At 41.6% G+C, this 121896-nt stretch overlaps 2 protein-coding genes across 5 annotated transcripts; both read right to left on the reverse strand.

Moving 5' to 3' along the window:
• Positions 1–30914: 30914 nt before the first annotated feature.
• Positions 30915–51891, reverse strand: cnga2b (cyclic nucleotide gated channel subunit alpha 2b). The gene is made up of 6 exons (XM_034178711.1): positions 51634–51891; positions 51370–51480; positions 47904–48080; positions 32648–32755; positions 32451–32557; positions 30915–32345 (listed from the first exon to the last, which is right to left on the reverse strand). Exons 1-6 carry the CDS (start codon positions 51732–51734, stop codon positions 30928–30930), a joined length of 2022 nt encoding a protein of 673 aa, XP_034034602.1. The 5' UTR covers positions 51735–51891; the 3' UTR covers positions 30915–30927.
• A 280-nt stretch (positions 51892–52171) lies between these two features.
• On the reverse strand, positions 52172–116901 carry pls3 (plastin 3 (T isoform)). 4 transcript variants are annotated; one of them, XR_004562770.1, is made up of 17 exons: positions 116823–116901; positions 90746–90850; positions 89738–89889; positions 79319–79448; positions 78949–79081; positions 75032–75113; positions 74786–74951; positions 74530–74672; positions 71093–71188; positions 70811–71006; positions 68724–68802; positions 68511–68625; positions 68286–68416; positions 67874–67997; positions 67191–67315; positions 66834–67083; positions 52172–52193 (listed from the first exon to the last, which is right to left on the reverse strand). XR_004562770.1 is itself a non-coding variant. In XM_034178712.1 (16 exons), exons 2-16 carry the CDS (start codon positions 90804–90806, stop codon positions 66918–66920), a joined length of 1899 nt encoding a protein of 632 aa, XP_034034603.1. In that variant the 5' UTR covers positions 90807–90850; positions 116823–116901; the 3' UTR covers positions 66075–66917. The 4 variants fall into 4 exon arrangements, 3 of the variants coding, with proteins under 3 accessions (XP_034034603.1, XP_034034604.1, XP_034034606.1); XM_034178712.1 differs by lacking the exon at positions 52172–52193 and having other exon boundaries at positions 66075–67083; XM_034178713.1 differs by lacking the exons at positions 52172–52193; positions 116823–116901 and adding an exon at positions 108685–108703 and having other exon boundaries at positions 66075–67083.
• Positions 116902–121896: the final 4995 nt, after the last annotated feature.

The raw sequence follows: 121896 nt of genomic DNA on the forward strand, positions 1-121896 counted from the left end.
CGCTTTAAGGACTTCCCACGGTGCGAGACGTCACGCAGCGCTCTCAGGCGCCGTCGTCAGCCTGTTTCAAGCTGAAAACCTCCACATTTCAGGCTCTATTGATCCAGGACGTCGTGAGAGAACAGAGAAGTTTCAGAAGAAGTCGGTTTCAGCATTTTATCTGGATATTCCACTGTTAAAGGAGATTTTTTTAATGAAAGACGTGCGGACGGATTGCAGCGTCGGCTCGCAGCCGCCGCGACGCTCCGCCACAGGAAAAACACCTCCGTTGGAAGCCTTAAGGACAAGTTGGAACATGTCCAGCTGTTAAACAATTTCTCAGATACTCACTCCACTGAAAGCCATCAAAAGCCGCCTGGATTTTACAAATGGTTATCAACACGGAGGTGTTTTTACTGTGATGCCGCACCGCGCCGGCTGTGTCCCGACGCACAGACATGTCCGCATGGACACGTCCGCACGTCTTTCATTAAAAAAATCTGCTTTAACAGTGGAATATCCGGATAAAATGCTGAAACCGACTTCTTCTGAAACTTATCTGTTCTCTCACGACGTCCTGGATCAATAGAGCCTGAAATGTGGAGGTTTTCAGCTTGAAACATGCTGACGACGGCGCCTGGGAGCGCTGCGCGACATCTCACACCATGGGAAGTCCTCGGCTCAATAGAGCTCTGACTCTTTGTCAGCCTGGCTACAGTGCTGAAAAGAAACCTGGGGTTGTTCTTATTTTCTTCAATTAGTGATGAGTAGTAAGATGTCCTAGCTTTACGGAGGGCTTTTTGGATTACTTCATTGGCCCCGGATAGATGTGGCCCCATGGATCACCTGCACCCGCCCGCGCGTTGGTTTGTCCCCCGGCAACCGAGAGCAGGCAAGCGGGGTGTGGACTGGGGAAATATCTGCGTGGTCGCCCGTGCTCAAGCTCCTCGCATCGAGCACACCGCACTCCGTTTGGCGCTGTTAAACTGCCGGTCGGTCACCAACAAAACCTTCCTTCTCAACGACTTTTTTGCCTCTAAAAAACTGGATTTTATGTTCCTGATGGAGACATGGCTTCAAGTGGGTGAGTGCTCAGCCTTTTCTGAACTTCTTCCGCCGGGCTGCACATATCATAGTGCGCCTCGTAATTCTGGAAAAGGTGGAGGCCTTGCAACAGTTTTTAAATCCAGCCTTCACTGCTGTTGTTCTCCTTCTGAACTTTTCTCGAGTTTTGAAATACAACTCTTAAAACTCCAGACAAACCCACTTGTCCTTTGTGCACTCATCTATCGCCCTCCTAAATTCAACAAGCATTTTATACAAGAGTTTTCAGATTTCCTGGCCGGAGCACAGCGGTGTTTTGCTGTATCTGTTAATTTTGGCTCTCTGTTGGGACTGTTTACACAGAGACTGCTACCTGCTGCTTTGGACTTTGAACTAATAGTCTTTTTCAAGACTTTTTTACTTTTTTACCTTTTTATTTTATTTTTTTTTTTTTTTTTTTTTTTTTTTTTTTACTTTTTTACTTGACTCTACTGGTGGTCGGCTCTCACTGCGGTATTGTATCACTTCTTGTTCCGGAGCACAGCGGTGTTTTTCTGTATCTGTTAGCTGTTTGATCTGCGCAGTTAGATTGATCTAGTTATCTAGATTACGATTTGTTTCCCAGTGTAATCTTTACGTGCCTTAACTAAAGCACTCCTTCTGCTGAATCACCTCTAAATTATTTACACATTATTCGCTTTGCGTGTTTTTAGGAATCCGCTAGCTTAGCGTAGCTACTAGCTCTTAGCCGATTTAGCATGGCGGCTTCTCCTGTCTCTCCCGCACTTTTCTGCTCTGGGTGTGAAATGTTTAGTTATTCCTCGGCCTCCTTTAGCAGTAATGGTACTTGTAATAAGTGTAGCTTATTCGTAGCTTTGGAGGCCAGGCTGGGCGAATTGGAGACTCGGCTCCGCACCGTGGAAAATTCTACAGCTAGCAAGGCCCCTGTAGTCGGTGCGGACCAAGGTAGCTTAGCCGCCGTTAGTTCCCCCCTGGCAGATCCCGAGCAGCCGGGAAAGCAGGCCGACTGGGTGACTGTGAGGAGGAAGCGTAGCCCTAAACAGAAGCCCCGTGTACACCGCCAACCCGTTCACATCTTAACCGTTTTTCCCCACTCGACGATACACCCGCCGAGGATCAAACTCTGGTTATTGGCGACTCTGTTTTGAGAAATGTGAAGTTAGCGACACCAGCAACCATAGTCAATTGTCTTCCGGGGGCCAGAGCAGGCGACATTGAAGGAAATTTGAAACTGCTGGCTAAGGCTAAGCGTAAATTTGGTAAGATTGTAATTCACGTCGGCAGTAATGACACCCGGTTACGCCAATCGGAGGTCACTAAAATTAACATTGAATCGGTGTGTAACTTTGCAAAAACAATGTCGGACTCTGTAGTTTTCTCTGGGCCCCTCCCCAATCAGACCGGGAGTGACATGTTTAGCCGCATGTTCTCCTTGAATTGCTGGCTGTCTGAGTGGTGTCCAAAAAATGAGGTGGGCTTCATAGATAATTGGCAAAGCTTCTGGGGAAAACCTGGTCTTGTTAGGAGAGACGGCAGCCATCCCACTTTGGATGGAGCAGCTCTCATTTCTAGAAATCTGGCCAATTTTCTTAAATCCTCCAAACCGTGACTATCCAGGGTTGGGACCAGGAAGCAGAGTTGTAGTCTTACACACCTCTCTGCAGCTTCTCTCCCCCTGCCATCCCCTCATTACCCCATCCCCGTAGAGACGGTGCCTGCTCCCAGACTACCAATAACCAGCAAAAATCTATTTAAGCATAAAAATTCAAAAAGAAAAAATAATATAGCACCTTCAACTGCACCACAGACTAAAACAGTTAAATGTGGTCTATTAAACATTAGGTCTCTCTCTTCTAAGTCCCTGTTGGTAAATGATATAATAATTGATCAACATATTGATTTATTCTGCCTAACAGAAACCTGGTTACAGCAGGATGAATATGTTAGTTTAAATGAGTCAACACCCCGAGTCACACTAACTGTCAGAATGCTCGTAGCACGGGCCGGGGTGGAGGATTAGCAGCAATCTTCCATTCCAGCTTATTAATTAATCCAAAACCCAGACAGAGCTTTAATTCATTTGAAAGCTTGTCTCTTAGTCTTGTCCATCCAAATTGGAAGTCCCAAAAACCAGTTTTATTTGTTATTATCTATCGTCCACCTGGTCGTTACTGTGAGTTTCTCTGTGAATTTTCAGACCTTTTGTCTGACTTAGTGCTTAGCTCAGATAAGATAATTATAGTGGGCGATTTTAACATCCACACAGATGCTGAGAATGACAGCCTCAACACTGCATTTAATCTATTATTAGACTCTATTGGCTTTGCTCAAAAAGTAAATGAGTCCACCCACCACTTTAATCATATCTTAGATCTTGTTCTGACTTATGGTATGGAAATAGAAGACTTAACAGTATTCCCTGATAACTCCCTTCTGTCTGATCATTTCTTAATAACATTTACATTTACTCTGATGGACTACCCAGCAGTGGGGAATAAGTTTCATTACACTAGAAGTCTTTCAGAAAGCGCTGTAACTAGGTTTAAGGATATGATTCCTTCTTTATGTTCTCTAATGCCATATACCAACACAGTGCAGAGTAGCTACCTAAACTCTGTAAGGGAGATAGAGTATCTCGTCAATAGTTTTACATCCTCATTGAAGACAACTTTGGATGCTGTAGCTCCTCTGAAAAAGAGAGCTTTAAATCAGAAGTGTCTGACTCCGTGGTATAACTCACAAACTCGTAGCTTAAAGCAGATAACCCGTAAGTTGGAGAGGAAATGGCGTCTCACTAATTTAGAAGATCTTCACTTAGCCTGGAAAAAGAGTCTGTTGCTCTATAAAAAAGCCCTTCGTAAAGCTAGGACATCTTTCTACTCATCACTAATTGAAGAAAATAAGAACAACCCCAGGTTTCTTTTCAGCACTGTAGCCAGGCTGACAAAGAGTCAGAGCTCTATTGAGCTGAGTATTCCATTAACTTTAACTAGTAATGACTTCATGACTTTCTTTGCTAACAAAATTTTAACTATTAGAGAAAAAATTACTCATAACCATCCCAAAGACGTATCGTTATCTTTGGCTGCTTTCAGTGATGCCGGTATTTGGTTAGACTCTTTCTCTCCGATTGTTCTGTCTGAGTTATTCTCATTAGTTACTTCATCCAAACCATCAACATGTTTATTAGACCCCATTCCTACCAGGCTGCTCAAGGAAGCCCTACCATTATTTAATGCTTCGATCTTAAATATGATCAATCTATCTTTGTTAGTTGGCTATGTACCACAGGCTTTTAAGGTGGCAGTAATTAAACCATTACTTAAAAAGCCATCACTTGACCCAGCTATCTTAGCTAATTATAGGCCAATCTCCAACCTTCCTTTTCTCTCAAAAATTCTTGAAAGGGTAGTTGTAAAACAGCTAACTGATCATCTGCAGAGGAATGGTCTATTTGAAGAGTTTCAGTCAGGTTTTAGAATTCATCATAGTACAGAAACAGCATTAGTGAAGGTTACAAATGATCTTCTTATGGCCTCGGACAGTGGACTCATCTCTGTGCTTGTTCTGTTAGATCTCAGTGCTGCTTTTGATACTGTTGACCATAAAATTTTATTACAGAGATTAGAGCATGCCATAGGTATTAAAGGCACTGCGCTGCGGTGGTTTGAATCATATTTGTCTAATAGATTACAATTTGTTCATGTAAATGGGGAATCTTCTCCACAGACTAAAGTTAATTATGGAGTTCCACAAGGTTCTGTGCTAGGACCAATTTTATTCACTTTATACATGCTTCCCTTAGGCAGTATTATTAGACGGTATTGCTTAAATTTTCATTGTTACGCAGATGATACCCAGCTTTATCTATCCATGAAGCCAGAGGACACACACCAATTAGCTAAACTGCAGGATTGTCTTACAGACATAAAGACATGGATGACCTCTAATTTCCTGCTTTTAAACTCAGATAAAACTGAAGTTATTGTACTTGGCCCCACAAATCTTAGAAACATGGTGTCTAACCAGATCCTTACTCTGGATGGCATTACCCTGACCTCTAGTAATACTGTGAGAAATCTTGGAGTCATTTTTGATCAGGATATGTCATTCAAAGTGCATATTAAACAAATATGTAGGACTGCTTTTTTGCATTTACGCAATATCTCTAAAATCAGAAAGGTCTTGTCTCAGAGTGATGCTGAAAAACTAATTCATGCATTTGTTTCCTCTAGGCTGGACTATTGTAATTCATTGTTATCGGGTTGTCCTAAAAGTTCCCTAAAAAGCCTTCAGTTAATTCAAAATGCTGCAGCTAGAGTACTGACGGGGACTAGAAGGAGAGAGCATATCTCACCCATATTGGCCTCTCTTCATTGGCTTCCTGTTAATTCTAGAATAGAATTTAAAATTCTTCTTCTTACTTATAAGGTTTTGAATAATCAGGTCCCATCTTATCTTAGGGACCTCGTAGTACCATATTACCCCAATAGAGCGCTTCGCTCTCAGACTGCAGGCTTACTTGTAGTTCCTAGGGTTTGTAAGAGTAGAATGGGAGGCAGAGCCTTCAGCTTTCAGGCTCCTCTCCTGTGGAACCAGCTCCCAATTCAGATCAGGGAGACAGACACCCTCTCTACTTTTAAGATTAGGCTTAAAACTTTCCTTTTTGCTAAAGCTTATAGTTAGGGCTGGATCAGGTGACCCTGAACCATCCCTTAGTTATGCTGCTATAGACGTAGACTGCTGGGGGTTCCCATGATGCACTGTTTCTTTTTCTTTTTGCTCTGTATGCACCACTCTGCATTTAATCATTAGTGATCGATCTCTGCTCCCCTCCACAGCATGTCTTTTTCCTGGTTCTCTCCCTCAGCCCCAACCAGTCCCAGCAGAAGACTGCCCCTCCCTGAGCCTGGTTCTGCTGGAGGTTTCTTCCTGTTAAAAGGGAGTTTTTCCTTCCCACTGTAGCCAAGTGCTTGCTCACAGGGGGTCGTTTTGACCGTTGGGGTTTTACATAATTATTGTATGGCCTTGCCTTACAATATAAAGCGCCTTGGGGCAACTGTTTGTTGTGATTTGGCGCTATATAAAAAAAAAATTGATTGATTGATTGATTGAATTATAACCACCACTGACTGTTTGTTGATTGTGGGTGATTTTAATATTCATATTTGTTGTGATAATAAGCCTCTGGTCAAGGACTTTTTTAATGTGATTGATTCTTCACGCAGTGGGTTAGTGGTCCCATGCATGAAAAGGGGCATACATTAGATCTTATTCTTTGTTTTGGCCTCAATGTTCAAGTCGAGGAGATATGTGACTGTCAGATCTCGGACCATCTGCCGATTTTATTCAATTTAGCTCTTCCAGGCTCAGTGGAAAAGCGGGACCTATCTGTGCGCACAAAGCGCTCGTTAAACTCACAGTCTGTGGAGCAATTTACGAGCGCGTTTCTGGCCACTGTGCCCTCCTCACTTCGTGACCCGAGTGCTTTGAACTGTGAGGAGCTTCTTACTTTATTTAACTCTGTCTGCACAGAAGTGTTAGACTCTGTTGCGCCACTTGTGACCAAGCGCTCCAGGTTTGCGTCGGAGCCTTGGCACGAGACCACTCGTGCGCACAGACGTGAATGCAGGCACGCGGAGCAAAAATGGAAGAAGGACCATTTGCATGTTTCTCTGGGAATATTTCAAGACTGTCTTGTGGATTACCAGGAAGCTGTTAAGTCAGCAAAAGCCCTGTTTGTGTCAAATTTTATTGCAAATAACACTCACAGGCCTCAGGTCCTTTTTAATGTACTGAATCATCTGATTAACCCAGAATCTAGAACCCAGAATCTGGTCTTGTGTTGTCTGACTCACTGTGTGACAGTTTTTTTTTGTCATTTTTTGTTGAGAAAGTGTCACAAATCAGGGCTTCGATTTCAGTGTCTCACTCTAATGACTTTAATTTAAACACTGAGTGCACTTTGGCCTTTGTTGAGTTTCAGCCTCTATCTTTAACTGAATTGCTCAAAGTGTTTCAGCAATTAAGACCTTCCAATTGTCTTTTTGATTCTGTTCTTGCACGATTTTTAAAAAGTGTTATTTCTGTCCTTGGGCCATACATTTTAAATGTTATGAATGTTTATCTTTTATCTGGTTGTGTTCCAGGAGTTTTAAAACATGCTGTAGTTCAGCCTCTCCTCAAAAAGCCTACCTTGGATCCTAATATTCTTGCCAATTATAGGCCTGTTTCAAAGTTGCCATTTTTAGCTAAAATCCTTGAGAAAATTGCCTATGATCAGTTTCAGTCTCATTTGGATACTAATGGCATTTTTGAAAAATTTCAGTCTGGCTTCAAATCACTTCGTAGTACTGAAACAGCACTGTTGAAATTTTTTAATGATCTCCTTTTAATTGTTGACTCTGGTTGCTCTGGGATTTTAGTTTTGCTGGATTTGACAGCAGCCTTTGACACGGTTGATCACTGTATTCTACTGTCCCGTCTGGAGCATTATGCAGGTTTTAAAGGGACAGCACTGGAGTGGTTCAGATCGTATCTTAGAGACCGTAGTTTCTCTGTGCACCTTGGGCCACACCAGTCCAGCTCAGCACCCTTAAATTATGGTGTTCCACAAGGCTCTGTTTTGGGTCCCGCCCTTTTTTCACTGTATATACTGCCACTTGGCACCATATTCAGAAACTACAACTTGGCCTTTCATTTTTATGCTGATGACCTGCAAATCTATCTGCCACTTAAGCTCCCATCAAATTCTCTTACTATCTTGGTAAATTGTCTGCAGGAAGTGAAAACTTGGTTGGCCCAAAACTTTCTAATTCTCAATGAGAATAAAACTGAAATAGTTGGTTTTGGCCCTGCATGGTCATCTGGTTCATATGATGTGCTTGGTCCTTTGTCTTCCTGTGTGCATGATTCTGTCAGAAATCTGGGGGTCATTTTTGACAGCTCCTTTAAAATGGACAAGCAAATTAATTCTGTGGTAAAGGCCAGTTTCTTCCAACTCAGAATCTTAAGAAAAGTGAAGGCTTACCTCCCAGCGTGTTATTTTGAGCGAGTTATTCATTTGTTGATAACATCTTGTCTTGATTATTGTAACTCACTCTACTGTGGATTTTTCTGCAAGAAATCTATCCTTGCGGCCAGAGCGCTCTGCATCAAAACAGCGAGCATAGTCTCTGGACCTGTTGCCAGAGTTGGCGCAGCTCCGCACAGCAGAGAGGGGGGCAGTGTGAGTGGCCCGCTGCGGCATTTACCGAGCCCGCAGACTCAGTAAGGGCATCGGAGACAGTGAGAGCAATCGCGCTGATGCCAACTAGTGCCACCACCGGCCCACCTGATAAGGACACAAAACATAATGCCACAAAATTTTATAAAGCCGTTAAAATTTTCACCGGAAACCAGCTTAATTTTTCGAACCGTGTCCACTTCGATGTGCCTCACAGGTTTAGAAAAAATTTTGATCAAACAAAGCGCCAGTCTCTCAGCAACTTCTCAGACAAAGGAATTCCGACGAGGGGCTGGACGACTCCTCCCACAAGGAGTGCTCACATAATATAGCACCTTCAACAAACAGTTAAATGTGGTCTATTAAACATTAGATCTTTCTCTTCTAAGTCCCTGTTAGTAAATGATATAATAATTGATCAACATATTGATTTATTCTGCCTTACAGAAACCTGGTTACAGCAGGATGAATATGTTAGTTTAAATGAGTCAACACCCCCGAGTCACACTAACTGCCAGAATGCTCGTAGCACGGGCAGAGGCGGAGGATTAGCAGCAATCTTCCATTCCAGCTTATTAATTAATCAAAAACCCAGGCAGAGCTTTAATTCATTTGAAAGCTTGACTCTTAGTCTTGTCCATCCAAATTGGAAGTCCCAAAAACCAGTTTTGTTTGTTGTTATCTATCGTCCTCCTGGTCGTTACTGTGAGTTTCTCTGTGAATTTTCAGAACTTTTATCTGATTTAGTGCTTAGCTCAGATAAGATAATTATAGTGGGCGATTTTAACATCCACACAGATGCTGAGAATGACAGCCTCAACACTGCATTTAATCTATTATTAGACTCAACTGGCTTTGCTCAAAATGTAAATGAGTCCACCCACCACTTTAATCATATCTTAGATCTTGTTCTGACTTATGGTATGGAAATTGAAGACTTAACAGTATTCCCTGAAAACTCCCTTCTGTCTGATCATTTCTTAATAACATTTACATTTACTCTGATGGACTACCCAGTAGTGGGGAATAAGTTTCATTACACTAGAAGTCTTTCAGAAAGCGCTGTAACTAGGTTTAAGGATATGTTTCCTTCTTTATGTTCCCTAATGCCATATACCAACACAGTGCAGAGTAGCTACCTAAACTCTGTAAGTGAGATAGAGTATCTCGTCAATAGTTTTACATCCTCATTGAAGATAACTTTGGATGCTGTAGCTCCTCTGAAAAAGAGAGCTTTAAATCAAAAGTGCCTGACTCCGTGGTATAACTCACAAACTCGCAGCTTAAAGCAGATAACCCGTAAGTTGGAGAGGAAATGGCGTCTCACTAATTTAGAAGATCTTCACTTAGCCTGGAAAAAGAGTCTGTTGCTCTATAAAAAAGCCCTCCGTAAAGCTAGGACATCTTACTACTCATCACTAATTGAAGAAAATAAGAACAACCCCAGGTTTCTTTTTAGCACTGTAGCCAGGCTGACAAAGAGTCAGAGCTCTATTGAGCCGAGTATTCCTTTAACTTTAACTAGTAATGACTTCATGACTTTCTTTGCTAATAAAATTTTAACTATTAGAGAAAAAATTACTCATAACCATCCCAAAGACGTATCGTTATCTTTGGCTGCTTTCAGTGATGCCGGTATTTGGTTAGACTCTTTCTCTCAGATTGTTCTGTCTGAGTTATTTTCATTAGTTACTTCATCCAAACCATCAACATGTCTATTAGACCCCATTCCTACCAGGCTGCTCAAGGAAGCCCTACCATTATTTAATGCTTCGATCTTAAATATGATCAATCTATCTTTATTAGTTGGCTATGTACCACAGGCTTTTAAGGTGGCAGTAATTAAACCATTACTTAAAAAGCCATCACTTGACCCAGCTATCTTAGCTAATTATAGGCCAATCTCCAACCTTCCTTTTCTCTCAAAAATTCTTGAAAGGGTAGTTGTAAAACAGCTAACTGATCATCTGCAGAGGAATGGTCTATTTGAAGAGTTTCAGTCAGGTTTTAGAATTCATCATAGTACAGAAACAGCATTAGTGAAGGTTACAAATGATCTTCTTATTGTTGTGTGGGCCGCTGAAGAGGAGGTACTGCTGGCCCACCACCACCAGAGGGCGCCCTGCCTGGAGTGCGGGCTCCAGGCACCAGAGGGCGCTGCCGCCTCACAGGAGCAGCCAGGACGACAGCTGTCATCCATCACGGGAGACAGCTGATCCCAATCAAGACGGAGGTATATCAGCAGGACGGCATCTCCACCTCATTTGCCGAGATATCGCCATACCAAAGAGGTAACGTACTCAGCCACTTGTGTTGTCTTTTTGAACATAATACGTTGTTGCTTTTGCGCAGATAGTGAGTGGAACAGCGGAAGACCGAATTGGACCTTTTGATAAGTACACATATTCCTGCACTTCAGTGTTGCTTTGTTGACGAGAGGTGGAGGTGGACTCTCCACCCTCCGTGTTGCTGGGTGCAGCCGCGCCCACACCTGACTGTTTCTGTTTCCTGCCAGCAGTACCGGATCCGGCGAGCGGAGGCAGTGGCCACCTGGGAATTCGGGACTTGGCGGCTCCAGTATCCCCGGGGTCCGGTGGCGGCAGAGATCGGGTTGGTTCCGGTTCGACTTGGACAGACGTCTCCTATCGTCGAGCCTGCCCACACGACACCTTTGAATTAGACTTAAGCTCTCTATTGTTATCAGTTGTATTTGTTGTGCCCTTTTTTCACAACAGTAAAAACAGTATATTTGATTCCTCCATTGTCCGTTCATTGTCGCCCCCTGTTGTGGGTCCGTGTTCCTACACTTTCACAACACTTATGGCCTCAGACAGTGGACTCATCTCTGTGCTTGTTCTGTTAGACCTCAGTGCTGCTTTTGATACTGTTGACCATAAAATTTTATTACAGAGATTAGAGCATGCCATAGGTATTAAAGGCACTGCGCTGCGGTGGTTTGAATCATATTTATCTAATAGATTACAATTTGTTCATGTAAATGGGGAATCTTCTTCACAGACTAAGGTTAATTATGGAGTTCCACAAGGTTCTGTGCTAGGACCAATTTTATTCACTTTATACATGCTTCCCTTAGGCAGTATTATTAGACGGCATTGCTTAAATTTTCATTGTTACGCAGATGATACCCAGCTTTATCTATCCATGAAGCCAGAGGACACACACCAATTAGCTAAACTGCAGGATTGTCTTATAGACATAAGGACATGGATGACCTCTAATTTCCTGCTTTTAAACTCAGATAAAACTGAAGTTATTGTACTTGGCCCACAAATCTTAGAAACATGGTGTCTAACCAGATCCTTACTCTGGATGGGATTACCCTGACCTCTAGTAATACTGTGAGAAATCTTGGAGTCATTTTTGATCAGGATATGTCATTCAAAGCGCATATTAAACAAATATGTAAGACTGCTTTTTTGCATTTACGCAATATCTCTAAAATTAGAAAGGTCTTGTCTCAGAGTGATGCTGAAAAACTAATTCATGCATTTATTTCCTCTAGGCTGGACTATTGTAATTCATTATTATCAGGTTGTCCTAAAAGTTCCCTGAAAAGCTTTCAGTTAATTCAAAATGCTGCAGCTAGAATACTGACGGGGACTAGAAGGAGAGAGCATACCCATATTGGCCTCTCTTCATTGGCTTCCTGTTAATTCTAGAATAGAATTTAAAATTCTTCTTCTTACTTATAAGGTTTTGAATAATCAGGTCCCATCTTATCTTAGGGACCTCATAGTACCATATCACCCCAATAGAGCGCTTCGCTCTCAGACTGCAGGCTTACTTGTAGTTCCTAGGGTTTGTAAGAGTAGAATGGGAGGCAGAGCCTTCAGCTTTCAGGCTCCTCTCCTGTGGAACCAGCTCCCAATTCGGATCAGGGAGACAGACACCCTCTCTACTTTTAAGATTAGGCTTAAAACTTTCCTTTTTGCTAAAGCTTATAGTTAGGGCTGGATCAGGTGACCCTGAACCATCCCTTAGTTATGCTGCTATAGACTTAGACTGCTGGGGGGTTCCCATAATGCACTGTTTCTTTCTCTTTTTGCTCTGTATGCACCACTCTGCATTTAATCATTAGTGATCGATCTCTGCTCCCCTCCACAGCATGTCTTTTTCCTGGTTCTCTCCCTCAGCCCCAACCAGTCCCAGCAGAAGACTGCCCCTCCCTGAGCCTGGTTCTGCTGGAGGTTTCTTCCTGTTAAAAGGGAGTTTTTCCTTCCCACTGTTGCCAAGTGCTTGCTCACAGGGGGGTCGTTTTGACCATTGGGGCTTTTACGTAATTATTGTATGGCCTTGCCTTGCAATGTGAAGTGCCTTGGGGCAACTGTTTGTTGTGATTTGGCGCTATATAAATAAAATTGAATTGATTGATTGATCTGAAGCTTTTGTACAACAATCATTTCCACATAAATTCAGCATTACTATTTCATAAAAGGCAGCAGAAGCTATCAGAGCGTCACGGCTAAACGAGCTGCTAGCTGATGCATTCACTGTGCATCAGACATTTCAAAGCGTTACTCCAATTATCACCTCGTTTCTGATTCAAACTTCACTCCAGCCATCATCTGTTTCAGCGACAGATATCTGAAGCTTTTGTACAACAATCATTTACACATAAATTTAGCATTATTTCATAACAAAAGAGGGAGGAAGCGATCAGAGCGCCGCAGCAGCATGAGCTGCTAGCTGCTGCATTCACTGCGCCTCCGTCATTTCATAGTGTCAGTAGCGACTCACCGAGTATGGCCTTATTTGTGCTTAAAACTAACTTTAGAATGATTTAAGAGGTTTTACGTTGTCATCTGATGGTTAATAATCTCATTATTCCCTTTGATTGCTTTGGGTGAAGAGAGTCCATCTCAGATGAGCTGATTTTAAGGTTCTGCTACAAGTATATAAAATTATTCATGGACTGGCACCTCCCCTACCTAGCTGACCTAATTAAACCTTACGTACCGGCCCGGGCTTTACGTTCTCAGGGTGCAGGACTACATTGTGTCCCTAGGGTGAATAAGAAGTCTGCGGGTCATAGAGTTTTCTCTTATTGTGCCCCTGTTCTGTGGAATGATCTCCCTGCATCAATAAAACAGTCAGATTCTGTGGAGAATCAAGTCCAGACTTAAGACGCACTTATTTTCCCGGTCGTATGGCTAGCATACTGGTATAGTTTTGTTTTACACTTTTTACTCTTTCAATTCATTTTATTAGTAATTGGAGCGGGCCGCAGCCTCAACTTTACCTAAATTCTGGGTCTTTTAGTGAAGTTTAGGGCTAGTGGCCGGTGATGACCTTAGTATTTCCTCTGTTTTTCTTTTTGTTTAATGCTGGCAAATTATACAGTATTTCTTGTATTTCTGATGCCTGGTTCTGTTTTTTCTCTCTGTTTAAGGTGCAGCTCCATCCAGAGATGGGAGTTGTATTTGTGCTGGAGAGCTGGAGCATTTCCTGTATATTTATTTTGAGAATGGTTCTGTAATTTATGTTTGTAGCATGGCCCAAGCAGAGGGTCACCCCTTTGAGTCTGGTCTGCTTGAGGTTTCTTCCTCAGAGGGAGTTTTTCCTTACCACTGTTGCTCTGGGGGTTAGTAAGGTTAGAACTTGTGTGAAACACCTTGAGGCAGTCTGTTTTGATTTGGCACTATATAAATGAAAATAAATTGACATTGAAAATTGAAATTGCCCAGACGTATAACATGAGCAGGATTTTAACTCAGTTCTATATATTGGCAGACCAGCACCATATCCACTCAGCTACCCGCTCTACAAACAAATTCAAGAATTATTGTTAGTACAAATCATCACTTTTACAACCAAATCTCTTTAGACTAAATCTGAATGGAGGAGGTATCTCTCAAAAACTGAGTGACCGTGCAAGGAGACTAGTGAGGGAAGCCACCAAGTCACCCGGGAGTTTGTGGATGGTCAACTCGCAAATGAGAGGAGCTCGCTTCTTCAAACCTGTACCTCTTTGTAGTGGCCACGAGGGGGCGTCTGAACACAGCAAATAGTTGTGGCTGATGCATCAAAGAACTATGACAATACCAGATTAAAAAACACCAAAGTCTCATTTAATCACATTTCAAATCCACTGCTGCATTTTGCTTGTTCTACAGCCTACTTGTATCATCTGAATTCTGTTAACGTTCTTATTTTGTTAAATACTATAAATGGACTGCATTTAGGGGATTAAGGATTAAGGACCTTGCCCAAGGGCCCTTAGTGATTTTCCAGTCTGATTGGGTTTTGAACTGAGGATCCTCTGGTCTGAAGCCCAACATTTAACCCCTAGACCATCACCTCCCCCTGCCTGAATCCAAATTAGTGAAAGTCATTAAGAATTTGAATTTATTTTCTATGTATTCATGTGGAATTAAAATGATGTGATGAACATTTATTTGTGAATTTCACTCATCACAGGACTTAGTCCCATAATCCCGGTTACTCCTAACAGCAGTTGGATGGAAGCTGAAAACATTTGGAGTAAAAGTGTCCAAAGTGAATCCATATCATCTTCTAATCTTGTGTTTTCCTTCTCAGCAGCCAGACATCTCTAGTTGTGTTTAACTGTCTGGCGGCTTTATCTTCTGTCAAGGCCTTTATCTTGTATGTGTTCGGATTGATTCAATTCCTTTGACTGCTGAATGTTTTTGTAGTCTTTTTGGAGACAACAGTGTAGTTGCACTCACAGAAAACCTCTTTTGGGCACTGCCAAAGTTAAACATTCCCATCTGGAAGATGTGCGGGCCACAGTCTGACCTGATGGTACCACTTAGCTGTGGATTAAAGGACAAATTTACTTTTTTACAATTCTAGTCATATAGCAAACCTTTTTAATATTTTCGTCACTTTTGACAATTGCATTCTTTGAAATGCCAGTAATTCTAACATGTACTTTTATTTATGTTTTTCATTGCAGACAGCATGAACCTAAGATATTTCATGTTTTGTGTGGTCAAGTTAAGTGTATCTTTGCTGATATACATCCATTCTTACATTAGGGCCTCCAACACATTCCAAAAACAAAGCTGGGACAATAAAGCAATGACCAATTTGTAATGCTGCCAATCCTTCTCATAACACTTAAAAGACATTTTGACATTGAAAATACCAAGCAGGGAAGAATTTTGGGTGTTATTTTGTCCCATTTTTCCTGCAAACACATCTTAAGGTGCACGACAGTTACGAGGCCATCATATGTTTTGTTTTAAAATTCCACACATCTATGAGGGACAGGTCAGGACTGCAGACGGGGTAGTACTGTACCACTATCCACTTATTCCACAGCCACGCCTTTGTAATGTGTGCAGAATGTGTTTTTGCATTGTTTTGTTGAAAAATGCATGGACATCCCTGGAAAAAATGTCGTTTTGAAGGCAGCATATGTTGCTCTAAAATCTCACTGTACTTTTCTCAATGAACACTGCTGTCCAAAGGTTACAACAAGCTGTTACTGAATGGTGTGATGAGTATGAAAATGATATGAATCACACTGGACATCACAACCTAACTGAACAGCTGTACGGTTCTTTTATGCAAGATTCTGCCCCTTACCAAAAACCAGACCTTGTTTTCCTCATTTTGAGTTTATTAAAGGTCACGTTAAAAACCAGGCCTAGGACCCTCACAGACAGTGTCCCTCTTGTGAAAGGCTCCCGAAGCAGCTTGTACAACACTTTTATACAATGTGGCGTTAACAATGGGTGTGGTTTAGTCTCACATTTCTAATGTTACTGGCTCTCACCAACAGGGGGAGCTCTCCTGTGTCTGAAACTTGGACATACGATGGAAGTGAAACTTGACTTATATTTCTCAGAACTTCCAAACAAATAAAACAAATACTTGATAGCTAACATAAAATAAAGAATTAACACAGATATTATCTAACAGGGTAAAATAATTATTGAACACGTCACCAGTTTTCTCAGTAAATATATTTCTAAAGGTGCTACTGACATGAACTTTTTACGCAAGTAGATAGATAAACTTTATTGATCTCACAGAGGAGAAATTCACGTTACGCCAGCTCTTAAGAAAACATGCAAGGTGGGTGCAAGTAGAGGAAAATGTTCATCGAACAGCGTGAGCAAGGATAAGCAATAATAATAATACTTGTAACAGTTCAAGACATAAGAAATGAGGTAGAAATAGTATATGTATGTGTATATATACACACATGCACTCACATACGTGCGTGTATATATATATATATATATATATATATATATATATATATATATATATATATATATATATATATATATATATATATATATATATATATATATATATATATATTGGTTTTCACAAACACTTTTGGTGCAGCTCAGACACATCTTCAGTGATGTACCCTGGGGTCACTGGGTGTTTTGGGTCTCTCAACATCATACACCCTCGCCCAGGTGACCCAGCCGGGGGTGATCAGGCCCTGGCTTGTGTCTGAGTAGCTTAACGGTCCACGGATCACCCCGTTTGATCCACAGCCATCTTGACGCCTTTTCTGCCGCGTCAGTGATGTTTTTAATGGCTCTTCTGATGAGTGACTGGCCAACGAATCCTCTGCAGCTGACCTCAGTGGGCTTGCATTGAGTCCTCCATCCCCTGCTTCGGCATTCGCTTGCCAACTCCTCGTACTTGGCCCTCTTCCTCTCAAAGGCCTCCTCCATCCGGTCTTCCCAGGGAACAGTCAACTCCAGCAGGACCACTTGCCTTGTTGTTTCTGACACCAAGAATATGTCCGGCCTGAGTGTGGTCACTGCAATGTTTTCTGGGAATTTAAGCTGTCTCCCGAGGTCAACCTTCAACTGCCAGTCCCGCGCTGTTGCCAGCAGCCTTCCTGTTGGTCTTAGGCTCTGCCGTGGTTTCTCCCCAGCTTTTACAAAGGTGATAGAATACCCTGCTGGTTGCTGATGCCTGCTGCTAGAGATCCCTGTGCTGATGACCTCTGCAATAACCTTGAGCACCTGGTCATGTCGCCAACGGTAGCGCCCATCTCCCAGTGCTCTTGGGCAAGAGCTCAAGATGTGCTCCATCAAACTTCCTCCCTGGCAGAGTGGGCACAGTGGAGTGTCTGCCAGGCCCCAGCAGAAGAGGTTAGATGGACCGGGGAGAACATCGTAGACCGACTGAACTAGGAACTTTATCCGATGTGGTTCAGCCTTCCACAGCTCTGTCCATGATATCTTCCAGTCTGCTGCCTGCTCCCATTGGGTACATGCCCCCTGTTGCTGCATGGCTACTGTCCTACTGTAGCGGGTCTCCTCCACCCCTGTATATATACATGTATATATACTCGTACAGTAGTGTTCAGAATAATAGTAGTGCTATGTGACTAAAAAGATTAATCCAGGTTTTGAGTATATTTCTTATTGTTACATGGAAACAAGGTACCAGTAGATTCAGTAGATTCTCACAAATCCAACAAGACCAAGCATTCATGATATGCACACTCTTAAGGCTATGAAATTGGGCTATTATTAAAAAAAGTAGAAAAGGGGGTGTTCACAATAATAGTAGCATCTGCTGTTGACGGTACAAAATCAAAACGTTATGTTAAAACTGCTTTTTTAGCAATCCTGTGAATCACTAAACTAGTATTTAGCTGTATAACAAAAGGTTTTCACGATTTCTTCACATCTGCGAGGCATTAATTTTGTTGGTTTGGAACCAAGATTTTGCTTATGTACTCAACAAAAATATAAACGCAACACTTTTGGTTTTGCTCCCATTTTGTATGAGATGAACTCAAAGATCTAAAACTTTTTCCACATACACAATATCACCATTTCCCTCAAATATTGTTCACAAACCAGTCGAAATCTGTGATAGTGAGCACTTCTCCTTTGCTGAGATAATCCATCCCACCTCGCAGGTGTGCCATATCAAGATGCTGATTAGACACCATGATTAGTGCACAGGTGTGCCTTAGACTGCCCACAATAAAAGGCCACTCTGAAAGGTGCAGTTTTATCACACAGCACAATGCCACAGATGTCACAAGATTTGAGGGAGCGTGCAATTGGCATGCTGACAGCAGGAATGTCAACCAGAGCTGTTGCTCGTGTATTGAATGTTCATTTCTCTACCATAAGCCGTCTCCAAAGGCGTTTCAGAGAATTTGGCAGTACATCCAACCAGCCTCACAACCGCAGACCACGTGTAACCACACCAGCCCAGGACCTCCACATCCAGCATGTTCACCTCCAAGATCGTCTGAGACCAGCCACTCAGACAGCTGCTGAAACAATCGGTTTGCATAACTAAAGAATTTCTGCACAAACTGTCAGAAACCGTCTCAGGGAAGCTCATCTGCATGCTCGTCGTCCTCATCGGGGTCTCGACCTGACTCCAGTTCGTCGTCGTAACCGACTTGAGTGGGCAAATGCTCACATTCGCTGGCATTTGGCACGTTGGAGAGGTGTTCTCTTCACGGATGATGCGAAGGAGATGTGTTGCACTGCATGAGGCAAATGGTGGTCACACCAGATACTGACTGGTATCCCCCCCCCCCCAATAAAACAAAACTGCACCTTTCAGAGTGGCCCTTTATTGTGGGCAGTCTAAGGCACACCTGTGCACTAATCATGGTGTCTAATCAGCATCTTGATATGGCGCACCTGTGAGGTGGGATGGATTATCTCAGCAAAGGAGAAGTGCTCACTGTCACATATTTCGACTGGTTTGTGAACAATATTTGAGGGAAATGGTGATATTGTGTATGTGGAAAAAGTTTTAGATCTTTGAGTTCATCTCATACAAAATGGGAGCAAAACCAAAAGTGTTGCATTTATATTTTTGTTGAGTGTACTAGTGTGCTTGGGTTCATTGCCTTGTTGAAACACCCATTTCAAGGGCATGTCCTCTTCAGCATAAGGCAACATGACCTCTTCAAGTATTTTGACATATCCAAACTGATCCATGATACCTGGTATGCGATATATAGGCCCAACACCATAGTAGGAGAAACATGCCCATATCATGATGCTTGCACCACCATGCTTCACTGTCGTCACTGTGAACTGTGGCTTGAATTCAGAGTTTGGGGGTCGTCTCACAAACTGTCTGCGGCCCTTGGACCCAAAAAGAACAATTTTACTCTCATCAGTCCGCAAAATATTCCTCCATTCAGTTTTGAGTTTGTAGCGTCAACAGCAGATCCTACTATTATTGTGAACACCCCCTTTTCAATTTTTTTTTTTTTAACTAATAGCCCAATTTCATAGCCTTAAGAGTGTGCATATCATGAATGCTTGGTCTTGTTGGATTTGTGAGAATCTACTGAATCTATCGGTACCTTGTTTCCCATGTACCAATAAGAAATATACTCAAAACCTGGATTAATCTTTTTAGTCACATAGCACTACTATTATTCTGAACACTACTGTATGTATACATATGCATACACATAAACATACACATACACGCATACCCATATGCACACACATACCTATACACATACAGATATACATATGTATATGTATATATATATATATAGCATGATTGGGATTGAAAGGGAGATAGGAGCATCTTCTTTACAATATGTGAAATGAAGTCTAGATGTGGTAAGGTGACATTAGTGCTGGGATTTGTAAACAAGTTGTTATTGCACATGATATGTGGACATATTAATAATATTGCATGTGATTTGTGGACATATTATTGCATGTGGTTATTTCACAGTGTTATTGTACAGCCTGACAGCAGCAGGGAGGAATGACCTGCGGTATCATTCCTTCTTGCACTGAGGGTGCCTCAGTCTGTCACTGAAGGAGCTGCTCAGCTCCACTACAGTCCAGTGCAGAGGGTGAGAGGAGTTGTTCATGATGGATTTGAACTTGGTTAACACCCTCCTCTCAGCCACCTCCTCCAGAGACTCCAGAGGACAGCCCAGGACAGAGCTGGACTTCCTGACTTCTCTCAAGCTCTGTGCTGCCCGGGGCCCAATGGGTGACAGCATAGAGGAGAGCAGAGGCTACAACAGAGTTGTAGGTCTTAAGCAGAGGCCTGCTCACTCCAAAGGATCTCAGTCTCCTCAGGAGGTGGAGGTGACTCTGACCTTTTTTGTACAGGGCGTCAGTGTTGTGAGTCCAGTCCAGTTTGCTGTTGAGGTGAACATCCAGGTATTTGAGACTGTCCACAGACTTTATGTCTTCCCCCTGGATGTTCACCGGTGGATGAGGTGGTGGTTTCCTCCTGAAGTCGATCACCATTTCCTTCGTCTTACTGGTGTTGAGACACAAGTGGTTGCATTCACACCAGTCCACAAAGTCCGTGATGACCGACCGGTACTCCAGCTCGTTCCCCTCAGACACAGAGAACTTCTGGAGGTGGCACCTGTCGTGTGTTGTAGATGAAGTCCGAGGTGTAGAGGGTGAAGAGGAAAGGCGAGAGGGTGCTGCACCTTACCACCTCAGACTGACAGCCGCGCAGCCGCACGTACTGTGGGCGATCAGTGAGGTAGTTGATGGTCCAGGCAGCGAGGTGTCCATCCACATCTGCGTCCTCCAGTTTCCCCCTCAGCAGTGCCGGTCTGATAGTGTTAAAAGTGCTGGAGAAATCAAAGAACATGACTCTCACAGCGCTCCTGCCGGTCTCCAGGTGGGTGAGCACTCGTTGCAGTAGGTAGATGACAGCGGCATCTACCTGACAGCGTCTACATGACAGCGTCATCTACCCCAATGTTTGGCCTGTAGGCGAACTGCAGTGGGTCCCGGGTGTCGCTCACCACGGTGCGGAAGTGAGACAGGACGAGCCGTTCCATGGTCTTCATGAGGTGGGAGGTCAGGGCAACTGGTCTGTAGTGGGCCGGTTCCTTGGCGTACGGTGTTTTGGGAACCGGGACCACACAGGAGGTCTTCCACAGGGTGGGGACCACCCCCAGGCTGAGGCTCATGTTGAAGATGTGGCTGAGGACCTCACAGAGCTCATCTGCACAGGTCCTCAGCAGCCTCGGGGAGATCTCATCAGGTCCTGCTGCTTTCCTCTGCTTCAGCTGCAGGAGCTGGCCTCTCACCTCGGTTGGAGTTACAGTGAGGGGGGAACAGGGGTGTGAGCTGAGGTGGGCGGGTGCTGAATACAGCAATCCACACATACAAAAAACCAAAACAAATAAGTACAAAAATTAAGTTGTGTATAATAGGGAAAAAGTATTTAACACGCTTACTGAAATTGTTTTAATACTTCGTACAAAAGCCTTTGTTGCTAATGGCAGCTTCAAGACGCCTCCTCTATGGAGAAACTAGTCGCACGCATTGCTCAGGTGTCTCGGGACATTTATGTATTCATCCTTCCTTCAATTATGTTAAGTTTACCATGCGCCGTATGCTGAAAAACAGCCCCAGACCATGATGTTTCCACCTCCAAACGTAACTGTTGGTGTGGTGTTTTTGGGATGATACACAGTGCCATTTATGGTGTGTATTATAGCATCCGAAGAGTTAAATTTTGGTCTCATCTGACCAAACTATATTCTCCCAGTATTTCACAGGCTTGTCTAAATGTTGTCCAGCAAACTTTAAATGAGCTTCAACATACTTTTTCTTCAGCAGTGGAGTCTTGTGTGGTATACAGGCCATGGTGGTGGATTGCAAATTGTTTTCTTTGAAACAATTGTATGCTAATTCCAGGTCTTTCTGAAGCTCTCCACAAGTGGTCCTTGTCTCTTGAGCATCTTTTCTGATAATACTTTTCACTCCTCTGTCAGGAATCTTGTGAAGAACACCTGGTCATGACCAGTTTATGGTGAAATGATGTTCTTTCCACTTTCAGATTATGGCCTAAACAGTGATCACTGGAACATTTAGAAGTGTAGAAATCCTTCTGTAGCTAATGCCATCAATATATTTTACAACAATAAGGTTACAAAGATCTTGAAAGAGCTCTTTGCTTTTATCCATCATGTTTCTTGTGACACCTTGCTAATGAGACACCTTTTTGTAGGCCATCAGTTGGACTGAACAAGTCGATATTGATTTGCACTGAAAAGGGGCAGGATTGCTTTCCAATTATTGATAGATTTCAGCTGTGCCGCAGGACATACAACGCATCATATGGAACAGAGCTCACATGGGTGGCGTGACATTCAGATCGCCCACTGATTAAGATCTGATGGTCCGGATCACCTAGGGTAGCCTGTCAATGTGCGTGGTGTGTGCGCACTCGCTGCAGCCCATTGCAACAGCAATTTTTATGTATGTCTACGTGATGACAGCAAACAGACACATGCACATCACAGTGGATAGTTGTTAGCTCCAGCCGTGATGTCCAGAACCACAGATTTCCTCATCCGCTCCTGTTGGTGGCCACACCCTCTATCAGTTCAGCGCACACACCAAAGTGTCACTGTGTCTGTTTGCAAAGCCACACTCGTGGCATACAAATTTCACATCCAGCTCGACAGTGATCATCTGCTGACTGTTGTTGTGTTAACAGCGCAAATGGCTACACATTTTCTAAGTGCCATGCCAGCGGTGTTCGATGTTCTTGTGTGTCAGCTGGAATTTGACCGACACCTCCTGCCAGAGGGATCGAATGGGCTCTCACAGGGCACACACTGTCTTTCAGCCGCTGGTGTACGCAAATAGTTGTAGCAACAGGTGTATGAGGCATTAGAGGCAGCTACGATTTTACACGTATTGCATACGATTCCTGCTTCATGCACAATTTGACTAAATTCGCATTATGTGTGAAGGGGCCCTTAACACATGCACAATCACCACAACATAAACTAATATACAAATAATGAATGTTTATGAGTTCAATGGTACAGATATTTCATGAGGTGAAAGCTGGAACATACTATTCAACAAGGCGAAGCAGAGTTGAATGGTTTGTTCCAGCTTTCATGAATTAAATATTCGTTTCATTGAAAGAATGTAAAATAATCCTCAGTGCAGCCAAAAATCACGTCAGCATTTCATGTGAACAGCTCTTCATGCATCCAGACAGCTTACAGCAGAGTGGACTTTGTGTGTGTATTTGTGTATGTTACAAGAATTAGCACCATCAGTTAGCTCAATCAAATCATTGTGGCGTTCCCCCCTGCGCACACACGCAACCGGGTCGGTCGACTGTGTATGTCCTCATTGCAGCGAAAAAAAAATCATGTCAGAAATGAGTCCAGTTTTTCTTCTTTCTTACTGCTAACAGCCTCCAGACAGCACAATGGATTTGTTTTGTGTGTGTGTGTGTGTGTGTGTGTGTGTGTGTGTGTGTGTGTGTGTGTGTGTGTGTGTGTGTGTGTGTGTGTGTGTGTGTGTGTGTGTCTTACAAGAATTAACAGCGTCAGTTAACTTAATCAAATTATGTCTCAGTAGAGTCGTTGTTCCCCGCGCACACACGCAACCTGGTCAGCGCTTGTGCGTGCGTGTACTACCAAAAAAAGACTGTGTACATCCTCAATGCAGCGAAAAAAAAAATCACATCAGAAATGAGTACAGCTTTTCATTCCAACTTCCTGCCAACAGCCTCCAGACAGCACAGTGGAATTGCTTTGTGTGTGCGTGTGCACATGTACAAGCACGTGCATGAGGACGTGCGCATACATGTGCGTGTATGAGCACGTGTGCGTGTGTGCGTGTGTGTGTGTGTGTGCAGAGTGCAATGGTACCGAATGTATGAAACCAGGTTGAATTAACCAATGTCATGTGACATACAAAGCACCAATCAAATGACAAGGATCCACTCAGCCGTTATATAATATACAAATAATGAATGTTTATGAGGTCAATGCTACGAATATTTCATGAGGTGAAAGCTGGAACATACCATTCACAGTGGTATGTTCCAGCTTTCACTGAATTAAATATTAGTTCTATTGAAAGAATGTAAAAACATTCATTATTTGTTTTATATAACGGCTAAAATAGATCCTTGTCATTTGATATTTTATTCATTTATAAACAACAGAAAAGGGACTTACATTTTGGTGTTCCACTGTAACGTGTAGTGATGCTGTGCACTGACTTCGGACTTCCATAAAAAAAAAAAAGACTTTGTGTAGTTCCTCAGTCCAGCCAAAAATCACAACAGCTTTTCATGTGAAAAGGTCTTCATGCATCCAGACGGCTTACAGCGGAGTGGATTTTGTGTGTGTGTGTAGCAGCGTCAGTTAGTTCAGTCAAATCATCATGTCGTTGTCCCCCGCATGCACACACGCAACCGGATCAGTCGACTGTGTACGTCCTCAGTGCAGCAAAAAAAAAAAAAAAAAAAAAATCACGTCTTTCTCTCTTCCTGCTAACAGCCTCCAGGCAGCACAGTGGATTTTTTTTTGTGTGTGCATGCGTGCGCGCGTTGTGCGTGCACGAGCATGTGTGGGCGCGCACGTGTGTGTACGCACATGCACGTGTGTGCACGACCACGTGCATGCGCACATGTGCATGGCAATCACATGTGCGCACGTGCACGAGGATGTGCGTGTGTGCGTGCGCAGAGTGCAATGGTACCAAACGTATGGAACCAAATTTGCACTCTAAATGGAACCAAGCCGCACTCTAAATGCAATGCAACACAAATGGGATGAATTAATCCATGTCATGTGACATACAAAGCACCAATCAAATGACAAGGATCCACTCAGCCATTATATAACATAAACTAATTACAGACAGGCCTATCACGACAAGCCTTACTGCTTATCGCAGGGTCTTGGATCCACTAAGGCCACTGCTGCTTGTTTTAATATGAATGTGAAGGTTTAAAAAATCATAAACTTATCCTTTAACATTAATTGGCTCATGACCTTCAAATCAACACACACACCTCTCTGTCATTTGTTTCAGAAGCTAAAGAAAAGAATGAGGCCTTATTTATTTGTGCTGTGAGCTTGGGGCTGGTAACTGGGGATGGTTTTTTTGGTTACGTTGCCTCGTCACAGTTAGTTGTTGTGCAGCAGCATTGTTCGTGCTGTGCTTATCAGCACAGCTCATGTGGCTGAGCTGTATCCTGGAATGCAGACGGTGTTCAATTGGAAAACCCCGTCTCTCTTTCTCGCTCCAGAGAGAGACGCCACAGCACAAACAGAGGCAAAACGTCTGTTTCTTTCTTAGTATCGTGTTCCACTTCTCCGTGGGGTTCAGGTACTTTTTTTTAGCAGCCGGATGCTCGTCTTAAAAATAGATGTTTGCTGATTTTATCTGGGTTTGGGAAGAAGAAGTAAATTGTTTTTCAGTGACTTTATCATGGACAGTTTAGCACACAGCCCACCACCAACAACAACAACAACAACAAAAACAAGACATAGATGATTGCAGTGCCTCGCCACCGCCAGCTAATTTTTCAGTTTTATTCAAGATAATACGATGATGTTCAGTTTATTTCATTCATACAGCACCAAATTACAACAAAACTGCCTCAAGGCGCTTCACACGAGTAAGGTCTAACCTTACCAACCCCTAGAGCAAGCACACAGATGACAGTGGTAAGGAAAAACTCCCTCTGATGATACAGAGGAAGAAACCTCAAGCAGACCAGAGTCAGAGGGGTGACTCACTGCTTAGGTCATTCTAACAGTTACAAGAGTTTTACAAAGCTTTACAAAGCTGAAGAAAAAACAGGAAATCAACACAACATCAAAAACAAGGTGCAATTGTTGAGATGACCACACAAGCATTTACACCGCAGGCAGGGTATCATCCAACAAACTGGGGGTGCAGAGCCGGCATGTCATCAGTGGGCCTGTCACTGTGGCAGTTTATTCCAAACGCAGACTGCAGTGTGCTGTTTCAGCTTCAGGCATGGCATCTCGCAGTCAGTCCAGTGCTGTGTGGTTTGCAGCTGTCAGTCCTGTGAGACGTCATTGGAAGTGGCGGTTTTTGATACAAACATTTCCTGGATTGAGATCCCATGGAATCTCGCGGGAACTCAGTGGCAAGCTCACACTCAAACAGGAAGTGCCAAATTTTCAGTCACAGTGAAACAGAAAATGTCAAATGTTGAACACTTCCTGCCATGGGTGGAGCTAGAGTGGAGGCCGGGGTTTCACTGGACTCCCCTGAAATCTGACTGGACACAGATGATTGACATGTCACAGCACCACACATCTGTTTGAAAGAGCTGCATTTTGAAATTAGTGAGTCACATTGACTACTAGGTTCCTCCTGTCCAGGAGTTAGTGCTGTGTACCACAAAAAGTTCTAATCCACCTTAGTAGAAAAAGAAAAATGTTTGCTTCAGATTTGAACTGAACATGTCGTTGGAACTATGGACTTCTAATCACACCAAACTTATATTGGTGATTAAACATCCGCATTTTATGCCAGAAATGAGGTCCAGGTTGTTAAAAGCAGCATTTCTCCTTTAATTCGGGTTGCCTTATATACACGTTTACGCTAACAGACAGCAGCTGGTTCATGCTCTGCTGGCTTATTAGTGCAGCAGATAACTGAAACAATCCTTCAAATGGTGATACAAGCATCAAATTCAGCACAAATACAGCTGGAGCAAAATTAACTTTTGACTCCTGTACAACCTGAAACTGACCTTTGTCACCATTCTTGCTTTTACCTCATAACTCCTTAACATTCAATCAGAGATTATCCAAACTATACCTTTTTGGAATCTTTATGATCAGGCAAATAATGTTGTGTAGTTTTCTATATGATTGGAGCATCTTTTAATTTTGACCCCTGTGTAATTCTTCAATTGACCCCTACCTGGCTGCCTTTGAAAATTCAAGTGGCCAATCAGTTTTTTTAAGAGTTCATGTCTATGGATTATTTGTGCCAAATTTGATGTTTGTATCACCATTTGCAGGATTCCACTCTAAATATTCTCTTATCTGCTGCACTATACGAGGTCTCTTAGATAATAAACCGACCCTTTTATTTTTTTTTTAACTATATGGATTTGAATGACGTGCGATTACACCAATCATGCTTGAACCCTCGTGCGCATGCGTGAGTTTTTTCACGCGTGTCGGTGACGTCATTTCCCTGTGGGCAGGCCTTGAGTGAGATGTGGTCCCGCCCTCTCGGCTGAATTCCTTTGTTTCACACGCTGTTCGAGACGGCGCGCGTTGCTTTATCAAAAATTTTTCTGGACCTGTGAGGAATATCCGAGTGGACACTATTCGAGAAATTAAGCTGGTTTTCTGTGAAAAGTTTAACGGCTGATGAGATATTATGGGGTGTTTCTGTCGGTGTAAGGACTTCCCACGGAGCGGGACGTCCTGCAGCGCTTCCAGGCGATGTCGTCGGCCTGTTTCGAGCTGAAAACATCCTAATTTAAGGCTTAATTCACCCAGGACATCGTGAGAGAACAGAGAAGATTCAGAAGAGGCCGGCATGAGGAATTTATGCGGACATTCCACTGTTTAAGGACATTTTTTTAATGAAAGACGTACGCGCAAATTCGCCGAGTCGTTTCCGTGACGACTCGGCAAATCTGTGTGCGCCGCGACAGGAAAAACACCTCCGTGTTGAAAACCATTTGTAGAATTCAGGCGGCTTTTAATGGCTTTCAACAAGTGAGTAACTGAGAAATTGTTTAACAGCTTGGGCATGTTCCAACTTGCCCGTTAAGATTTCCAACGGAGGTGTTTTTCCTGCCGCGACCCCCCGCGGTCGGGTCCAGCCCGACATGCGACTCTGCCCGCACGTTCTTTCATTACAAAATGACCGTTAACAATGGAATGTCCGAATAAACTCCTCATGCCGACTTCTTTTGAAAGTTCTCTGTTCTCTGACGACTTACTGCGTCAACAGAGCCTGAAATGTGGAAGTTTTCAACTTGAAACGGCGAGACGCTGCCGCCTCGAAGCGCAGATCGCCGTCAGGCGCCGTGGACCGTCCTTAAAGCGACACTACCAGACCAAAATCTCTCATCAGCCGTTAAAATTTATACCGAAAACCAGCTGAATTTATTGAATGGTGTCCACTCAGTTGTGCCTTACAGTTTTGAAAAAATTTTTATCAAACAAAGCAACAGTCTCTGAGCCATTCCTAAACAATGAAAAAAATCGACGAGCGGGTGGACGACTCCTCACTCAAAGACTGCCCACAGGCGAATGACGTAACCGACAGGCGTGAAAAAACTCTCGCATGCCCACGAGGGTTCAAGCATGTCTGATGTAATCACACGTGATTCAAATCCATATGGTTTTTGAAAAAAATAATAAGGTCGGATACTTTTCTAATAGACCTCGTATATGAGATGTAAGATGCTGCTCCTCAGTGTTTCTCAATTGCCCTCAAAAGTATTGGAACACTTCGTATTTCACACATTTTAATTTGTTTATTCCATTTCAAATACATTTTTTTAAATTATCTTCCTTAACTCAAACTGAAAGCAAATCTCTACAACTTGGTATAAATTAATTAAAAATATAAAATCGAGCTTCCCAATGAAGCGGTGTAGAGGAGGATTATCTTAAAGTGAAGACCTGAAAGTTCAGCTACAATTTGACAGAAAGTACATTTGAGATGAAAGCCTAGATTTGATGTTTTGGTGAAAGAAACATTTGTATTTCTTCATAATTGATGTAAATAAAGTCCAAGACATATTCAGTGACTTGGAAATGTTCATGTTTCCATCCCCTGACTTGTCTAAAGAAAATTGGCAATAAAACTGATTATTATTTACAGGTTTTATCAAGTTTTAGAGATTTGCTTGAGGAAGATAATTTTAGAAAGTTTTATTCTTTATTTTATTTATTTATTTATTTATTTGTATTTCTTGTATTTAAAATGGCATAAACAAATTAAAATGTGTGAAATTCCAAGTGTTCCAATGCTTTTGGAGGGCACAGTATCCTAACCTTATGATGAGTGCAAAATGAGTGTGGTATTATTACTGTTTTGTTGAAGAACGTTTATTTTTCACTGTTGCTGCACTTTGTGTCAAATCATAGTCATATTGTACATCATATTAATATGAAAATTCAGTTCTGAAGGTTCTGGGTTCAAATCCACCCCTGCCACATTTCTCCATGTAATGTGGAGTTGCGTCAGGAAGGGCATCCGGCATAAAACTTGTGCCAATTCAACATGCAGATCCACCTTGGATTTGCTGTGGCGACCCAGAGTGCAAACAAGGGAGCAGCCAAAGGGACTTACTTAGTAAGGTATATCTTCTATTATACATTCCAAATCTAAGGTGGAACTCTACTAGAGTTTACTAAGGTACACCTAAATATCTTTGAAAAAAAAAAGAAACAAAGAGAGAGTAGACCCACTTAGGTGCCTGGTCTTGAGAACCAGGGATGGTAGGTTGATAAGCTTTTTTATTTCATGGGAACTCTCCCTACCCACCTAAGCGGCTCAAGAATATGGACAGCATGTATATTAGTGACATTTACATCACAATTTATATGACAATATTGAGATACGATAATTTGGCCATATTGTACAGCCCTACTGTCAACTAGATGAAAACTTTGAATATTAATTTACATCTACATTTTTTTAAAAAATGCTTAAATTGGCAGGGGGTTAAGAGGGCTGTAATTAGGGGGGTCAGCTGAAAAGAAAAAAAAACTTAAAAAGGTCACGAGTATGGGGGGCAGAGCCCCTCCAGAAGATGAAAGGCAAATAAAGAAAATGCTTAAAAAGGTGCAGGGGCGTCGTACCCCCCGAAGCTAAAAGGTCTGAGCCATGCTCATGCTCCCAAGAACCATTTTACTGAAAAAATGTCCGAAGGACCTAAAGGAAATGGTTAGATGGCGAGGAGCTTTTCCAGGCATGTGAGAGGCAAATAAAGAAATATGTTTAAAAAGGCAGAGGGTCTTGGGGGCAATAAGTCAGATTCTGTAGAGACCTTAGGTGTAGTTACTACCTTACTACCTTAGGTGTAGTTTATATGATATTATATGATTATATGATATAATGATATTGTTAATGTCTTGTTTAGAAATGAATGAATAGTTGCCACAAAAAAGACAAGAAAAATCAAACAGAAAATACTATTAGTGAGTTATGTTTCATTTAGGGACTTCATCTGAATAACCTGTAAAAGCCAAAGTAGGAAATGAAACATTATACGAGGTCTGTCCAAAAAGTAACAGACCTTTTATTTTTTTCAAAAACTATATGGATTTGAATCATGTGCGCTTGCATCAGCCAAGCTTGAACCTTCATGCGCATGCGTGAGTTTTTTCACGCCTGTCGGTTGCGTCATTCGCCTGTGGGCATGCTTTGAGTGAGCACTGGTCCACCCCTCCCGTTGGATTTCTTTTGTCTGAGAACTTGCTGAGCGACTGTCGCTTTGCTCCATGAAATTTTTTTCAGAAACTGTCAGAGACAGCCAGTTGGAAACCATTCGAAAGATTCAGATGGATATCGGTGAAGATTCTGTCGGCGTCACACGGATTAAGGAGTGTTAAAATCTTTTTAAAGACGGCCCACAGCGGCGGAGGGCGCGCAGCGCACTGAGGGACCATCGACAGGCTGGAACGACCAGATCATTTCCAAACTGAATGCTGTGTTGATCCGGGACATCATTTGACTACCACAGAAATGGCAACAGAGCTGGACATAGCACTTTTGCGGCACATTCCACTGTTACAGGAGATTAGTCTTTATTCACATGCACAAAATGTTTCCACATTGGAATTAAACAGGATGTCATAAAGTTTAATGAGAATCAGGGATATATTCCCCATTGCACTTCATCCAGTTTTTGGACATTATATCCATGTGGAGACTTCAGGCAACAGGACCAGGTTCATGATCCTGCTCAGATTTTGCACCTATGTCACTGTCCACCAAAGCGCCACAACATGTTTGATTCAGCTGCCTCTCCAGCAGAGTGATACGCTGCTTCAGCTGTTGTTGAGTCTCTGCGTAGTCATTAAGCAGACGAGCAAAGCGGGTCTGCAGGGTGTCCAGAGATGACTCCAGTCTGTCCACTTTCTCCTCTACATCCTCTTTCTCCAGGCCCCCGCTCTCTGCGTTCTCGTCCAGCAGACCCTCCTTGATCAGGATCTCCCGGCCTCTCTCCTCCAGCACTGTCTTAGCATCTGGGTACTCAGTTACTGCCTCCATCAAGTTATCCTTAGAGAGGCAGAATAGATCAGAGTAGCCAATGCTGCGGATGTTAGCTGTCCGACGATTCCCCATTTTACTCCCCTTAATGTTTAAAATGCTGATTTCCCCAAAGCAGCTGCCAGCAGTCAGGAGAGCGTATTGTGTCACACCATCATCAGCCACCACAGCCAGTTTCCCTTCTTTTATGATGTACATCTCTTTTCCTATATCACCTTTCCGGCAAATGTAGTCCCCTGGACTAAAGACTTGAGGCCTCAGCTTGAGGACGAGCTCCACCAACAGTCCTGCCTCACAGTCTTTAAAAATACGTACTTTTTTCAGGGTCTCTAGGTGAACATTGATAGCAATTTCTGCCCGCAGCTTATTTGGCAAGTTCTTTAGCACCTCCTGCTCATCAACTGCTTTCTTGTTGGTCCAGAGGTAATCAAACCATTTAATGACACGTGTCTCAAGTTCCTTGCTGACTTTTCGGAAGTGCATGTAGTGTTTGATGGCATCAATCCGAGCTTGAAACTCTGCACGGGTAGCATTCATATTGGCAATCATGGAGCCTACATTTCCCACAATTGTTGCAAAGATCAAGACCCCAACAAGAAAGTCAAAGACAACAAATAGGTACTCTTCATCTCGTACTGGTGCAGGCATCTCTCCAATGGTGGTAAGAGTAAGGGTCGACCAGTACAGGCAATACACATAACTCCGAGTCAGGGGGGAAGTATCAGGAGTGGAAATGTTTTTGTATACCCAAGAATCTGAACCAAGTCCCAAAGATTTGGAAATAGCATAGTAGATACAGGCATTCCAGTGAATGATGACCAGGATGTAAAGCACCAAGTTGCAAATTCGAAAGATGTTGGGGTAGTTTGTACGTGTCTCAGTGCGGTCAAAGAATTCAAACATGCGTGGAAAGCGGAGCAGACGATTGAATCTAAGCTGTGGTGTGTTGATCCCTGTGGCTATGTAAACGAGGTCAGTGGGCAGGATGGAAACCACGTCGAGTTTGAACTGAAGTGTGGGGACATAGCTGTCTCTGAGTTTGGCATGGTCCTTAACAAGCAGGCCTTGTTCCAAAAACCCTGGGAAAAAATTAAAGCACTGACATCATGTTGTATCTACAACTTAGTTCTCATTTACAAAATGAAATGATTTTTTTTTTTTTTTTTTTTTTTATGGTTGGTTACCTGTACGAAGTCTGACATAAGTATCCATTATGTACACGAGGTCTGAGAGATAGTCTAACACCAGCCAACAGATGTAGTTTTCTACCTGTAACTGATCAAAGCATGCCCTGTGGACCACAAAAAACAGTGATTTACAACTTCAGTCTAAATGGTGGGCACAAAAAAAAAAAACACAACACAACATGAGGGTTTACTACCTCGCCACAACAAGGAACCAGTTGTACAGGACCGCTACTGCGATAACGAATAACCAGCGGTAGTAGGCATCATCAGATGGAGAAACCACAAACAAATTCCATTTTTTCCTGAAATCAAGAACATACTGCAAACATAAGTAAAACGCTGACAACACACGTGACATTTTGTGTGGACAAACATACAGAAAGTGAAGGCGTGTAAGCTGTAAAGACACTATTAAATACCATACAACAGGGATCACCAACCACGCTCCTGGAGATCCGCTTCACAGCATGTTTTAATTAAAACAGTAAATTTTTCAATTTATTTTCATTTATATAGCACCAAATCACAACAGAGTTGCCTCAAGGCACTTCACACAAGTAAGGTCTAACCTTACTAACCCCCAGAGCAACAGTGGTAAGGAAAAACTCCCTCTGAGGAAGAAACCTCAAGCAGACCAGATTCAAAGGGGTGACCCTCTGCTTGGGCCATGGTACAGACACAAATTACAGAACAATTCACAAAACAAATATACAGGAAATGCTGTTGGTGCACAGGACAGGAGGCTCTCCAGCCCAACTACCACACCCATCTCTGTATGGAGCTGCACCTTAAACAGAGAGAAAAAAAAAAACAGAATCAGGCATCAGAAAGACAAGAAATACTGTATAATTTCTCAGCATTAAACAAGAAAAACAGGAAATACTAAGGTAATCGCCGGCCACTAGCTCTAAGCTTCACTAAAAGACCCAGAATTTAGGTAAAGTTGAGGCCACGGCACGCTCCATTACAATAAAATAAAATTAAAAAGAGTGAAAGCGTAGAACTATACTATACCAGTATGCTAGCCATACGAAAGGGAAAATAAGTGCGTCTTAAGTCTGGACTTGAAAGTCTCCACAGAATCTGACTGTTTTATTGATGCAGGGAGATCATTCCACAGAACAGGGGCATTCTATGACCTGCAGACTTCTTATTCACCCTAGGGACACAAAGTAGTCCTGTACCCTGAAAACACAAAGCCCGGGCCGGTACGTAAGGTTTAATTAGGTCAGCTAGGTAGGGAGGTGCCAGTCCGTGAACAATTTTATAGACTAGTAGCAGAACCTTAAAATCTGATCTCACTGGGACAGGAAGCCAGTGAAGGGATGCCAAAATGGGTGTAATGTGGTCGAACTTTCTGCTTCATGTCAAAAGTCTGGCTGCAGCATTTTGAACCAGTTGAAGAGCCCTAATGCTAGACTGCGGTAAACCAGAAAATAGAACATTGTAGTAGTCCATCTAGAAGAGATAAACACATGGATCAGGATCTCAGCATCAGCCATAGACATATACTTTATTGATCTCACAGTGGAGAAATTATGTTATCAATAAAGCTAAAGCATTGCTGTCTACAAAATTGCACCAGCCACCTATTTAACAATGTCAGCCTGCTAAATGCCTCATCATTACCCCAGGAGGGGAAATGTCTACCTACTGAAACCACGGCTGATTATTTAAGTCTGGTGTTTTGTAAATCTTGATTGGATGAGCGCACAAGATTTAGGTGCTGTCTACATGCCCTTGGGTATTTTGGAAAACTTAGCCTTTCCTATGTGTTTGGGACTTTCATCCAGAAGCAAAATGGAGTGACCCCATGCACTAGTTCTGGCAGACAATTTGAGCTGGCTTCTACATTCACATGTCATTCCTCACTCCAATCTACAGAAACACTTCCTGCAAATTGGGATGGCTATTTCAGACTCTTATTTCACAGCTCTCCCCTCTACCTGTGAACACCATCGCCACCACATTAACATCACCACCTGCTGTCAGATGCACTGCCACCCAAACATGCACCTGGGGGGGAGGGGGACAATTTGCATATATAACCATCATTCCCCAATATCATAATAATCTGCGGGGAGTGGCGAGATCGGAGCCTCGATGCTAAACTTTAATTATCTGCTGATACCTCAATAAATATTCTCAAATGTGAGTTATCTGACTGAACTGTGTTTTAGGCAAACGAGAAGCTTCAATGGTTTCAGGTGAAGCACTACGGGAAGACGAAACAGTTGCAGTTCCTTGACTGGTCACTTGAAGTTGGCTCCAAAAGGGAGCATTTCCATAGAAGTCCATGTTAAAATGTCCAACCTTCGAATAAACATGTTTACAACCTGTTCCAAAAAAAAAAAAGTTTTTAGACTCTATAGATAATTTCTGCCTGGGCGAAGACAAAGAAGAAGATGAGGAGAATGTTTCCACAAACAGCAGGAGGAGAAGAAAACTAGAAGGGTGGAAATGAGAGTGGGGACTTTGAATGTTGGTAGTATGACTGGTAAAGGGAGAGAGCTGGCTAATATGATGGAGAGGAGAAAGGTAGACATATTGTGTGTGCAAGAGACCAAGTGGAAGGGAAGTAAGAGCAGGAGCATCGGCTGTGGGTTCAAGTTGTTGTATCATAGTGAGGACAGGAAGAGAAATGGTGTTGGGGTCATTTTAAAGGAAGAGTATGTTAAAAGTGTGTTGGAGGTTAAGCGAGTGTCTGACAAAGTGATGACTGTGAAGTTGGAAATTGAAGGGGTGATGATGAATATCATCAGTGCATATGTCCCACAGGTAGGTTGTGAGATGAAGGAGAAAGAAGATTTCTGGAGTGTGTTAGATGATGTGGTGGAGAGTGAACCCAGCATGAAAGAGTGGTGATAGGAGCGGACTTCAATGGGCATGTTGGTGAAGGGAACAGAGGTGATGAGGAAGTAATGGGTAGATATGGTATCAAGGATAGGAATGGGGAAGGACAGATGGTAGTTGATTTTGCAAAAAGGATGGAAATGGCTGTGGTGAATACCTACTTTAAGAAAAGGGAGGAGCACAGGGTAACATATAAGAGTGGAGGAAGGTGCACACAGGTGGACTACATTCTTTATAGGAGATGCAAGCTCAAAGAAATCAGAGACTGTAAGGTGGTTGCAGGAGAGAGTGTTGTTAGACAGCATAGGATGGTTGTTTGTAGGATGACTTTAGAGGTAAAGAAGAAGAAGAGAGTGATCAGCCACAGCATGAAGTTATGGGAAAGAGCAGTAGAAGGTAGGCTTAGAAAACAGGTGAAGATCTGTGAGCAGCAATATGGTTTCATGCCGAGAAAGAGCACTACAGATGCAATGTTTGCTCTGGGAATACTGTTGGAGAAGTACAGAGAAGGACAGAAAGAGTTACATTGTGTGTTTGTGGACTTAGAAAAAGCTTATAATAGGGTGCCAAGAGAAGAGCTGTGGTATTGTATGAGGCGTCTGGAGTGGCAGAGAAGTATGTTAGGGTAGTGCAGGACATGTACAAGAATAGTGTGACCGCGGTGAGATGCGCAGTAGGAATGACAGACTCATTCAAGGTGGAGGTGGGATCACACCAAGGATCAGCTCTGAGTCCTTTCTTGTTCGCAGTGGTGATGGACAGGTTGACAGAAGAGATCAGACAGGACTCCTCAAATCAAAATCAAATCAAATCAATTTTATTTATATAGCGCCAAATCACAACAAACAGTTGCCCCAAGGCACTTTATATTGTAAAGCAAGGCCATACAATAATTATGGAAAAACCCCAACGGTCAAAACGACCCCCTGTGAGCAAGCACTTGGCAACAGTGGGAAGGAAAAACTCCCTTTTAACAGGAAGAAACCTCCAGCAGAACCAGGCTCAGGGAGGGGCAGTCTTCTGCTGGGACTGGTTGGGGCTGAGGGAGAGAACCAGGAAAAAGACATGCTGTGGAGGAGAGCAGAGATCAATCACTAATGATTAAATGCAGAGTGGTGCATACAGAGCAAAAAGAGAAAGAAACACTCAGTGCATCATGAGAACCCCCCAGCAGTCTAAGTCTATAGCAGCATAACTAAGGGATGGTTCAGGGTCACCTGATCCAGTCCTAACTATAAGCTTTAGCAAAAAGGAAAGTTTTAAGCCTAATCTTAAAAGTAGAGAGGGTGTCTGTCTCCCTGATCTGAATTGGGAGCTGGTTCCACAGGAGAGGAGCCTGAAAGCTGAAGGCTCTGCCTCCCATTCTACTCTTACAAACCCTAGGAACTACAAGTAAGCCTGCAGTCTGAGAGCGAAGCGCTCTATTGGGGTGATATGGTACTATGAGGTCCCTAAGATAAGATGGGACCTGATTATTCAAAATCAGGTCAAAAGAAAATAAATGCATGAATTAGTTTTTCAGCATCACTCTGAGACAAGACCTTTCTAATTTTAGAGATATTGCGCAAATGCAAAAAAGCAGTCCTACATATTTGTTTAATATGCACATTGAATGACATATCCTGATCAAAAATGACTCCAAGATTTCTCACAGTATTACTAGAGGTCAGGGTAATGCCATCCAGAGTAAGGATCTGGTTAGACACCATGTTTCTAAGATTTGTGGGACCAAGTACAATAACTTCAGTTTTATCTGAGTTTAAAAGCAGGAAATTAGAGGTCATCCATGTCTTTATGTCTGTAAGACAATCCTGCAGTTTAGCTAATTGGTGTGTGTCCTCTGGCTTCATGGATAGATAAAGCTGGGTATCATCTGCGTAACAATGAAAATTTAAGCAATACCGTCTAATAATACTGCCTAAGGGAAGCATGTATAAAGTGAATAAAATTGGTCCTAGCACAGAACCTTGTGGAACTCCATAATTAACTTTAGTCTGTGAAGAAGATTCCCCATTTACATGAACAAATTGTAATCTATTAGACAAATATGATTCAAACCACCGCAGCGCAGTGCCTTTAATACCTATGGCATGCTCTAATCTCTGTAATAAAATTTTATGGTCAACAGTATCAAAAGCAGCACTGAGGTCTAACAGAACAAGCACAGAGATGAGTCCACTGTCTGAGGCCATAAGAAGATCATTTGTAACCTTCACTAATGCTGTTTCTGTACTATGATGAATTCTAAAACCTGACTGAAACTCTTCAAATAGACCATTCCTCTGCAGATGATCAGTTAGCTGTTTTACAACTACCCTTTCAAGAATTTTTGAGAGAAAAGGAAGGTTGCAGATTGGCCTATAATTAGCTAAGATAGCTGGGTCAAGTGATGGCTTTTTAAGTAATGGTTTAATTACTGCCACCTTAAAAGCCTGTGGTACATAGCCAACTAATAAAGATAGATTGATCATATTTAAGATAGAAGCATTAATTAATGGTAGGGCTTCCTTGAGCAGCCTGGTAGGAATGGGGTCTAATAGACATGTTGATGGTTTGGAGGAAGTAACTAATGAAAATAACTGACAGAACAATCAGAGAGAAAGAGTCTAACCAAATACCGGCATCACTGAAAGCAGCCAAAGATAACGATACATCTTTGGGATGGTTATGAGTAATTTTTTCTCTAATAGTTAAAATTTTATTAGCAAAGAAAGTCATGAAGTCACTACTAGTTAAAGTTAAAGGAATACTCGGCTCAATAGAGCTCTGACTCTTTGTCAGCCTGGCTACAGTGCTGAAAAGAAACCTGGGGTTGTTCTTATTTTCTTCAATTAGTGATGAGTAGTAAGATGTCCTAGCTTTACGGAGGGCTTTTTTATAGAGCAACAGACTCTTTTTCCAGGCTAAGTGAAGATCTTCTAAATTAGTGAGACGCCATTTCCTCTCCAACTTACAGGTTATCTGCTTTAAGCTGCGAGTTTGTGAGTTATACCACGGAGTCAGGCACTTCTGATTTAAGGCTCTCTTTTTCAGAGGAGCTACAGCATCCAAAGTTGTCTTCAATGAGGATGTAAAACTATTGACGAGATACTCTATCTCACTTAAAGAATTTAGGTAGCTACTCTGCCCTGTGTTGGTATATGGCATTAGAGAACATAAAGAAGGAATCATATCCTTAAACCTAGTTACAGCGCTTTCTGAAAGACCTCTAGTGTAATGAAACTTATTCCCCACTGCTGGGTAGTCCATCAGAGTAAATGTAAATGTTATTAAGAAATGATCAGACAGAAGGGAGTTTTCAGGGAATACTGTTAAGTTTTCAATTTCCATACCATAAGTCAGAACAAGATCTAAGATATGATTAAAGTGGTGAGTGGACTCATTTACATTTTGAGCAAAGCCAATTGAGTCTAATAATAGATTAAATGCAGTGTTGAGGCTATCATTCTCAGCATCTGTGTGGATGTTAAAATCGCCCACTATAATTATCTTATCTGAGCCAAGCACTAAGTCAGACAAAAGGTCTGAAAATTCACAGAGAAACTCACAGTAACGACCAGGTGGACGATAGATAATAACAAATAAAACTGGTTTTTGGGACTTCCAATTTGGATGGACAAGACTAAGAGTCAAGCTTTCAAATGAATTAAAGCTCTGTCTGGGTTTTTGATTAATTAATAAGCTGGAATGGAAGATTGCTGCTAATCCTCCACCTCGGTCCATGCTACGAGCGTTCTGGCAGTTAGTGTGACTCGGGGGTGTTGACTCATTTAAACTAACATATTCATCCTGCTGTAACCAGGTTTCTGTAAGGCAGAATAAATCAATATGTTGATCAATTATTATATCATTTACTAACAGGGACTTAGAAGAGAGAGACCTAATGTTTAATAGACCACATTTAACTGTTTTAGTCTGTGGTGCAGTTGAAGGTGCTATATTATTTTTTCTTTTTGAATTTTTATGCTTAAATAGATTTTTACTGGTTATTGGTGGTCTTCAGTGTCGCCTGCTCTGGCCCCCGGAAGACAATTGTCTATGGTTGCTGGTGTCGCTAACTTCACATTTCTCAAAACAGAGTCGCCAATAACCAGAATTTGATCCTCGGCGGGTGTGTCGCCGAGTGGGGAAAAACGGTTAGAAATGTGAATGGGTTGGTGGTGTACACGGGACTTCTGTTTAGGGCTACGCTTCCTCCTCACAGTCACCCAGTCGGCCTGCTTTCCCGGCTGCTCGGGATCTGCTGGAGGGGAACTAACGGCGGCTAAGCTACCTTGGTCCGCACTGACTACAGGGGCCTGGCTAGCTGTAGAATTTTCCAAGGTGCGGAGCCGAGTCTCCAATTCGCCCAGCCTGGCCTCCAAAGCTATGAATAAGCTACACTTATTACAAGTACCATTACTGCTAAAGGAGGCCGAGGAATAACTAAACATTTCACACCCAGAGCAGAAAAGTGTGGGAGAGACAGGAGAAGCCGCCATGCTAAACCGACTAAGAGCTAGTAGCTGCGCTAAGCTAGCGGATTCCTAAAAACACACGAAGTGAATAATGTGTAAATAATTTAGAGGTGATTCAGCAGAGGGAGTGCTTTAGTTAAGGCACGTGAAGATTACACCGTGAAACAAATCATTATCTAGTTATCTAGATCAATCTAACTACGCAGATTAAACAGCTAACAGATACAGCAAAACACCGCTGTGCTCCGGAACAGGAAGTGATACAATACTGCAGTGAGAGCCAACCACCAGTAGAGGCAAGCACGAAGATGATGAAGCCATGGACTATGATGTTTGCAGATGACATTGTGATCTGTAGTGAGAGTAGAGAGCAAGTTGAGTCTAGTCTGGAGAGGTGGAGATATGCTCTAGCGAGAAGGTGAATGTGTTTACTGCATTTTTACCCATCCTAATTGCCAGTTAGGAGCAGAGGTCGCCTTCATTGGCGCCCGGGGACCAGCTCCAGATGTAAATCCCTGCCCTAGGTCACGAGCAGGGCTGAGCAAACCTTGACCGGCCTCATGACACACTTAACAAACAACAACACACATAAGCTGGTCCGGTACATGAACACATATAAAAGCACACACAAGGAAAGAATTGGGAAAAGAAAAACCTCCATTGCTGCTGTGTTGAACTCACGCAGCAGCACTGGAGAGCAAAAAAACCCATAGCACAGAAAAACAGTCATAACAAAACACAAGAGATGACAGACTTGGATGTGTCCAGTGTCCAGACAGACAGCCCGGAAGGCCGCCCATGGCGCCATCGACAGGCCTTATCTGTCGATGGGCGGGAGCCCAGTGGAATAGTGCAGTTACAAGGAGTAGAGGTGGTGAAAGTAGATGAGTTTAAATATTTGGGGTCAACTGTTCAAAGTAATGGAGATTGTGGTAAAGAGGTGAAGAAGAGAGTGCAGGCAGGGTGGAGTGGGTGGAGAAAGGTGGCAGGAGTGATTTGTGACCGAAGAATATTAGTAAGAGTGAAGGGGAAAGTTTACAAGACAGTAGTGAGACCAGCCATGTTGTACGGTTTAGAGACAGTGGCACTAACAAAAAGACAGGAGGCAGAATTGGAGGTGGCAGAGCTGAAGATGTTGAGATTCTCTCTGGGAGTGATGAGAATGGACAAGATTAGGAATGAACATATCAGAGGGACAGCTCAGGTTGGACAGTTTGGAGACAAAGTCAGAGAGGCGAGATTGAGATGGTTTGGACATGTGCAGAGGAGGGAGCCAGGGTACATAGGGAGAAGGATACTGAGGATGGAGCCACCACGCAGGAGGAGAAGAGGGAGGCCAAAGAGAAGGTTTATGGATGTGCTGAGGGAGGATATGCAGGTGGTTGGTGTGACAGAGGAAGATACAGAGGACAGGGTGAGATGGAAATGATTGATCTGCTGTGGTGACCCCTAACGGGAACAGCCAAAAGACAAAGACAAAGAAGAAGAAGATAGTTTCTGCCTCCATAACAACAGTACGGGCTGAATTTTGAATTTTCTAACTTCTTAGTTTAACATATTATAAGACATAAAGTCCTGTATAATTGGAAGCATAGTCGCTTTGAGTGACATTGACTGAGCTGAGTGTCTCCACCTCTCAGAATGTTGGACCATAACTCTGTCCATTTGATGCAGCTGCCAGCCGCTGTGGAGGCAGTGTCTGTTTTGTTTGGACTATTTTAGTACAAACACCTGGAATAATCTTGCTTGTTGTGTGGTGAAACTTTCCTAACGGTCTCTGCTGTAATATTCACGTTGAGTGAATTGTCATCTTATTTAATGTTGTACGCTAACAGTTTTAGCACTTTTAACAGCTGTTGTAGCCTGATCCATTAAGCCCCATTAATGCACAATTCCTGAAAAAATAAGTGACTCATAACCTTTAATGTCTACACCAAAGCAAACCAGTAGGAGACCTTTAATAGGCCTTTAATCCCCTATTGCTCCCGGTGTGTAGTGAGCGTCTTGTATGGCAGCACCCTGACATCGGGGTGAATGTGAGGCATAATTGTAAAGCGCTTTGAGCGTCTGATTCAGATGGAAAAGCGCTATATAAATGCAGTCCATTTACCATTTAGGAGAACCACCATACAGACCCCCAATATATGATATAACAAACAACCAAACAGAGGTCAGCCTGTTGGCTTAGCTGCTTCTGACTCAAAGACAGGAGCATGTTCAGGCTTCTTTCGTATCACACACAGAGCCACCCACACCCCACTCCTTTAATGAGTTCATCATGTCGCCACTGCCAACATAGCGACACCCAGATATGGGCTTCATATCGGCTGTGGGTGACGTCAGACAGGCTTTGTCAAGTATATATTCAGCCTATGGTTTTAGATCACTGAAATCTAAGCTTTTGCAAAACTTCTTCCACAGTGGTGATTTTCAGAAAGTGTCAGGATTGTGGATTATGTTATGTTCTGATGTGCTTATTTTTGTTATGTTGCTGCTTGGGTTTTTGTATTACTGTGTTCTCTTGTCTGTCACTTGGGTGCTTGGTGGTGGGTGGTTCTCCTTCTGTTTTCCACACCTTGTTCTGGTTCTTTCCTGCACACCTATCTATTTTCTATCACCTGCTCACCACACCCTGTATTTAAGCCTCTCATTTCCCTCACTTCCCCGCCAAATCGTTGCGTTTTATGCCTTTGCTTCCAGCACCTGTTCATTGCTTTGTTTCTCAACCTGTTTTTACCACGCAATGTTTTCATGACTTCCTGCTCATTTTTTGGACCACGCCTTAGCCTGATGTTGCTGATACTGTTGCTGATTGTGGACTGCTTTATCGTGTACCGAACCTTGATAATCCATTAAAACCTGTTGACCGCATCCCACCGGTGTCTGAGTTTAGCATTTGCGTCCAGCCTTTTCTTGCCACAAGTTCTGATAGAAAGTCCATTTTCAATGTAGCTGTAGACAATTAAAACTGAGATTTTGTCTTATTTCCAGACTTCTGATTGACCAACATGGATATATATACAGTTAGTGTTATATCTCCACCTGTTGTTTTTGCATACTCTTGACAGTGCTTGACAATGTGTTTTGTGTTGTCCTGTGGACAATTTTTTTTTATATAAAATTGTGCTTGTGTGGGTTGGATTTTTTTTTTTCAAAAATATCTATGTAGGTCTGGAGTTAGCCTGAGTGATCCATGTCATAGAACTTACAATTTTAAAAAATTGTTATGAATATTAAAAGGCTTGCCTCTACTGGTGGTTGGCTCTCACTGCGGTATTGTATCACTTCCTGTTCCGGAGCACAGCGGTGTTTTTTCTGTATCCGTTAGCTGTTTAATCTGCGCAGTTAGATTGATCTAGTTATCTAGATTACGATTTGTTTCCCAGTGTAATCTTCACGTGCCTTAACTAAAGCACTCCTTCTGCTGAATCACCTCTAAATTATTTACACATTATTCACTTTGCGTGTTTTTAGGAATCCGCTAGCTTAGCGCAGCTACTAGCGCTTAGCCGGTTTAGCATGGCGGCTTCTCCTGTCTCTCCCGCACTTTTCTGCTCTGGGTGTGAAATGTTTAGTTATTCCTCGGCCTCCTTTAGCAGTAATGGTACTTGTAATAAGTGTAGCTTATTCGTAGCTTTGGAGGCCAGGCTGGGCGAATTGGAGACTCGGCTCCGCACCGTGGAAAATTCTACAGCTAGCCAGGCCCCTGTAGTCGGTGCGGACCAAGGTAGCTTAGCCGCCGTTAGTTCCCCTCTGGCAGATCCCGAGCAGCCGGGAAAGCAGGCCGACTGGGTGACTGTGAGGAGGAAGCGTAGCCCTAAACAAAAGCCCTGTGTACACCGCCAACCCGTTCACATTTCTAACCGTTTTTCCCCACTCCGCGACACACCCGCCGAGGATCAAACTCTGGTTATTGGCGACTCTGTTTTGAGAAATGTGAAGTTAGCGACACCAGCAACCATAGTCAATTGTCTTCCGGGGGCCAGAGCAGGCGACATTGAAGGAAATTTGAAACTGCTGGCTAAGGCTAAGCGTAAATTTGGTAAGATTGTAATTCACGTCGGCAGTAATGACACCCGGTTACGCCAATCGGAGGTCACTAAAATTAACATTAAATCGGTGTGTAACTTTGCAAAAACAATGTCGGACTCTGTAGTTTTCTCTGGGCCCCTCCCCAATCGGACCGGGAGTGACATGTTTAGCCGCATGTTCTCCTTGAATTGCTGGCTGTCTGAGTGGTGTCCAAAAAATGAGGTGGGCTTCATAGATAATTGGCAAAGCTTCTGGGGAAAACCTGGTCTTGTTAGGAGAGACGGCATCCATCCCACTTTGGATGGAGTAGCTCTCATTTCTAGAAATCTGGCCAATTTTCTTAAATCCTCCAAACCGTGACTATCCAGGGTTGGGACCAGGAAGCAGAGTTGTAGTCTTACACACCTCTCTGCAGCTTCTCTCCCCCTGCCATCCCCTCATTACCCCATCCCCGTAGAGACGGTGCCTGCTCCCAGACCACCAATAACCAGCAAAAATCTATTTAAGCATAAAAATTCAAAAAGAAAAAATAATATAGCACCTTCAACTGCACCACAGACTAAAACAGTTAAATGTGGTCTATTAAACATTAGGTCTCTCTCTTCTAAGTCCCTGTTGGTAAATGATATAATAATTGATCAACATATTGATTTATTCTGCCTTACAGAAACCTGGTTACAGCAGGATGAATATGTTAGTTTAAATGAGTCAACACCCCCGAGTCACACTAGCTGTCAGAATGCTGGGATTAGCAGCAATCTTCCATTCCAGCTTATTAATTAATCAAAAACCCAGACAGAGCTTTAATTCATTTGAAAGCTTGACTCTTAGTCTTGTCCATCCAAATTGGAAGTCCCAAAAACCAGTTTTATTTGTTATTATCTATCGTCCACCTGGTCGTTACTGTGAGTTTCTCTGTGAATTTTCAGACCTTTTGTCTGACTTAGTGCTTAGCTCAGATAAGATAATTATAGTGGGCGATTTTAACATCCACACAGATGCTGAGAATGACAGCCTCAACACTGCATTTAATCTATTATTAGATTCTATTGGCTTTGCTCAAAATGTAAATGAGTCCACCCACCACTTTAATCATATCTTAGATCTTGTTCTGACTTATGGTATGGAAATAGAAGACTTAACAGTATTCCCTGAAAACTCCCTTCTGTCTGATCATTTCTTAATAACATTTACATTTACTCTGATGGACTACCCAGCAGTGGGGAATAAGTTTCATTACACTAGAAGTCTAGCGCTGTAACTAGGTTTAAGGATATGATTCCTTCTTTATGTTCTCTAATGCCATATAATAACACAGTGCAGAGTAGCTACCTAAACTCTGTAAGTGAGATAGAGTATCTCGTCAATAGTGTTACATCCTCATTGAAGACAACTTTGGATGCTGTAGCTCCTCTGAAAAGAGAGCTTTAAATCAGAAGTGCCTGACTCCGTGGTATAACTCACAAACTCGTAGCTTAAAGCAGATAACCCGTAAGTTGGAGAGGAAATGGCGTCTCACTAATTTAGAAGATCTTCACTTAGCCTGGAAAAAGAGTCTGTTGCTCTATAAAAAAGCCCTCCGTAAAGCTAGGACATCTTTCTACTCATCACTAATTGAAGAAAATAAGAACAACCCCAGGTTTCTTTTCAGCACTGTAGCCAGGCTGACAAAGAGTCAGAGCTCTATTGAGCTGAGTATTCCATTAACTTTAACTATTAATGACTTCATGACTTTCTTTGCTAACAAAATTTTAACTATTAGAGAAAAAATTACTCATAACCATCCCAAAGACGTATCGTTATCTTTGGCTGCTTTCAGTGATGCCGGTATTTGGTTAGACTCTTTCTCTCCGATTGTTCTGTCTGAGTTATTTTCATTAGTTACTTCATCCAAACCATCAACATGTTTATTAGACCCCATTCCTACCAGGCTGCTCAAGGAAGCCCTACCATTATTTAATGCTTCGATCTTAAATATGATCAATCTATCTTTGTTAGTTGGCTATGTACCACAGGCTTTTAAGGTGGCAGTAATTAAACCATTACTTAAAAAGCCATCACTTGACCCAGCTATCTTAGCTAATTATAGGCCAATCTCCAACCTTCCTTTTCTCTCAAACGTTCTTGAAAGGGTAGTTGTAAAACAGCTAACTGATCATCTGCAGAGGAATGGTCTATTTGAAGAGTTTCAGTCAGGTTTTAGAATTCATCATAGTACAGAAACAGCATTAGTGAAGGTTACAAATGATCTTCTTATGGCCTCGGACAGTGGACTCATCTCTGTGCTTGTTCTGTTAGACCTCAGTGCTACTTTTGATACTGTTGACCATAAAATTTTATTACAGAGATTAGAGCATGCCATAGGTATTAAAGGCACTGCGCTGCGGTGGTTTGAATCATATTTGTCTAATAGATTACAATTTGTTCATGTAAATGGGGAATCTTCTTCACAGACTAAAGTTAATTATGGAGTTCCACAAGGTTCTGTGCTAGGACCAATTTTATTCACTTTATACATGCTTCCCTTAGGCAGTATTATTAGACGGTATTGCTTAAATTTTCATTGTTACGCAGATGATACCCAGCTTTATCTATCCATGAAGCCAGAGGTCACACACCAATTAGCTAAACTGCAGGATTGTCTTACAGACATAAAGACATGGATGACCTCTAATTTCCTGCTTTTAAACTCAGATAAAACTGAAGTTATTGTACTTGGCCCCACAAATCTTAGAAACATGGTGTCTAACCAGATCCTTACTCTGGATGGCATTACCCTGACCTCTAGTAATACTGTGAGAAATCTTGGAGTCATTTTTGATCAGGATATGTCATTCAAAGCGCATATTAAACAAATATGTAGGACTGCTTTTTTGCATTTACGCAATATCTCTAAAATTAGAAAGGTCTTGTCTCAGAGTGATGCTGAAAAACTAATTCATGCATTTATTTCCTCTAGGCTGGACTATTGTAATTCATTATTATCAGGTTGTCCTAAAAGTTCCCTAAAAAGCCTTCAGTTAATTCAAAATGCTGCAGCTAGAGTACTAACGGGGACTAGAAGGAGAGAGCATATCTCACCCATATTGGCTTCTCTTCATTGGCTTCCTGTTAATTCTAGAATATAATTTAAAATTCTTCTTCTTACTTATAAGGATTTGAATAATCAGGTCCCATCTTATCTTAGGGACTTCGTAGTACCATATCACCCCAATAGAGCGCTTCGCTCTCAGACTGCAGGCTTACTTGTAGTTCCTAGGGTTTGTAAGAGTAGAATGGGAGGCAGAGCCTTCAGCTTTCAGGCTCCTCTCCTGTGGAACCAGCTCCCAATTCAGATCAGGGAGACAGACACCCTCTCTACTTTTAAGATTAGGCTTAAAACTTTCCTTTTTGCTAAAGCTTATAGTTAGGGCTGGATCAGGTGACCCTGAACCATCCCTTAGTTATGCTGCTATAGACGTAGACTGCTGGGGGGTTCCCATGATGCACTGTTTCTTTCTCTTTTTGCTCTGTATGCACCACTCTGCATTTAATCATTAGTGATCGATCTCTGCTCCCCTCCACAGCATGTCTTTTTCCTGGTTCTCTCCCTCAGCCCCAACCAGTCCCAGCAGAAGACTGCCCCTCCCTGAGCCTGGTTCTGCTGGAGGTTTCTTCCTGTTAAAAGGGAGTTTTTCCTTCCCACTGTAGCCAAGTGCTTGCTCACAGCGGGTCGTTTTGACCGTTGGGGTTTACATAGTTATTGTATGGCCTTGCCTTACAATATAAGGCGCCTTGGGGCAACTGTTTGTTGTGATTTGGCGCTATATAAAAAAAAATTGATTGATTGATTGAATATTACTTTTTTTTTTTCAAAAAGCAATATTTTAATTTTCATTTCATGTCCATGAGAACAGTGACACAAGTGATTTCCAGGCATGCCTCCCAAAAGGAAGGGCTGTAGTTCAAGGCCACCTTTCCCCATTCTCCATGTACATCTGAAGTTGCGTCAAGATTAGGGCATCTAGCGTAAAACCTGTGCCAAATTAAAATGCAGATCAATTCCAAATCTTTCTTTTATTTGAGTTTTTCATTCATCATGATGACTTGGAGCAGCACAAAGACATACCTAGAGATCCCTTTAGCAGTGTTGCCATTGACATCTGGCTGTGCATTGCTGATACGGCTGGGCGCCGTTCTCAGCTCAGGGCCACGAAAGCGTTCCAAGAAGGAGTCTGGTCGCTCCTCCTCATCTAACAGGCTCCTGTGCGCCCATTCCCTCAGTCTCACCACCAGGCCCACCAGTCTACAGATAAAGATTAAACAATTTAAGCGTGTAAAAGAGCTGGCGTCAAAATTCTTACATGTAACATTTTTGTTTAAATGATAGTTAACAGATACAAGCTACTTATAACAACAACCACAGCTGATTCTAATTTCCATCATACATGTGATGACAAAATTATTCCTTGTACCAAGCCCAAACATTTCTAGTAGGTTTATGGTTTATTGTATCAGCAACAGTGTTGCTTTATGGATTGATTTGGAGCATCAGACTTCATCAAATTTTAACCAGTTTATCCTCATTATATGCCCTTTTAATGTAGTGAGTTAAGAGAAGAGAGTATTCATTATTTTTTAGTTATCACATTCACAATCCGGAGGGGGTGGAATCACTCATCTGTCTATTCACACTGCATTTTACATGGTACATGCCTGTGATTTGCCAAAGGTGAGAAACAAATTTGCCCTCAACTAATCTTATTTTGCATTTTGTCCTTCCTTCATCATTTTCTAGTTAAAGAGAAGTTATTTTTTTCTAATATTTATTTGTAAAAATGCTTGTGGAAATCTAAGTAAAAAACAAGAAAGCATGCAATGACTGCAAATCTCCACCAGGGTTTAACATACTCATACAATGTCATCTTCAAATACACTTAGCAGTGTGGTGGGACCCGCAGTACAGTCTCAGGACATCCACCAACTGCAGCAGCACTGCACCACCCTTGGGGACCCTGATGTCTTGCAGGCACACAGGGCACCTTGTACTACATCCAGAAGGGTTTGTCAAAACAATTAGATTTTTTTTTGTCAGAAGAAATGACACATTTATAAATACTAGACTGATTGATATTTTTCATGGTTGCTCAGTCTAGAAGTTTGATTTAATCACAATTACATCACTTAACAGGGCAGGATATTTTTTTGGTTACTACATAGTAATAATTTAACATATCCACAAGATGATGGATGCCAGAAAGTCACTGCAGAGGGGCCCTATCTTAAGGTTTTAGGATACACTCTAAAAACAGCACAGATCCATTTGAGGGTGTGTCCGAGCTCATATTGCTATATAGAGGATGTATATTCTGAATGTAAACCTGAGCACTGGCTGCAAAGGGGCTCAATTAATTGTACACATTACTCAAGGGTGTGACAGGATTTTTGTGACATATCATTACATCAACTAATTAGAGAGTCACTTGCAATGGTGGGCACAGCTAAATGAATGTTAGCTTCAATAACCATTAAACTGAAAAGTTAAGTTTTATAATGCAAAACTGATAAAAAAAATAAATAAATAAATTTAGCAGACTTTACTGCTGACCGCTAACTTTTAGTATTGATTTGGTCACATCGGATTACACTGTCGGCTACTGATAAACCAGTTTCAAGTTTAAGCGCCGCAGGGGCTCACGAACACAAAACAAACGCATGAAAAATAAATGAATAAAAAATAAAACCCCAAACACTGTCATCATCTTAATCAAAAGCAGTAAATCACAGAATTAAAAGTCACAGTTTATCTCTATATTATATATTTATAAACCGTTAACGTAACTATGGCTCACCCATATTGCGTTCATAAACACAAAACAAATGCACAAAAAATAAATGAATAAAAATGCTAACTTTTGAGCTGCTTAAATAGCATTTTTGTCCACAGTGTAACTTCTTTCAGCTTTATGTTGCAACAATCTTCTTACCAGAGCTTGTGTGCTTTGACACCTGGAAGTGTTAGCTAGCTCTCTACATTCATAAACAGGAACTAACATATGATTTTAGGGGTTACAAACATTTTTTGACCGTTAAATTTTACTCACTTTGCCAGCAAAAAAAAAAAAAAAAAAGTTACCGGACTGAAAGTTAGTGGAACTAAATTTAGCAGAAGCTAATTGGTCTGCTGATGGTTATCAAAGTTAGCTGAAAAGCTAATCTGCTAACAAAAATGTTAGCTTCACTAATTAACGTTAGCGGATTAGTGGAGCTGTGCCCACCACTGGTCACTTGTGAGCCCCGTTAAACTAGCGTACAAAGCGCACAATGCTGTGGTATTGAGGCTTTTCAGGTTTCAAATCCCACAAAACCTCAGAGATGTCGCTGTGCTGCAAGATCTCAGTAACATTGAGAACTGCATTGAGACGGTCTGATCACGCTGCACTTTAACCGCTGCACACGGACAACAGCATTAACATCGCAACATAAAACTATTTTTATATTGTGCCTAAAACTCTCATAAATATATTCTCTGGGTTTATAGACGTTGTTATTGGGTTTGTTTTATGTAAATATGCGAGAATCACAGGCTGTCTCTCCGTTATTTTCAGTGGGAGCTGCTGTGAGCTACAATCGCTTCCTTATCATGTCGTTCTGGGGGAAAGTGAAGTTTGCTATTTAACGTCTTGATTATTGTTCTTTACAACACTGTTTGTCCTCTTTGTTCCAGACTAATATATATAATATGTCTGAAATTCGGTTTCCATTTATTAAATTCCACGCAGATTAAACGTAGCAGACATGGATTATTTGTTATAATTGTTTTAGCAAGTTTTCAGGGAATCATGCAGCAGTCTCTTATTAACGTGATGAAAAGCATAAAAAAATACATTTTTGTAGTATAATATTCATTTACAATTGTCATCATGTGGATTCTCTATGTTGTTTGACTGCAGCGACTCTCTGGTGCGCAAGGGATTATGGGATACGTGAAAGCCCCGAATTGAAAGGACACAAGTGAATGGTGTGGGGAGGTGTTCTGGTAAGGAAAGAGATCTGTGTGCACAGGGACAGTGAATGCGTGTGGAGATAAAAACAGACATAATGCTGGCAGTTACCGTGTCAATAGGATTAACACCTATGTGAATATTATTTCCTTTTATAATCAGTTAACTGCATGAATATTTTTTAAAGTAAGCGAAAACAGGCGCACAGGCAGAAACAATACATGGAAGGACTCAGCTGTTATATAAAAGAACTTGGCTTTAGCTAGCTAACTAATTAAAGTTAGCTAGCTAAAGCTAACATTTTCCTTACCTAACAATACCTAAGAACTCTCCCAATTGTCATTGTATAAGTTAACTCAAAGTCTGCTTATGAGCATTAAATTCAATATAAGAATGCTGGTAGATTATGTGAACCTCATTCCTTTCGTGAATTCACTATCTAGAATTAGATAATGTCTAGTTTGTTTCCATTCTCAGAAACATTGGTCACCTTGTTTGTAGACACCAGCTGGGCTATAAAGCAGTTGCTGTCCACAATGAAGTCTTGCCTTTTAGGAGGTGGGGAGAAGACCAACATGCCATAGATTTTACCTTGAGACAGCTCCCCTCCTTTGAAAAGAATTTCTGGAATTCCCTCCATGGGGGTCAAGAGCAGAGACTCTTTGCAGCTCTGAGGATGTGTCATCACAAGCTGACGCCACCCTAAGAGGAGAAAATAAAACAAGTTAGAAAATACAGTGTCTTTTGAAAATATAAAATTAGTGAGTCTGATTCTTTGTATCCACAAGAAAGTTGCAGTTCTTCTCTGAAATAGACCTCGGCGAGCCACAACACAATTGAAAGAGTTCCTGTCACCTGCTAAGAATACTTTCGGCTCTCTCAATCTCCTCGTTTAAGGTGGTCTTCACAGAGAGATTGTGAGGTGATCGATCTCTCTCCGCCACCTGGCCCGTCATCTTCAAATCCGGCTAGTGTGCACAGATGCTCATGTTACAGCCCCTTTTGCAGCCATTTAATCCGTGTATGAACACGGCATGGGTTCATAGGAACCCTTCTCCTCAGTGTCAATGCTGCAGGGGAGGAAAGTGTTTAAGTGTTTGTCATGCGTGTGACACATCGTCATCATCGCCAAGGGACGAGAGGACGTGTGGGACTGTCTACACAGCAATCCCTCATCTGGTCTGTCACCCAGCAGATGGTTGCCCTGGTGACTGAAGCAAAAACTGCACATGCCATGTAGCTAACAGGAGGGAAAATGTCAAATTAGACGTGAAAATGGACGTTTCCAAAAGCGACGCCAGTGGCACACCTTCAGTGTCGCACGCAGATGCAGATGAGGTGTTTACATGACTGTTGTTGCTGTGTAACTAACTGGTAGATCATTAACAAAAACCATAAACACACACACACACACGGGCTCCCTGATGCGCTGTGGCTCAGCGAGCCAATCATCTGCTCTCCCTCAGGATCCTCATCACTCAGGAAACCGTGCAGACACACTATGTCACATGTCTGTAAAGAAAACTGGTGTCGTCCACTGAACGATCCCCCCTAAAAATCCTTCACTACACTACACTACGTGCCTTCACTACACGTCATTTCTATGCGTCAGCCGCGGTTCACTGATTATCACCTCGTTTCTGCTTCAAACTGCACTCCAGTCATCATCTATCTCAGCCACAGATATCTGAAGCTTTTGTACAACAATCATTTCCACATAAATTCAGCTTTATTTCATCATAAAGACAGAGGAAGCGATTAGAGTGCCACAGTGAGACGAGCTGCTAGCTGCTGCCTTCACTGCACCTCCGTCATTTCGAAGTGTCAGTAGTGACTCACTGAGTTATGGCCTCGTTTTTGCTTAAATCTGACTTTAGAATGATTTAAGAGGTTTTAGTTTGTCATCTGATGGTTAATAATTACATTATTCCTTTTGATTGCTTTGAGTGTAGAGGGTCAGATTCAGACGAGCTGCTGTGCAGTGAAGTCAGGGCGGACCAATTTTTAGGGGGGACCTGTTGTGTGGGCCGCCAGAAGAGGATGTACTGCTGGCCCACCACCAAAGGGCGCCCTGCCTGAAGTGCGGGCTTCAGGCACGAGAGGGCGCTGCCGCCACGGACACAGCCGGGAGCGACAGCTGTCACTCATTAATTCCTGACAGCTGTCACACATTCTTCATCCATAAAGACCAGACGTCATCTCCACCTCATCGCCGAGATATCATACTTCATTGGAGGTAATATCCTCAGCCGTTTGTGTCTTTTGCAATATATCTGTATATTGTGAGTGTTTGCAGGAGTACCGGTTCCTTTTTCTGTGGAGGCTGAGTGAGTGCAGGACGGCACTCTTTTCCCCTGAGGAATCACTGCGGTACTCTGCAACATATTGAGTGAGAGGTGGAGGTGGCATTCCCACCGCTGTTGTTACTGGGTGTACACACACCCACACTTGACTGTCTTTGTTCTTCGCCAGCAGTACCAAATCCGACAGTCGGGACGGTGATCACCTGGGAATTCGGGACTTGGCGGCTCCAGTATTCACCAGGTTCTGTGGGGGCGGAAATCGTGTGGTTCCGGCTCTTCTCAGGACAGACGTCTTCTATCCTCGAGCCTGCCCACACGTCACCTTTGTAATTTGACTGTAATTATATTCTGAGATTGTCTGTATGTTCGTTGTGCACGTTTCACAACATTAAATTGTTACCTTTTGGCTCATCTATTGACCGTTCATTTGCACCCCCTGTTGTGGGTCCATGTCACTACACTTTCACCGGCTACAAAACTTCCAATCTGGCTCAAAGTTGTCCTCATGCATGTCAGGCCTATGTAGGCCCATCGGACTGGTGCTTACTACAGGATTCCATAACGTGAAGCAGATGAGATTGTATGACTCCCCTGGACGGGGCACAAGTCTGATGCAGGTTACTTACCCACTGGGACTCATAGTTGGGTGGACTGAGACAATGGAGATTAAGTGTCTTGTCCAAGGACACAGACCGGTGACATGAGCAGGTTTCGACCTCAGGTCTGTAAATTGGCAGATAAATTGGAGGCTTTTATCTTTTTTTTTTATCATTTTCACCAGCACACACAGGGCTGGAGGTTATGTGCTCACGTCTGTTTGTTTGGGTGGTGTCAGTAAGTAGTTTTGACAGAAGATTGAATAAAGTTTATCTGTGTTGGAAGAAACACTTTATTAGATTTGGCAATGCTTCAGAAACTTTCATCCTTTGTGAAAATTTTGTAATATTGTGGCACTTTTCCATTCGTTGTGTAACATTCTCATTCAATGACATCACCCAGATGTGATAGTAGGAATAATCAGACTTCTGCTGACCTTTCTATTATGTCACTTAGCAGAATTAAACACATTGCTCTGGCGGAAGGATAGCGCTCTTTGTTTTATATAAATATTTTCCTGTCTTTATTACAAAGTCAAATTACCAATTTCTAATTGCGCTTTCATTTTCTAAACCCACTTATTCCAGTTAAGGGTCACAGGGTGGCTGGAGCGTATCCCAGCCTCCACTGGATGAGAGGCAGGCTACACCCTGGACAGACTATCAGTCGATTGCAAGGCCACACGTGGACAAACAAACACATTCATACTCCCATTGATGGTCAATTTAGAGAAACCAGTTCATCGAGCCTTCATGTGTTTGGAAGAATGAGGAAGCCGCAGCACCTGGAGTGAACCCATTCAAAGGCAGGGAGGACATGCAAACTTCACACAGAAAGTACAAGGTTGGAAGCGAGCCTGAGACCTTCTTCTTGTGAGGAACCGGTGCTAACCACTAATCTACTATGCTGTCCCATTTATAATAGTCAAGTTTCAAAGTTGCATTCTGGGTCCTCAGTGGACAAAGGTGCCTGTAAAGTGTTTATGGAGTCATGAAGTCCCTGGACAAATGACTTTGGTAATGCTGATACCTTTTGCAGGAAAATGAAGGCCCAAGTCTTTAGGGTCTTGGTACTTTCTGTCTTACTGTATAGTTAGGAGAATTGGATACTCACCAGTGAATGAATCAACATGTAAAACTTATACACAACCATTATTTATTGTGCAGAAAAGAGCTTTAAAAATGATTAGCAATAGTCGTTTTAGAGATCCATCTAATCCATTATTCATTAAGTATAAGGTACTTAAATTTCATGATTTAGTTGATTTGAAAATATTACAAACAATGCACCAAGCTAATAAAAATACCTTACCAATAAACATTCAAAATATGTTTGAAAAAAGAGTAAGTTATAATTTGAAAGGAATAGAAGTCTTTAAAAAACCAAGATTCAGAGCCAAAGTAAAGTAAAGGAACGGAGTATTGCAGTGAATGGTGTAAAATTATGGAACAACCTCAACAAAGAAATCAAAGAATCAAGGTCGCTTAAATTATTTAAAAAACGTATTAAACTAGATGAATTAAGTAAGTATGAAACTATGAAATAAGTCAGTGGGTTGTGACAAAGTCAAAAATGTAATCTGTTAATAATGTCTAAAATGTTTTAAGTCTAAAATGTAACCTGTTAAAAATGTAATCTTTTAAATAATGGCTAAAATTATGAAATAAGTCAGTGGTATGTGACAAAGTCAAAAAATGTAATCTGTTAAATAATGTTGAATAATGATGCTTAAAATTGAAAGATTGTATTGTAAAAAGGGGCAGAAAATATAAGACTTGTTCTTCTCTCTGCTCCTTTTCATTCAGTGTCTTGTAATGTACTCATTTCTGTTTTTCTTTTAAATGAATGAAATAAATATTGAAGAAAAAAAATTAAGGTGACAATGGCTTTGGTACTACGTAAAACTCCCCTAAACCGTTATCGTATAAACTGGATATTCGCACTCACCGGAAAAAGCAAAAGTCCCAATGTTTTTGTATGGTTTTCCATGTAATAAACATCATATATAACAGATTTTGTATAATGTATTTTCATTCGCATCAGACAAAAGCTCCTGTCCGATCACAATGTGTTTCCATTAAATTTAATCAAGTCCAGTGATTATTAAATTCTGCTTGCTGCCTGCACTGTAATATGGTGTTAAGTTTCACACATATCCCTGGGTGTGGCAAACCAAAGACAACCACTTTAGATCAGAGCCCTGTGTGGAAAGGTTCCGTTTCCATTTTCTGAGTCCCTGTAGATGAGAAACTGACCTGGGACAGGAACACCACAAACTTGGTAAGGAAGACACAGCAAAGACTCCACTTTCTGAGAATCTTCAGGAAAAATAACATAAACCAGAGATTGCTTGTGTCTTTTTTACCGCTCCACCGTGGAGAGCATCCTCACATACTGCCTCTGTACGTGGTTTGCCAGCTGCACGGGGGCAAACAGGAAAGACCTCCTGAGGTTTACCAAAATGGCAGAGAAGATCCCTGGGTTCCCTCTACCCACACTAGGGGACCTTCATGGCTCTTACACTCTCAGGAGAGTCAACACCATCCTAAAGCACTCATCCCACCCTGGCCACTCCCTGTTTGAGCTACTGCCGTCAGGCAGATGGTACAGGACCATTAAATCAAGTACAAATAGATAGAAATACACTTTCTACCCAACTGCTGTTAGAGCTTTGAATGCCACTGGAACCAAACAGCCAGGTCACATGCCACATTTGAAATGAGGGAAATATTTGTTTATGTGCACTATCCACTGCAACTGAAATATCCAGTTTTGTACATACTTTTTTATATGCAATCTTTTTTTTTTTTTTTGCTACTACGTTCTTATAATTTTTTTTTTTTAACGTTTTGGACACACCACTTTCATTCAATTAAACTTTATGTTTATTTTTCTTTTCTTCTCCAGACTTTTCAAGTCTGTGGGGGGGGGTTACTCAGGTTTATATTTGCAGTAAAAGGCTTCCACCTTACCTTTCATTTTAGCGGTTACAATGATAGTAAAGAGTCTGTATGAGTATATCTGTGTGGCTGCTAACCCGCGCACGATGGAGACCGCAAAGGGCTGTGATTTGTCACTTTTCAGGTTTCACTCCTTTCTCTCCCGTCATATTTTAAAGGTTTTTGCAGTGTGCATGCTGTTTACATTTCACTCATGAATCAAATGTTTGGCAGAAAAGTCCACAAATATAACCAACTTCACAACACAGAGTCAGAAAAAGATGCTCAAATGACCTGCAATTCATGGACGGAAATGACATGGACCGTTGGTTTGGACTTTGACAATTGTATAAGAAGTTGAACTCACTGAGGGGCAAATTAATCCAGAAAAAGCCACTGTTCCTGTGGTAAATTGCATACACAACGGAGAACTTTAAAAGGGTCATGCGCATGTCTATGTCACTGCATGGCCCAGAGTTGGAGAAGCATAAATCGCATTGTAGGATTTTTAAAGAATTTATTTGTAAATTATGGTGGAAAATAAGTATTTGGTCACCCACAAACAAACAAGATTTCTGGCTCTCACAGACCTGGAACTTCTTTAAGAAGTCCTTCTGTTCTCCACCTGTTACTTGTATTAATGGCACCTCTTTGAACTCGTTATCTGTATAAAAGACACCTATCCACAGCCTCAAACAGTCAGACTCCAAACTCAACCATGGCCAATACCAAAGAACTGTCGAAGGACACCAGGAAAAAACTGCAGATGTGCACCAGGCTGGGAAGAGTGAATCTACAACAGTCAAGCAGGTTGGTGTGAATAAATCAACTGTGGGAGCAATTGTAAGAAAATGGAAGACATACAAGACCATTGATAATGTCCCTCAATCTAGGGCTCCACGCAAGATGTCATCCCGTGGGGTCAAAATGATCATGAGAATGGTGAACAAAAATCCCAGAACTACACTGAGGGACCTGATGAATGACCTGCAGAGAGGTGGGACCAAAGTAACAAAGGATACACACTACGCAGAGAGGGACTCAAATCCTGCAGTGCCATCTGAAGTTTGCCAGAGAGCATATGGATGATCCCGAAGAGGATTGGGAGAGTATATGTGCTCAGATGAAACCAGAATAGAACTTTTTGGTAAAAACTCAACTCGTTGTGTTTGGAGGAACAAGAATGCTGAGTTGTATCCCAAGAACACCATATCGACTGTGAAGCATGGGGGTGGAAACATCATGCTTTGGGGCTGTTTTTCTGCAAAGGGGATAGGACGACTGATCCGTGTTAAGGGAAGAATGAATGGGGCCATGTGTCGTGAGATTTTAAGCCAAAACCTCCTTTCATCAGTGAGAGCATCGAAGATGCAACATGGCTGGGTCTTCCAGCATGACAATGATCACAAACACACCGCTCGGGCAACGAAGGAGTGGCTCCGTAAAAAGCATTTCAAGGTCCTGGAGTGGCCTAGCCAGTCTCCAGACCTCAACCCCATAGAAAATTTGTTGAGGGAGTTGAAAGTCTGTGTTGCCCAGCGACAGCCACAAAACATCACTGCTCTAGAGCAGATCTGCATGGAGGAATGGGCCAAAATACCAGCTACAGTGTGTGCAAACCTGGTGAAGACTTACAGGAAACGTTTGACCTCTGTCATTGCCAACAAAGATTATATTACAAAGCACTGAGTTAAACTTGGGAAGTGATGGTCTAGTGGTTAAGGTGTTGGGCTTGAGACCAGAAGTTCCTCGGTTCAAATCCCCACCTGACTGGAAAATCACTAAGGGCCCTTGGGCAAGGTCTTTAATCCCCTATTGCTCCCGGTGTGTACTGAGCGCCTTGTATGGCAGCACCCTGACATCAGGGTGAATGTGAGGCATAATTGTAAAGCGCTTTGAGCATCTGATGCAGATGAAAAAGCGCTATATAAATGCAGTCCATTTACTTTTGTTATTGACGAAATACTTATTTTCCACCATAATTTACAAATAAATTCTTTAAAAATCCTACAATGTGATTTCCTGGATTTTCTTTCTCATTTTGTCTCTCACAGTTGAAGTGTACCTATGATGAAAATTACAGACCTCTCTCATCTTTCTAAGTAGGAGAACTTGCACAATCAGAGCCTGACTAAATACTTTTTACCCCACTGTATTTGCACTGTGACAGAATGTTAACTATAAAATTCTGGCCCTGTGGCATATTTCTCTTCTGTGTTGAGGCCCTCAAGAACAGAAAAAGGTTTGGGGAAGGCCCACTGAGCTGGCATGCCAATAGGTACACCTGAGTTCAAGTCTCACTCATGCTACTTATTGTCTGTGTTCTTGGAAAGATAGTTTTGATTTGTTTTCCCCCCAGAGTCAGAAAACTGTCTCTCATAACAGAAAATTATCTTCAGCATGGCTCAACATTCAAAGCAAAACCCAGACAAGAACATAAAAGGAAACATTTCAGAGCTCCACAAGACAGAATAAAATCATAAAACATTTCAAATGCTAATGTGTACAAAATGGCTTTGTACTTAAATTATAGTGATAGAGCAATCTTAGTGTTTATTACCTCCGCCAAGGAGGTTATGCTTTCGGTCGCTTCTGTTTGTTGGTTGGTTGGTTGGTTGGTTGGTTAGCAGGATTACTCAAAAAAATCGTCAATGGATTTCAATGAAATTTTTACCAGGGGTGTATCTTGGCCTAAGTTAGAAGTCATTAAATTTTGATCTGGAACACGATCCGGATCCAGTAATTTTTTTTAAGGATTCTTTATCATTGCAGGATAGGGCCAATTTCAACATTTTTGCATCTAACTTCATGAAGACGGGTCACAAAGGCTGAACAAAAATTAAGTTACAACACAACAATAATTTAACATTTGTTTGTCCTCATTGAATAAACTAAATGCGTGAAATGACGTGGAATAAGTCTCTCTGCCAAAGGGTATTCCATGTGACGTCAGTGATCCTATGGGCTTGGTGGAGGTTTGCGTTCTCTTAATGCTTCAAGTTTAACGTTGTTATGGTAGTGAGAATGATAAAGTACAAGGTCTATTAGAAAAGTATCCGACCTTATTATTTTTTTCAAAAACCATATGGATTTGAATCACGTGTGATTACATCAGACATGCTTGAACCCTCGTGGGCATGCGAGAGTTTTTCACGCCTGTCGGTTACGTCATTCGCCTGTGGGCAGTCTTTGAGTGAGGAGTCGCCCACCCTCTCGTCTTTTTTTTCATTGTTTAGGAATGGCTCAGAGACTGCTGCTTTGTTTGATCAAAATTTTTTCAAAACTGTAAGGCACACCATTCGATAAATTCAGCTGGTTTTCGGTAAAAATTTTAACGGCTGATGAGAGATTTTGGTCTGGTAGTGTCGCCGTAAGGACGGCCCACGGCGCCTGACGGCGATCTGGGCTTCGAGGCGGCAGCGTCTCACCGTTTCAAGTTGAAAACTTCCACATTTCAGGCTCTGTTGATCCAGGAAGTCGTCAGAGAACAGAGAACTTTCAGAAGAAGTCGGCATGAGGAGTTTATTCGGACATTCCATTGTTAACGGGCATTTTGTAATGAAAGAACGTGCGGGCAGTCGCATGTCGGACCAGACCCGACCGCGGGGGGTCGCGACAGGAAAAACACCTCCGTGTTGGAAACCTTAACAGACAAGTTGGAACATGCCCAAGCTGTTAAACAATTTCTCAGTTACTCACTTGTTGAAAGCCATCAAAAGCCGCCTGAATTTTACAAATGGTTTTCAACACGGAGGTGTTTTTCCTGTCGCGGCGCACACAGATTTGCCGAGTCGTCACGGAAACGACTCGGCGAATTTGCGCGCATGTCTTTCATTAAAAAATGTCCTTAAACAGTGGAATGTCCACATAAAGTTCTCATGCCGGCCTCTTCTGAATCTTCTCTGTTCTCTCACGATGTCCTGGGTGAATTAAGCCTTAAATTAGGATGTTTTCAGGTCGAAACAGGCCGACGACGGCACCTGGAAGCGCTGCACGACGTCCTGCTCTGTGGGAAGTTCTTACACCGACAAAAAGGCCCCATAATCTCTCATCAGCCGTTAAACTTTTCACAGAAAACCAGCTTAATTTCTCGAATAGTGTCCACTCGGATATTCCTCACAGGTCCAGAAAAAAGTTTGATAAAGCAACGCGCGCCATCTCGAGCAGCGTGTGAAACAAAGGAATTCAGCCGAGAGGGCGGGACCACATCTCACTCAAGGCCTGCCCACAGGGAAATGACGTCACCGACACGCGTGAAAAAACTCACGCATGCGCACGAGGGTTCAAGCATGATTGGTGTAATCGCACGTCATTCAAATCCATATAGTTAAAAAAAAATAAATAAAAGGGTCGGTTTATTATCTAATAGACCTCGTAGATGCTTTTCTTTATAATGGCGACCTGATGACAGTATTTGAAAAGACATTCAAAGGGTGGGTGTGATCTACTATGATGTGTTTGGCTTTGCGTTTAACTGCTTGTGTATGAAGTACAGAAAGTCGAGTTTAGGTCTAACCAGTTATTTTACTTGCTTGATTAATGATCTGGGAAAGCTTTTATTTATTCTTAATGGAAATTAACATGAACCAGGAAAGGATACGGAAAGTAAGTAATGATTCAATGAGTGATTTGCATACGAGTACTGTTGTTAAAATGCTCTTCCTGGTAGGTTCTTAAAGAAAGCAGTCTTTTAATAAAGTAACAAGCAAGGCAGCAAGGTAGTGATTAGCACACAGCAAAGTCATGGGATCACTTTCCACCTGGTCCTTTGCGTGGATTTGCATGTTCATGCTGGTTTCCTCTAGGTGCTCCAGCTGCCTGCCACCTCCAAAGACATGCAGCTTAGGTGATAGTTAATGTTCAAACTTTTTGTGCAAATATTTGGTCATTATGAAATGGATTCAGGTCTGGGCTCTGGCTGGGCCACTCACAGAGTTGTCCTGAAGCCACTCCTTTGATATCTTGGCTGTGTGTTTAGGGTCACTGTCCTGCTGAAAGATGAACCGTCACCCCAGTCTGAGGTCAAGAGCACTCTGGAGCAGGTTTTCATCCAGGATGTCTCTGTACATTATTGCATTCATCTTTCCCTCAATCCTGACTAGTCTCCTAGTTCCTACTGCTGAAAAACATCCCCACATCATGATGCTGCCACCACCATGCTTCACTGTAGGGATGGTCCCTGGCTTCCTCCAAGCATGATGCCTGGCATTCACGCCAAAGAGTTCAATCTTTGTCTCATCAGACCAGAGAATTTTGTTTCTCATAGTCTTAGAGTCCTTCAGGTGCCTTTGGCAAACTCCAGGTGGGCTGCCATGTGCCTTTTACTAAGGAGTGTCTTCCATGTGGCCATACAGGCCTGATTGGTGGATTGCTGCAAGGTTGTCCTTCTCATTCTTCAAATAAAGCATTTTTACTTATTAATAGTTATGAATTTAACAACAACAACAAAAAGTAATTTCAAAATAGAGAAAATGGGTTTCATTTAAAGCAAAGTTATTGTTGCTCACGGTCCTGTTCGGGGTCGCCACAGCGGATACAGCCAGATCCACAATGGTAATTGGCACAAGTTGTACGCCAGATGCCCTTCTTGACGCCACTCCAGTTTTACCTGGAGAAACACACACACCGGCTGGAGTTCCAAAGAGGTCTCCCATCCAAGTACCAACCAGATCCTGCTCTGTTTAGCTTCTGAGATCTGACAGGAACAGGCTGACACAGAGCACACCGGCTGCATTTTCATTTAAAGCAAAGTGCTGTATAATTATTAATCTTGACAGTCTAATATACATGATCTAAAGTGCATAGCACAAGTGCATTTGGGGCATGTCCAGCTCCACCATGTTATGCACTTGCTTCTAAAGCAGGAGGCTGCCACTTCAAGGCCACTCATGCCTATTTTAGTGGTTATATGTACTTGTATCAGGAAGGGCATCCGATGTAAAAAGTTGTGCCAAATCTATATGCGGATCCATATCTGATCTGCTCTGGTGACCAAGACTGAAAGAAGAGCCATCAGGAGAGGACATATCCCCTCGGCTCCCAAAAATCAGTAATAAAAAGTGTCAGGGGATCACCCATGTACACCTTTGTGGTAAATATGAATGAAATTGGTCAACTGGTTACTGAGATATCGTGCTAATAAGAGTGGCAATGACAATTATCTTGAATATCGCGCTGTAACCTTGAAATTGACGCCAATGTCACTGTAATTGTCTGGTGTCTCGGGATCACCCAAGTACTCCCTTATGCAAAATATGAATGAATTTGTTCAAGTGGTTCTTGAGATATCGGGCTAACAAAGGTAGCAATGACAACATCTTGAATATCCCCAGGGTTACTTGAAACGGACCTCAAGGTCACCCTAACTGACCAGTGTTGGGGGATCACTCAAGTACACCCTTATGCTAAACTTAAGATAATCGCTCTAAAAATTGAAAATGGACAGACGTGAATGCTGATTGCTATATCTCCCCCCCCCCCCATATTTCATACTGGGGGGATAAAAAGGAGAAGCCAGAAGAACTTGATTACAATCCAAATGCCAAAAAATGTGCAATTTTGGCATCAACATACTACACAGCATTTACTCATTTACTGTATACAGACTAAGACATCACCATGGTATATGAATTAAAACAGCTTAACCTCCTTAATCAGGAAAACAACAGCATTATCATCTTGAAAAATTATTTCATCATCCCCAAACATCCTTTCAACTGATGGGATAAGAAAAGTGTCCAAAATATCAACGTAAACTTGTGCATTTATTAATGATGTAATGACAGCCATCTCCCCAGTGCCTTTACCCGACATGCAGCCCCACATCATCAATGACTGTGGAAATTTACATGTTCTCTTCAGGCAGTCATCTTTATAAATCTCATTGGAACGGCACCAAACAAAAGTTCCAGCATCATCACCTTGCCCAATGCAGATTCGAGATTCATCACTGAATATGACTTTCATCCAGTCATCCACAGTCCACGATTGCTTTTCCTTAACCCATTGTAACCTTGTTTTTTTCTGTTTAGGTGTTAATGATGGCTTTCGTTTAGCTTTTCTGTATGTAAATCCCATTTCCTTTAGGCGGTTTCTTACAGTTCGGTCACAGACCTTGACTCCAGTTTCCTCCCATTCGTTCATTTGTTTTGTTGTGCATTTTTGATTTTTGAGATATATTGCTTTTTCTGTCTTGACACTTTGATGTCTTCCCTGGTCTACCAGTATGTTTGCCTTTAACAACCATCCCATGTTGTTTGTATTTGGTCCAGAGTTAAGACACAGCTGACTGTGAACAACCAACATCTTTTGCAACATTGCGTGATGATTTATCCTCTTTTAAGTTTGATAATCCTCTCCTTTGTTTCAATTGACATCTCTCCTGTTGGAGCCATGATTCATGTCAGTCCACCTGGTGCAACAGCTCTCCAAGGTGTGATCACTCCTTTTTAGATGCAGACTAACGAGCAGATCTGATTTGATGCAGGTGTTAGTTTTGGGGATGAAAATTTACAGGGTGATTCCATAATTTATTCCTCAGAATTGAGTGAGTCCATATTTTTTCCCTCTGCTTGGTCTAAAAAAGTAACCATTACTGACTGCCACAATTTTTTTTTCTTGATTTCTTATAGTGTTTCTTAAAGCCAGAAAGTTGCCATTTGAAATGACTTTAGTTTTGTGTCATGTCTGTGATCTGCTTTTTTTCTACAAAATTAAACAACTGAATGAACATCCTCCGAGGCCGGTGATTCCATAATTATTGCCAGAGGTTGTATTATAATTGCACGTATGTCTGTAAAAAAAAATAACTGAAAGGCATAAGCAGAGTTTCACCAAATGTAGAAATAGAGCATTACAGATGCAATGTTTGGTCTATGACTACTGATGGAGAAGATGAGGCGAGAAGTTGTTGCATTGTGTTTGTGGATTTAGAAAAAGTTTATGACAGGGTGCCAAGAGAAGTGTTGGAGTATTTGTCAGGAAGTCTGGAGTGGCAGAGAAGTACAATACAAGAGGAAAATGGAGAACTGTACAAGGATAGTGTGACAGCTGTGAGATGCAGTCGGAATGACAGATTCATTAAGGTGGAATTACACCAATGATCAGCTGAGTCCTTTCTTGTTCACAATGGTGATGAACAGGTTGATGAATGAGATCAGGACTAGAATGTTTGCAGATGACATTGTGATACGTATGTAGTCAGAGTAGAGAGCAAGTTGAGCCGCTGAGTCCAGCCTGGAAATGCGGAGATATGCTCTGGAGAGCAGGGGAATTAAAGTCAATAGGAGCAAGACTCAGTACATGTGTGTGAATGAGAGAGCGCCCAGTGGAAAAGTGCAGTTACAAAGAGAAAAGGTGGTGAAAGAGTTTTAAATACTTGGAAGGTGGAGGTGATGGTCTAGTGGTTAAAGCGTTGGGCTTGAGACCAGAGGAGCCTGACCGGAAAATCTTAGGGCACTTGGGCAAGGTCCTTTATCCCCTAGTTGCTCCCAGTGTGTAGTGAGTGCCTTGTATGGCAGCACCCTGACATCGGGGTGAATCTGAGGCATTATTGTAAAGCGCTTTGAGCATCTGTTGCAGATGGAAAAGCGCTATATAAATGCAGTCCATTTACTATTTACTTGCAATCATCTGCCCAAATTAATGGCAGGTGTGGTTGAGAGATGAAGAGAGTGCAGGCAGGGTGGAGAAAAGTGATTTGTGACAAAATATCAGCAAGAGTGAAGGGGAAAGTTTACAAGACAGTAGTGAGTCCAGCTATGTTGTACAGCTTAGAGATGGTGACACAAAAAGACAGGAGGCAGAGCTGGAGGTGGTAAAGCTGAAGATGTTGCGATTCTCTTTGGACAGGATTAGGAATGAACATATCAGTGGTACAGCTCAGGTGGGACAGTTTGAAGACGGAGAGGCAAGACTGAGATGGTTTGGATGTAGGGAGAAGGATGCTGAGGATAGAGCCACCAGACAGTAGGAGGAGGAGGCTAAAGAGGAGGTTTATGGATGTCCTGAGGGAGGACATGCAAGTGGTTGGCATGACAGATGAAGATGCAGAGGACAGGGTGAGATGGAAATGATTTGACTGCTGTGGCGACCCCCTAAGCGGAGCAGCTGAAAGAAGAGAGCTTGAGTGATTACCTTAAATGATTAACCTTTGAGAATGGTCAGTAAAAGCTCAAGGCAATGATCAGCAAAAGTGTTGCAAAAAAAACTAAATTTCCCGATATCTCCACAACCAGTTTGAGTTAGAGAGGTGATTTAAAGCTCATTGATTAATCGTCACTACTTGGTGTTGGTGTACATGCTGTCATGGTGACATCACTATATGAAATTACATCACTAGTATGAACAAACGTGTGCGCAGCATAAGCACCACCCTGATGCCTTTCATTCCAAAGTTAATTTATCACCAACTCCACCTCAATGAAAGACTGTAGAATTTACAGATCAAACACATCAGTAGTTTTCAAATTCAGGTTTATTGTTGCGTATAAAGCACTTGATTAGACATGAACACGAGGCCAAACATCACTATTTGGTTGTTGTCATACAATATCATGGAGCTAACTGGAGTTATGTTGCAGTTTACATTTGGTAATGCTGAATGAGGAAAAAAAAGGCATAACCTCAAAGCATAAGGTCTCTGAGAAACAAAGGCACAAAAGAAGCCAAGAGTCGAGTTGTTCTGCTCCTCAACCAGCGTAACAGACAAAAACAAACCGTAAAACAGGCCCAATACAACAAAGTCCAGAAACTTTAAAACAGCATTAATCTCACACTGTAACCAAACTAACAACAAATACTACACCAGAGACAGGCTGGTCAATACTACAATCTGACCTTATGGCTTCTGTACAGATATGTAGGCGTGAATGATGCCAGTTATTAAGACATTGAGAGGGAATGTTAATGTATTTTTTTTTTTTATATGTGATGCCCCCATTTATCCAACAAACATCTTACTTTTAGTGCTTTACTCAGGAATGTGTGTTGACATTAAGTGAATAGACAGTAAAAATATGCAAACGACCCTGGAGCTGGAAAGAAAAGCATTTTTTTTAATTTAAAAAAATCTTGCACATTAAGACAAACTGTGATAATTGCCATCTTTCGTAATTTAGTATCTCAGGCTTAGCTGAAATAAGGGGAAAACATTCCTCAGTGAACATCTTAAACAGCTGTGGCTACAGCATCCACTGTGTTTATATTAGACCACATACCATATTATTCCATTTTAGAAAAGAAAAATTATTTGAATTGCTTTAGTTGTGCAGAAGAAAAGTGGAAGGCGTGCTGGGCACTTTCAATATCCTAATTGTTGTTGGTTTGCATTATCAGAGACGTTCTTCATCCCCCGACCCATCAAGCAGGCATAGACGGTCATCACCATTTTGGGCTTCACTTCTACAAGGTCATCTGGGAGAGCATAGACTTTTGCACCGATCTTCCTTGCCATAGAGATAGCATATCTAAAAAAAGACAGATGTTAACCCCAAATTGTTTACATGCACATGCCCAACAACAGTGATACAAAATCTTTCAATTTCAATCATGGTTTGGTCACAGAGAGTCTTACTTGGCATTCTCCAGCTTGTCATCTTCAGAGAGGCTGCCTGTTTTCACCAATTCGTAGCTGATGCTGCCGGGCTTGATGGCATCTATCAGATCTATCACCGGAAGGCTGCTGCTGTTTGCCTTGTCCTGATCAATAAACAATGACCAGATATCTGATTTAACACAAAGCTTGGTCTCATAAAGTCAGCAATATTTGATTTCGGACACCAAAGTACAACAGCTGCACCACTATTAAACTGTTAACTGACAACTATTTTGATAATTGATCGATTGCCTCGAGTCATAAAAAAATAATCAAAACTCTGATTTCAGCTTCTTGATCTTTTACTGGTTTATCTGACTACTTTCTTTACTTCTCTTTGGAAATAAACCAAACTTTGGGCTGTAGACAAAAGACATTTGAAGACATCACCTTGGGCGCTGGAAAACACTGACATTTTTCAATATTTTCTTATATTCTATGGACCTAACCACTAAACAGTTGATCATTTTCTCGATTAATCAATAGGAGTAGGGCTTCAACTAATTATTTTCACAGTCGGGATGCAAATCCAATATTTAAGATCAGTAATGGTGAGACACTGGTGCAGATATGAAATGTTCCAATATCTGCATTGTACCAAACATGACTTATTGTGCCAACCCTACTGTAAATCAAAGCAATCATAAGGACCTTTTGTTTACCTTAAAGCTTGAAATTTTGGTCGATTTTCCACCCTCTTTCAATGTTTTGTTGACCCAGTTTACAATTATGTCATCATTTACTTTCTCTCCATTACCCAAATCCTCCAATACATTCAGAGTATATCTGAAACAATAGACAACAAAAACAACAGTAAGCTTACATGGCAAGAAATATATGAAATCTAGGACCATAAACAAGAAAACACACCAGAATTGAAACAAATGCATTTTAAAGCACACGAACAATGTGACTCTTCCAAATATTATTCAGTGGGACCAACATGAGAACACAATGTGATCAACAGAATCCTAACATCTCAAAGTAATCACCAAACTTTTCTTTCTTGTTACAAAAGTGACATTTGACCAGTAATTTTCATTATGAAGGAATCATGATGTCATGGTGCATCACCTTCGCATCAGCTGCCACACAAGTGCCAGAGTCAGGGTGGGATTACCATCATTTAGGTCCTGTCCACCAATGCCAACAAGGGAGAACTTGGCGGATTTGCCCAAATCCACTGCATAGTTACAATTTTCCAACTGGGTACACAAGAGAATATATATATATATATGTGTATATATATATATATATATATATATATATGTGTGTGTGTGTGTGTGTGTGTGTGTCCACCTTTTTCATGTTGGCCCCCATTTTGGGGTAAGGAGGCTTGTTGACATCAGTCCACACAACAGGCACTTTAATCTGCTCATAAAGCTGAAAGATGATGAGAGCATCCTGTAGATCTCTACAAAATTATATGTGACAAACATGTCAGACCCAGTACACTGTGAAAGTATTTTCATGAAAGAAACACGAGGACAAGTATTTCATGTGTAAACGCACCCATACAGATGATTGACATGTGGGTTTACGCCCAGGGAATTCATCCAGTTTCTGAAAGTCCTCTCTTCTCTTGTTTCACCTAAACAGAAAAGGACCTTGGGATTTTCAGTGTTTCTGTAATTTAATGAGATTCCTACTGTACTGGCAGTAATGGTAATCAATTATTCTAAAAACATAGCTTCCCTATCTCAGAAATAGATTTTGCCTATTTTTATAGTTGTTCCCATTAGAGGACCCCACAGTGGACCATCACAACCTGTGCTCTGGATCTTGCTGTCACACCAACTACACACATGCGCCCCCCAAACTTCCTCTTTGGCCGTCTTCATCTCCTCTTGCCTGGGAGCTGCATCCTCAGCATCCTTCTTCCTATATAACCCTGCATTCCTGCTCTGCACATGCCTGAACATTATAGTATTGCGTTTTCCAATCTGATGCAAACAACGATGCCTCATATTCACCTGTTCACACATACACTCACGTCAGTGTCCTGCCATGTAAGGTGCTCAACAGTAGCAATATGGGGATTATGGACCTTGCTCAAGGACGCCTGTCTTTTTGTCAGTGCCACCACAATTAGCCATACAACTGCGGTCAGACATTAAAATGTATCTTTGCTTTGAATATATATATAGACACAGACACACACACGAAAACCTCCATTTCCCCCAAATAACACATACCTCTTGCCTTTCTATATTAAGTTATTTAAAAATATTAAGAAAAGTTTACTTTAACATTTCTATGCAGTATGTGTCAGATTTTAAACGGGTTAAATGCTTAGGCACACAAAGACAAATACCTCTAAACACCATGGAAGATTCCACAAATTGATGTAATTTGTTATTGAAGTTTCTGAATTAGTAATTAGCATAATTGGGTTTAACTGGGGCAATCGGAGATTTCTGATGTCTGCCAATCTGGATCCGGATCACCGCCAAAATTCAGTGGAGTCTTCCATGCCCTAAATCTGTGATGCAAATTTGGTGAGAATCCGTGAAATAGTTTTGACATAATCCTTCAAACCCTATATAAAGTGAAATTTTGATCCAGAATCCAGATGAGCTCCCAAAAAAATTGAGTGGATTCTTCCATGCCCTAATATCTGTGTGTCTGGTGCAAATTTAGCGAGAATCCATGAAGTAGTTTTGACATAATCCTTCAATGCCTATATAAAGTGAAACTTGATCCAAAATCAGAATCTGGATCACCTCCAATATGTAATGGAATACAAATAATGAATGTTTATGAGTTCAATCGTACCACTGAAACAATGTAAAAACATTCATTATTGGTTTATATAACGGCTAAAATAGATCCTTGTCATTTGATATTTCATTAATTTATAAACAGAAAAGGGACTTAAATTTTGGTGTTCCACTGCTGCTAAAGTCCAAATTGTGACGTGTAGTCCAGTGATGCTGTGCACTGACTTCGGAATTCCATAAAAAAACAAACAAAAAAAAACTAGTTCCTCATTCCAGCCAAAAATCACATCAGCTTTTTATTGGAACAGCTCTTCATGCATCCAGATGGCTTACAGCGAAGAGGATCTGTGTGTGTTACAAGAATTAGCAGCACCAGTTAGCTCAATCAAATCATCGTGTTGTCTCCCGCACACGTGCACACACAGACACAACCGGGTCAGCGCTTGTGCACGCGGGTACGACCAAAAAAAAAAAGACTGTGTACATCTCCTCAGTGCAGCGGGAGAAGATCCTACACAGATCCTAATATGGATCTGTGTAGAACATTTTGTCAAAATTGGTGCAGTGGTTTTGACATAATCCTGTGAACAGTAATCCTTCAAAGCCTACATAAACTGAAACTTGATCCAGAATCTGGATCTGGTTCCAGATTACCTCCAAAATGTAATGGATTCTTCCATGGCCTAATATCTATATATGGTGAAAATTTTGCCAAAATCTGTGCAGTAGTTTTGACGTAGCCCTGCTAACAGACAGACAAATAAATAAATAAATAAATAAATGCTGATTATTTTTTTATATCATTAGTGGACGTAATTAATAATCAAATCTGAAATTTGAGGTCTTAGAGCTCTGCCTCCATCTAAATTCTCCACCCACCTTCCAACAGTCCCCAGTCAATGTCCACATTTTCAGGTTTGGTCAGAGCTGGATATTTGTTAAAGAGATTGGCCACAAAGGCAAGGTTGAGTTTAGGGTTTCCACTAACAACGTCAGCTGGCGTGACAAACTGTCGACAGTGGAGCCTGTTGGCCTGTTGTAGCATGAGCTCTGCCCTCTTCATGTCATCTCTCTCCTGAAGGACACACAGACCACAAGTTCCATTCAGCCGGATGGTACAGCTGTTACCATGTGGTGAATGATGTCTGTCAACATGCTCACGTTGATGCCCGCCATGGAAATGTCTATGCGCGGCTGGCCTTCCTCTGTGCCTTTTGGGGAAATCTGATTCAGGAGGTGGAAATAGGCTCTTGAGTCCTTAAAAAAAAGTTAACCCAAAAAACATAAAGCAGCAAAGTTAATACGGCGATCTAAAAAAAAAAATCTCAAGACTGTTTGTATGATTAGTATAAAAACAACAGTTAGTAAAATGGGGGTGGAGGTGAGGCTGCAACATACAGCAAATAAGTTACAGCTCACTAAACTATATGTACAAAGACTTTATTTTAAAGTGAAATTTCAATATACTAGGTGTTGGCAAAGTCACAAACGGAAGAACAAGGGAGACAATATTTCCTTCCATAAGTAAGTGGTTTTGGTTATTGTTGTCACTTTGTCTGTGATATTTGGATGATAAACAGCTGTATGTCTCCTGCCGTACCTGTGTCACCCGATGACACGGATCATTAATTTCACTTATGTCTAGTTAATATTTTCCACTGCTAGACCAATGCCTAGTTAAAATTCTTGTCGTTTGTGACTAAAACTTGTTCGACAAGACTGGGGAGTTTTTTTTTTTGCACCTTAAAATAATGAGATTAATGACCCGCGCTGTGCTGCCACACACACAGAAATGTGCACACACACACACCGCTGACTTCATGAATGAAACTCGGTCAATAAAGGATAATTGTGTAAAAATATAATATATATAAATGTATTGTGATGGTTTTAGGAGCCGCGCTGCGTTGAACAGCAGCAGCTCAGCTTAACAGCGCAGATCCGTGTAACTTTCAACACTAATATTTGTGAATGTGTGGGTGTCAGAGTAAGTTTAATACTTTCCTGACATAATTTAATGTAATTTAATTTTACTGGCTCGATATCCAGGACAAAATGGCATTTTAACACGTATTTTGCGAGCATTTTTCTGAGTGTGTTCAGTCGCGAATCTCCATTGAAAATGCATTAACATCCGGGTACTTCGTCAATATTTTGCCCAGTTAGGAGACGTCATGTCGCTGTTCATGAAGGGACGTTTTCGTTTAATGTGCAGCATTGGGACTGCGTCCTCTAGTTCTTATATTATTACGTCATATCTGTACCGCACGTGTTGCCAATGTGCTAACGCACCGTGTAGAGACAGTTGAGTTAGTGGTGCGTGACACGTGACACATGACAGTGGTGTGCCGCAGGATTTTGTAAATATAAAAAGGGTGCCGTGGCTCAAAAAAGGTTGAAAATCACTGTCCTACCCCCTCCTACCACCACCACCAACAAGCCAAGCTGCTTGTAACTAAAACTATACAGAGGTAGTTCTGATTTGAGATATGTAAAAAGAATAAATCTTTTTTTTGGTGGGGGGGAAGCAAACCCTAAGCTCAATCAAAGCCACTCCGTAAGGTTTTAAACTGATGGAATTTTTTTAATGGCTCTTATCAGTTGCACTTAGTCAAACGTCGCTGTATCTGAAAAGGGATGTGATGATTATGATGTTTTACATCTGATCACTAGGTGACAGTAATGTTAGGTAAATGCATGGTAAAACAGAAGAGAAGATCACATAAGAGAAGGTAGTAGACAAAACTTGGTACTACAAATTAGGACAGTCACCGATTCTTTTTGCGATTAGTTGACTAATTGGATAATATGTAAATTGCGGCTTGATGCACCAGCATGCAGCTGCTCTTATATAACCATCATTAGCTTCAAGCTTGAAGTATTTAAGGTATGTGCTAATTAAAAATAAAGACAATTAAGACGATAGTTCATTCAACTTTTACTTGGTAAAAAAGTCGTTAATTTAAGAGGAACATATTTTTAGCACTGTAACATAGCGTTATAAAACATTAGCATTATCACATTTCCTATTCAAACATGACATCGCTGTTATAACGTTACAACACACACATATGTGTGCTAAGACTAATCAATCAATCAATTTTTTTATATAGCGCCAAATCACAACAAACAGTTGCCCCAAGGCGCTTTATATTGTAAGGCAAGGCCATACAATAATTATGTAAAACCCCAACGGTCAAAACGTCCCCCTGTGAGCAAGCACTTGGCTACAGTGGGAAGGAAAAACTCCCTTTTAACAGGAAGAAACCTCTAGCAGAACCAGGCTCAGGGAGGGGCAGTCTTCTGCTGGGACTGGTTGGGGCTGAGGGAGAGAACCAGGAAAAAGACATGCTGTGGAGGGGAGCAGAGATCGATCACTAATGATTAAATGCAGAGTGGTGCATACAGAGCAAAAAGAGAAAGAAACAGTGCATCATGGGAACCCCCCAGCAGTCTACGTCTATAGCAGCATAACTAAGGGATGGTTCAGGGTCATCTGATCCAGCCCTAATTATAAGCTTTAGCAAAAAGGAAAGTTTTAAGCCTAATCTTAAAAGTAGAGAGGGTGTCTGTCTCCCTGATCTGAATTGGGAGCTGGTTCCACAGGAGAGGAGCCTGAAAGCTGAAGGCTCTGCCTCCCATTCTACTCTTACAAACCCTAGGAACTACAAGTAAGCCTAAGTAACTAATGAAATTGTCATCGTTAATGTTAACACTAACATTTACAGCTAAGTAAGTAGATCACCACAGACGTTAATGCTAGCAGCTAACTAGCCAGTTATCTTACAGAGACGACTATTGCTTTGTCAGAATCAGCCACAACGCGTTTCCTTCTCAGATGCACCTGCATTGCCATTGTACAGCCGTGGAAGGAAAGTTCTACCTTGCAGATTTTGCATTGCACGTTTTTCTCTTTAATTTGGTTAAAATGATCTCCAACTATTAGCTTCGTTGCCGACTAGCCACGATATTGTTTGAGGATATCTTTTCCGGTGACATCACGGCTAACCCGGACTACCACTACTGCGCATGTGCGTGAAGGACAGAAAGGCAGCAGAAGACACAGCAGCAGGTTTGAGAGAAAAAGCTTAAAAAAAAAAGATTACGTCGGTTATTAACTCAGTCGCCTACTATTTTGATAGTCGACGTAATCATGACTAGTCTACTAATCGTGGCAGCCCTAGTACAAATCAGGTGAAATCTATGGAAACTGCAAGGAGTGAAGCAAATTGTGAAAAGTGACATGGTAAAGGACAATTTGATCCTGAAGCTAACAGGGAATGTCATCACAACGGCTTACTTTCAAATAGGAAGTTCCAGTTTACATTGAGGCCATAGGAAAATAGACCTGGTGCATAGCTGAAGCAACAATACGTATGCTTTTAAAACGCTGCTGATAAGCTAGTAAGCTTTACTGACACTGACACACAGACGGATCATGTGCTTCAGGGTGAGAACTGTATTTAATAAAGGCCCCCCAAATAAAAATAAACAAACCTTGATCAGACTTGATACAGATCTTTCAGATTAGATTGGGACATCCCTAATGTAAAGCATGTTTCTAATATTTTTCAAGCCATAATAATTTGAAGACCCACCTTGATGTCAGAACTAAAGTTGTTGATTGGAGGATGGCCAGCATTTTCCAGGTGAAAGTTTGCCCACCGTAAAAGCAGTTCCTCTGGAGATAGTTTCATCAGGTCCTCCAGCGTTTCCCCATCTCTGAGCAATGCTGCCAGTGCTGATGATAGGTAGCAGTCATCAGTTAGCTACTTAACTGACTAATACACTTTACAGATACAATATGGAGACACACAAATTAATTATGTCCAACATATGAACTTTATCCTGTACCTTCATTCCTGCTGAGTTCAATATCGGCAAATAGGCCAATCTTGATGATCTGCCAGAGAAGACCCAGCACCAGATGGGGCTTCCCCTCTTTCAGATCTAAAGCACCAATATTTACAACATGGCAGCCAATGGCAGAAGCAGAGTTCAGGGCCAGGTTAAGATTCTCCTGTAAAGTATAAGACATCAGTTATGAGAACAATGTCATAAAAGAACAATGAAGCCATAAATAAATTTATTTTTACTGACCTGTGTTGTAAATGGTGTCAGTTTCTTTTTATTTATAGTTCTTTCATCTATTGTGTCAGGCACTGACAAGTTGACCATTTTGCTGTGCACACGTAAAACACAATTTGAAACAAATCAGATTGCTGATGCTGCATTCACATAGCAAAGTAAAAGGTGGTTTGAAATTCATATGAACATGTGACCGAGCATAGAATAGTTGCAACTGTTGCAGTCAGGTGGACCTACTGCTTTTAGGCACCTGTTTGGTTGGGCAATCTTAAAGTGCGATTTTAATACAGAGAGTCTTCAAAAACTGCAAAACTATGTACACATTCAGGTGTAGGCTTGGGTATCGAGAACCGGTTCTTTTCGAGAACTGTTAAGAAATGATTTGATAACGATTCCCTTATCGGCCCTTCAGAGCGGCTGTTTTTGAGGGCGTTTGTCAGGGAAATGATCATTTCTGTACGTTGATGGCAGACCCTACAGCGGTTCTGTAATCAACCTCTTCACTTTGAAGCTGATTCGATGCTTTTCGGAAGCGGCAACTCCGCTTCTTAACCCCTCTCAAAGCCATTTAAAGATGTCAATCATGAGTCACTTTGGTGCGGGTTAAAGTCACTAACTGGGATTCTCGTCTTGTTGCAGTCAAGAAATGAGAATCATCTCCATTCTGTTTGTACTGCTCCAAATGATGCACCGCTCTCCGCTGAGTCACGTTACAGTCCAGCCGGAATTAATAACTTCAAAGCGAATCGCCATTTTAAATCAAATGACACCTCTTTCCAAACGTAAAACAAACAAACTAGAATCGACCAAAATGTTTTTTTCCTCCCAAAATGAGACATCCTGCGTTCTTTATGAATTACATTGATGCTGATGTGCAGCACAGCCGGCTGCAAGAGCTCAGCTCAGAGGTATGGAGTGACAATGCCATTAATGTCTGAAAGGAAATGCTTTTGACAAAAACTACAGATTTTGTTTATTTCTATTTAAGTCCAGAGATCAAGGATCCAGTGACCAATTTCATATTTATTTATCCTAAGACTCAATAAAATGTTGACATAGAAAACCTGTAAAGCCTACTTGTAGTAGACAGAAAATTCACAAGAGGTATCAATAAGGGAATCGATAAGGAATCTGATCAATAAGCGGAACTGATAGAAAAAATCTTATCAATACCCATCCCTACCCAGGTGTACGAACTATTACTCACAGCTAGCTGTCTTAGTGAACACAGACTCCATTTGGATGAATTCAAAACCAGCCATAAGAGGGCAACCCAAACTATATGGAATCATCTGTAACAGAATTAAATAACATGTAAGTTGCCTAGGGCAGCATGGTGGATGAGTGGTTAGCACTGTTGCCTCACAGCAAGAAGGTCATGGGATCGATTTCCAACTGTGGCTTTTCTGTGTGGAGTTTGCATGCTGTCCCCGTGTTTGTGTGGGTTCTCTCTGGGTGCGCAGACCTCCTTCCACATCCAAAGACATGCAGGTTAAGTGAACTGGAAACTTTAAATTGTCCGTAGGTGCGCATGCAAGTGTGAATGTGTTTGTCTGTTTATATGTGGCCCTGCAACACACTGGCATCCTGTACAGGATGTATCCTGACTCACACCCTATGACTGCTGCAAATTCTCCTGTGTTGTTGTGGGACTTGACTGATTACACGCCATTCCACCAAATGCTGCCGCTGATACCGGTTAGCCAGCAAACTGGAGTTACAGTCCCTCGTGCAAAGGAAAAACAATAATAACAATAACGGATAATAATAACGGATGGCTGTCTGGATCCGTGACCATCGTGTGCCATTTCTCTGGTTATCACAAGAGCTGGACATCAACCATTTTCCAGCAGATTTCACTTTTAACAAGAGATTTTGTCATGGAAAGCCTAGCGGAGGCTTCGCGCGTCACGATGGATTCGCTACTGGAGCGAGACAAAACCACCTCCGTTTTGGTCTCACAGGACGGCTTTGAGATGGCGTTCAGACAGCTGTCGGTGGTTTTTCCATTGAGTGATTATCCGAGAAATTGTGGATGTGCCTGGACATGCGAGAACATGCCCCGTGAGGCTTCATCACGGTGTTGCTTTGCGCCATGCGGCACCACCGCGACGCGCGGAATTCCTCCGCACGTCTGTCTCAATGTGCCGACAAAGTGCTGATGTCCACGGCTTTTCACAATTCCTGTGCTAGTCAGACGACGTCCCGGATAAAACACAGCGTCCAGTTTGGAAATGAACGGCACATTCCACTGTTACAGGAGTTTTTGTCATGGAAAGAGGAGCGGAGGCTTCGCGCGTCGTGGCTGTGCCGCATGGCGCACAGCAACACCGTGATGAAGCCTCACAGGACATGTTCTGGCATGTCCAGGTACATCCACAATTTCTCGGATAATCACTCAATGGAAAAACCACCGACAGCTGTCTGAACGCCATCTCAAAGCCGTCCTGTGAGACCAAAACGGAGGTGATTTTGTCTTGCTCCAGTAGCGAATCCATCGTGACGCGTGAAGCCTCTGCTCGGCTTTCCATGACAAAATCTCTTGTTAAAAGTGAAATCTGACCGAAAATCGTTGATGTCCAGCTCTTGTGATAACCAGAGAAATGGCACACGATGGTCACGGATCCAGACAGCCATCCGTTTAGAAATGAAATGGTCGTTCAGCCTGTCGATGGTGGCTTCGGAGCGCGGCGCACCCCATAGCCGCTGGGGGCCGTCCTTAAAACGACAGTAACACTCCTTATTCTCTACCAAGCCCATAACATTTTCACCGAAAGACAGATAAATTTTTCTAATGGTTTCCAGCTGCCAGTCTCTAACATTTTCTGAAAAAATTCTGATGGAAAAAAAGCCCAAATCATTCCACCATTTCCTGACAACAAAAATCCACCGAGGGGGTGGACCACTCCTCACTCAAAGCCTGCTCACAGGCGAATGGCGCAACCGACAGGCGTGGAAAAACTCACGCATGCACACGAGGATTCAAGCTTGTCTGATGCAATCACGGGTGATTCAAATCCATATGGTTTTTTGAAAAAAATAAGGTCGGATACTTTTCTAATAGACCTCGTATTCTGATGTAGGATGCACTGTGTAACCACTGATTTTTTTTCAAAACTTCAGTAAAAAAGGCATTCATGAATGTTTTTTTTTTTGTTGTTTCATGTGCTTTGACCTCTCAGTATTAATGTATAAAAAGTTTCTTTTTGAGAATTTTACAGTTGTTGAGTTTCAAGTTACCAAGGTTTGCCGGAAGGATGGACTTTCTTTTGACAAGCACAACTTACAGTTGTGAATAATAATTACATTTTCAGATCATGCGGGCTTTTGCCCTGTCAACTGCCCATATAACAAGGTCACAGATACAAACAGCAGAAATGAGATTCCTCCGTTGGGTATCTGGGTTTACACTCAGGGACAGGGTGAGAAACTCGAATATCCGGCAATAAAGCCGCTACTTCTTCCGAACGGTAGTAGCCATCTGATATTGTTTTGATGGCCTCACGAGGGAGGTCTTCGAGGCATGTCCAACTGGGAGGAGGCCCCAGGAAGACCAGGACACACTGGTGTGGGGATGCCTCAGGTTCCCCCAGGAAGAGTTTAAGAACTTGGCAGAGGTTAGGGAAGTGTGGGATAAGCTGCTTATCTGCTGACACCGTGACCCGGTTAAGTGGCAGAAAATGAATGAATGAATAAAGACATACATTTTCCTATCATTTTGTCTTCTATTCTGAGGGATCAAAAAGTTTACTGGAGCAAACAGTTCCCCTTTCTTGAAAATCTTTGTATTAAATACTCTCCCACCCAAACAAAACGTACTGAGATAGGTTTAGCGTGTCTGTTCAATATGAACTCAAAACCTAATGCTGTCTTCTTCAATACGAGGCAGAATATTAAGAAGGGTGCAAACTGAAGAGTGGAATTCTCACCAGAGGACTATGCCATCTCCAAGCCCTTTGAAGAGATCTTCGTTATGAGGATCCATGGGAAGGATATGTTTACAATCAGGGTCATTTTCCAGGGCAGTGTTGATCCAGTTCACAAAGGCAAAGCGTTCCTCTTCTGTAAAAGGTAAATATTTGTACTCCATTTGAAGCAAAGCATAAGCCCAACAATAGTAAGCTAAATAACTCAGAATGACTCATTAAGGTCCTATTTCAGTTGGTCATACTGTCATTATGGAGCTCTTCAATAATAAGTGACACATATATACCTGAATTGCAGGAGGTACAAAGTCGATCATTACGGTCAACATCAGAAGGGCAAAGAAATAACTGACAACTGGACTCTAGTTTTTACCTGAATAAGAGTGTTGTGTGCCCTCACTCGACTGCTCTGACGTCCCTCCAATGGCCAGAATGCCTTCTTTTTTGTTGATGGCTTTACGGAAGGTTTTTGCTATTTGACTGCACTTCAGGTCTTGGAAAATCTAAGAAAATATGAAATGAAATACAAGGATGCAATGTCAAACATTTAATATTTAAGTCTTCCAATGCTGAAGCAACAGCAGCTACATAAATCTAAGATATTTCTCAACAGATATCATCATGCACCATATATAGCCACCTAAACTGACAAATACGTTCCTGTGGAGGTAAAGTCAGTCTCGGCAGTGAAGTTTATTTCTACATCCTTGCCTTGAAGAAAATGAAGGACAAAGTCCTTAGGGTCCTGGTGATGCATGTCTTACTGTAGGTTTTGAGACTTGTACTCTAACCAGTGAACTAAGCGGATGACTGGATGCTTTTGATACTAGATCTCCTTAGAGGATCCTTGGGTCCCACTAGAATGATTGTGTCTAACAAATGGTTACTTAGAGTGACTCAGAACAGGGGAACTATTTGCACTTTGAGGGAATGTCAGCAACAATATTCTGTCCATATGGCACACTTGTATGATTCAGCACCCAGGGAGCTTAATGTTAAGGACCCCCACTGAAAAGGGCAAATGGACATCCATGTTCATCTGGTTGTAGCAGATGTATGTAAGTAAGTAAGTGGACTGCATTTATATAGCGCCTTTCCATCTGCACCAGATGCTCAAAGCGCTTTACACATCAATGCCTCACATTCACCCCGATGTCTACACACCGGGAGCAACTAGGGGATTAAGGACCTTGCCAAGGACCCTTAGTGATTTTCCGGTCAGGCTGGGATTTGAGTCGAGGATCTTCTGGTCTCAAGCCCAACGCTTAACCACTAGTCCATCACCTTCCCTAGAGAACATTTTGTCTCAGTTTGTGTTGCTGAAAATTGTGCCACTAAAATTGTAATTTTAAAATCAAATATCACATCACTCTTGATTAAGAACACTGACTGATTTTGAGCACTGACCCTTGGAAAACAAAACATATTGTTCCATCACTGCATGTACACATTCACATCATGTATGGCTATTTTTGAGAAGTGGGGATAGACCTTTTGCCATTCAGGATGCAAGACTTCAATAGTTTGGGAGATAAAGTGATACACAGCACTAGCACCTGCTCTCAGTCCTGATCTGTGTGTAAATTGTGTTATATGGCCAAACAAAAATATAAATTTTGGATAAATTGATCTGAGACGTATATCGGAAAATGAGCTTAGACCCCCAGTTTATTAGGCTCATAAACTCCAAAACTTCAACTACAACCCCATTTCCAATGAAGGTGGGACGTTGTGCAAAATGTAAATAAAAACTGAATATAATGATTTGCAAATCCTCTTCAACCTATATTCAATTGAATACACCACAAAGACAAGATATTTAAAGCCCAAACTGATAAACTTCATTGTTTTTGTGCACATTTCAAAAAAGCTGGGACAGTGGTATGTTTACCACTGTGTGGCATCACCTTTCCTTCTAACAACACTCAAGCATTTGGGAACTGAGGAGACTAATTGTTGAAGCTCTGTAAGTGGAATTCTTTCCCATTCTTGCTTGATGTACGACTTCAGTTGTTCAACAGTCCAGGGTCTCCGTTGTTGTATTTTGCACTTCACAATACGCCACACATTTTCAATGGGCGACAGGTCTGGACTGCAGGCAGGCCAGTCTAGTACCCGCACTCTTATACTACGAAGCCACGCTGTTGTAACACGCACAGAATGTGGCTTGGCATCGTCTTGCTGAAATAAGCAGGGACGTCCCTGAAAAACACATTGCTTGGATGGCAGCATGTGTTGTGCCATCACAGCTGTATAAGTTGCCCATGCCATGGGCACTAACACATCACCATACCATCACAGATGCTGGCTTTTGAACTTTGCGCTGGTAACAATCTGGATGGTCTTTTTCCTCTTGTCCAGAGGACATGACATCCATGATTTCCAAAAACAATTTGAAATGTGGACTCATCAGACCACAGCACACTTTTCCACTTTGCATCTGTCCATTTCAAATGAGCTCAGCCCAGAGAAGGCGGCGGCGTTTCTGGGTGTTGTTGATGTATGGCTTTCGCTTTGCATGGTAGAGTTTTAACTTGCACTTGTAGATGTAGCAACGAACTGTGTTAACTGACAATGGTTTTCTGAAGTGTTCCTGAGCCCATGCGCCAAGATCCTTTACGCCAGAGGTGCCCAAGTTTGGTCCTCGAGATCTACCTTCCTGACACTCTTAGTTGTCTCCATGCTCCAACACACCTGAATCCACTGAAAGGCTCATTAAAAGCCTGATAAGTCTTTCATTGGATTCAGGTGTGTTGGAGCATGGAGACAACTAAGAGTGTCAGGAAGGTAGATCTTGAGGACCGAACTTGGACACCCCTACTTTACACAATGGTGTCGGTTTTTAATACAGTGCCGCCTGAGGGATCGAAGGTCACAGGCATTCAATGTTGGTTTTCAGGCTTGCCGCTTACGTGTAGAAGGTTCTCCAGATTCTCTGAATCCTCTGATTATATAATGGACTGTAGATGATGGAACCCCTAAATTCCTTGCAATTGAACGTTGAGAAATATTGTTCTTAACTGACTTTTTTTCCACACAGTTGTTCACATCTTTGCTTGTGAATGGCTGAGCCTTTTGGGGATGCTCCTTTTATATACTCAATCATGACCCTCACCTGTTTCCAATTAACCTGTTCACCTGTGGAATGTTCCAAATAGGTGTTCTTTGAGCATTTATCTACTGTTCCAGTCTTTGTTGCCACTGTCCCAGCTTTTTTGAAATGTGTTGTTGGCATCCATTTCAAAATGAGCAGATATTTGCAGAAAAACAATCAGTTTGAACATTAAATATCTTGTCTTTGTGGTGTATTCAACTGAATATAGGTTGAAGAGGATTTCATAATCATTGTATTCTGTTTTTATTTACATTTCACACAGTGTCCCAACTTCATTGGAATTGGGGTTGTAGTTCCATCAGATCGTGTAAACGTACCATAATCAAATGAAAACAAGAAGGCCTAGAGAAGCCCCAATGGTCTCACCATCAATTTGAGTGAAGAAAAACAAATTAAAAATGGCTGCCAAGATGATCGCCATTCAGAAAATATTCCAAAATGGTCTCTCCCATAGGTGATTATTTTAAATTTTGGTTTAGTGTTCATCTCCATTTTCCCCCACAGATACAAACCATTTCCATGCCCTGATTCAAGGTCAATTAAGGATCAAGGTCAAAACTAAAGGTCAAGTGAAACAATACGGATCATCCCCAATACCCCTATCTAATCATAACATATTTATATCTGTAGCCATCTGGGAGGAGTTGCATTACAGAGATTTAGTGATGGAATGGCTGAGAGACTGATGCAGCACAATCCTATAGTGCCAGCGGCAACCGATAAACCCACGTGGTAATTTTAGACACGTTTACATTCAGACTTCTGCCACTCTTTTAGCGTTTTAACAAAGTCTGAATAAACCCAATTTGCAGGCAGCAAAAATGAGAAATGGGTATTGCAAAAACAAGTGGTTTTAATGTCCAAAAGTGAATATAAATTCAAACAGGTTAGGTGGTAAAACAGCTCAGAACAAAACAGGATAAGGTGGTGCAAACAAGGAACAAACACAAAAACTAACTACGACAAAGGAATTAACAGGAGTCCAAGTACTTACAAACAGCATGAGCAGACAGTCGTTGCAAAAGAGCGAGCAAGTGAACAGTGAACCAGGTGTTACTTAAATACTGACTCAACTGATGAACCAAAATGGAGGACAAGTGTGTGATGGTGTCAAAGGTCAAGAACCAACCAAAGGGAGAAATTAGCTTAGACATCTAAGGGAAGTGGAAATATAACATAAGATAGCAAAATACACACACACACACACACACGAAGTAACAAAACCAACATGTACTTCCAAATACAAGACAGCAAAACCAACATGGAACTCAAAAAAGTGTACAAGTGCAAACAAACACAGGCCAAACAGACAAATTTAACACACAAAAAGAGGCGTTGAATAATCACACTACAGAAAGAACTGAACCATCGCAAAAATGAAATCCAGGAACCAAGTAGAAAATCAATGTGGAACACAGAACACAAGATAAACCTACTGAAACATACAAAACTGATGAGCACAAAACATAAGGACTTGGTGAACACAAGAAGTGAGAACATAATCACGACTGGCACAGAGGAGTGACCACATAATGAAAAAACAGACTGAACACAGGCATTGACAATGGACACAGTGCCAGGAGGAACCACAGAGACACCTCACAGAACTGAACCCCAACACACTCACCTGTATATGACGGACAGTTATTTACGGTAAACTTTAAAGGAATTGGTAATTGTTGATGTTAAGGGCAATTACATGCCTTGAATTGTTCCTGTGCAACTGTCACTTTCATTTTTGAAAACCTAACCTACTATAACTTCCCATTTTGCATTATTTGGCAAGCAGTAAGATGTACTGTAATTGTTAACAATGTGAAGCTGAGGGTGGACCTTCAGTTTTGTTTACGTTGCAAACATACTTCCACTGAGGTCTTATTCACAGTAACATCAGTCAAGGTCAGTCTGCAGACAAAGCAGTACTGCTGGAATTTTTTGTGCTAGATGTGAAACAAAGCAAGGCTGACAAAAGTAACAAAGGACTTAGAACATGGTGACACTTTAGTCTCCAAATGTTTTTTCTTAATTTATCCCTGCTTACTAATAAACGGGTCAGTCCATATGAACTCAACCACAGTCCAGAATCGCCCACAGTACCAAGTCAGATTTGGCAATAAATAAATAAATAAATTGTGTTGGTGCCTCTACCTGTATAATGAACATGTGCAAAGTTTTACGTGGAAACGTAAGGGTTTCTGAACTATGGGCCTTTGAAAAGGGGTTGATTGCACTATTTCGGACACTCACAAATTGCGTATGTTCCTCGAGTAGCTTCTTTTGGATGCCAATCTATTTCTGAAACAAGCAAAGATATCTGGCTGATATTTGTTTTCCTGGGTAATTTGTGCCCAGGATTTCAGATTCTGTCACTAGGAAACAAACCGTGTCATCTAGTTTCTGAGTTATTGGTCTCAGAATTAGGTTTCGCTACACAAAAAATGAAAAAAATAAAAATAATATACATATATATATTTTTTTTTTTAGGGGGCCAGTGTAGCCTACAGCCATTACAACAGGCTATTGATGCTGGATTCCTTCAAACTGGAGGACAGGACGGTCTGCAGTAGGATACTGACTCTGCAAAGGTCTTAATTTAAAACATATGGGAGTCTAAAAACGGGGGCGCTTTATAATAATAATAAAAAAAAAAAAAAAAAAAAAAAAAAAAAAAAAAAAAAAAGCTTTTGACCAGCAAATTCAGCATGTGGGCAACTACCATGGTCATGAAACTTTTTTCGTATATATTGTACCGATCTTACATCATGTGCTCAATTAAAAAAAACTGCTCTTTTTCTACCTTCATATTCATTTATTTATTTTTAAGTGACCTTTTTCATCCTGTGACCACTATGTCAAACATGGCATGTCCAATATATGTGGCGGCACCAACACAATTTTATTTATTTATTTTTTTTGCCAAATCTGAGTCAGTCACCATGGGACCGCTGGTTAAGTACATATGGAATGACCCAAATGTATTAAGTTTCTGCCATGTGATTGGCTGATTCAATATTTACTTTGACAAACAGACATACCTAAGGAAGTGGATACACACATACATATATTAGTATTGATCTTTTGACTGATCAGTGCTGATCTTGAGATAGTTAAAATATGCCAGATAGTGCTGTTTGATGTCACTGTAGTTATTTATAATATCTAACAGCACATCTGCTTCACTTATTAACTGTTGAATGGCACAGTAGAAGGGTTATTCCATCTCAAGTCACCCAGAGACTCCTAGGGTCACCCTTCAGTTCTGTTCTGTCAGTTTGATATGTATTCCTATTACAAAGTGATGGTGAAATGCCAAATATCAGGTCTGTATCTTGAACCATTTGAAGTTACCGCCTTTTGAAGTTTTTGTGAATTTTTCTCATATCATGAGTTGGTAAACATCTCTTATTTACCTTGTAGATTGATTTTGAGTGATTTATTTATTTTTTTACACTGGTTTACAGAACATAAAGGTGAGTTTGGTATTCCTTGCATTGCGGTTTGCTGACAGCAGTACGTGTCTGTACTTGTTTCTTCACAGCATCATGTGGGGAAATGCAGGTTACAAGAAGTATGAAGTATTGCCAAATTGCACAGCGACCTAATCCCAGCAGACCCAAATGTCTTAAAATAGCTATTTTGCCCTTTTTGTCTATTTTTAAACATAATGGGAATATGGTTATTATGGTTTTGATTTTTGGTGACACAACCAAGGCGTTGCTCGATATTCATGAAGTTACCTAATCCCAAGATATCCAGATCCACCCAAAATAGCCAAAGTGTCATGCTAATGTGTCTATTTATAATTATAAGAAGGAAGCTCAATAACACCACCATATTTGCAGCATATCATCTTGAGATATGTAAGAATATATGGTAAAAATATGAATAAGTCCACACTGGCATCTGGGGTGACAAAAACTGGCATATTGACACTTTTAAAATGTGCATTTTTTCAACAACTAGAAATTTTGTTAAAACAACCTGGTATATCATTTAAATGTTTTATGTTCTATTATATCGCAAACCATCATACAAAAAGTTCTATAGCCATAGCTGGTATATTTCTTTGATTTTGAACTAATCAAAAGATACAAACAACATGGACAATTTTGGGTTTTCTACCTTTTTGAGGCCTTTGTGGAAGGCAGATCATACTAGATACACCAAAACGGCCACAATTTCCCAACTCTACACCAAAACTTAGCCTGACATGAGCAGTTTCAAAGCTGTGAGGCGTATAGGAGCTCATTATTAACATGCAAAGTTGGTAGAAACACTGTTTTCGTGATGTGAAAAATTCCCCCAAATTTCCAAAGGCTGTAACTTCAAACATTTTCAAGATACAGGCCTAATATTGGCATTTCAACCTAACTTTGGAATGTGATTAAAAATAAAATTGAGAATAAAGCTGAGGGTGACCTGGGATTTTTTTTTTTCAAACTGGGTGATTTCAAATGGAATGACTCAAAAGCAGAGCATCCACAGAATCTATAGCAAGTTTCTCAAAGAAAAAGACCTATAGTGCGTGGTTATAGAACATGAAAAAAAGAACACACTGTTGCTGAACCTCAACTTAAGTGCTTCATAAGTGGCCTCAGCCCACTAATATGTGTGTGATGTTAGACTGCAGTGAGCAACTCACTCTGGAACTCTCTGGTCACAGTTGCAAGCTTGCATTGTGTGTATGTGCAGAGACAATGTAGATAAAGGAGCTAACACAATACAGTTGCAAGCATTCACATTTTATTTACTTTTACACTCAATATTTCCACTTTTAATATCCTCAATTGTCCTGAAGACATTAGAAAATCATAAACAATTAACATTAGAAGCCTTTGGACAGTGTCTGCTAAGTAACATATCAAACAAGAATCATGGATTAAACTTTTTTTGTTCTGAATGAATTTAAATTCATAAGATATCTCGCTGCTGACAGGAGATGTTAACAATTTACAAAGTAATTATGCCATGCAAATTAAAAACCTCAACCATTGAGCCACATCATATGAGTTCCAAACTCCTACATTTACATCAAAGATCTCACAAATCTTACATCATCCAGGGTGTATGTGTTTTGGCCTTCAAAGTTGTAACAGGGCCTAGAAGACCAAAAAGCTCTGCACTGACGTTATTAGTAAGACGGGCACTATGCCTGCCTGTCCAAATACTCACGGCAGAATGTCAGCCATTCCAATAGCAACTTCATTTCACCATACGGTTGAAGCACTGCAATTCTTCTTGGTGAATACTACCATAATTGCTTGCATCTATTCTACATCAGTTGTAATAAATGTTTTGTGGTCAAATACCTGACTTTACAAACTCACCAAACCAAAATTATAGTTTTTCATGCCCACTTCATAAGGTGTACTATAATGTGTGATATTTCATTAAAATCTGGATAGCAGTTGTACATACAAAGTCAATATCATGCCAGATGATGCGCTGATTAAACAAACTCCAATTATCTCCTCTTGAAGATGGTAGACCAATAATTTTAAGCTATGCACATCTTTATATGGTGTGCTACAACTGTGTGACGTTTCACCAAAATCCACCTAAAGGCTTAAGAAATGTGCTCACAAGATTTGTGGAAAGACAGACAGATCAAGATTGAGACGTCCCATAGGCCCTGAGGCCCGTTGGTGCCTGTGCTTATCTCCGGATTCTGTAGTGTGAAGTGAATGAGAGTCTACAATTTCCCAGTCTGATGTAGGTTACTTTCCCAGATAAATCTGGCACCCATTTTCCCATGCCTCTGCAGCAAGGTAGCAAAACATAATGTAGGCGTTTTTCTTAACATGTCCTCATCCAACCATTACAGAATCTCTGTTATCATTATGCAAATTTTGTTGACTGTGTGATACAACAGCAATGAAAACGCAGCTGCAGGAAAAGGGCTCACATTATTATAGCAGTGATAAAAGTGACATCTGGAAGATTAAAAATAATAAAACAAACAAAACCTGACAAAGAAATTTGTGGCCGGTGAACCTCAGCCGTGTAATTACTTGAAAACATACATGCTCTGAGATGCACGTTACAGCATATATTGACAAAGTGCATATATTGTCGCCACAATGATATATGCCATGTTCAAGGCACCGGCCACTAATGTTGCCGGTCATAGCGTTCCAAGCGACAATATATATTGACAATCAAGGCACATATTGTCGTTGGTCATCAGAGCAAGAAGTAAAACTTGATAATTGTTTTTTTTTTTCCTCTCTATCTCACACACACACGTGTGCATACTCACTCGTTCTCATTTCGTCCACCAAACATGCAAAAAAAAAAAAATCTGCATTTATTTATTTAATATGCTGCTTAAATTCAGTGGGTGGTGTCGTAGCCCAAAGCCTTTTTTTTTGCGAGACAATTCAAAAATACCAGGGGAAGGATCCTCATTGTACTTGCAGAAATACAAGGTCACATGATTATTTTGACATATTTACAGTCCAAATGGGGATGAACCAGTTTTTTTGTTGACCTAGAGGCTAAAATACTACAGGCAGGTGATCATAATGCTATTATCGGAGGAGACTAACTTGGTAATGGATCCTGTTCTCGATCATAGAATATTGTTCCAATAAGGTTGCCTAGAGCATTATTAGCAGCAAGAAGTTTGGAGAAGTGAGCGTCTTTGGGGTATATAGAGGTGTGAAAAATGTTATAGGCAAAAGGAAGAGTTTACACCTTTTTCTCTGCCACACATTCAACATTCTTCTGAATAGACTTTTTTTTTTTAACTCGATCAAAAGCTTTGACAGCACTGGTTCTTATAAAGGAGAAGGATCCTTGCTAGTGTAAGAACAATCGTCTGATTTCCTTTATTCCATTAGATGCCAAAATTTTGTCCAAAGTACTTGCAAACAGACTGGAGGAGGTAATGACAGACATTTCAGTAATATTACGTGGGCAGTCTCAGATTCTAATTTGCCAGTTGCTGCTGTATCGCTTGACGCTGAAAAGGCATTTGATAGGGTGGTATGGGGATTTTTGTTCAAGACTTTGGAAATTTTTGGTTTTGGAGAAATTTTTATAACGTGGATACACCTGTTGCAGAATGGACCAAAAGCAGCAGTACAAATGGAAAAACTGATACATCTCTTCATATTTTGAGTTGGGAAGATGCACATGCCAGGGTTCACCCCTTAACCTTCTACTGTTTTGTTTGGTGATGGAGCCTCTGGCAGCTGCAATTAGAGGTGATGATAATTTTCCAGGGGCAGTGTATAAGGGCTCTGCCCAAAAATTAATGATTTTCGCGGAATCTATTCTGCTACTGATATCAGAGCCTGTGGTATCAATACCCTCAATAATTACATTCTGGACTCACACCATTCCAAATCCTTATAGAAATTTATTACCAATCTTGAAAAATGTCAGTTACCTATTTTATAAAACACTACCCAATGTAGAGCCCGTGGATCCCCACGGGCAATGTGCTAGTTAAATAATATATTCTGCTTTCCTAGCTTCCCTTCCAAATCTGTAGACAGGCTGCTTAATTTTTAATCAGGCTTGTGAAGAAGAATCACCTGCTAAAAGTAGATTTACAGAGTTGTCCTTCTCAGGAATATATATATAGGACAGAAAGAGCACAAAACAAAAAAGAAAATGAAGCTGGCTTTAAGTGAAAACATAAAATGCTGTTATAAGATTTACTTCAGATACCTGCAGAAATTCAGGAAAGCTGAGCTTTCCATCATGGTCGCAGTCAAGCTCCCTGATCATCTCTCGAACCTTGTATCGAGGCAGGCGAAGGTTGGTTTCATTAAAGAGGTCAAAGAGTTCCTCAAAACAAACAAATCCACTGTTGTCTTGATCTGAAGAAACACAACAAGATTCATAAGATGTGAGAATTTACCTTCAAAATGTGAAACAATCTGCCATCGATCACTTGTCAAGTGATAATAGGTTATTAATCTTTCAGGTTCTAAATATCCAGCAGATGATAACACCTGCAAAGGTAGGGCTGCAACTAATAACATCAATCAATCAATCAATCAATTTTTTTATATAGCGCCAAATCACAACAAACAGTTGCCCCAAGGCGCTTTATATTGTAAGGCAAGGCCATACAATAATTATGTAAAACCCCAACGGTCAAAACGACCCCCTGTGAGCAAGCACTTGGCTACAGTGGGAAGGAAAAACTCCCTTTTAACAGGAAGAAACCTCCAGCAGAACCAGGCTCAGGGAGGGGCAGTCTTCTGCTGGGACTGGTTGGGGCTGAGGTGGTTATAATTCACTGATTATAATTTTTTAAGACTGACGGTAAAAACACCAATCACATTTTAACAGAGACAAATGAGTCATTTATGTCTTCTTTAACACCCACAACACAAAATTTTAATGTGACCAATTACATGGAAATATAAAATGGAACAGTAGAAAAAAAATAAAATAAAAACAGTTGAATCACTGGAATTTTTTTTTTGTTCTTGCTGTAAATTAAGTGATCCATGAATTACAAAAAAATAGGTGTCAATTATTTTTATCAACTGAAAAACTACCCGGATCTACAAACAAATTATTTACACTCTTTGCACTATCATTTTGCTAAAACAGACTAAATAATTCCAAAACTGAAGCCAGTACATTTACATTTCTCTGAAAACACAGAAATGGTACAAAATCTTACCACTTACAGTATATTACAGCAACATGGCTTTCACTCACCAATTCTGCAAAAGGCCTCCTTGACTTCTTCCATCTCTTCGTTTGACATCTTTCCAGTCATTTTTCTGTGATTGACCCAAGGTGGTCAGTCAGAGAAAAGTGGGACTGTAGAGAGAGGGAAAGAAAGAAAGAAGTTATTAATGGGGTCCAGAAACAACACTGAGGAGGATTTATAACTGCAACATCCTGTTATTAAATATAATTCTTCAATCCCCGTTTAAGGAATTACAATAAACTTTGTTTTCATAAAGCAAAGAAACCAGCATCAGCAAGGATGAAGTCAGGTCTTTCATTTATTTCACTGCTGGGTTCTACTATGAAACTCAAATCATTCACTAGTGCCACCCAGTCTACCTCTTCCCCTCAACAAAATAAAGACCATCACTTTAGATTCAAGACTATGACTTATTACTGTGTAAATATTCATTTCACTTGCAGATCAATAAATCCCTAACAGTCGTTTACGATTGTGTAATTATGGGCCCAAAGCAGGCACCGACAGCTGAGGAAGCATGTCAGATCAAGAAGTCAGTGGAGTAAGCCAGACTTTTGGTTATCAAAAGCATCGAAGAACTGGACAAATACCATGGATCATCATAAACTGGACTTTAAGGTACTCATTTTACAACATATAATCATGATGAAGTCTGGAAGAAAAACTCATTCATCCACAACTGGAGATAATGACAACTCAAATGAATGCTGATCATGATTGCAGTGGAACAGAGAACATTTCAATACACAAACCATAATTTGCTGGACTTGGAAAACAACAGACCCGGACAATAATTTCTTCTTCTATATCATAGACAAATGCCATTACTAGCCAGAGGACCAGTACAACCAGATCATTAAATCGGATAGTAAATTGTCAACAATACATTTCGATAGCAGAACCCTGTACGCAAGCTTCAATAATATCAACGAACATTTAAGTCAGTTCACAAAACGATTCAATGTACTTGCCATATCAGGAACATGGATAAATGCTACAAAAGGAGTGAATTTTGAACTGGATGGTATGAATTTAACTGTATTAACAAAAAGAACAAGACTGGAGTCTGACTGTTTGTAGATTAAAAACTTGAATTATAAGGCAGTACACAGTATGATAACTGTGATATATAACTTATTAGAATCCATACCAATTGAAGTCTGTAAAGTAAAAAAACAAGAATGTGATAATTAGCTGTGTATATAGATCACCAGGCTCTAGTATTCATGTATGTAGGAATTGGATTGAAGAAAGGTTTTCAAAAACTACTGTGCCACCCTAATCGATAACATTCACCAATGACTGAGAACAAGACACTGAGCGGGTTATTAAATCAACATCAATGATCACCTATCAGTGTTTACAGTCTATGACAGTAACTACAAGAGGAAAAAAAAAAAATTAAATACCATTGAGTGAGGGCAGTAGAAACAATGAGTGCTCTGAGGAATGACTTGCTAGTACAAACTGCAATACTGTATACAAAGTTGATGTTGATCGTGCATATGAGTCCTTTTTAGAGTGTTCACATCATTGTATGATAAAAACTGTCCATTAAAACAGTACTGTGAATAAAAACAAAATACACTCAGACCATGGATCACAAAGGGACTGCAAAATGCCTGTAAAAACAAAAACACACTCTATAGAGAATTTGTAAAGCAAAGAACTAAAGAGGCTGAACACAAATATAAAAAAATATAAGAATACTAGAGTAGAATTTTAAATAAAAATATTAAAGGAATATGGAATATACTCAATAGTATAAAGATCCAAACAACAAAGTTATCCTGAATATTTTATTGACAATAACATTAAAAATGGCAACGCGGATGATGTAGTTAATAACTTTAAAGAATTCTTTGTGAGTGCTGGATCAAACCTGGCAAAAAAAAAAAAAAAAAAAAAATTGGTGACCCATTGTCAGCTGAGGATTGGAATGATAAGATTATTGACAGGAATCCTGGCTCAATGTTCCTTACAGCAGTGGAAGAAATAATAGATACTGGAAATACATGTAAATACTAGGACTACAAGCAGTCATATACGGCCCTCGTTCTGCACGACCGCCTACCCAGGCCAGCCCCTAGTGACCAGATGTGGGCATGTGTATACAATGGGCAAGCACTCATCACAGTTCAAATTTCAAGCAAATCACACAATGCATGAAGGAGTTATGACATGGTGATGGTTCATCCACTGGGGGGCGCTCAGTGTACAAACAGAGGGGCCAGGTGTGTTCAGTGGCCAACCATCATCACACGTGAAGTTTCAATTCAATCAGGTAATGCATGAAGGAGTTATGACATGTTAATGGGTCATACAGCAGGAGGCGCATCTATGGATTGTAATGAAAGTTAGAAAAAAGGTCAAAGGGGATCTCAGACCCACCGACATATACTGTGACTTATTTCAAACCGGTAAATTTCTAAACAAAATGAAAATAAACGTTGTGCCGTTATATAAAACTGGGGATAGACACCACTTCACAAATTACAGGCCTGTTTCTTTATGTCTACAATTCTCCAAAATTCTAGAAAAACCTTTCAATAAAAGATTAGACAAATTCATAGAAAAACAAACTACTTTCAGATCAAACAGCTCAACTACAATCAATTGAGGAAGTCAAAAGTGCAACAGATAAACAGTATGCAGTGGGAGTATTCATTGATCTTAAAAACGTTTTTGACACTATACAAATAATGAATGTTGGTAGGTGGGACCCCAGAGGCAGCTGACAGGTACCGGCAGGCCAAGCGTGCCGCAGCCCGTGCGGTCGCAGAGGCAAAAACTCAGGTCTGGGAGGAGTTTGGGAAGGCTATGGAGGAGGACTGTCGGTCGGCCTCGAAGAGATTCTGGCAAACCATCCGATGCCTCAGGAGGCAGAAACAGCTCTCCACCAGCACTGTTTACGGTGCGGGTAGGGAGCTGTTGACCATGACTGGAGATGTTGTCGGGCGGTGGTGGCGGCGGAGTACTTCGAGGATCTCCTCAATCCCATCGTCACGTCTTCTGAAGAGGAAGCAGAGACTGGGGACTCAGAGGTGGACTCATCCATTACCCAGGTCGAAGTCACCGAGGTGGTTAGAAAGCTCCTCGGTGGCAAGGCTCCTGGGGTGGATGAAATCCGGCCTGAGTACCTTAAGTCTCTGGATGTTGTGGGACTGTCTTGGCTGACCGCCTCTGCAAACATCGCGTGGCGATCGGGGACAGTGCCTCTGGATTGACAGACCGGGTTGGTGGTCCCTCTGTTTAAGAAGGGGGACCGGAGGGTGTGTTCCAACTATAGGGGGAATCACACTCCTCAGCCTCCCCGGTAAGGTCTATTCCAGAGTACTGGAGAGGAGAATTCGACCGATGGTCGAACCTCGGATTCAGGAGGAGCAGTGTGGTTTTCTTCTGGTCGCTGGCACACTGGACCAGCTCTACACGCTCCATTGGGTGCTCGAGGGTTTCATGGGAGTTCACCCAACCAGTCCACATGTGTTTTGTGGACGGAGAAGGCGTTCGACCGTGGTCCCTCGGCACCCTGTGGGGGAGTGCTCCGGGGTACGGGGTCCGGGGTCCTTTGCTAAGGGCTATCCGGTTCCCTGTACGACCACAGCAGGAGCTTGGTTCGCATTGCCGGTAGTAAGTCATACCTGTTCCAGGCACGTTGGCCTCCGCCAGGGCTGCCCTTTGTCACCGGTTCTGTTCATTATTTTTATGGACAGACTTTCTAGGCGCAGCCAGGGTGTAGAGGGGGTCTGGTTTGGGAACCACAGAATCTCATCTCTGCTGTTTGCGGATGATGTGGTTCTGTTGGCTTCGTCAAATCAGGACCGTCAGCGTGCACTGGGGTGGTTTGCAGCTGAGTGTGAAGCGTCCGGGATGAAAATCAGAACCTCTAAATCCGAGGCCATGGTTCTCAACTGGAAAAAGGTGCTTTGCCCTCTTCAGGTCAGTGAAGTGTCCTTGCCTCAAGTGGAGGAGTTTAAGTATCTCAGGGTCTTGTTCACGAGTGAGGGATGGATGGAGCGTGAGATCGATAGACAGATCGGCGCATTATCTGCAGTGATGCGGTCGCTGTATCGGACCATCGTGGTGAAGAGAAAGCTGAGTAGGGGGGCAAAGCTCTCGATTTTCCGATCGATCTACATTCCGATCCTCACCTATGGTCATGAGATTTGGCTCATGACCGAAAGAACAAGATCGCGAGTACAAGCGGCCAAGATGAGCTTCCTCCGCAGGGTGGCTGGGCGCTCCCTTAGAGATAGGGTGAGGAGCTCGGTCACTCGGGAGGAGCTCAGAGTCGAGCCGCTGCTCCTCCAAGTCGAAAGGAGTCAGTTGAGGTGGTTCGGGCATCTTTTCCGAATGCCCCCTGGATGCCTCGCTGGAGAGGTGTTCCGGGCACGTCCCATTGGGAGGAGGCCCCGGGGAAGACCCAGGACACGCTGGAGGGACGACATCTCTCAGCTGGCCTGGGAACGCCTTGGGGTTCCCCCGGAGGAGCTGGAAGAGGTGTGTGTGGATCGGGAGGTCTGGGCGGCTTTGCTTGAGCTGCTGCCCCCGCGACCCGACTCTGGATAAAGCGGAAGAAAATGGATGGATGGAGTTCAATGGTATGAATATTTCATGGAGGTGAAAGCTGGAATTTCACCTCATGAAATTGGAATTTCACCTCATTTCACCGCAAAGTTCAAGTACCTCTGGGTCTTGCTCACAAGTGAGGGGACAATGGAGCGTGAGATTGGCCGGAGAATCAGCGCAGCAAGGGCAGTGTTGCATTCACTCTACCTTACAGCTGAGGTGGTTTGGGCATCTGGTAAGAATGCCTCCTAGGCGATTCCCTAGGGAGGTGTTCCACGCACGTCCATCTGGGAGGACACCCTGGGGAAGACCCAGGACTAGGTGGAGAGATTATATCTCCACACTGGCCTGGGAACGCCTCGGGATCCCCCAGTCAGAGGTGGTCAATGTGGCACGGGAAAGGGAAGTCTGGGGTCCCCTGCTAGAGCTGTTGCCCCAGTGATCCAATCCCACATAAGCGATTGAAGATGAGAGATATATAAACACTCTGCTTCACTTTAAATGCGCAATACAATCAGCGTGGACCCTTTCTCTTAAAAGGCTTTATTTTACTCAACATGCGGCTTTGTAAACTTGTAGCGTTGCCTGATTAGCTCTAACATTAGTTATTCACATGCTCTATGGTCTTCATCTCTGTTTTTTGTGGGAGCATTACAGCGCCACATACAGACATGGCATATGTACTACAGCATTAAACGAAGCCTTGTGTAATCAAATTATTCGAGTTACTCTTTTTCCGAGCTTCTTTTTCTTACACCCCAACCAGAGCCTTAAGGTCTTCTGACCAACTGTTGTATGGAGGTGCCTAAACCAGATTAAAGACGAGAGGTGACAGAGCCATTGCAGTGGCTCTGGAATAGTCTCGCCTTAATATCATCTGCTACTAGGTTCTGCTATCGAAATGTATTGTTGACAATCTACTATCTGATTTAATGATCATCCCTGACCCTAGAGACTTTTAAATCCTCTAACCTTTTAACATCCTCACATTTTTCAATAAAATGTAGTAGATATCAATATGCTCTACCAAATGGTTGAGTTGACAATTAAATTAAATTTCCTTTTCCCAGGCATTTCCTAAATGAGCGATTACATATCTATTTCACCTTAGTATTTCATTTGTTTTTCCTATTTTCTGCCATCTGCTTCTTTTTTTTTTCCCTCTCTCAATTCGAGGTGCGCTCCAGCCAGAGGTGGGAGTGGTGTTTTCCTCTGCAGGTCTCCCGTCCTGGTCACCAGCATGGACTCCCAAAATGTCCTGTGTATTTGTCTAGTGTGTAAGTAGCATGACCCCAAGAACAGGGTCACCCCCCTTTGAGTCTGGTCTGCTTGAGGTTTCTTCCTCAATATCATCAGGGAGTTTTCTGTCACCTGTGTGCTTGCTCTAGGGGTTGTAAGGTTTGACCTTACTTATGCGATGCACTCTGGAGGCAGCTTTGTTGTGATTTGGCGCCTATGTAAATGAATAAATTATTTCCTACTACTTTTTACTCTTTATTTTACTTGTTTTATTGCCCGTTGTATTTTTACTGTTATTTATAATTTCTTTATTTACAATTGGGTAACTTGTGGCCATTTTTTAATTATGTACAAGCACTTTGGTTGACTGCTGTTGTCTTACAACATGCTTTAGAAATATAGGATGAATTGAGAGGCCTATGGGACATTACAGAAGCAACAGTCACTTCTGGATTGATTGGTACATCAACGTCACCAATGTCTATTTAGCTTGTCATTACTCACCCTTTTTGTGAGTTACAAGATGACAGCAATTTTTTTTTAACCCATCTAGTCATTCATTGCTGTATTTTACAGGGTACCATTTTCTGGACACACAGACATGCTCCTTGGACAGAGGAATTATGCCAATCATTTTTTTACATTTTGACTTTATTCTGTTTTTATCAAGTTTTACAAGAGGCATATTTCTTGAATGTCATAATGCGTAGGTGGTGTTGACTCAAAGACAGCGGCATGTTCAGGTTTCTTTCGTCACACGCGGAGCCACACATGCTCCACCCCTATATCCATTTTAGAAGTTGTTAATTAGCATAAACATGTATGTTGTCCCACTGGTTTAGCAACAGGATTGTAAGCTAACTGACATAAGCGCAACCATTAGTCATTAATGTCTACCATGTATTTTGAGTGTTAGTGTTCACAAGCAAAATCCTTTTGTCATAATTAATGATATCTAAATTTATGCCAAACAAAAAAACAAAAACAGCCTCCACAATCTTACTGGCTACTAGAGCTGAAACAACTAATCAAGTTAACTGATTAAAATCGATTATTAAAATAGTTGTCAACTAATTTAGTCATCAATTAGTTGCTAAATAACTTTGTTTTACAGCAAATGTTTCGTTTCTTCCATATAATCAACCGAGCTTTGCTTTGAATCTTGAACCAGTGAAGGAGTGCTTCGAGCTGCTGCTTCACTGGTTTCATTTGTTTTCGCTTTATCTTAATTTTTCCACACTAAAACCCTAAAGAGCATATGTCTGTGAGGAATATTTACCTTTATGTTAAACTGACCTGTTATGGTCTTCTGTAACAGGTGATAGATGCATTTAATGCTAACACCAATGATAACGCATTAGCATGTCTATGGCGTTTTCAATGTTAAAGTTAGCATTAAGCTACTGGCATTTCAGCATGTTTGTGCATTTGTTTTCTGTATAATAAATGGCTCAGCGTTTGTTGTCGTAAAGAGTCAATGTATTACAAATTATCATATTTATTTATATATTAATAATAATAGCAACAATATAATAGAATAATAACTATAATGCTACAATACATTTTAGAGAAAGAGACATGAGTCACATGTGTCATTGTGAAATGACCACAGTTATACAAGTTATACAGAGAATGTTGCACATATGAGTCAGGCTACAGTTTTGATTTAGGTTTATGGTTAACAGGTTATGCTAATTTCTCATTTGCAGCATCAAAATACCTCTTTTTCACCATATATATTTTTAACATTTATATGTTTCAATGTTTTATGGCAACTCAGCACTTTGATAAAGCAATGCCATTTGAAATAATATTTTTTTGTTCTTTATTATAAACAGTTTATTCTTTATTATTTTATATTTCAATAGCCAAGGGACATTTGACGATTTGTTGATTTTCAAGTATTTTAAGTTTTCAAATAATGTTCTTTTGTTAAATAAAGTGATGGAAGGAGAGAAAAATTGTTTCCCTGGCACATTTTTAAAAAATTCCCCGCTAATCCGATTAATCGAGTCGAAACCCCATCAGATTCATCGATGATCCAAATAATTGTTTTTTTGCAGCCCTACTGGCTAAACCCCAGGGGGCATTTTAATGTTTGTACAACATTGACAACTTCTCTGTCTCTCAGGTAAAGAGACTGGGTGTCATCCTCCACAGTACTCCATCTTTCCAATCCCACATCAGTAACATTGCCCAGACTGCATAATCCCACCAAAGTAACATTAACCACCTCTGCCCCTACCTCATCCCCATAGTTACTTCTCGTCAGGACTACCCAATCCCCTCCTCGATCTGTTTTTACGTCTTATGTATTTTTTTTCCCCATTTCCTTTTATTATACTTGTTTTATTACTGCGTGGTGTCCTTGAGTGTTGAGAAAGGCACCTACAAATAAAATATGTTATTACTGTGTTCAAACAATGTACACACACACACACAAAATAATTTCAAAAGCTGCAGACTATGTCCACAGAGGTGAGATATAAATCTTAAAATCTGGTGTAATTAAAAAATTTATAATAATCCTTCCCATTCTGTAGTGGACTGATCAGGCTTCACTAAGAGGGAGCATGTTCCTTGCTCACCACGACTCAACTGGTATGACAAACATGAGTTCTGAAAACAAGGATGAGGTTTATATGCAGTTAACTGTAAACCACAGAATTTTTCAGACAGAAAAGTGCCCCATTTTCCCTATTTAAACTCCAGATTGCCGGAGATTCACAGCAATCCTTTGCGCTGTCATACTTTCCCCGTCCTTTATTATGAAATAATGGTGAATTTATGTGGAAATGATTGTTGTACAAAATCTGTGTGGAGTGCAGTTTTAAGCAGAATGAGGCAATAATCTGTGAATTATGCTGACGCTCCAAATGACGCATGCGGAGTGAAGGCAGGGCAGACCATTCTGTCGGCGACACCAGCGTTTTAACGCATGCAACTTAACAACTTCAATGGTGAGTTTTAAAGCATTTCAATGGTTCAAATATAATAGCCATGCTTCCATAAAACCTACAGTTCTAGAAACGGTGCTCATTAGATACATTTGTTATTATGTCATTCTGAGAGCAGGTGATACTGTGTGTGTGATTGAGTGATCTGGTATACCTAGTGAAATGAATACACACACACACACACACACACACACACACACACACACACACACATCTATACATACAGACATACACGGGCTTCCACAATGATTATTTTGACAATCGGCTCATCACCGATTATTTTAGCGATTAGCAACTAATCGGATCATACATAAATAGCGGGATGGTCGGGGGCTCTATGGAGCTAAATCAAGGCCAAAAGTTTTGTAATCTGAAAATAAAAAAGATTGAAAAAATAAATTTTGAAACTGAAAATTCAATGTTTGTTCTTGAATTTTATAACCATTTAATTAGTATTATCAAAATAAAAATAAATGTAAGATATATATTTTTCAGTTTAAATAAATTTTTGATTCAGCTCAAATTTTTTTTTTTTTTTTTTATCAAATAATTTATTTTCATTCATATTTCTTTTTTTCACCTTCAGATCTTTTTTCTACTTTCAGATCTTATTTTTTTCAGTTTCAAACTTTTGGCCCCATTCTGGCGTGGGAGGGCGTGGCTTTGATTGAGAGGGGCGTGGAATTGTGAGTGACAGGAGAACAATCAGTCCTCACATGATGTTGCTTTCAGGAAACATGGGTACTTTGATAGATAATGACTTAACACTTTCTCTCCACTTATTGTCTTGATACCTTAAATAAAGTGATGCTAAAGATGTCATTACAAGTAATTCTAGACCACTCTTGCGTTATTTTTGATGTTTAAAAACGGGAAAATATGCAAGATTGTAAAATTTAACACCTATACCTAAAAAACCGATGTGTCCCAAATCCACACAAGACCATGAACGCAGCATCGCCGCAGGTCACTCATTTTACAGGCTGCAGTGAAGTGTTACGAGCTTTCTAAGTGACACACAGAGAGACCTGGTTCAGCAGATCTGAAGGAAGCTTTAATATGGCCACAACCAAGCAGACCACCAGTAAATCCAAATCCAAAGCCACCTGGAAGAACGCTCCGGCTACAGTCGGTGTGAAGAAGCCTCACAGTTACAGGCCCGGCACTTTGGCACTCCGCCGCTACCAGAAATCCACCGAGCTGCTGATCCACAAGCTGCCCTTCCAGCACCTGGTGAGAGAATCGCTCAGGACTTCAACGACCGACCTCCGCTTTCAGAGCTCCGCTGTGTGCTCTGCAGAGGCCGGCGAGGTGACCGCGTCGGCAGCTTATGGATCAGCAGCTCGGTGGATTTCTGGTAGGGGTGGATCTCTCTCAGCGCCTCAGTGCCGGGCCTGTAACGCCCTCCCACGCCAGCACGGGGCCAAAAGTTTGAAACTGATAAAATAAGATCTGAAGGTGAAAAAAAGATCTGAAGGTGAAAAAAAAGTAAATATGAATGAAAAAATTATTTGATCAAAAAAATTACAGAGCTGAATCAAAAATTTATTTAAACTGAAAAATATATATCTTACACCTATTTTTATTTTAATAATACTTTTTAAATTATTATAAAATACCATCGTAGTTCCGACCATAAGCAATGACAACTAGCGATCCTGCGGCATGACCATGACCTGCTGGGCAGCGTTCGGTGTACCGGTTTACACTGGGATGATGGGTGGAACAGAAGGGCACCACCAGGAGCCTGCGGATTAACTTGACTCAACACGGGAAACCTCACGTGGCCCGGACACAGAAAAGATGAAGAGACTGATCGCTCTTTTGCTCCCACTGGCTCTTGTCGGTGTTTATTCTCACCAGTCTTAGTTGGTGAAGCAATTTGTCTGGTTAATTCTGATAACAAACGAGACTCCGGCATGCTAACTAGTTATGCGGTCGGTGTCAGCTTCTTAGAGGGACAGGTGGTGTTCAGTCACACGAGATCAAGCACAAACATGGGTAACTGGACAGTAGTGAAGAAGAAAAGCAGACATGCAAACTCCAGCTGTATGTTTAAGCCTACAGCAAACCAGTGCTTGGGTCCCGTGACCCGTCGACCCGGAAGTGCTATAGGCCTCTCCCAGGCAGCACACTCATAACTGGTGAGATAGCCTATTGATGTTAAGTGTTAGCGGGGGGTTGACCTAGCTCATTAGCTTACCGAGATGACTCTCGCTTCGTCAGAATCAGCCACAATGTGTTTTCCTCTCAGATGCTTCTGCATCGCCATTGTATGGCCATGGAAGGCAGTTCTGCCTTAGCAGATTTTTCATTGCACGTTTTTTCTCTCTTAAAATTTTGGTTCATATGCTCCCGAACTTTTTGAGTTTTGTTGACGGCAAGCCTGATAGTGTTTGGGGATAACTTTCCAGTGACTCACGGCTAACCCTGGTCACCACTATTGCGCATGTGTGTCAAAGACAAAAGGCAGCGGAAGATAAGTAGCAGTTTTGAGAGAAAAACAAAACTTTAAAAACTAAGTATGACAATTAAATTAGTTGCTGACTATTTTGATAGTTGACATAATCGTGACTAGTCGACTAATCGTGGCAGCCCTAATACATAAATAAATTCAATACCACCAGCGACCACTGGAGGAGAGAAATGTTTGACCAAGTGACTCAAAAGACCAACTCACTTGTTAAACACATACCACAAGGGTGAACAAAACATGATTAGATAGTCCAATAAATAATGAGTAATAGCTACTGGTCTACTCCTGAACAGAAACTGAATAAGTTTCCTCCTCCATGAAAGAAGCTGCAATGTTCAGGAAGAGAATCATCTGCAGACATGAGTCAGTTCCTATGATGTTATTCTTACAAACCACACAAAACTATGTCCCTGCAAAATCAAGCGCAAATACAGTCATAAAATGTTTATTCCATTTTAAATATGATGCCAAATTTAAATTCAACAATGAATTTGGCTCTACGTAAAAATGACCAGCTTCACCTATTTAATTACAAAATCTTAAATCCACATACTTCTAAACAACAGTCAAACAGAATGGATGTTTTTCCACAGAGTATTCCTGAATCAGGGTAAACGCCTGACTAAACAATTAGGAAAATAACGATGTGAGCGTTACTATATTTAACTTTTCTCCAATAGGATTTGAAATGTGGCCGCTGAAGTTGGCTGGGCACACTGCCTCATTTGCCAGGACTTGTCACACCCTCGACAGAGGGAGAACGGCTAAGCACACGAAGCAAAGGCACAGATGTCAAAGGACAAATGTGAACCGTATCACTGACGGGACAGAAGAATAAAGGACTTGTTATCACAAACCAAGTAACAAATCCTATGTAAGTCAGTGAAATGAGTCTGGAGTGTCAGGTTTCAAAAGCAGTTGCTGATTTTGACAGCTGCATGCGTGTTTGGCAACCACCAAAAAAAAAAAAGAAAAATCAAAATCCTGCAACTAAACAGCAGGTCAGACTTTTGTCCACAGACTGCGTGCATGTGTGTAATATATATATATGCACACTGGACACATGCTGCATGACCCATATCTGGGTGACGCAATGTTGGCAGCGCTGATTCCGGCTATACTCATATAACTAAAGTCATTAATGCATAAAAGGGTGGAGAGTGGTTGGCTTCGTGTGTGACGAAAGAAAAAGAGGAGAATAAAGGAGGACTTTCTTTCACCAAAACATCAAATCTAGGCTTGCATGCCAGATTTACCTTCTGGCCAGTGCTTACTTTGTAAAGTGGGAGGTTCCCGGAGCACAGGAGGATTGGTGGCTCTGGTGCAGAAAAAAAAGAAGGGGGGGGGGGGGGCCTTGCAAACAACGCTGTGCGCCACACCGAAAATAACGGGCATGTATTGTAGTCTAATACACTAGTAACACCAAAATCCGGATAGAGTACAAATACAGTGGTCCCTCGTGTTATCGGCGGGAGTTACGTTCTAAAAATAACCGCATAAACAAATCCATCACATTTTCTCACTTTCTCTCTTGTGTAAACACTCTTTTTCTTCTGTGCGAGAAGATTATAAACAGACACATGCAGAACACACTGCGCGCTCTTCACCTTCGCTCACATTGGCCTCCGGGGGTACGGATGCGGGAATCGGCAAAGAATCCAAGTCCTCTCTCGGCGTTGGCCACGGAGTCTCTTGCCGGCTAACGGCTCACCAACATCCGGAATCAAAACAGCGAGCGGAGCCTCTGGACCTGTTGCCGAGATGGGGCGCAATTCCGCACAGCAGACAGGAGGGCGTATGAGTGGCCAGTGAGGAGCAATCGTGGGTGATTTTTTTTTTTTATTTTTTTTTATTTTGTTAGTCAAGAAGAGCGTGGCCGGATCACCTGATCCAGTATAGAATAGGTTGGCGTAGCCAACGTCAGAGGTTCCGGAGCGCGCGTCCGAGATTCCAGTAGCGCGCTCCGTGCTTGCTCCCCCTCAAATTAGCCCTGCTTCTGACAAATTCTGAACTTTCAGGTCTTTTCTTAAGAAAATCCTCTGGCTACTTCATGCAAGTTGTATAACTGGTGATACATGTGGCAGTTTCTCTCAATTATGGTGATGAAGCTTGATGTACTGCACGTAGCCTTCACAGACCTTGTACACTTTTGTGGCCTTATATGCATCTGTGTACTAGACTAAATACTGCCTTATTGTTCTGACTGTCACGTCGGGTTATCTAGAAGTTCAGCCTCCTTCAGTGTAGCCCATACAGATCATACGATCTGACTATTCAATCTAATGCGTTCCACACGAGTGGCTTCCAGAGTCCTTATCACACATGCACCAAACATACACATCGTCTATTGGTAAACTAGTAGGTGTAGTCATACTGTTTCCACCAAGAGAGTTGTACTTGCCAAACTAGTTTGTAGATGATAGCACAACAAACAAAGTGTCATATAGAACAGTGGTCCCCAACCTCTTTTGCACCACAGAGCAGTTTATGTCAGGACTGGTCTTTAAGGTGTGGCCGATACATACAACAAAATATAATGAGCCGACCGGCACAAAAACTGGCATTTTGTAAATATATAAGCAAATCCACTGTGTACTCATATGCAACTTTATTAGCAGCGTCCTCAACAAAAGAGCATGAGTAACATGTTCTCTGCTATGGTAACAATTTAAACATGCCTTCAAAATAAGATGCCCCACAAAACAAATATAAAGTGCATGAAAATACAGCTCACCATAACTCTGAATCAGTGGTGAACCCGAGCTTGTTTCTGTGCAAGGAGACATTCCCATCTAGGGCAGTGTTGGGCACAGTTTCTGCTAATCCACTAACTACCGCCTAATTAGCCAAAAGCTAACTTTGTTAGCTAATTAGCTTTACTTGGAAAAATCAGTTGGATCACTTACTTTCGCTAAATTTATTTCTTGTAACTTTTATACCGCTAACACGTTTTTGTGGGCATAGTGAATAAAACTTGACAGTTAAAAACATTTGTAAAGCCTGAAATCATACATTTTAGTTCCTGCCTGTTACATGTTTTGTAGCAGACAGACAGGTATGAGAGGTAGAGCTCAGTCCTCTTCAGCAGAGGAGACCTGACTACTAGATAGAAAGGAAGAGGAAAAAATATATATACACTCAACAAAAATATAAACGCAACACTTTTGGTTTTGCTCCCATTTTGTATGAGATGAACTCAAAGATCTAAAACTTTTTCCACATACACAATATCACCATTTCCCTCAAATACTGTTCACAAACCAGTCTAAATCTGTGATACTTCTCCTTTGCTGAGATAATCCATCCCATCTCACAGGTGTGCCATATCAAGATGCTGATTAGACACCATGATTAGTGCACAGGTGTGCCTTAGACTGTCCACAATAAAAGGCCACTCTGAAAGGTGCAGTTTTGTTTTATTGGGGGGGGGGGGGGGGGATACCAGTCAGTATCTGGTTGTGACCACCATTTGCCTCATGCAGTGCAACACATCTCCTTCGCATAGAGTTGATCAGGTTGTCAATTGTGGCCTGTGGAATGTTGGTCCACTCCTCTTCAATGGCTGTGCGAAGCTGCTGGATATTGGCAGGAACTGGTACACGCTGTCGTATACGCCGGTCCAGAGCATCCCAAACATGCTCAATGGGTGACATGTCCGGTGAGTATGCCGGCCATGCAAGAACTGGGACATTTTCAGCTTCCAAGAATTGTGTACAGATCCTTGCAACATGAGGCCATGCATTATCCTGCTGCAACATGAGGTGATGTTCTTGGATGTATGGCACAACAATGGGCCTCAGGATCTCGTCACGGTATCTCTGTGCATTTAAAATGCCATCAATAAAATGCACCTGTGTTCTTCGTCCATAACAGACGCCTGCCCATACCATAACCCCACCGCCACCATGGGCCACTCGATCCACAATATTGACATCAGAAAACCGCTCACTCACACACGACGCCACACACAGCTGTCTGCCATCTGCCCTGAACAGTGTGAACCGGGATTCATCAGTAAAGAGAACACCTCTCCATCATGCCAAACGCCAGCGAATGTGAGCATTTGCCCACTCGAGTCGATGACGAACTGGAGTCAGGTCTAGACCCCGATGAGGACGACGAGCATGCAGATGAGCTTCCCTGAGACGGTTTCTGACAGTTTGTGCAGAAATTCTTTGGTTATGCAAACCGATTGTTTCAGCAGCTGTCCGAGTGGCTGGTCCTCAGACGATCTTGGAGGTGAACATGCTGGATGTGGAGGTCCTGGGCTGGTGTGGTTACACGTGGTCTGCGGTTGTGAGGCAGTTGGAGTGTACGCCAAATTCTCTGAAACGCCTTTGGAGACGGCTTATGGGAGAGAAATGAACATTCAATACACGAGCAACAGCTCTGGTTGACATTCCTGCTGTCAGCATGCCAATTGCACGCTCCCTCAAATCTTGCGACATTGTGCTGTGTGATAAAACTGCAGCTTTCAGAGTGGCCTTTTATTGTGGGCAGTCTAAGGCACACCTGTGCACTAATCATGGTGTCTAATCAGCATCTTGATATGGCACACCTGTGAGGTGGGATGGATTATCTCAGCAAAGGAGAAGTGCTCACTATCACAGATTTAGACTGGTTTGTGAACAATATTTGAGGGAAATGGTGATATTGTGTATGTGGAAAAAGTTTTAGATCTTTGAGTTCATCTCATACAAAATGGGAGCAAAACCAAAAGTGTTGCGTTTATATTTTTGTTGAGTGTATAATTTATTTTCACAGCCATACAGTCCTGCAGACATGTCGCAGGACAGATGCACAGCAAGGCAGTTTTGATGCACAGCAAGGCAGTTTTCTTAATTTTAAACAAACTAATTCCAAACAAGTTATCAAAATTAACATCACCTCTGTCATTTTTACAAAGTGAAAATATTATCTATATGTTTTAGTTTAAAGTAATGCACTAATTTTGAAAGTTTTAGCATTTATAGACACACGTGCCAAAAGAGTGTGAATACCAATTGCCACACATTTGCTAAGTGCTGAATCACTTAAACAGAATCTTCAGTTTTCAAATTGCCTTTTTTTTGTTTTACAAATAAAAAAAATATGACATTTACAAATACAGATTTTTTTGTAAAAACCAACACACGTTACAGTAACTTGTGTGTTGGTTTTCACACACACACACACACACACAGCAGCCAACCACTGATGATAGGAAACTCATTTTCCCATAATGCCAAAAGGCATTATGGGAAAATGACATGTGCTGACACAAAAGGACTATTTCAATTTTCCTGATCTATAATCATCTAGTGAGTTGAACAGTTCAACTTGAACATCTCCAAGTAGTATTGCCTTGCTGTCGATACCTGTAGATTCGTCAAAATGGAGTGCATACCACGGTGATGTATTAATCATCTCCAACAACTGTGTCTCAATATCCTATGCTATTTCCTCAGTGTGTCGAGTGATGGTGCTAGCCAAGAGGCACCTATGCCATCTTTAATTTCAGTCTCTCCGAGAAGTTCACAGCAAATGTCTTTAGTGGTGGGTAGGATCAATTCTTCACCAATAGTGAATGGCTTCTTAGCCTTAGCAATACAGTTAGCCACCAAGTATGATGCTCTCAGTGCACTCACATTTGTTGATGTGATAGCCTTCAGTAATTGCTTCTGTCCTCCTTGTTCATGCTTTTTTCTTTCAAAATACTCCAACAGTTTGTCTTTTAATGCAGGGTGCATGGTGTCCAAGTAGCAAAGCAGTTTTGAAGGCTTCATTGGCTCACTGGAGAGCCAGTCATCACATATTATGCAGAGTGGGCGTGGTGTGTGGGAATCACCCATCTCGATAAGTCCATATTTTAAGAAGGATTTCTGGTATTGTTTGTTAAATGCAGCCTTCCTTTTCTTGGAAGTCATAGGCTCTTCTTTTGTCTCCTCACTTGGCTTTTTCACCTTCTTAAAGAAACCTTCCAAAAATGTTGTTTTACTCATTTTGCTATCTTGTGGGTTTAAATTTATTGGAAACGCATATCATGGGACTGAGACAAGCATCTTGACATGTGTCAACAGTGAGTCATAGGCAGATGCAATGGAGAGAATTGGGTCATTTTTCAAAATAAAGTCACTCAGACTCGGATAATAAATAAAACAAAAATAACTAAATTTATTCTTTTTGTGCAGCCTGATACCAAATGACCTACAGTCCGGTACCAGTCCTCGGGCCAGGGGTTGGGGACCCATGATATAGAGAACCCTGCTTTTTCAAAATGTATTAGCTGCATAACGCAACAATAAATCTGAAGGGCCAATAAATAGCCCCTGATGATTTATTAGAATAGAGGGACAATTATTCAGGTACATACAGACATTTGAAACTTCCATGATTTGAGCAACAAACAGTAGGTACTAATAGTCTGTGTACTCTGAACTTGTGTGAGGGTTGAGAGCTTACATCCCAAATATCTTGGTTTTGCAATGATTTGGTTTTGAGTAAAAGCACAGAGAAAGCCACAGATAGATCATTTCTATCACTCCCACAACTTTGACCCAAAGGTGTGGGTTTTTAACTTTTTTTCTTCCCTCATCAAAATGCTCCAAGATCATAAACCAGTAATCTGTGTAGGGTTTTCAGTCTGCTAGGTCATGTGATGTCTAGCAGCAGAAAAACAAGAACAACTGGACTTGCATATATACTCAAACATTTCTACACTCACCACAGATACTTTCTTGGGCTGGTCCTAGAACTAGATATTCTCCACCCACAAGTATTTCTTCCAAGACACCATCTTTAACTGCAGAGTCAAAAACAGCACATTAACACTGTTTACAATCAGCTTTGATGGCTTTTTAAAATGGAGGGTTGTTACCAGATGGTCGAGTTAAACCCACACAGCCAACAATTCGTGCCTTCATACACAGTTACATGGTAAATATGAGGGACACAAATGGGCATGCTTCCCAAGCTCATTGCACATACCCAACACAGACTGCAAGCACATGGACAATTTAAACTGTCACTAGCGTGCACAACTGTGAGGCAAACCAGCAACCAGCAGCCGGCCTGTAACACTACTCCCTTATTTCCTTAATCAGGCTATGTGTGGAAAAGGTTTGAATAATCCTGATGACAGATACAGAAGTGATGATGACAAACAGTGTGCACAGTTTGCACAACTCCAACAGCACATACAGCTGCAAGGGTTACACGTTGGACTGCGTTTATGGGTTTATCATAAAAACAAACCAAGATGGATTATACAGCAAATCATCATGGGAACAGTCACATAAAATTGCTACATGAAAGTGAGCAACTAAACCACCTTTGCTTTTTAGAACAAAATAATTTAGGTCAAACAGGCCTGTGCCATATGTAAACATGTTCATGTAGCAACCTCAACACCCATTATGCAAGAATGTAATAAAACAGGTTACTGAGGACCTGCTGAATCACTTGTATTAGCGTCTTTCTACATCACTTTTACTGTGTTATTCCACTAATCCTTTTGGTATCTTCCATTTGCATCAAGTCACATTAAGAGCTGGTGTAGAACAGTCTTTGTCACAAGCTTTTACAAAATTGCCTCAGGCAATAGGAATACTGTGTAAACACAAGCATCTGTGTAAAAGGAGTTTTCTACTTTTTATGTCCAACATTGAGTCTCTTAAAAAGACACACTGGCTGTGTCAGAATTCAGGGGTCTGTACCCTTCAGGTTTCACCCCTTCAGATACAGTGGAGGTCAGACAAACCATTTTGAAATGACATGGCCAGTCTAGCCCAAGGAATGTTGCATCATTACATTTCCTCACCCTTACCTCTTGTCGCTTGGCAATCTTGACAATTGTATGTGACAAGCAATCATAGTGAGCACAACTCATAGTTTAGTCATTTTTCAATACTTATTCATGCTTTACTTACAAATATTACTTATTTACAAAGTGCACATATGGAGCCCAATAATGTCTGTTGTCTTTCTTTTAAACAACTTTATCACCTGCTTTGTCTTGGGGGGGGTTGCGATCAAGCACCAATTCATGGAATTGTGATGACCATGAAGGATGCCACTTGATGTATCCTTCATTTGTGGGGGAAAGAAGGCTGCAAACATCACCTGCTTTACAAGTAGTCTTAGGAATGGGGTAGCCTAGTTGTGCAACATGTGACATCAACAGCTGACCATTATAGCCTTAAGGTGCCCTGACACTTGCACAACCCGCGCACTTACACATGCAGTGTCGTGACAATCCCACCCGCTGTTTTCTCAGCTGGATGCCGTGCTTTGTTCCACTGGCTGCCACGCGCTGTGCACTGGACGGGAATATAAAATAATTATTTTGTAGTGGATTAATCATTTTCTGTCAGAGTTGGCTGTTGAAAATGCCTATAATCGCTTCCGGAATCACAGCAGACCGCTCCAGCTGCAGCTTTTTTGTTTCTCTTGCACGCGCGCAAGCACTTAATGTGGTGGAGAATGCATTTGGAACAGTCTAAAAAGATAATTATTTGTAATGTTTATATTGTAATAGCTTGGTAAAACAGTTGCATGTTCATTCCTTCTTCTGTGCAGCTGTAAAACTATGTTTATGACAGATTCAACATCTCGTTATAATCGTTCAGAAGAGCTGCACTTTGATGCAGTGCACTGACGCAATTACCCGCACTGTTTCAGACTTGTCTGTGCGTTGTTCACATCATTAATGCGTGACGGAAAATTTGAACATTTTAAAATTTTCTTTGCACACGTGCACAAAGCCATGCACAGTTTACGATGGTTTACCTCGTGTTTGAGACGAGTTTACTCTCGTGCATAGCAGAGTGCGTGCAAGCGCACAGATCAACGTCGTGCAAGTGTCAGAAGGCCTTTAGAAGTGTACAGCCACTGAAATGAGACACATCCACTGTGCACCTACAATACTGCATGCAAAATAGCCCATGGCTCTGTATTTAGATTAAAAAACAGCATAAAAATCCAAATGTGCTTTGTAAGCATGATCCTGCTCGTATCACAGCTCTTGACATGGAGTGCTATCCAAATTTCAGCACCGGAGCTGTTAGTCTTTTCCTCACAATCAGTCTGAGAAAGATCTGTGCACTACCATCTTAATGAAACTACACTGTACCATGATTAGCTCCCACCTTGAACACTTTGAAATAAGTCTGTGTGTGTGTACTACTGTGTACGTGACAGTTGAAACTGTGTATTCACCACAAGACCACTGTCCAAATTCAAACAACGCACAAGGACATGTGCGTCTGTTGTGCAATTTATTATTTTTTTAAGCTTTTTGAAATCAAAGCCACAATAAAAACAGCAGCAGAGGGCACGTCGAAGGTTGTCTGGAAGACAAACCAACTGCCCCGACACATACAAAGTTCCTGACACACAGGAGACAAAGGTAAATTAGAGAGTTCATATGACTTTTCCAAGGTCAAATTCAAGCAATTTTCCAGCACTTTCATGATACATTTTCAAGCTTTACTAGTATGTTACAGCTGTGGTAAACTATATATTTATATGAATGCATACATAATCAAAACGATTATTTCAGTTTGAAAGACTTGTTATTATGCTACAGCATCTTCCACAAATTACATACTAGATGGCAATTTGAAATAAGTATGAGACAGCAGGTGCAGCAAAGCCGGGGCAAATGCTGAAAAAAATGTTGAAAATGAGGTGGTAATAATAATAATGACTTGGATTTATAGAACGTCTAATAGTTGTTAAGATAACAAACACGCTTACAAGTTGCATTATTCTTCATTCGTTTGAACATTCATATATTGGTGGTGGTAAGCTACTACTATAGCTACAGCTGCCCTTGGGCAGACTGAAAGAAGCGTGGCTGTCATTCTGCACCTATGGCCCCTCAGAGCTGTCGGTGTGTGTGTGTGCGCGCGCGGAATCAACAGGCTGCAGACTGCGAGGGAGGGGGTGCGTGAGAAAGATTCCTGAATGCAGGCATGACACGTTACAGTCTGAGAACCATCAGTGCGCAGCGAGCGCGGAGCAGAGAGAGGATTTTAACCCGAGTGAACATGTTAAAAAACAAACCCAAAACGTGAAGCTGCTTTTACTTCTCTCTGAACTTTCTCTAAAGGTGTGATTCTGCTGTTACCGTCCTGTTCACACCATGTGCGCATCGTATGCTGAATTTATGAGATCAAGAGATGAAATAAACAGTCAAATAGCTTTAAAAACATATTTAAAAAATGAGAATATATGAATGAACTGAGCCACAAAAAAAAAAAAAAAAAAAACCTGACATGGAGAAGCTGTGGTGATGTTCAGATGCACAGATCACAAAAGCAGGTGAGAACTCTGAACTTTAACAGCTGTTACTTTCCAAAGGTATTTATTTGTTCAATATGGGCTTAATGCAGTGTTTAAGCACAAAACGTGACTCATGAGGAGAAACAATGTCAGAAATGCAAACAGAAACAACAATTCAGAAAAAGTTGGGACTGTATGTAAAATGAAAATAAAAATAAAAATGTTGCACCATTCCCAGTTTCTCCACTCACAAAAGCCAAACGTTCTTCCAGAGTTGTGTAATTATACTACAATAGTAGAATATAAAGAAGGGGGAAAAAAAAAGAGAAAAAAAATAGACAATATATTCATCAATCGCAATTATTTGTCTGACAATTAATCGTCTCCAGAAATTCCTAACAATAAGGTCGCCACAAGGGCCGCCTCACTTATCAGAGGTAATAAATTAAACTCTGACTGCAAGCAGTCATATACGGGGCCTTGTGTCCCCGCCAGTGCCTCCCTGGGTCAGCATGATTTCTGATCAGGGGCCGACCCTCATCACACATGTGAAGTCTATGCAAGTCACACGTGTACCAATTTTCATCTCCCTACTCCAAAAAACCCTATGGGGAGTGTTTTTTGAAAGTTGCAAGGGGTGCTATAGAGGCATTTTGCCGCACCCTCGGGCGACACCCCTATCACCTGTAAAAGGTTGTCATGCTTGACCTCTGTATCAATTTTCCTGATGATGACATGACAAAATTAAAGCCATCAAAAGGAAGAACGTAATTTCATGGCGAAGGATCGATATTCAGCACACTGCTACACGGACGGCATTATTCGTAGCTTCACGGCGATCATCATGTATGTTCACCAAATTGTTCTGCATGTTTTAGAAGTGGAATGAAGTTGATGGGGTTAACTTTGTGACATCAGTACCTGTTAAAGTATAATGTTCCATGGCAAAGGGTCAAAATGGCAGCGCCATAGTGGCCACACCCTTCGTTATAGAAAAAAAAAGCTTTTGATAACTTGTGGAAATAAACACCAAAATGACAAGATAATTAAAAATGGCAGACTTCCTGTTTGGAGTAGACCAAAGGTGTGACATCAGTACCTGTTAAAGTATAAACAGGACATTTCCTGTTACCACCGGGGGGCGCTATGAGTTAGGTGGGAAGTTAATATATGCAGAGGTTCAGGGTGGAGCCCTCATGTCCAGCAACAGTGTGCTCCAAAATGCTCAGTAAAGTTTGACGAACCGTAGCAACCATGCCTTCTGACTGACAGAAATTCTTTTGATAACTTTTGATCAGCATGGGGTCATGATGATGATGTCTACCAAATTTAAAGATGATTGGATGAAATCCCTAGGACAAGTTCATTCAAATGTAAGTAGTGGAAATGGCCAAAAATGGCAACATTTACCTCAAAATCGAAACTTCAAATCAAAATGGCCGCCTTGCTGTCAACATTTCACGATGACGCTAAGGGACTTTTTTGTACGTCCCAACATGATAAATATGTGTACCGAATTTCGTGAGGCTACCACAAAAAAAAAAAAAAACAAAACAAAAAAACAAAAAAAACAACAAAGGGGAGAGCTGTTTTGAAAAATTGTAGGGGGCACCATTTCGCTGCAAGCATGTGTGGGACGCCCAAAATATCAAATTTCAGATCTGGTTGAACGACTTTGCAAAGTTTGGTGAGTTTTTGAGCATGGGAAAGGGGTGAAATTGGGGCTTGAAAAGTGGCAAGAATAATAAATTATAAATAAATAATAATAATCATAATAAACACCGCAATTACAAAAGGATCCTCGTAGGACTTTGTCCTACTCGGGCCCTAAATATTTATCCCTCTCACCATGGAAGTGCTAACATACACTTAACAAAAATATAAACGCAACACTTTTGGTTTTGCTCCTATTTGTATGAGATGAACTCAAAGATCTAAAACTTTTTCCACATACACAATATCACCATTTCCCTCAAATATTGTTCACAAACCAGTCTAAATCTGTGATAGTGAGCACTTCTCCTTTGCTGAGATAATCCATCCCACCTCACAGGTGTGCCATATCAAGATGCTGATTAGACACCATGATTAGTGCACAGGTGTGCCTTAGACTGTCCACAATAAAAGGCCACTCTGAAAGGTGCAGTTCTGTTTTATTGGGGAGGGATACTAGTCAGTATCTGGTGTGACCACCATTTGCCTCATGCAGTGCAACGCATCTCCTTCGCATAGAGTTGATCAGGTTGTCAATTGTGGCCTGTGGAATGTTGGTCCACTCCTCTTCAATGGCTGTGCGAAGTTGCTGGATATTGGCAGGAACTGGTACACGCTGTTATATACGCCGGTTCAGAGCATCCCAAACTTGCTCAATGGGTGACATGTCCGGTGAGTATACCGGCCATGCAAGAACTGGGACATTTTCAGCTTCCAAGAATTGTGTACAGATCCTTGCAACATGGGGCCGTGCATTATCCTGCTGCAACATGAGGTGATGTTCTTGGATGTATGGCACAACAATGGGCCTCAGGATCTCGTCACGGTATCTCTGTGCATTCAAAAATGCATCAATAAAATGCACCTGTGTTCTTCGTCCATAACAGACGCCTGCCCATACCATAACCCCACCGCCACCATGGGCCACTCGATCCACAACACTGACATCAGAAAACCGCTCACTCACACGACGCCACACACGCTGTCTGCCATCTGCCCTGAACAGTGTGAACCGGGATTCATCCGTGAAGAGAACACCTCTCCAACGTGCCAAACGCCAGCGAATGTGAGCATTTGCCCACTCAAGTTGGTTACGACGACGAACTGGAGTCAGGTCGAGACCCCGATGAGGATGACAAGCATGCAAATAAGCTTCCCTGAGACGGTTTCTGACAGTTTTGTGCAGAAACTTCTTGGTTATGCAAACCGATTGTTTCAGCAGCTGTCCGAGTGGCTGGTCTCAGACGATCTTGGAGGTGAACATGCTGGATGTGGAGGTCCTGGGCTGGTGTGGTTACACGTGGTCTGCGGTTGTGAGGCTTGGCTGGATGTACTGCCAAATTCTCTGAAACGCCTTTGGAGACGGCTTATGGTAGAGAAATGAACATTCAATACACGAGCATACAACAGCTCTGGTTGACATTCCTGCTGTCAGCATGCCAATTGCACGCTCGCTCAAATCTTGCGATATCTGTGGCATTGGGCTGTGTGATAAAACTGCAGCTTTCAGAGTGGCCTTTTATTGTGGGCAGTCTAAGGCACACCTGTGCACTAATCATGGTGTCTAATCAGCATCTTGATATGGCACACCTGTGAGGTGGGATGGATTATCTCAGCAAAGGAGAAGTGCTCACTATCACAGATTTAGACTGGTTTGTGAACAATATTTGCAGGAAATGGTGATATTGTGTATGTGGAAAAAGTTTTAGATCTTTGAGTTCATCTCATACAAAATGGGAGCAAAACCAAAAGTGTTGCGTTTATATTTTTGTTGAGTGTATTTTCCAACTCAGTTTTCTGACACTAGTAACAGCTTTTAGAAGATTCAGTTAACATAACTACTGTAGCTTCTACTACAATCTTCTAGCCCTAAAACACAACATTCAACAAGTTAATATGTGGCCTTTTTCTTACGCTGTCAGTCGTATGGCCACACAGTTTAAACTGTTTTCCAGCAGCCACAGTAAAAGTCAAAATTGTGATACCACATGTAGTAGCTGTGTTGCTGCATGAAAGAGCAAGGGGGAGAGAGAAAAAAATCTGGTAAACAAGTTAATATAACCCCATGCAGGTATTGCAAAGCAACGTCTGATACAGACTGCTTCAGTTCAACGCTGGCAAAACAACAGAAAATAAGGAGGGAGCACGAGCACGCACACACGCCATAGTTTGTGGAAGAAGGGGTGACTCCAAAAGTTCTATGCACGCCTTTTATTCAGTAAATTTTCCCTACAGACTCTTTCCCAGCACACGCAATAAGACACTCATTTATTTTTATGCGCGCGCGCACACACACACACACACCACTAGCGTGAACCGTAGTTTAATAATCTCCTTGTTTGTTGTACACGTTTCTAAAATAATAAAGAAGAAATAAGCTTTGCTTCAGCCCACACCCTTTCGGACTCACTAGTTTTGTCTGTGTTTGTTTGTGGAATTGTTCATTTTTTTCTATTTGAATATTTTGTGTGCCGAATAAAAAACTTTGTCACTAAGATACTGATTATAAGTGTGGTCTGGGTCTAGTTGTTAAAAAAACATAACGTTGCGTCTTTAAATTTATCAACTTATTGCCGAGTTAATACGTGTAGAAATTAATTTCTCACAAAAAAATCAGTTATTTAGTTACGAATTATAGAGGACAATTAACTTTCAATATTTCTACGAGGTGTCTAACGACGCAGGACGGAAGGACTATAGCTAGCTAATGCTAAGCTAGTTTAAGACGGGAAACTCTTCCTGCTTCAACGCCTCTAGGCGCAGAACACAGGGAATAAAAATGTTAACACTCGCACAATTTACTTAACACAAGTGAGACACGTTATAGGGTTAACTTGTAGTTAATCCATAAACTGCGCTACTCACTGCCGGTGTGCCAGAAATTCCACAGAGTGTCCAGTGTGGAGTTCTGCCTCCTCCACGTAGGGACAAAAGTAACAGCAGAAGGAATGTGGAACACGCCCACCTGGTGACGTCACAATCGACTGGTTGGAAATTTGATGTGTGGATTTCTGTTTCCTACAGCTGTTCATTTTTGGCATAGTCATTTGGCGAGTTTGCGTTAAAGTTGGAGAGAGAGAGAGAGAGAGAGAGAGAGAGAGAGAGAGAGAGAAATTTGTCCCAAAATTTAATTCAACTATTTTTTTATTAGTAAAGATCGTTTTGTGGTTTATTTTCTGAGGATTTATTTAATTTATTTTAATAATGGCAGCATGGTGGGTGGTTAGTGGTTAGCACTGTTGCCTCACAGCAAGAATGTCATGGGATCGATTCCCACCTGTGGAGTTTGCATGTTCTCTCCGTGTTTCCGTGGGTTCCCTCTGGGTGCTTCGGTTTACTCCCACATTTAAAGAGATGCAGGTTAGGTGAATTGGAAACTTTATAATTGCCCAGGTCTCAATCTTAATGGGACTAACCAGGTTAAAAAAAATAAAATAAAATTTGGGGTTGTGAATATATTAAATTATTTTGGATTGAGTTGTGCCCGTTTATGGTTAATAAGACCAATATAGTCTTCAAGATCTGTTTTTGTGTTCTATGTGTGTTCTATTTGCATTTGTCAGTTATGGAAATGCTTATTACAACCATTTCTTTAAATTATGAATCTTTTAATAATCTACAGCAAATTTCATATCCACAAATGTAAACACGGCAATCAGAATCCCAATTTTAAATTCTTTCTAGCATACTTCTACAACTTTACACTTTGAAAAATGCACAAAATGCAAAAGCCATCAACAAACCATTAACGTTTGTAAACAATTTAATTTATTACCATAAAGATTTTGCAGTCAATCTGTTTATTTTAACATAATCCATTGTTGTTGTTTTTCCTTTAATTTGTGTTTGTGTAATACGAGTGAAGTGCTCTGCAAGGGTGCGAAGCTCACTCTATGATCAACAAAGGCACAAATAGGAAATGGCACAAAAAAATCTGCCCAGTAGGGATAAAGCCACAAACCAGACAACACTGTCGTAAAAACCCATAAAAAGCCAGACAAACTGATGGTAGACGAAGCCGTAAACCGGAAATGACATGGTGAGATGCTGAAGAGCTTCGCTTGTTCATGTCTGTGACATATACATATTTCGAGCACAGCCCCGCCTGGCGGCGTGAAGCTCGCTCTATGGTAAATGAAGGCACAAACTAAAAATGGCACAAAAAAATCTTCCCAGTGGCGAAAAAGCCACAAACCGGACAATATTGTCGTAAAAACCCGTAAAAAGCCACAAACCGATGGCACAAGGGAAGCACCCGAAATTGCACATTGCACACAAAAAAATCTGCCCAGTGGCGAAAAAGCCACAAACCGGACAATATTGTCATAAAAAGCCGTAAAAAGCCACAAACTGATGGAAGACGAGCTCATTCATGTCGGCAACATATACATATTATGAGCGACATGCTGCGCAGCAGCGCAAAGCTCGCTCATGGTACACTGTGGCCCAAACAGGAAGTGCCAAATTTTGAATCCACAGTGAAACAAGAAATGTCAAATGTCAAACACTTCCTTGATCGACACACCGGGATTGACAGATGAGACCCCATGGAATCTCATGGGAACTCAGTGTCAAGTTCACATTGAAACAGGAAGTGCCAAATTTTGAGTCAACAGTGAAACAGGAAATGTCAAATGTTGAACACTTCCTGGCATGGGTGGAGCTAGAGCAGAGGCCGTGGTTGCACTGGACTCCCCTGAAATCTGATTGGACACAGATGATTGACATGTTATGCCACCACACGTCTGGTTGAAAAGAGCTGCATTTTTAAATCAGTGAGTCACATTGACTGCTAGGTTCCTCCTGTCCGGTAGTGGGTGCTGTGTACCACAAAAAGTTCTAATCCACCTTAGTAGAAGAAGAAAAATGTTTGCCTCAGATTTGAACTGAACACATCGTTTGAACCATGGACTTCTAATGACACCAGACGTATATTGGTGAGTACACGACCGTATTTTATGCCAGAAATGAGGTCCACGTTGTTAAAAGCAGCATTTCTTCTTTAATTCGGGGGGTTTTATATGTATACACATGTTTAAGCTAACAGCAGCTGATTCATGCTCTGTTGACTAATTAGTGCAGCAGATAACTGAAACAATTCTTCAAATGGTGATACAAGCATCAAATTCAGCACAAATACACCTTAGACTTTACACTTTTGTAAAAAACGACTGGCCATTTGAATTTTCAATACGCAGCCAGGTAGTGGTCAGTTGAAGAATTACACAATTTAAAAATGCTCCAATCAAATGGAAAACTACACCACATTACTTGTCTGATCATAAAGATTCCAAAAAGGTATAGTTTGGGCTATCTATGACTGAATGTTATGGAGTAAAAACAGCAAGAATGGTGACAAAGGTCAATTTCAGTTTGTAAAGGGGTCAAAAGTTAAAGTGGCTCCAATTTTGGTAAAAAGTGATGTAAATTATTGGTTGAGATAATAGGATTAATAAATGGAATAGATTTGACAGTGCTGAATGCTTGGTCTCGAAAATAAAGGTCAGACAAGGTCAATGTCTATTGGATTCTATGACATGTGATATGTTACCCTGTAACATGAACTAAGCATGACACATGATGCAAACTGTTACTTTTTAAACCCGAGCTGCCCCCATAACCCGATCCCGGAAAAGTGGTTGAAGATGAGATTTATATATATAGTGATGTGTCGGACGCGGTCGGAGCACCGACCCAGCGTTTGACAGGACCCAGCATAAAATAAGCAGAGCACGGTTCAAAGGATAACACATTTTAATGAAAGTGAGTGAAGTGATAAACAACTAAAAAGTCCGCGGTCTGGTGAGGTGAAAACACGGCGCGCTCTCAGCAGTGCAAACGGTCTGGAGCCACAGCAGTTCGGATGCAGGGACCCCGCCGACACCCCCCAGGTGGCCGCGACAAACCGAGTCTGTGAAGAAAGAAAATATGAGGTGAGTCCAACACTCTCCACCCAGAGAGACACAGCTCAAAGGTGCACACAATCAGCAAACACTTCCTGGCTTAAATATACGAGGTCTGTCCAAAAAGTATCAGACCTTTTTATTTTTTTCAAAAACCTTATGGATTTGAATCATGTGTGCTTGCATGAGCCAACCTTGAACCTTCGTGTGCATGTGTGAGTTTTTTCATGCCTGTCGGTTGCGTCATTCGCCTGTGAGCAGGCTATGAGTGAGCACTGGTCCTCCCCCCTCGTTGGATTTTCATTTCGAGGAAAATGTCTGAACGATTGGAGCAGCGCTGAATCAAATTTTTCCAGAAACTGTGAGAGACAGCCAGGTGGAAACCATTCGGAAGATTCAAACGGCTTTCAGTGGCTTTTCAGTCGAGTGAGTATCCGAGGAATTGTGTAAGAGCTGGACATGTCACAACATGTCCTGTGAGACTTCCAACTTCCGCACGTCTTTCATTACAAAATCTCCTGTAACAATGGAATGTGCCGAAAAAGTGCTGATGTCCACCTCTTCTGCAATTTCTCTGGTAGTCAGACGACGTCCCGGATCAACACAGTGTTCACTTTGGAAATGATCTGGTCGTTTCAGCATGTCGATGGCCGATCGGAGCACGGCGCACCCTCTGCCATTGTGCGCCTTCTTTAAACCGGTTGTAACACTCCTTAATCTGTGTGATGCCCATAGGATCGTCACCGAAAGCCGCCTGAATCTTCCGAATGGTTTCCACCTGGCTGTCTCACAGTTTCTAGAAAAATTTGATGCAGCAAAGCTCCAAATCGTTCCACCTCGCAATGAAAATCCAACGAGAGGGGAGGACCAGTGCACACACAAAGCCTGCTCACAGGCAAATGATGCAACCGACGGGCGTGAAAAAAAAAATCACGCATGCGCATGAAGGTTCAAGGTTGGCCCATGCAAGCACACATGATTCAAATCCATATGGTTTTTGAAAAAAATAAAAAGGTCTAATACTTTTTGGACAGACCTCGTATATCAGCTTCTCACCCTGCAGGCATGGAACAACTCAGTTCAAATCTCCACTGCAGCAGAAGCTGATTAGACAATTAGCATAACATGACAGCTCAATACAACAAGGTGTGAGGGACACCAAATCTACTGTCATTACTTCATAACCACCAAAACCAAATTACCTCAGGAAGTGTGCTGAAGAGCGTGAGACCTCACCCAGTCCTCCTTCACAGACTGTGGTGTCAAACCTGGAACCAGAAAATAAAGAGCAGAAACAGAACTCACCACATGGCTGAAGTATAAAGGGAAATACAACCAATGACTACAGCGAAAGGCAGAGTGCAAAAACAGTTAGAAAATAAAAAGCAAAGACTAAACTAGAACTCACAAGTGGCAACAGTAGAATTAACAGATGAAAACAAAAAAACAAACAAGTGATTCAACTAACGATTACATAATGAAAACAAACGCAGGCTGGACAAAAACTAGAACAGAACTGATGATGACCAAAGTATAAAAGTAATACAATAGTGATACCAAATGGCAAACAGGACTACTGACTAACTACAAATAAATAAGGAACAGAAAATAAAACCAGAGGCTATGGAATACAGATAATGCAAAATGACTACACAACAGAGAATAATGATAACAGAGAAGGCAATCAAAAACTAAAGGAACATAACCAGATGATAAAACACTGAAGATAAAAGATAAACTGAAACCACAAACGGAAAATCAGATACAGAAGCAGGGAAAAGGCGACCAAACTGAAACCAGCACCCTTTGTTGGGAAGTGTAAGTACACGGACCCACAACAGGGGGCGCAAATGAACGGACAATGAATAGGTCAAATAACAACACTTTACTGTTGCGAACGTGCACAACAAACAACAGATCAGAGGTCAAATTACAAGGTGTCGTGTGGGCAGGCTCGAAGATAGGAGACGCCTGTCCAAAGCAGAACCGGAACCACATGATTTCCTCCGCCACCAGACCCCGGGAAACTGGAGCCG

The sequence above is a fragment of the Thalassophryne amazonica genome, chromosome 9 (assembly GCF_902500255.1).
Source record: "Thalassophryne amazonica chromosome 9, fThaAma1.1, whole genome shotgun sequence".
NCBI classification, from domain to species: domain Eukaryota; kingdom Metazoa; phylum Chordata; class Actinopteri; order Batrachoidiformes; family Batrachoididae; genus Thalassophryne; species Thalassophryne amazonica.

What these genes read in the sequence shown, in the direction of transcription:
- cnga2b (XM_034178711.1), bottom strand. Translation starts at nt 51,734, where the DNA reads ATGACGGGCCAGGTGGCGGAGAGAGATCGATCACCTCACAATCTCTCT. An exon ending in GCCGAAAGTATTCTTAGCAG is followed by an intron (nt 51,481 to 51,633) that starts GTGACAGGAACT and finishes TTCTCCTCTTAG; the next exon opens with GGTGGCGTCAGCTTGTGATG. An exon ending in TTATGTCAGACTTCGTACAG is followed by an intron (nt 32,346 to 32,450) that starts GTAACCAACCAT and finishes ATTTTTTCCCAG; the next exon opens with GGTTTTTGGAACAAGGCCTG.
- pls3 (XM_034178712.1), bottom strand. Translation starts at nt 90,806, where the DNA reads ATGACTGGAAAGATGTCAAACGAAGAGATGGAAGAAGTCAAGGAGGCC. An exon ending in TGACACCATTTACAACACAG is followed by an intron (nt 74,952 to 75,031) that starts GTCAGTAAAAAT and finishes TATACTTTACAG; the next exon opens with GAGAATCTTAACCTGGCCCT. An exon ending in CCAAAATTTCAAGCTTTAAG is followed by an intron (nt 67,316 to 67,873) that starts GTAAACAAAAGG and finishes TTTATTGATCAG; the next exon opens with GACAAGGCAAACAGCAGCAG.